The 138,398-nt window shown below is 31.3% G+C and overlaps 9 protein-coding genes, 1 long non-coding RNA gene and 1 pseudogene across 14 annotated transcripts; 5 read left to right on the top strand and 6 right to left on the bottom strand.

Annotated features, from left to right (window-relative positions):
• The first annotated feature begins 5,096 nt into the window (after positions 1 to 5,096).
• On the top strand, positions 5,097 to 10,069 carry LOC105646686 (protein NRT1/ PTR FAMILY 5.6). The gene is made up of 4 exons (XM_012232592.4): positions 5,097 to 5,296; positions 7,955 to 8,172; positions 8,463 to 9,010; positions 9,102 to 10,069. Exons 1-4 carry the CDS (start codon positions 5,152 to 5,154, stop codon positions 9,967 to 9,969), a joined length of 1,779 nt encoding a protein of 592 aa, XP_012087982.1. The 5' UTR covers positions 5,097 to 5,151; the 3' UTR covers positions 9,970 to 10,069.
• Positions 10,070 to 18,584: 8,515 nt separating this feature from the next.
• On the top strand, positions 18,585 to 21,508 carry LOC105646687 (protein NRT1/ PTR FAMILY 5.6). The gene is made up of 4 exons (XM_012232593.3): positions 18,585 to 18,787; positions 19,290 to 19,507; positions 19,793 to 20,331; positions 20,515 to 21,508. The coding sequence occupies exons 1-4, from the start codon at positions 18,652 to 18,654 to the stop codon at positions 21,377 to 21,379; spliced, it is 1,758 nt and encodes a 585-aa protein (XP_012087983.1). The 5' UTR covers positions 18,585 to 18,651; the 3' UTR covers positions 21,380 to 21,508.
• A 6,120-nt stretch (positions 21,509 to 27,628) lies between these two features.
• Positions 27,629 to 29,448, bottom strand: LOC105646688 (glyoxal oxidase-related protein). The gene has a single exon (XM_012232595.4). It carries the CDS (start codon positions 29,365 to 29,367, stop codon positions 27,754 to 27,756), a length of 1,614 nt encoding a protein of 537 aa, XP_012087985.3. The 5' UTR covers positions 29,368 to 29,448; the 3' UTR covers positions 27,629 to 27,753.
• An 8,139-nt stretch (positions 29,449 to 37,587) lies between these two features.
• LOC149498473 (uncharacterized) lies at positions 37,588 to 46,482 on the bottom strand. 3 transcript variants are annotated; one of them, XR_016319787.1, is made up of 5 exons: positions 46,127 to 46,482; positions 45,456 to 45,521; positions 44,682 to 44,740; positions 38,646 to 38,711; positions 37,588 to 37,930 (listed from the first exon to the last, which is right to left on the bottom strand). It is a non-coding gene; the product is annotated as an uncharacterized LOC149498473 (long non-coding RNA). The 3 variants fall into 3 exon arrangements; XR_016319788.1 differs by lacking the exons at positions 44,682 to 44,740; positions 45,456 to 45,521; positions 46,127 to 46,482 and adding an exon at positions 39,317 to 39,746; XR_016319786.1 differs by lacking the exons at positions 37,588 to 37,930; positions 38,646 to 38,711 and having other exon boundaries at positions 44,398 to 44,740; positions 46,127 to 46,411.
• A 6,886-nt stretch (positions 46,483 to 53,368) lies between these two features.
• LOC105646689 (BEL1-like homeodomain protein 9) lies at positions 53,369 to 66,186 on the top strand. 2 transcript variants are annotated; one of them, XM_089717799.1, is made up of 4 exons: positions 53,369 to 54,847; positions 64,638 to 65,005; positions 65,190 to 65,239; positions 65,367 to 65,505. In XM_089717799.1, exons 1-4 carry the CDS (start codon positions 53,906 to 53,908, stop codon positions 65,372 to 65,374), a joined length of 1,368 nt encoding a protein of 455 aa, XP_089573925.1. In that variant the 5' UTR covers positions 53,369 to 53,905; the 3' UTR covers positions 65,375 to 65,505. The 2 variants fall into 2 exon arrangements, with proteins under 2 accessions (XP_089573925.1, XP_012087986.1); XM_012232596.4 differs by having other exon boundaries at positions 53,376 to 54,847; positions 65,179 to 65,239; positions 65,367 to 66,186.
• A 6,409-nt stretch (positions 66,187 to 72,595) lies between these two features.
• Positions 72,596 to 76,551, top strand: LOC105646690 (Mitochondrial substrate carrier family protein). Its single transcript, XM_012232598.4, has 7 exons — positions 72,596 to 73,008; positions 73,383 to 73,559; positions 73,644 to 73,793; positions 73,955 to 74,056; positions 74,141 to 74,211; positions 74,336 to 74,403; positions 75,943 to 76,551. Exons 1-7 carry the CDS (start codon positions 72,745 to 72,747, stop codon positions 76,182 to 76,184), a joined length of 1,074 nt encoding a protein of 357 aa, XP_012087988.1. The 5' UTR covers positions 72,596 to 72,744; the 3' UTR covers positions 76,185 to 76,551.
• A 1,600-nt stretch (positions 76,552 to 78,151) lies between these two features.
• Positions 78,152 to 79,176, bottom strand: LOC110010813 (uncharacterized; annotated as a pseudogene). Its single transcript, XR_016319693.1, has 2 exons — positions 78,994 to 79,176; positions 78,152 to 78,508 (listed from the first exon to the last, which is right to left on the bottom strand). The product of XR_016319693.1 is annotated as an uncharacterized LOC110010813 (transcript).
• A 3,494-nt stretch (positions 79,177 to 82,670) lies between these two features.
• On the bottom strand, positions 82,671 to 85,003 carry LOC105646714 (Major facilitator superfamily protein). The gene is made up of 3 exons (XM_012232635.4): positions 84,760 to 85,003; positions 84,427 to 84,644; positions 82,671 to 84,229 (listed from the first exon to the last, which is right to left on the bottom strand). Exons 1-3 carry the CDS (start codon positions 84,962 to 84,964, stop codon positions 82,796 to 82,798), a joined length of 1,857 nt encoding a protein of 618 aa, XP_012088025.2. The 5' UTR covers positions 84,965 to 85,003; the 3' UTR covers positions 82,671 to 82,795.
• Positions 85,004 to 95,722: 10,719 nt separating this feature from the next.
• Positions 95,723 to 100,272, bottom strand: LCD1 (reticulata-like protein, putative (DUF3411)). The gene is made up of 7 exons (XM_012232599.4): positions 99,325 to 100,272; positions 99,111 to 99,209; positions 98,490 to 98,710; positions 98,275 to 98,344; positions 98,113 to 98,192; positions 97,356 to 97,420; positions 95,723 to 96,115 (listed from the first exon to the last, which is right to left on the bottom strand). The coding sequence occupies exons 1-7, from the start codon at positions 99,889 to 99,891 to the stop codon at positions 95,922 to 95,924; spliced, it is 1,296 nt and encodes a 431-aa protein (XP_012087989.1). The 5' UTR covers positions 99,892 to 100,272; the 3' UTR covers positions 95,723 to 95,921.
• A 10,389-nt stretch (positions 100,273 to 110,661) lies between these two features.
• Positions 110,662 to 119,469, bottom strand: LOC105646692 (serine/threonine-protein kinase ATG1c). Its single transcript, XM_020684334.3, has 13 exons — positions 118,992 to 119,469; positions 118,405 to 118,522; positions 118,248 to 118,306; positions 117,814 to 117,878; positions 116,647 to 116,740; positions 116,487 to 116,567; positions 116,217 to 116,322; positions 115,500 to 115,572; positions 115,048 to 115,430; positions 114,577 to 114,926; positions 113,446 to 113,725; positions 112,604 to 112,674; positions 110,662 to 111,945 (listed from the first exon to the last, which is right to left on the bottom strand). Exons 1-13 carry the CDS (start codon positions 119,235 to 119,237, stop codon positions 111,706 to 111,708), a joined length of 2,166 nt encoding a protein of 721 aa, XP_020539993.1. The 5' UTR covers positions 119,238 to 119,469; the 3' UTR covers positions 110,662 to 111,705.
• Positions 119,470 to 124,358: 4,889 nt separating this feature from the next.
• On the top strand, positions 124,359 to 129,757 carry LOC105646693 (PRA1 family protein A1). The gene is made up of 8 exons (XM_012232601.4): positions 124,359 to 124,745; positions 125,183 to 125,223; positions 125,880 to 125,958; positions 127,507 to 127,593; positions 127,670 to 127,758; positions 127,890 to 127,961; positions 128,055 to 128,175; positions 129,518 to 129,757. The coding sequence occupies exons 1-7, from the start codon at positions 124,588 to 124,590 to the stop codon at positions 128,156 to 128,158; spliced, it is 630 nt and encodes a 209-aa protein (XP_012087991.1). The 5' UTR covers positions 124,359 to 124,587; the 3' UTR covers positions 128,159 to 128,175; positions 129,518 to 129,757.
• The last annotated feature ends 8,641 nt before the right edge of the window (positions 129,758 to 138,398 follow it).

The raw sequence follows: 138,398 nt of genomic DNA, 5'->3' as shown, positions 1-138,398 counted from the left end.
AGGAAAATAAAATTTGAAGTAAAAACAGAAAAGATCAAGCACAAAATTCAGGTGAAAAGAAGTCAGAGAATTAAATTACTTACTAGGGAATTTGATTTCACTTAATTCTATCCAGCTTATCCTATTAGTTCATTAATCAATTTTAATTGTTCAAGTAGGAGAAACAACCCTAGAGTTACTATCAAGCTCTCCCGATGTATTGTTAGCTATTCTAATCCAGTTTAATTACCTAACTATTAATAGTGAAATCAAACATAAATCAGATCATTAGGTTTTATGGTTGTTTTGTGAATTCATAACTTAATAATCAATAACTTATGAAAATCCCCCTTGAGTCAAACCATATAGCTTCCGCGTCAAGTTATTATTCTCAAGTAACTTATTATCTTTTTCATGTCAATAACCCTTCTCCCGATAGTGATTATTGAAATAACTCAATCTAGGGGAAATTTTCTGCCTGGAAGCCTTAAGCACAATAATAAGTTATAGCAAGAACAATGAAAAATAAATCTAATATTATAAACTGGAATCAAATTAAGTTACATCAAATCCCTAGTATAAGAGTTTAGCTGGACATAGTAATTAAATTAAACTCAGTCATACTTGAATCATTCACCATATTTAAAGACAATAATAAAAAGAAAGAAACAAGATGAAGAGTTTAGAATAAAAACTGTATCACAACTATATGGATGGCTTCCTTGATTCTTGGCACAAATCTATGATGCTTGAAGTCTTTGAGAGAGAGAGAATTATGTAGAGAATTGCACAAAAAACGAGATCCCTAGCACTGAGAAGTTCCCTTCTTTATATAGAGCTCCTGAAGGTAAATCTGAATCCTATTAGGAAATAAAATCCTTATTTAGTGCAAAATCTTCTATAGGAGATCATAACTGTTTAGGCTTTTGATTTCCTCTTAATTAGGACTCCTTTCCCTCCCAAAATAAGTCTAGGTCTTGCTTAGTATGTTTAGGAAACTCTATGAGGCGGCCCATGTGAGAAAAAGATGGATTTGCGTATTTGGTTCACGCTAATTCTGTTTTGCGTAGCACAGGCGTGCTTTATGGCACGGGCTGGGTGTGCTTTAGTCTGGAAGTCTGGCTAGTGAAGCACAGGGTGTGCTAGTGAAGCACGGGCTAATGAATCCCTGAGGCACGGGCGTGCTACCAAGCACAGGCAGGGCGTGCTTGCTTCTGTCACTCCCGCCTAGAATTGTCATGGGCGTGCTAGGCTTGACACGCCCTGATCCCATTTTAGCACGGCCGTGCCTTTTGACACCACCCTGGCCGTGCTCTCTTCTGTCTCTCCTTTGATTTCCTTAGCTTCTAGCACGGTTGTGCCTTCTAGCATGGCCTGGGCGTGCTAGAGGCTAAGTGTTTTGCCTTGTAAAGTTCTTTTCTGCGCCAAATTCCTACAATTTTCTCTTAGATCAAGCGGATTAAGAATCAAGGAAGCTTTGAACACAATTATACTAGAAGTGAATTAAAATCAAATTAAAGTAATAAAAACTTACTAAAATTCTAATAAAAACTATATTAAAAACACTATAAAATTAACACCTATCAAATCTTATCATTTAAAAGATATAAAAATTTTTTATAATTACGTGAGAATAACTGAACTGCAATAAAGTTATTATCGCAGTACACAGACCTTCATTTAGTTATTTCACAATTCCATAACTTTTACAAGAAATGATTATTTTTTACAGCACACTAATACATAACCTAGGACAACCAAGAATGAAAAGAGTTGAAGAAGAGTGAACATCATAACCCCTAATTAATTAAATATTTTATTTTTACCAAACACTTTTATTTTGAATCACTATATAAATAATTAACTATTAAAATTTAATATTTAATCGCCGATACTTATTATAACAGTTAACAACTGCTAAAATATCTGAAATCGCGGAACATGGGGTTTAACTCATTTTAGAAAACCCATAAAGGTAGGCGAAAAGTTCTGAATTTGCCATTGAAAAAACGAAACAGGATATCAGCGTAAAAGTGTTTGTGCTAATTTCACCATCCAGTCATCATAAACCTTTCTTCATGTTTTATTATTTCTTTTGTTTCATCATAACAAAAATAATAATAATAATAATAGTCCAATTTGATTTTGTCACGAAGATAACCAAAAACTTTTGAATGAAGTGATTTAAGTGGCATGGAACTGATGTATGTTATCTGGAAGATATTATTATTGAAACAACATTTTAGTTTATTGACTTTGACTAAAATAAGAAGATGGAAATTAATTTGAGATATTTAAAATTTAGTAATATGTACTATTATTTTACGATGGGAAAAAAATATTATGCAATATGGAATTTGCTTTCTAACTGGATAAGCAAACTGTTGTTTCGGTTTGAATTAAACTGAATTAAAACAAAAAATATACAATTGAATTTTTTACTAGTAAAATTGAATCAGATCGAAGTTGATATCTAAATAAAATCGACCCATTTAGTTTGATCATTTTGGTCATTTTCGGCCATATCAATTTAGTTTTAAGCCTATCTGATTAATTTTATTAAAATTCAGTTGAACCAAACAATAATTTTGATTCAAATCAAATAACTGAGAAACTGAATTTGCCTTATGCAAGTTAAGCGAAATGGATTGATTCGATTTTCAGTTCAATTCATTTGGTGCTTTTGCACAGCTCTACTTTCCAATGGATTTTTCCAAGTGTAATCGATCCAACCTAACTAGACTCAATACCAATAGACTTTATCGTGCTTGCTTCTATATGGATAAATTAATATATATTTGTCAGTTTTTTTTCGGTTAAATACATAAATTCACTTTTGTATTTTCGTTAAAAAATTTTGCGCATTTCAAAATTTTTATATCCTTAAAATTACAAATGTTGGTAACATTAAACACTTCTTCATATTAATAACAACAATTTTAATAATTTTTACTTTTTATATCTGAAATTTTGATTTAATATATGGTTATAACTTTTGAAGCAATAATTTTAACATTTTAATAAATGTTTAAACCATATAACTTTTATCAATCAATATACATTTGAGCATGAAACTTTAATATTGAAGTTTATGGGCATGTAAAAATAAGTTTATAAGAGCAAAAACTCATTTTGCACAAAGATTAAAAAATTAGTAAATAAAAAAAAATTCAGGTAGCAAAACCATTCAATTGAATCAACTCTTTAAATTATTAATTAGGAGTAACTTATAATATCTTTCTGAAAAAATAATTAGGACTAACTTTAATGGTGATTCGAATCTAATTGAATCATACTGATGGAGAATAAGCATGCAAAAACGGATGTGCTTGTCAATTATGCTAATCCCCTCCCTTTTATTATTCATTCCATTAGAAATTGCAGCTTTTTTTTAACAGATAAGGACGGATATTGTGATGGGTAAAACTACTGTAAAATTTTTTTCAAAATTTCTGTATTGGTGCAGAATTTTTTCTCCACCGTTAGATTTAAAATAGATAAATATAAATCATTTGATCTAAAATCAAATGGAATGACTCGATACCTATTTACTAGATTATCAAAAGTATATTTTCGTTTTTTCAATATATCAAAAGTAGTTTATATATATCAACAGTAGTGGATTTATTTTTTATTTAATATATCTAATTTTTTGTTAGTAAACATGAAAGAAATTATTTAATTGTGTGAATTTAAATATTATTTCCAAAATAAATAATTATCTAATATATCAAATTCATTTACTCAAAATAAATTATTTAAAATTTTAATAAAAAACTATAAATTTTTATTTATTTTATTATTAAAATTTTTAGCATGTATTTATGCAATTAAAATTGTATTATATACATGATATCTCATTATCGTGTAATATAACACTTTTAATTAAGAAAACTGAAATTATACAACTCAAATGTTTACTTGAAATTTCGCTCATTTATAATATTTAATTATATAAATAAACCCATGTGTCTAAAAAATTATATAAATCGAACCATATTAATAGAATTTTATTATGTTATTTGAGTCATATAATTAGATATTATTTATGAAAAATAACTTTATATCAAAGTTTAAATAAAAAAGAGAGATTTTAAATAATTTAATTTTCTTTTCATATACATATAGATAATCCAACCATATAAGGTTATCTTTGTTATTCTTTGTTATCTTTTATATTATTTATACAAGAGTATAATAATATGAAGTCAAACCATATAAATATTATTTATATAATATCCTATAATATTTTATTATGTTTTAGTATCACTTGCTTACTCTTGCATGATGATGAGAAAAAAATATCATTTTTAATCCTTATTTTGGAAAATATTATATTTTTTTATATAACATGTTATGAAATAGAAGAGAAATAAAGAAAAAAAAAAGATGTAGTTAAGAAATATAAAAATAAACAAATAAAGTCACAGGTTTTGTAACCTACTATAAAAGATTTTTTTAGGTTTCTATATGCATAATTATTGCAATGTGTACATTATTAAAAATCTATTATGATAATTTTTTTTTCTGAAATAATTTTTATTTCTTAAGTGTTTCAGTCAAACAATTTTCTTTCATCATTTTATACATATTATATATGAAATTTACTTTTAAAAAAATAAATTATTGTATTATATGTATTTTTTATTTTTTTGTGATTACGCATATAATAGCTAGTACGACAATTATAAATATAACAATTCTTTATAATTACATTAATGACAAATGTGGAAGATTACTTAATTTATTTTTTAAATATAAAATTTAGATGAACTTATTAATGAGCCGTAAATTTCAGGTACTGAATAATAATTTGCAAAAAGGAAAAAAAAAAGAAAAAATAATGGAATATCTCGGTCATATTGCATTATGTAGAACAGTATTCATCGAATAATATTATAGGTAGATTACTAAAACTTGAACTTAACTCATTTAGGGAAGATAAAAGACACTAAAATACTCATTTGGAAGAATAAATTAGAATGATAATGACAAGTTTGACCATTTTCCATTTTAACAATAATTGCAAAAAAAGATTTTTGATTCTTTTTTGGTCTTCCACCAAATCCGAAACTCAATGAGTCAACTTGGCAAATCTTCCGCTATATAAGAGGGCCAAGCCAAACTTGCTTTACCCATCAGCTAAATTAGCTTAAACCACTTATATTATACATGCAGAAATTTCACATGGAGCCAAAAGCAGAAACCAGAGCAGGTGATGATGAGAAATGGGTTTCTGATGCTTCTATTGATCATAAAGGCAGAGTTCCTCTCCGAGCTCGCACCGGCGTCTGGAAAGCTTCTCTCTTTATCATCGGTAAGAACTGAGTTGCTCTTCTGTTCAACAGTATTTCATCAACACTTGCCATCTACTCTTTTTTTTTCTAAATCTTCTCTTCAATCATTATTTTTATTATTATTATTATTAAGAAGAAAGTGAAATTAACAGATAAATTATACTATAACCCAACGAGAAATATAAAATATTATAATTAAATTGTTGATATTAATCATAAATTATTTTATATAAAGCCCTTTTCTTTTGGATCAACTTTTTATCTTCCTTTAGAAAAGGGGGTGAAGGGGAAGAAAAGAGAGTATGCAATACATCATAACGTGTGGATTTGTGTCCTTCAACTCCAAGGCCTGTTTTTTTTTTTTTTTTTTAACATTGGAAAGACATAAACCATACAATAGAATTGGATTTCCTCTGCAAGATCAGAAGTTAGATTCCTAGAACAGTGTTTACAGAAAAAGACAATTATAAATCCTAAAGTAAGATTAATTTCATGTTTAATAAATATAAGGGAATTATTATTAAAAAATGAAAAGGTAGAGGCAAATTGGGAGAGAGATTAGAACCCGCAAGTTGAAAATATGCAACGTATATTTATTTGGACTTGGGTCTATCAATACTAAAAAAATTAGTACTATTTAATTAGCTAACTTGTTTGACCCTCTTATATGCCCTTTGTGTATTTAGTATTTAGTATTTAGTCGAGGATGGAATTCTTAAATTAATTCTTAAAAAAGTAAGAATTAGAAAGAATGTAGATTAAATTAATTATGCACAAGAATTGGATGGGCGACAGTTCACTACAGCACTAACTAATAAGTTAGTAGTGTTTTTAATACAATGCATATATTATTCTATATTTAATTTTTTTATATATATATTTACCATTTTTATAATATGTTTGTAGTCTTTTGCTCCCCTGTTTCATTAAAAAAAAAAAAAAAAAAATCTTCTTGTCTCCCACTTTTATCAGAAAAACAAAAAATGTTTAAAGGTGGTTAAATTTTGAATCTTGGAACTCGTTCATTTCACAATAGATACTCAACTAATAAATTATTAATTGTGGTTTGATAGAATGTAAAAATTAAGTTTAATTACAGCCTATAAAATTACATTACCATATAATGATATTTCTTTTTGCATAAATAAATAAGGCATTACTAGACTTATCCCGTCAACTTTAATTTATAAAAAAAATTTGCATATAAAACAAACAAATTACTGTTGAAAAATATAAAAATTTAAGTTAATTCTGACATTATGAATATAAGTTCTTATGTAGTAAACCCATGATTATTTGTAGGATGTTTATATAGAGTAACAAGCTAATATAGCAAATAAGTAATTGCAAGAGCCATTTAAAAAAATAATACATTTTTTAAAATTAGAAAGAAACTGCTAGAGAAATAAGAAAATTATAGAATTTATAGGACTCACTTATACACATTTATTATTTATTAATTTGTCGTTAAATGTAGGACATTCTACATATAAGATTTTCCATAAATAGTTGCAGCACAATATATATACATATCTCATTTCAATCCTATAAGAATGGACAAATAAGACATTAATGACAACCCCATAAGTTGATTCCCAATAGCAAAATCAGTGGAGAAGATTTTAATGTTAAAAAGCACTGTTATCCATTGGTTGGATATGTTTCTTTCTGACTTTTAAATTGTCTTGATTCTTATCCATCTTATCACACTTTTTGCTTTAGGTTGAGACAGCACTCACAGAATATATGGTTGCAATCCAATATCAAGTGTTTAGCTTAATTATTTTACTGCTCTTTTTGTCTACTAAAAAGCTGCAAATTGAAAGTGATTCTTCTTTTACCCAATAATGCACTAATTCAGTGATCATAGGCATCTCTTGAATTATTAGAGTATAACTCCTACGTGAAATTAGTGCTACATCTGCCTTTTATCTCTACAATTATCCTTAATCTTAGTTTAATATGTATAAATATTAATATATAGTATTTGTTACCTGAATCCCATTAATTTTCATTAAGTATATTAACGTATTGAGTCCTCACTTACATGAGAAGTGAGAGATTTCGAATTTAAGTCCTTTCAATTATAAGTATTTTCACCAGTTTAATAAATTTAGAAGAGGATTATCCTGTAGTCCGTAATATTAGATCGTCAAAAAGTTTTAGTCAGTGTTAAAAAAAAAGATGGATTCTATAATTACCAATCACAAGTTGAGAACTTTTGCTCAGTATGGCCTACAACCTACTACTTTTATGAGGTCAATAGGAGTCTATAATAGAGAGTAGAATAGGTGGTATCAAGTTTTTTCCATAACATATTGAATTATACTTACCTACATCAATTTACGAAAGTATTCCTAAATCGGACTAATAAAAATAGAGATTTTTTAAATATTGTTTTCAATTTGTCTTTTTTTTAGTGTATAGTTAAAAATACTCTCGTTTTAATAAAAATTTATTTTTTATAATTCACTAATAGATTTGTAAATTTAGTCTAAATAAGTAAATCACGTATATGTTTGAAGGTAGTATAGTGTTTCTCAATTATGAGTCAAAACCCACTATGAGTTTGCATGATCACAAACCGTAAAAACACAACTAATTTAACTTATTACATTTTATTTTTATGTGCGTATTTATATTTATTTCAAATGGTTGGTTGTCCTATAATTTTGCAGCAATTGAATTTAGCGAAAGGCTGATTTATTTCGGAATAGCAACAAGCTTAATAATATACCTAACAAAGGTGATGCATCAAGACCTAAAAACGGCTGCAAAGAGTGTAAACTACTGGTCTGGAGTGACCACTTTGATGCCTCTTCTTGGAGGGTTTGTTGCTGATGCTTACTGGGGCCGATTCTCCACAGTTTTTGCTTCTACCATTATCTATCTTCTGGTATCTCCGTCCCTCTCTTATATAGTTTATACTCAAAGTGAAAGAAAAAGATAAGGAATTAAAATTTGTATCAAATAAAAGAACATAGAATGACCCAGTAAAGTTTGAAAGAGACCATTAAATTCAAGTTTGGGTTTTTATGATCCATTATGATCACTGTGTCCATTAAAGTCTATCCAAAGACGAGCAATCTTTGATCATGCTCAGAATTTTTTTTAAAAAAATTGTTTATGGAAATAATTCTGCTGCTTACTCTTTTTTTTTTTTTTTTTTTGGTTATTGATTAACAGGGTATGATTCTCTTAACAATGTCCGAAGTTATACCAAGTCTCAAGGCATGTGGTGGTGATAAGTGTCAAGAACCAAGGAAGATTCATGAAGTAACCTTCTTCCTAGCCATATACTTAATCTCCATAGGAACAGGAGGTCACAAACCTGCTTTAGAGAGTTTTGGAGCAGACCAATTTGATGATAATCATACAGAAGAAAGAAAGAAAAAGATGTCATATTTCAATTGGTGGAGTTTTGGGCTTTGCTCAGGACTCTTATTTGGTGTAACGCTCATTGTTTACGTACAAGAAGAGATGGGTTGGGGAGTTGCAGATATTATTCTAACTGCAGTTATGGCTTTTTCATTAGTTATTTTTATTATTGGAAGGCCATTTTATCGTTATCGGGTTCCTACAGGTAGCCCCTTAACTCCATTGTTGCAGGTTCTTGTTGCTGCTATTAAGAAAAGAAGCTTGCCAAATCCTTCAAATCCTGATGAGCTCTATGAAGTACCCAAGTCGCAAATGGATCACCGAAGCAGACCTCTTTACCATACCCAAAAACTCAAGTAATTAATCAAGCTCCTCTCATTTATCTTTTTTACTTCTGGCAAAATTTGAACGTCCTGGTTAGTTATAATTCTAATTATATGACTGCAGATTTCTTGACAAAGCGGCTATTCTAGAAAGCAAAGAAAATGAAGCTGAGAAACAAAATCCTTGGAGACTTGCAACAGTGACTAAAGTGGAGGAGATGAAGCTTATTATCAACATGATCCCAATATGGCTAGCAACCTTACCATTTGGAGTATGTGTAGCACAAGCCTCAACATTCTTTATCAAGCAAAGCACAACATTAGACAGAAAAATTGGTAACAATGGTTTCTTAATCCCTCCAGCTTCGGTTTACTCACTAGCTGCAATTGGCATTTTAATCTCGGTAACCTTTTTCGAGAAAATCCTAGCACCAGTACTAAGAAGAGTGACCGGAAACGAGCGAGGCATCAATATCCTTCAAAGAATAGGAATTGGAATGGTTTTCTCAATTTTGACAATGGTAATTGCAGCTTTGGTAGAAAAAAGAAGGCTAGGTATTATGGAGAAAGATCCATTAAAGGGTTCACTTTCAGTAAGTGTGTTTTGGTTGGCTCCACAACTTCTTATTATAGGGTTTGGGGATGGATTTACATTAGTAGGCTTACAAGAGTATTTCTACGACCAAGTTCCTGATTCCATGAGAAGTTTAGGCATTGCATTTTACCTTAGCGTGATCGGAGCCGGGAGTTTTCTTAGCAATCTTCTGATAACAATTACTGATCATGTGACTGAGAAATATGGAAAGAGTTGGTTTGGCAAGGATTTGAATAGTAGTCGTTTAGATAATTTTTATTGGCTTTTAGCAGGAATAAGTGCAGCAAATTTAATAGTTTATATATGGTTGGCTCGAAGATATTCTTATAAAAATGTGAATAGGAATGTGGCTGTAGCTGATTGCTCTGGTGATGATTGGGCAACCTCAATGCCTTGAACTCAACTAGTGTAAAAATAATTATGACTTAAAATTCCTCTATGTAATATGTAATAGTATGTTATGTTATTTAGTCATGAAGATTTCTTGTGCAATATAATGTGTGCTCGATTACAAAACAATAATAGTTTTAGTATTGAACATTTGTACCAAAAGATTTAAGAGTTATACAATTGGTCCTATTACGTAGGGTAGGAGCCAATTTTTAAAAAAAGAAAAAAGCAAAATTAGCAGCCAATAATAGCCAATCAACCCTTTTTTTTTTTTTTTTTTGGATGATAATATTCAATCTAAAAGTTTATGTTATAATCATAGCCATCGAGCTTTGATATTTAATTTGTTGTTAAAATTATTGATTAGACTTGGATCTATCATTTTCCTTTGTTCTATAACTCTACCTATTTCTACCATTTTCATAATTCTATTGTTAGAGTTGGCATAGCCGAAAGGTAAAGCCATAAAGCAAAAGATTTGAGGTAAGTTGTCGTTTGTGTGTTGTCGGATAGATTGTGTTAGTGAAGCGGAGTTTTGCCATTCGTTGCTTTATTGTCTATTGCATAAAGAGATAAAGTTGAGAAAGAGCACAGACGCACGCATATAGGGTCCAAAGGAGACTTGGCCCATCCAAAAAAAATTCAATTTTTTAGTATTAAAAAATTGAAAAACAAATATTTTAATTTAGCTTCTCATTAATTAAAATTGTAGTTTAGTTCCCTAATTTTTTTGGGTTGGATCCATCCATGATAAAAAGAAAGTGTTTATGTGATTTTTCGCATGAAAATTTAATGGTGGTTTTAAGGTAATCATTCTGTCAATTCGATAAATTTAACTGAACTTTTAACAAATCAAATTATTTTTTGAATTAACTGAATTTAATCTAATTAAATTGGTTGAATTAACTTTTATATTAACCGCTTTGAACTAAAATAATTAATTTACACACCCCTATTTGACAAAATTAAACAAAATTGAACGATTTAATTGAATTAATCAAATTGGTTAAACCATTTACACACCCCTATTTGACTAGAGTTAGGAAATAATGTTTTTGTTTAATCTACTTGTGACATACATAGGGATATCGTATATGGTCAGATTTAGTTTACTTTTGCAGTTATTCGATTAATCAGTTTCAGTTCTAATGTCTGTTTGTAATTTTATAGAACCTTGGTTTCAATGTTTTTAATACAAGTAAAATAAATAATTTTTTACCTAAGAATCAACTATTTGATCAGATTGAATTAGAACAAATCGAATCAATTGGTTTATTTTGATTATTAAATTTACTTTAACATAGTTCAGTTTCAATAAAAAGCGATTTTTTATTTTTACAATTTTATTCAATTCGATTTAATTCAGAATTAATGTATTTGTACCCCTTATTAGCCATACATGTCATGTCGGTAAAGGGATAAGACTTGCCATTTCACCCTGCCACATTCATTGAGGCACATGCGCTCAGTGAAATTAGGATATAGATGAATTAAAATTAAAATACATGGAAAAAATTGAAATGAATTCTTAGACGGTGTATATAACTAATAAGGTTGGCTTAATGTATATTTTACCATGAACTTTTTTTGAATTATTGCAATGTTACCATAAAATCGCCTGTGTTGTATTTGCATCCTAATTATGTCGTTAAATAGCTTACCAAACCAACCTCAATTCTCGTAAGAGTTAGAATACAAGTTTGATCATCGGAAAACGTACTTTATTGGAAGATAAAAAATCTTTACGCTTCTCTTTTCAAGAGAATTATACCTCCTAATTATCCAAAAAAAGAGAACTCATCAAATAATTGTAACTTAGTTATCAGACGCAACCATCTATCAACTACATTAATTAATCAGCTGAATCAAACGGTCATTTTCTCATTCTATGATTTTATGATGCTAAATTATCAATTCAAGACGTCAATTATATACTAAAAATATCATAGTGAAATTTGACATCATAGTCCTTGGTTCCTGCCAGCTTATCAAAGTTAAGGTTTGTTATGAACATGAATTTGATGATCCATTGTCATACATCACCTCCTCATACCTTTTTGTTATCTAATTTTAGTTATAAATGGAGACTTGCCCATTAAAACAAATTTTTTTTAAAAAAAATGTAAAGTCGATATGTTGATGGAGTAACAATATCGATCTGGAATCAACCTTCAACAAGTGCAAGATCCTCAATTGTCTCTTTCGACTACCAAATATGAACGCGTATTGGTTACATGGAATGATTTATGAGCCTGAAATTCATGACAAAATTTGAAGCAGACGCACCAACTTAGGATTTATTCTTATAAATTTCACACATGAACAGCCAAGAGACACCAATTCGGGCATGTGACAAATGTGCCAAGTTCCTAATTTTATTGTTATTATTATTATTATTATTTCTTGAAGATCTTTGAATATATTCTACAGATAATGACTAAAAAATAAGTTTATGAAGGAGATATATTGAAAAGAAAAAGAAAAAGAAAAGAAAAAAAAATACAATGATCGAATATATGACAGCCAGAGAAAAACTCGAATCTTGTAGTTTCATAAAGGAAATTAGTGATTGATGTTGGATGTTGGCGAAGAATTTAGTGACAAGCTTGGAACCCTAAGTTACAGGGAGGGTCCAATCGAGAATCCACAGAGGTGGTAAACACCAACTCATTCTTTGATAGCCCCATTAACTAGAGAGTGCAGAAAAGTAATGTGAGCCAAGATTTTCTTTTGTGGCATATCAAAAAGATTGTAAGAATTGAAAAGAACGATTTCAATTTTAGTATGAGAATATTTTAGTATGCAAATTTATACTCTCTTTTGGGTTCAATTGCTAGCTTGAAAATGACCTTATATTCATAATTTTCATATTTGATATATAATTGGATTGCGACTTGCCAGTTTCAAATATAACTCAATATGGTATGCTAGTAATTTCTAAAACTAAAAGGATTTTGAAAATACCTAATGAAAAAAAAAATCTGAATGTTGACACTTTTATCAATTTTAGCCATTTTTTTAATTTCATCTATCAATATTGTGAATTTAATTGGATTGTGAATTTATTTTTTCATATCAAATATGATATGTGGTTCCATGAGATGTCAGGTCAGTGCTAAAACATCAATCCACTTGGAATAAAAAATTATTTCAAAGAATTTAGTATAAAAAATTATTCAATTTTTTTGTACTTCAAAAATATTAAAAATTAAAAATTTTAAATTATTGTTTTTTTATTTTAAAAATAAAAATTATTATTTTATTTATTTATTATATATGAATTCAATCAATAATAAACATAAAACCTTTTAATTTTTTTTAATATTAGTTCAAAATCAATATGGAGTAATTATTTATGATATATTAATTTTACAATCTCAAATTTTTAATTAAATTAAGATATACAAAAATTATTATTTATAATTAAAATTTTAAATTTTATAAACAAAAGTTTTATAAAATATAAAACTGAAAAGTTGATTTAAAAATTTCGGTCAAATTTGCAAAATTAAATTGAATCGAGCTATAAATATAAATGCCAAAACTTTCATGGTAGAAAAAAAAAATTAGAGATTTAATAATTTTTTTATTTTAAAAATTTTTAGGTATCCGTTTGTTGCAGTTGTTTGTTTTTAATTTTTTATTTGTTAGAAACATAAAACAGTTTTTGGTTACTTATTTCTCAAAACTATTTTTTTTCCTAAAATTATTTTTTCCTTTCTTTTAGTTTATGACGAAGAAATTCTTCCAACTATCAAATCTTTCTCTTATTAAGCCATTAAAGATTTTAGTTAATAATAAAAAAATCTAAAAATCTAAAATCTAAGATAAAATAATTAAAAATATTTCACACTTTTATTTTTAAATTCAAAATTAAATTAACTATCGATTATTATGTATACAATCAATTGAATAAAATATAATATCCAAGTATTATATAAATAAATAATAATAAATGACATTAAATTTATATGGATAGAGAAAATAATAATAAATATAAAAATAATACTAAATAGAGAAGAGATGGAAAAAAAATCATAGAATTTTAATAGAGATAATAAAAATAAGGATTGTATATTTTATATAAATAAATGATATTAGATAATAATAATAATAATAATAATAATAATAATAATAATAATAATAATAATAATAATAATAATAATAATACAACTTTTAAGAAGACAAGTCTTATATAAATGAAAAAAAAAGGGAATGTAGAATACAAACAGAAGGCAGAATTACAGAAACTATTATTTGTAGTTTCATAAAATTTATTATTTTTTTAAAAAACAGTTTTCTGAAAAGTGAAGAAAAAAAAATTAAACAAGTTTAAACAAATAAGTTTTATTTTTTTTAAAAAAAAATGAAAATAAAAAATTTAATCTAAAATAAACAGCACCTAAATTTTTTATTAGAAGAAAAATTTTACATTTATAAGATTTTTAAAAATAACAGTGTTTAGTTTTTCATTTTAAATTATTAAGTAAATAAATTAATAATTTTTTATTCTACATGAACCGATGATTTAATATTGATTAGGCATCCAATGGACCCAACAAATCAAATTTAGCCACTACGTTAGCACCAATTTGACAGAATGCAAATGGAGACTAGATTTAATACGAAGAGTAAGTTCACAGCATTTATTGACAAATTACAAAAATTGACTAGAATTGGTAAAAGGTTAGGGTTTAAGATACTCTTTTACCATTTAGCCTTTTAAGAACTGGCTAGGTAGTAATCAGGTCACCAACTTGGTAGCTTGAGTAACAAAATATAGGCCCTGTTAAGCAACAATATTTTAATTGGATTAAAACACTATCTTAATTAATTACGGATTTAATAATATAATATTTATCTTAATGCTTAGAATTTGAGACAGTACTTCACATTATGATCCCAAATGTTTAGCAATTGACAAATTTTTTATGACGTCTATATCTATCGTTTGTCTTTGCCATATCCTCTATTGCAGCATATTTGTTTATACACTCTTTTGTCGTTTTATATTAAACAGCTAATCAAACTGTTATTTTTACTAAATACTTTTATTCTTAGCTGCTACATAAATAGCTAACAACTAACAATTAATATATAACAGCTAACAGCTAGTAAAATAATTGACAATTATTACAATAATTAACATATAGTAAAACAGTTAAGATTACCGAATAGGCAGTAAAAAGTGCATGCAAAAATTGTAGAGTAAACGGTGGAAAATGCAAAGGAGCTTGAAAGGTAAATGAGCTTAAAACGTAAAGGTACATTGTATTGAAAAGGTACTATAAATAGATTTAGAAGAAAGATAAATGACAATTGAATTGAAATTAGCTTGTCGTGTTGTTTGACCGTTAAAAGTTATTAGAGTTTATTCTATGTGTGCTCTTTCCTTCTTATAATTTCCTTGAAAGATTTGAAATCTTCCATTTTTCCATATTTAAGACAGCCAAATTAAATTAACTAATCTATATAATCTTCTTAAAAGATTTCGGATCTTCTTTTCCATATTTGAGACAGCCAAATTAAATTAAGTAATCCATGGACCTTAACCAAATTAATTAATTTAATTACAATGATTAAAAAATATTAATTATTATTTTGAAGCTTTTTACAGGACATGACCAAAAGGGCAAAATAATAATTAATATTTTTTTATCTTTGTAATTAAATTAAATAATTTGGTTAGGGTCCATGAATGTTTACACTAAATTAAGTTAATTGTTGAAGAAGATTAATTCGAATTCTTGTCCATTTATTAATATTAGGTGGGTCGATGATGACGTGCATCATCCATTTAATTAATGAAAATAAAAATAAAAATTTCTAATTTTTATTAATTTTTTATAAATAAAAACGCTAGCTCCAATAAAAAGAAGATTGTTAGATGGTCTCTTGAAAATGAGACTGGAGCTAGTTTTTCTCTTTTATCAATTAAGGTTTAATGTCAGTATGTCTCTTTGAAACATTAAAAGAATAATATTTTTTAATCAGTAGACTAATATAGAGATATGTACATTTAAAATGATCCCAAAATAAAATTTAAATTCAGTTATTTTGCAAACACCTTTTTTTTTTTTTTAAATAATTTGCGAACACCTTTAAATCATGAGTGGAAAAAAAAAATGTGTTCACGTACACTGTTTAAAGATTGACTTGTCCAAACCAGATTCATGATCCCCTTATGAACTAAATTAATAAAAATATAAATTTTTATTAAAATGAAAATATTTTTTATCATACACAGAGAAAAAAAAAGATAAAATAGGAGGAACAATTTTTAAAAAATTTTCATTTTTATTGATTTAGTTCAACATTGACATCATGATCCTGTCTAGAGAAGTATGATCCTAATGTATATATATTGATAAGTGGGCGATTTAGAAATGTTTTTGGCATGGATTATTTTATTTCCAAATGCTTATCTGCATGCAGCTGTGCAAGATGTGTTGGAAAGAAGTTCATCATGAAACCATCGCATTTTCAACATTTTTCTCCCACATGAAATTGACGGCCAGTTTAGGATATTTAGGCTTTAATTTATTTGCAGTGGCAGGTTTATACTTTAAATATTAAGGATAAAAAATAAAAATAAAATTTTTGGAAGACTAATAGATATATTTTAACTAAAAAATATAAATAAAAACTTATGAAAAAAAAGTTTTTTTATATATATGAGGACCGAAATAATATTGTAGAGTACACAACATGAGGTAGTCTTTCCATTTGAATAACATTCACTAAATTGGTGATAATCTTTTTGTGACGGAGAGTATTCAAATTCGAGATGTCTTACTTTTTACATCTTCCACAAAAAATAAAAAGATCAACCAGACCACATCTAATTGTCTATAAACAAAATTAAAATTTAAAAAGTTTGAAGAATCATGACCCAAGCATAAAGTAGGTAGATCATACCATTTTATAAGTGACATTAGGCATTAAAATCAAACTTGTTTTATCTCCATTACAAAGTCATTTAATAACTATTGACAAATATTAAAAATTATAACTAGATATATTGATGTAGTTCACAATTTTATTTCATTTAATAACTATTGACAAATATTAAAAATTATAACTAGATATATTGATGTAGTTCACAATTTTATTTCAGTCAACGCTTTCCAATCAAGAGAAATAGTAACTAGCATTCTTATCGATATATGGAACAATGATAATGAAATTAAAGTATTTTGATATCTTACCTTGAAAAAAAAATGTTATATCACATTTTCTGTAATCACATTATGATAAATACTATGGGTGGTACCGGTGAAGTGGTCACCCTTGTATTTTTTTTTTTTTTTTCCGAATAATGCTTAGGTTTAAGTAGTTTGATATATATATGTGAGTTATTATTGTCTATATTTTAGGATTTTATTCTTAGATCTAGTAATTTTCACGGTTTTTGAAATTTGTTCTTACCATTATAGTGATTTTGTTTATGATATTTTTTTGACTTGGACAGTTATGCGGAAAAAAAGTGTAGATACTCTCTGATACAAAGAAGAAATTTGAAGATAATGATATCAGACTTGTAAAAATACCGTAGAGTTGAACAATGACCATGAATATCCACCAAATGGAATGAGCAATCGCCTATAGCACATGCATTACATTTTGTCAACTTGATAGTATGGTTGAAACCAAAAGTGTGTTTTTTATTCTTTAAATGAATTGTTTATTATTATATTTACTGTGCAAGAATATAGAAATATATTTCTGCATTTTATATCTGTACATAGTTTATTCTTAATGAAATTTTTAGTTTGATTCCTTCTAAAAAAATATTATGGGTTCAGATGGGAAATAAATCATATTTTTTTAGTTGAATTTTAGTTGTGAGATAAGAAATTTAAGATCGAGAGTCGCACTATAATTGGAAACAGTGTGTATTATAAGTGTCACCACCTCACTAATATATATCTTTTTCTCCCTAAATGGTTTTAAAAACTTTGTGTTGTTATTAATCTTGATCATCTATTAACATTTATCTTTTTCTTTCCTTTATATTTCTTTCTTTTCAAGATTGAGACCTATTAATTTCTTTCTTTCTTTTTTCCTTTAAAAATAGTGAATGGCATTAGACTATTATAGATTATAGTATATTATATTAATTCACAATTTTAATATAAAAAAAAATATATATTTTTTTAAATTACAATTAAGATAATTATAAAAGATGAGATTGTCTAAAAATGAGTGTCAAAGATTGGAATCTCATCAATGTAAAAATATCCATCCTAAAGTTGAAAACATTTATAACAACTAAGGTGCAAGGCATAATTGATGAATACAAAAGCCAAATCATTAGAGATTCTTTGCTTGTGGATAGATATATATATAGCTATCAAATGGTGAGAAATGAACAAATGAAACACTATTAGGGAAAGTCATTTACAGTGGTGGAATTCATACGTTTGTGGGGCTTTCTAAGTTTGGTCCATTGTATAACCACGAAAAGAATTCTGTTCTCATGGATGCTATTCCATTCTAAACAATGACATCTTTCTTTTTCTTATTAATTATTATTGCATATTAAAAATGAAATGCACATATTTACAAGTCAACCAAGAGTTAGTATTCCTTCCTCTATATAAAGCCAAACTGCTTTTATAACAATCCACACTTGAAGGCAATAATAATAATACTAATTATTTAATTATATAGTCAAAGATCCAAATTTATGGAGCCACAAAAGACAGCAAAAACAAGAGAAGTTGATACAGAGAAATGGGTTTTTGATTCTTCTGTAGATCATAAAGGATGGGTTCCTGTTCGAGCTCGAACTGGTGTTTGGAAAGCTTCTCTTTTTATCATTTGTAAGTACTTCTTATCTGTTCTTTTGGATTAGTACTACATTAATTCTCTTTTAATTCTTTACAAGTCACATGACTAATACCATATTAGTAGAGAGTTTTAGTGACAATATAATATAAAGAGTGCATTTACATGCAAAAATGGTAATACTTTCAATTAATTATGTATTAGTTTAAAACTATATGGTTGTGTATAATTATATTTTAGGTGTCATTGAAATTTTTTTTTTTTTTTTTAAATTCATTGGGAGGCCTGATAGCCGAAATAATATTACGGGCTACATAATAGGGATAGCCCTCTATTAGAGGCATCAAATTGATGACAACACTTGTGGTCAATAGGATTTAAACTCGATAACTCTCACTCATCACACAAGTAAGAAGGCCAATTGGACCACACCAGATTAGTTGTGTGATTGAAATTGAAATTATTAAACTTGTAAATCCATAATTGATTATTTTGTATGCAAATATTTAATATATGTCTTATGTTCTCTTTTGGCAGCAATTGAATTCAGTGAGAGGTTGAGTTACTTTGGAATAGCTACAAGCTTAATAATTTACTTGACCAAAGTGATTCATCAGGACCTAAAGACTGCAGCCAAAGCTGTAAACTACTGGTCAGGAGTGACTACTTTGATGCCTCTTTTCGGAGGATTTGTTGCTGATGCTTACTTGGGCCGATTTTCTACTGTTCTTGTTTCTTCTATAATCTATCTTCTGGTGATCATCTCATCTATTATTAACATTAATTGCCATTTCTTGTTATCTAATTATATTTACTCTTGCATGACTAATTATATTATAAGAGATCATCAAGATTTTAATTTCTCATACACCATCTTCCTTCCTAAAATTTAAAATTAAGGAAAAAAGAAATAGCTCAAGGAATAATTTCCACTCATTTGGTTTTCTTGCCAAATTATTATCAACAAAGAAAATTCAAATGTAATATCCCAAATCTAATTCCAATTTTATTTTTCTTGTTTGGTTGATGTAACTAAGCAGGGCCTGATTCTTCTGACAATGTCTCAGTTCGTTCCAAGTCTAAAAGCTTGTGATTCAGTTTCATGCACTCAAGCCAGAAAGGTTCATGAAATGGTATTCTTTCTTGCAATTTATTTAATCTCCATAGGAACAGGAGGGCACAAACCTTCCTTAGAGAGCTTTGGAGCCGATCAATTCGACGATGATCACTATAAAGAAAGAAAAGCAAAAATGTCATTTTTCAACTGGTGGAATTTCGGCCTTTGCTCCGGCCTCCTGCTTGGCGTAACAGTGATTGTTTACACACAAGATCATGTGAACTGGGGTGTTGCAGATGTTGTTCTTACAGTAGTTATGGCTTTATCACTTGCCATCTTCGTTATTGGAAGGCCGTATTATCGATATCGAGCACCATCAGGAAGCCCTTTCAAGCCAATGTTGCAGGTTCTTGTAGCTGCTATAAGAAAAAGAAACCTGCCATATCCCTCCAATCATTCTGAGTTACACCAAAACTCTCAGTTAGACCAAGGGAGGGTTCTCTGTCATACCAATAAGCTCAAGTAAGCAACACTAGCACGCTTTCCATTTCCATTTAACTAAGCTTGTTGATGGTCCTGATATAATCGGAATATAATTAAATCATGTCGTTAAATAGGTTATTTGGAGTACTATTTGTAGTTTGATTATTTGAAACTTTTACTGTGTTTTTAATTAAATGTGTCCTCCCCAATAATGTATTGCAGGTTTCTTGATAAAGCAGCTATTGTGGAAGGAACAGAAAATTCTGCAAATGAGGCAAGTGCTTGGAGACTAGCAACCGTGACAAAGGTTGAGGAAATGAAGCTCATTCTAAATATGATTCCAATATGGCTAGCAACTTTGCCGTTTGGGATTTGTGTAGCTCAAGCCCCCACATTTTTCATCAAACAAGGAACTACATTGAATCGAAAGTTTGGTAGTTTCGAGATTCCTCCAGCTTCCATTTACTCACTTGCTGCCATTGGAATGATAATCTCGGTAACCTTTTACGAGAAAATCCTAATACCAATAGTAAGAAGGGTGACAGGAAATGAGAGAGGCATCAATATCCTACAAAGGATAGGAATTGGAATGTGTTTCTCAATTTTGACAATGGTAGTTTCCGCTCTGGTAGAAAAGAAGAGGCTAAGTGTTGTAGAGAAAGATCCATTGCAGGGTTCGGTTTCAATGAGTGTGTTTTGGTTGGCTCCGCAGTTTCTGATTATTGGTTTTGGAGATGGATTTACATTAGTAGGGCTACAAGAGTATTTCTATGACCAAGTCCCTGATTCCATGAGAAGTTTAGGCATTGCGTTTTACCTGAGTGTTCTTGGAGCTGCAGATTTCCTTGCTAGTCTAATAATAATAGTTCTTGATCATGTGACTGAGAAATATGGAAAGAGTTGGTTTGGGAAGGATTTGAATAGTAGTCGTTTAGATAACTTTTACTGGCTTTTAGCAGGAATGGCTGCTACAAATTTGATAATCTATATTTTGTTGGCTCGGCGGTATTCGTACAAAAATGCGCATAAAAATGTGATAGTGGCTGATTGCCCTGGTGGTCTTGATTGTACAACTGCAATAGCTTGACAGTTGTGACAGGTGCAGGAATATAGAAATAGTAACCCACTTATCAATTGAAGGTTCTTGTGCGATGAATATGTTGCTTTGATTTGAAGATTTCAACTTCAAAGATTATCATACTCTTTAGTTTCTTGCTGTTTGGACAATTAAGAAAAACAATTGAATTGAGAGAATGCATCAAAAATATCATACGGTATAAATGATGTACAAAAATATCATTTGAAATCAACAACTTCTTTTGTTTTTTTTTTTTAATTCGCAATGATTTTATTTTAGTTTTTAGGTTCGAGATCTTGATATTTTGTTAAATAAATTAAAACTTTATTTTTTAAATTTAAAACATAATATTTTGTCCATTTTAGTTGTTGACAACATAAAAAGTGAGCCTCTATAAATTGACCCCCATTCTAACTCGTGCATCGATCACTGCCCATGGCCACAAATTTTTGTCTACTGAGATTTACTGAATATTACTTTTACACTCTTAAAAGAACGACTAACTAAAATTGATAGCCATGTAGCATCGGATGTAATTTGAAGGAAACTATAAAATTATTTGAAATCAGTGCGACCAAAATAGCAACTAATACGCACCAAATGAGGCAATAAATAGCAACAAATATGATAATTGGTTACTAAATTTCATGGAAAAAAATTCACATGAGAATTATGACCGTCCCGTGACTATTTAACGATGGCTAGAAAGTACTGTAAATTGAACGACATAATATCATTATAAATGAGTAAGTCATGAAATTTACTTCCACGAGACCTAATTGACTCGTGCTAGATCTATCATCCATTTCACTATAAAAAAGTTTTTTCTATTTATTTTAATTTGAATGGAATTTATTTCCCAACACACTTAATTGTCGTAGTTTTTATGTATAGTTGATTGATATTATTTGACTTCTAATTATAATTAAATAATTATATTTATAATATTTTTAGAATACTAACTCTAATTATACAATAATTGAGAATTAAAATAGTTATAATTATAATCTTTATGTATAGATAATTCATACGTATGAGATCAATGTATTTTAATACTAGGTATTACATATTTATTTAGTTATTATAATAGTAGATATGATTATAATATTAAGTGAAATAATTATAATTATAGTATCAATCATAACTATAATGAAAAACACAATAATTATAATACTATTAAAATATTAGTTGTGATTATAATATTTTGATTATAGTACTAGTTATAATTAGAATGTTTATGATGATGATATTAGTTATATTTCTTGTTTAATTTTAATATTATGACTAGTTGGTACGTGTGTTTTATCACAATACTAAATATTATAATTATAGAATAGTTAATTATAAGTATTATAATAGTTATCTCAACTATTTACATATAATTATTTTTTATAACATATTTCACATATAAATCCATGATATGATGTCATCTATTTAATTTAAATAAAAATTATTATTCTTTATAATTATACGATAAATATTAAATTATTTACATAAAAAATATTATGTAATTAACTATGTCAAAATAATAATTATTAAAATATTCAATGCAATATACTTATTTACCATAATGTTTATATGAATATAATTTTATTTATCTATTTAATAATATTTTATTTTACTTATAATAATTTAAGCAATAAGCTTTCTCTCTTTTTTTTTCTTTTTTCTTTGTTTGAAAAATTAAATATGTCCTTTTTTATAAAATATCAAATATGTCTTTCCTATTTTAGTCTTTTGCTCTTTTTAGTGAATTATCAACTTATCCATTTCTCATATAATTATAACCAAACAAAAGAATAGGAATAGAATTCTTCTTCCATGTTGCATACCAAACATAAGATATTCCTATTCCTATTCCTATTCCATTATATTTTTCTATTTCATTCCATTCGTTATACCAAACTTAGTCTAAAAGTTTGGAGTAAATAATAGTTAAACCAATGTAGAAAACAAATTGATAGAAAAAATAATAAATAAATTGGAAGTAGAAACATTATTTCGTAATTTATAGCTTGTGCTGACGTTAGATATTACAAAACAGTTCGTTTGTTTTGTCTTATTTACAAAGTTTCTTTATTTAAATTTAACCAATAAGGTAGTTACATGAATGCACAAACCAAATTCTGATGAAATAAGGTTTTTTTTTTTTAATTGAATCAATAAACTATTTAACTTATTAGATAATAAAAAATAAAACTGCCCTATAATTATAATATTACCCCATATGATACTTTTTATTTTTTTTTAGCAATCGGCTTTTAATATAACTTCTTAATCATTCAGTTTAATAAATTGTTAATTCAAATTCAACATTCAAAATTCAGTATAAATAAACTACTTATAATCTAATTTATCTAATAAATTTGTTATAAATAAATATAGAATCATTCGTATATTTGCATAAACTAAATTTACAACTCTCATAACTTCTAAATCAAGATATAATATCAAGTACCATAATGGTAGAGTGCATCTCTAATCCACACCTAAAAAAAAAAAAAAATGAAATCATGAAATCAATTTTTGTCCTTCAATTGTTAATTATTTATTTACCCCTTCTTAACTTTCTTTTTGTTTTTGTTTTTCTTAATCTAATAGGATATAATTGTTATTTCAAATTTATTTTCTTTCTACTTCTTTTACCTACTCCTCCAATTTGTTCTGAAATCAAATTGAAAAGAAATTGAAAAAGTGTGTATCAAATTTGGGCCCCTCATTTTTTTGTCTTGAACAGGACCAAAATTGAAAGGGACCGCTTCTTGTTTCGGGCCCAATCTAAGAGGTTTTGGATTTGAAATCAGCCCAAGATTGTGGGTTTAAATTTAAAAAAATAATAATAAGAATAGAAAAAGAAATGATTAAATTGGAATCAAGACCAAAATTATCAGGCTTTTTGTAAACGAAATATCAATCTGAAATCGATTAATTGGAACCAAACACAAAATTTTAAAAATCAATTTTATCCCTAATTGCACGCCAAGACATAGTCTAAAGATAAGTGTATATACGAACTGATAAGAGATCTAGATTCAAATTCTCTTCCCAGCACTAAAAGAAAATTCTATTCCTGATTAAGATGTTAAACCATTAATTTATTGAACCAAAACTGTTAATTTAATGAACCAGCCAATCCCATTAAACAATAAGGAAAAGTTAAGGATAGAAAAAGAGAGCAAAATTGTGACGAAGAAAAAAAAAGGGAGCGCGTGTGCATAAACATTAAATAGAAAGAGAAGGGAAAATAAAATTAGTTTTAATTTAAACAATTCATATTTTGATTTATAAAATTTTACTTTTATAGCTTTCATTCCTTTACTACAATTGCTGCCCTACCAACACCCACAGAATTATTATTTGCTCTAGTATTTAGTATTGCTATGACAAGAAAAAAAAAAAAAAAAAAAGAAAAAAACAAGGTTGGGGCAGCATATATAATGCAAATAATAAAAACAGTTTTCAGAAAAAAGTGGTAATAGGCAACAATTAGATCTCTCCTCCGTTTGATTTTATAAAACAATTTAGAGAAAAATATTTTATACAATTTTTCTATTGTTTGGAGGCGTCCAGGATAATAAGCCAATAGAAATATTTTCCTTGTAAAAAAAAAACTAAGTAAAATGACTTATTCTTTTCAAGAGGAGAAAATATTTTTCGGACATTAACAAATTTATTACAATCTTATAAATGCATATTTTCTAATTTATTAATCACTGATAGCCACTATTACCACTCATCGTTCACTATCAGTCACAGTTGGCCACCACCACCGGTCACCGACGATATTTATAATTTATTATTTTTAAAATTTTTTTATATTTAACAATAAAATTTTTAAAATGCGAAATTTCTATCATTATAATATTTTTATAGTTTTATGAGTTAAAGATTTTAATATTTTTTAATTAATTTTCAATAATACAACCAAACAATAAAAAATAAATAATTTGTAAAATATTTTTCTAGAGTAAATTATTTTTCAGAGACAAATGGATAAATTTTAAAACTAAAGTGTTTCTCCTCTTTATTTACACTTGAAACGCATAAAAATAATTTTAGAGATTAATAATAAATTTACTTATCATTAGGTGTTTTTTTTTTTTTTTTGAAAGGCATCATTAGGTTAATATTTCAAGAGTCAAAAGCCTATTTTACAACACAAGAAATCAGATTCAAATTCTTATATCTCTCTTAAATAAATTCAAAATAAATCTACCATTAATCCTATAAAGGCCATACATCTTGTAAAAGTAAAGAATACAAATTCGACGTCCGTAACGCATATTTACTAAAAGACTAAAAATTTTTACTCTCTATATCTAAAAGAAATATTACCCCTTCTAGTTCTATAAAAAATAATAAAATAAAATTTCATTCGTATCTCCCAAAGAACTTTATTCATAAGATTAGATTTTATCTGAATATTATTATCAGTTTAAACATAAAACTCTACGTACAAACAAAAAAAAAATTCACAATATGCAAAAGAAAGTAAAATTATTCTTTTATAGAAAAAAAATAGAAAACATAAAAGTAAAAGCTCTTGTAATAATAAGTTACCCAAAATCAAATTTCAAATAATTATAATTTTTTTTTATCCAACCAAAAGTATTTAACTTTTTGCCCTCAAACATAGATTTGTTTTCAATAAATTACTGAATTTAAGATTATTCGAATAATGGCCCTTTAGACAAACCCATTAACAAAGCATTTCAAAGACTATACTGGCGATTCAACTTTATTGATAGAATGATGGTCTTAATTCTTCTTCTTGCGAAACACCATCATTTCATCCCCTCCTCTCTCACTGTCATTTCTTGCCTTGCACATTAATCAATCACTCAAAAAAAAAAAAAAAAAAAAAAAAAAAAAAAAATTGGACAGTAAACAAATTAATATTACTATTAAATAAGGATAATTATTTAAATAAAAGGAACAAAGGATAGAAAAAGAAGAATTGCGGAGTCAAAAAAGGTATGGGTATTCTTGTAATTTTTGAGAAACTTTCCTTCATTTGGAGAGAATTTATTTATCATTTTGCATCCTTCCATATTTTCCGCGAGGTTTCAAAATAAGAAAAATCAAATTCCTACTTTTTTCCATCTCAATTTTCCTCTCAAAGAATCCTTCAATCCAAACAAGCTGTGAAGGTTTATTTGGAAACAGATAAAAGAAAATAATGGAAGAATAAAAATAATAGGAAAAAATAATCAATAATTGTCAATTTTCTATCATTTTGTTTGGAAATAATGAATAGAAATAAATAAATTTATTTTTCTTTATTTGAAAGTAGTAAAATTTTAAAGGAAATAAAATGTTACTATTGGAAATTATCAATTATATCTTGCTTAAATAGTGGTTATTGAAGGAAGGGCTAAAGTTTGTTAATTAATTTGGCTAATTAGGTAATTTAATAAAAATAAGTGAAATTTATACTTTCTTCTATTATTTTCTTTCCAAATTAGAGATATTCAAAATAATGATTAGTCCTTACGGATTTGCACCCTGCTCATCCTTTAGCAACTATTCTCTTGAATATTCAGAGTTTTTTGGTTCGAGATTGAGAGTGCTTTTTTCGTCATGTTTACTGGAAAACCAATCTTGCGGCTAATCATCTGGTTAGATTGGATCATTCTATCCCTTTCTTATTATATATTTGGGATTCTAGTCGTATTTTATTATCCCTGATTCTTAGGGCTGATGCTTGCCGTATCAGCTTTTTGAGTAGGTATTTTCTTTTTTGCTCTTTTATATAACCAAAAAGAAAAATATATATAAAGACCTGAAGAGAAAATACATGAATATTGTTTCCTTCAATTTTTTCCTCCTCATCTTTCCCAAATAAGGGAAAGTTTCCCTAGATATTTTCCATAATTATGCTTCCTTCAAATACATTAATATTGCTTCAATATTTTCCTCATCATCTAAAATGATATGTGGTTCTAAACATAATATTTATTTTTTAAGAATAATTTGTATTTTGAAAGCATTTTTCAAAATTACAAAGAAAATTCCATACCCCAAATACAAATGTCTAAAACAAGATAATGCATTCAAATGTTGTTACCAATAATTAACTTTGTATGGTATATTTGTGAAGCGACAAAATATAAGAAATAGAAAGAAAAGAGTTCATAAAAGCCCCAAAATAATCTTCTTTATGGTTTAATTCAAATCTTGATTAATGTAAGTCCAAATTCTGCACTGCCATTTATTTTTGTTTTATTGCTATTAAGAACAAATCTTTTGCTAAAAAAATAATATAGAACAAATTCTTTATTTTTATCACCAACAATTAAATCATTCCATTTTCACAATTGAAATCGAATGATCAATAATTATAAAATATCTATGCAATTATCAAAATCTAATTTAAAACTAATCTATTTTGACACTAAATGCACCCAGCGCGCCACACTCGGCACGCCTTGATTAACCGCAAACACCATATAATAACCGGGTGGAGCAACGGCCCCATTAGGCGGCGCAGTGCACCCGATCCTATACCGGCCGTTACCGTCTGGCACAGAGGGCAAAACTGTCAATTTAACCAATCTTTGTCCTTGTGAGAACGAATGCGTTGCAAATGGTGCACTCCCGAAGTTTACTTCTACAATCCCAACAACAGGCAACGAAACCGATACGAATACATTGAAAACCTCTCCGTATCGTACCGTATCAGGAATTTCTTCAATTACCGGTCGAACATTGGCCCTGTCAGGTGACAAATATTCCGGCGAAAAAGCTTCGATTCGTAATTCAGTTGGAAATTCAGCTTTGAATTTGTAGAAAAAATGTGGATTACTTCCAGCCAGTAATACCCGCCCATCCGGTAACAAGTTAGCTGTTGCATGATACAATCTGGGCACCGTTCCCGGATTCAACGTCATGAACCTTAAGCCAACGGGTTGATCCGGTCTGTACAAAAGTGGATACAGACACGGGTTTGATGCCATTTCGAATCCTTGGGTCCCAGCTTGAGCTCCATTTATAATTAGCACTTCTCCAGTTGGTAGCATAACCATATCGCCCATGATCCGCCCAAATGGCATATTCTCCATTTCCCAAACGGGGTCGGGTGACGTGGCAACCATCCGTCCACAGCTACCGTGTGCAGGAGTGTCTGTGCTTTTCTCGATAAAAGCTCCATATTGGGCCCCGCCACAAATAACAATCACAGCCGTTGAATAATCACCTTCTAGTGCTAGCATAGTTGATGAACCCGCTGATGGATAATTGCGGGGCCCTCCATCCAGCGGTGGATATTCTCTGATAACTTTGTTAACCTGGTGATCATACAAAACTGCTTTGTTGTTAGCAAAGATAAAAAGATGGCCGCTGGGGAGGAGATGGACGTAAGGATACAAGTTATCCATCTGACGGTCTTCCACGTCAGAAAGAAACGGGAAAGAAACGGCGCCGTTTCTCGGTGGATAATACTCTACAGTATTTGCTCCTCTACCTCCAACAATAATCACCGAACCGTCCGGTAATACTTGATTCGTAGCATACCATCTTCCGTCACTCAATTTCACATCATCAAGCTCCACCCAATCACACAACCCGTTTGGGTCACAAGGTTCGAACTTCCGGATCTTTGTAAATCCGTCCAAGTCACCCCCGGTGTGTAAGAGAGTACCGTCAGGGAGAAACTGACCGGATGAGCACCAAGTGTCGGTGAGGATCATTAAAGGTCGAATTTGTTTGGTTTGAAGATCCAAGAGAACGGAATGTGCATAGCAATCGCGCTTCAAGATGGCATCGTTTTTGTCAAAGCGACAATGGCCTTTGGGCAGCATTTTCCGAGATGGGCCAATGTTAGTCCGGTCGAGAAGAACAACGGTGTTAAAGCGGGTAACTGCTGTGTGCATAGAGGCTATGCCGGCATTAGGGACCAACAGCTCCCAAGTGCCAGGCAACTGAGCGAGTGTCGAAATTATGGAACTGAAATATATGAAAATAAGAAGCAGCCATTGTAAAGAAGAAACACTATCCATGTGCGAGAGAGAGAAAGGAGGCGGAGGAGGAGAGTAAAGAAGCTTATGGTAAGCTTAAAAGGCTTTTAGCAAAGGAAAGTGAATTTTTATACACAAAAAAAGTGGATCAGAGTGAATTATGAGCCGTTGAAGATGACGAATAAATTGTACGTATTGAAATACAAAGGCTGCCGTGGGGCCAAAAGAAGAAACGAAGTGTCGGCCGTAGGAGACTTTGAGAAGACACGTAAGTGTAATTTTCTGCTATGTGGAAGATGGGTGGCGTAAGCAGAAAGCGAACAACAAACTGTAGAAGCATGGAAAGTGGGGCCGACACGTGCTTGGAAGTGAGACATTTTAGTCTGTTTTCTTTGTCTTTTTAATTATGTTAAACGGGGAAGATGAAACGGATGAGGTGAAAGTGTGTTAGCATTTGACACATTATATTAGTAATTAGTTTCGTCTATAAAATTTTAAGCCTGTGGAAGAGAAATTGTTTCAAAAAACTTATTATTTCTTGTTATTATTAGCACGGATTTAATTGTAAACTGTAAAATAAAAATGATAAACTCTAATTAATTTAAAATTTAAAATTAAAATCTAATTGTTGTTGCTGCAGCTATGATATCAAGCATGAATTGTCCAAGCACTCCAAATGTGTGGAGTTTCTTCACTAAATAGCAAATACTTTGTTTTGTTTGGGCACGTGTATAAATTTGTCAAACTTGTGAATAATGGATCAGCTTTTCAAGATTATACTTGATTGATTACCCAGACGATTTGATTTTTATAACGAATTAAAGCTGTCAAAATCAGTATTTTCCTAACCAAACAATCGAGATAATAACAGGGTCTAGAAGTGCCGATTGCTGCTGCTGGCTTGTGACTGGCGAGTACTGAGTAGTGAGTAGCATCCATGGGGCCTAGCCTAGGTATCCCACGTGATTCAAAAGCCTTTTGGCAGGTAATAAAAAGTAGCTTTCAACTATTATCTCAATTATTATTATTCTCACCCTGTGGACCGCGGAGTAATGAAAATAAAGTCACTCTCCAATAGTCCAATATTATTAGGTGCAGTAATCCTGCTCGCCCAACATTATACTGAATAAGGTTAAAACGCTTTTACTAGGAATTTACTCCATTTATTTATAATATAATATTGAACGTTCAATTTTTTATTTTAAAATTTAAAATTTTTTTAGATCAACACATTAATTTAGTAGTTATGAGGAAAAGGTGAAATAATTAATATTAAATTTGAATAGTATGGACAACATTATATATGTTTGAATTGAAAAAACAAAAAAAGGAATCGTGGAGTGAAAGCGAAATTGAGCGAATATAAAGAAAGATGGTCCAATAACATTATCCCTTTATAAAAGCTATGCTAAGTTCTGTAGCTGGAATCATATATATGTTCTCTATAGAGTGATTAGGCATGAGTGGACATTGCTTCTTTGGTAAATATTTAAATAATCTATAAAAAAAAAGCTTTTTTTTTTTTGTCCTTTTGGGGCAATATAATTAAAAAAAAAAAGGAATTCTTGATCTTTGCCAAAAAGCAAAGAAAGAAAAGAAGGGCAGGATATTTATATGCACAAGATTATATTTGATTGGATGTAATACAATACAATATAATATAATTAAAAATGTAATGCTATGAAAAATATAATAGAATGTAATATAATTAAGATTTTATTACTATATTTGATAATATAATTGAGAAAATTTATAAAATGTATCACCGTTCGGTTTTTATATTTGTTTATAAATATATAATGCAACGTAATTAAAATTACCACCACTAAACATACCACCACCACTCCTTCACCACTCCACCGCCTCAAACACCATTGTTCCACCACCATCACCTTAAATAATTTTTTCATATTTGATAAATGAAAATAATAAATAACAACTGTATCAAAGATATATATATATATATATTCTATAAATTTGAAACCATTCAATTCGTACTTTATTTTATTTATATGAAAGCAATAAATTATAGAATTTGATTTGACATAATAACTTATCATTTATTCGTGGAATCATATATTCAATATAAGTAAATTTTTTATATGAAACTAACATCAACAAGATGTGAATTATTACAAGTTTGATAAATAATTTATTTCATTTTATTTGGTCAAAGTATTACACAATAATTTTTTTTCAAACAACAAGTTTGATGAATAACTAAGTTCCAAATTGCTCACTTCTAAGTATAGCCTGTCTATTTTTTAACAATAGAAATTTATTCCAATTTTCATGCGGATATAGAAACAATAATCAATATTTATTTGAATAATATATTTTATACCCTTGTATGTAATTAGCTCAATGCCAGTATTCAATTAAAAAATTTATTATTTTAATTTTCAACTTCTTATTGGTTCGTTAAAAAAGAGAGTAAATCAAACTTGATTATTTTAATTAAATTCAAATGAGTTTTATTAAACCATTTTGAACTTACTTATGACATTTTTGCAAATATAATACTATCAGTAAATTTTCGTAAATCATAAAACCAAAACCAAAATTATTGTAATTAGAAATTCCGTAAATGAGAAAAATGTCTCATTATTAATAGGTTGAATATTGTCAATTGAGTCGACTATTAAAATTGAATTTACTAATAGTGATTTTACCACTTACTATTTTTACATATTCAAATACATACATGAAATATAAGATCTAAATACGTAAGTGGTAGAGTGGTTAAGGTGGGTGGTGATGGTCATAATGACGGTGGTGGTGGTTGAGGTGGTGGTGGCGGCGGTAAGTGGCGGTGGTAGTTGAGGTGATGGTGGTGGAGCAGTGGTGGTGTGAGGGTGATGATAGAGTGGTGGTGGTGGTGGTGAGGGTGAGGGTCATGGAGTGGTGGTGGTGGTGGATTAATGGTAGTGGTGGTGGTGAGGTTCGTGGAGCAGTGGTGATGGTGGATTAGTGGTGGTGGTGAGGTTGGTGGAGCGGTGGTAGTGGCGGTGTGATCAAGCGATGGTGGTAGTGATGGCTAAGGTGGTAGTGTTGGTGATACAGTGGCTAGGGTGGTGGTGGGTGGTAGTGGAACGGTGATGGTGGTTGTGGTGATGAGGTGGTAGTGTTAAATAGCCTTGAATGGTAAAATTTTTTGTTGAGGTAGCTTGATGTAATTGGTATTTTATTTACTTGATGTAATGACAATACATTTGGCTTTTGATGTAATGAATATTACATCAATTTAAGTGATGAAAACTACATATGTAATTTCAATTAAATTACATTGTCAAAAAAATGTTTAACCAAATAATATAATCAATCACATAACGTAATCTCCATTCCTTACATGATTGATTACATCAAATCAAACATAGCCCAAAAATCTCACTCAATTTATCCAAAAGTTAAATTTGCCTCAAATTTCATTTCCCTTCAATTTTAATTTGATGGGTTGGTATCTATGTACTTACTATTCAAATATAATAATGCCAATTTAGCGACGGAGCAGCTGGAGGTGGTGGTAATCGAGTAGCATGGTAGTATGGTAGGGTGGTGGCTGTTCTGGCAATAATGAAGGCTGTTATGGTTGAAACTACGAACACATAGAATTCATGTGTTTAGAAAGCCTAATTAAAATAAACTTTTCATAACTCATAAATATTTCTCTTGTTTAGGTGTTTAAATTAATAGGAGTATTTACAGTTCGATTTGATTAGGTCTAAAATTTTATCTGAACTAAATTTATACTAGCAGTTTAATCATTAATTTTTAAATTACACTGAACTTCAATTAATTTTTAATTCGATTATAAAATTATAATTAAAATAAGTGAAAATAATTATGTTAAGAAAAAAAATGATTTTTTTGTGAAAAACATGACTTTATGTAAGGAAAAAAAAAATGTGGAAAACAATTTAAACCTTTTGTCCAAATCTCAATTAAATTTTAGATAACTCACCCATTTGAATTACAAAACTTTATTTTTCAATTTTCTCCAATAACTTCTCCATAAATTTTTTCAAGTTTTCTACAAACTTAATTTCCTTTAAACTAGAATTATTCCGAGACTTATACTCATGCAGATTCGGTCTGTCCAATTAAAGGCTGCTTTAAATTTTAAGGGATATTATAATAAATATTATATTTTGAAACTTTATTTTTTAAAAATTGTCAGTTTGTCCTTAAATATTAAAATAATATTATTTTTATTATTTATTTACTATTTTGCCATTTTATTATTACTTTTATTACTGTCATTGTTGCTGTTGTTGTCGCCGTAGCTTTTATTGTCATCGCTGAAAATTGATCGAGGATGAAAATTTGTCACCTTAAGTCAGTTGCTGTCGCAGGTCGTGGTGGTTGAATTACAGAAGCATTTCTTTTTGAACGTTACTTTTGGTATTATTTATTTATTTATTTACCAAAATAGATATTATGTTAATTTCTAAATCTTTTTCACATTTTTGTTTAATTTAAAACTTTATTTCTGACTTTTGTTAAGTTGCCTTAAAATTCAATATGCTTGTTATGATGCCCAATTTTTTTTTTCTATGGTTTAGTATGGGCTTAGGCTTTCAACCCGAAAGGTTGGGTGAGGCTCATACACGGATTTAACGCTACAATCCAACTAAGGCCCAATCTACCATGCCTTTTGAATACTTCCTTCTCTTGCAAATAAAGCTTAAATGGGGAAAGAAAATAACAATACTGCAAATGCGCATGAACATTTTTTTTCCGGCAAGTATTTCAAGACCATTTCCGGCTTTCAAACATAAATTTAATTTTATTTCAAAATTACTAACTGCTCTTCTTTATAAGTATCTAAGCTTACAAATGTACTTTACTATTTGAACAAATCCTTCGGCATTAAAGCGAACAATTTTTTTTTTGAAAAAAAAAAAGACTGCTAAGTATGTTACTCATTGTTCTCGTCAGCTCGAGCCACCGGTCAAGTGTTGACATATCGATTTAAAACACCTCCATAGGGCGCACCGACTGCCGGAGCACTGATGTCCCTTACTGTAAGATCATGGCGTTGCGGTTCTCAATCTATGATAACAAGAGCCCGACTTGAAGAAGTCCACTTTCAGTGGCCAAACTCCTCGGCAGCAAAATTAATATTTAGACATCATACATAATAGGATGAGCTTACGACAGATTGAACGTTGATCTAACAAGCGGATCACAAGGCCTTTACTGTCAAGTCACCACCTCCGGTGGTAAAGTAAATATTTTTGCAACCAACCACAATATTAATTGTTGACCGTTTAGGCATAAATCCAAGAAAAAGAGAACACCTATGACTTGAGAAACAATGAAGTAAATATACTAAAAATAGTGTTTGTAGTTGAAGAAATAGAAATAGGTGAAGCATTCAATGAGGGTACATCTTGGTTGTTTTCTGTGAAGAGATTGTATCCTTCCATTTCTTTTTTTGGTTGAAGATTGACAGGTTTCTTTCGGCTTGACTATCAGAAAAACTTACATAATTGTACTCTTTCTTGCTGTTTTAAATTATCATGATTTGATTTGATGTTTTAATAACATTGGAAATTTCTTCACCTTTACGGGATTAGAGTCCTAATTGACTCTTAAACATATCTATTGCTGACAGATGATTAGCGTTAATCATTAATTGAGCTAAATAATTTTCTTGCAAGTTTGATTATCAAGTTGAAGACGCTACCCATGATTTTATATAGAAATGTAACTTTTTTGGTTGATTCTGAGTATAAACAAATACAGAAAAAACATTCTGAGAGGAATTTGCCTCCACTGGCCTGCATAATTGCGATGGAACAGATCAATACTCGTATTATAATACTTCAAAACTGCAGTATAAACGGGACTTAAAGAAAAACTAAGGCTTGCTTTAAGAATTTTTACATAAACAATGATGTCAATATCTCATTATCCTTAGCAATAAAGTCATCACCACCACGGGCATTTTTTTTTTTTTTATGAGCAAAATTTTTGTTTTATTATTAATAGAATAGAGATAAGTCTGAGCCATTAGGTCTCTCTATACACTTTATCTAACTGGGCAATACTAAGTGAAAAAACCGGATAAATTATATATTGGATTGAAGTCTCTTCTCGAGACAAGATAAGAAAAGAAAAATAAGAAAAATAAAGAAAATATAGCCTCAATGGTAAAAATCAAATCCAAGCAAGAAAAACCGTTGTTGCATCTAAATCTCTTTTAACTAAGCTACTAGCAAAATGATTATTATCTCGATTCACATGATGGAAACAAATAATTACTCATTAATTGTAGCGTCACATTAAATTTGTTAAAACGTTTCTATCATTGTCAAGAACGTTTACACATTTGAGCTACCCCATATACAATATTTTTTAATGTGATGTAATAATTAAAAGATAGTATTTAAAGTCAGAGAAAGAAAATGACTCTACTATTTTAAAGATGATAGAAAGCTTTGTATAATTAAAATTAAGGATACCCACACACTCGAAAAAATAAATAGATTACTGTACGCTCTAAATTCCTATAAACTTCAAAAGTACCTGTTAGACCTGATTTTCCTCTAGAGAATCCATCAATATTAAATTTTAAAGAACCTATAGAAGGTTGTTCTCAATTTAGTACAGATTTATGTATATACTGTCAATCATCCAAGCCATCTACTTTTAGAAATCATGATCAAGTGAAAATAAATCATTAAAAGAAGGGAAACTTAATCTTAAGAAATGTAAACTGCACAATCTAATAATATCAATAATAGAAATAATGTCTTGTCTAATACTGAAGTTCCTTCGAAGTCAAATTGACCATTAAGTAATAAAAAATAAGAAACTCTATGCAATATGCAAACCTTTAGACTGTAACAGAGTCTTTCCATTACCAACATAAGTCATTCGAAGAGGTAGCGAAATCTCTGTAGAAGTTTCACAAAGCAACAGTATATGATCCCCAGCTTCAAAATGAAAGTTACAAAAAGAAATTTTAATTTTAATTCGCTAAAATATGAAAAAGCGGTCCCGTAAAGGTAAATGAAATACAAAGTAATGGAGGATATGGATGAATATTTTGGTTAAAAGAATGATGAGGTAAGCGGGGCACATAGAGGGTATATGATGACACCTCACCTCTAATAGATTATATGCTTAGCTGGTTCCGTGCATTCATAATTACCTATGCATGCATTACCAACGTAGCTGGCTCTGCACATTTTGCCCAACTCTGATCTCTGTTTCACACTACTCCATTTCTACTGTATTTCCCCCCTTCTTTAATCTTTTCAATGCTTTTTAAGCCTACGTTTCAAAAGTGGAATCAATCTAATATTTTTATTATTACAAATGGATGTTGGAACGGAAAAAAAACAAAGCTCCGCTTCGATTTCAATTTTCACGAAATATATCTGTATAAAAAAAATAAAAAACTTTAATTATAATTAAATTTTGAATTGAATTATACCGATTCAATACCAGTGGTTTAAAAAAAAATTATTGAAATGACAAACCAAATTAACAAAACAAAACGCTTGTGTATTATACATACTACATAGTAAGAAAATAAAATAGAAAGCACTGGCTCTCCTCAACATCAAGCATTTTAAAATTTTCTAATTCGCCTTAGAATGGATTTTATAGATAAAAGTTGTAAAAATAAACAAGTGTTCATCTATTGGATTAGTGGAATGCTCTATCATTTTTTGAAAATAAAAAAAAAGGCAAAGGCAACACTAAAGTTTCAGCAACAAATTAATCAAGCTAAAAATATATACGTTAATGTTCATTTATTTTTGTAAAATGAAAAATATTTTTCAGCAAATTATTTTACAGAAACAAACGAATCATTAACGTGTATGTTTTTAGCTTGATTAGTTTGTTGCCGAAAACTTTAGTGTTGCCTTTGCCTTTTTTTATTTTCAAAAAAAGATAGAGCATTCCACTAATCCAATAGGTGAACACTTGTTTATAATGTATCTCGACTCTATTTTTCTTAAAAAATATTTTGCAAATGATTTATTCTCTGTTGTTTGGTTGTAATATTTTGCAAATTAGTTAAAAATATTAAGTCTTTATCTTATATGAACGTAAAAAATATTAACAATAATAAAAACATTATAATTTAAAAATTTTATTGTTAAATATAAGAAGAATACTGTCACGACCCGTTTCCGTGGGCCGGACCGGCACTAGGGCCTAGGTAAGCTTAAGGCCCCCGAGGCCCGTAGTAAGCCTAAATTATTCAATCTGTCTACATGATTCTCCTAATTTCAACAAAACAGTAAGCCCATATGACTTGAGATATAAGTTTTATAAAATTTTCAAACATCTGGCCCAATATCAAATAATACATAAAATTTAACCAGGGCCTATTCACAATAACTCATAATCACAATAAGGGCTTACTAGTTTACCTACAGTTAATTACACAATAATTAATTTATAGCGTAGTGCTAACAATAAGGCCCAATTTAAATACACAATCCTATAACTGCGGAGTTCAATAATAATCTGATAAAAGAGTAACTTATACAACCAAAATTAAATAACAAAAATATAAAGTTTACATTTATAACTCTGCGGAGAAGATTGCAGAGCTTCAATCGAATCAGCTGCTTCCTAGTACCTGGGAGGTTTGGAGAGAAGGGGGTGAGTTTTGCAACTCAGTGAATAATAATAAATAATACACACCACATACAGGCAAGCAAAATGCACCCTAGTATACTGAATGAACACACAACAGTCACTCATATGTCATCATATCAGCACCCACAACAATATCACCTTCAAATAATCACATCACGTGGAAATTAGTCAGTGGCGTCACCTAAATCCCCGACGAGCCGTCCTCTCAAACAGCCCATCCTCTCAAACATGTGCACCCGGGGAGCCAATCCCCCATATCTGGCCGACCGGTCTAATCCTCACTTGACCAGTCCTCTCAATATTTTATTTTTACATTCTCTCTTTTCTTTTCCATATCATCAACATCATTTCATCAGTTCATCAGGTGCACACGGGGGCGCCGATCTCCCATTTACCCGGCCGACGGTCCACTTTCATCAGTTCATCAGGATCCTTATTTATCGACCGTCCTCACAAACCCATGGTGACCCACTTCATCCCAACTCCACACAAACAGAGCACAGTATATACACAGCACAAATAATCAAACAATTCATTTATCATAATACACCAATTTCATCCAAATGCACAATTATGCACAAGTATAATTATAGTGATCATAACATAATATATATGAGAAAATACAATATGTAAATATATAAAAATGTAATGTTATGCAAATGCAGTGTTGATATGCATTATTTATTATTACTCACTGTGGTGGAGAACGAAGCTCTAGTTTTGATTCTATCCGGGAGGAGCACTAGATGGACCCGAGCGATCTAAGCAAAGTAAAAATGACATCGGAAAAAGAATAACATCAGATAAAATATTTATTCATCACACTACTATTCTTAACCTATTTAATTTCTATCAATAATTTACTCTTTATAATTAATTAAATTTCTATAATAAATTTTATTTGCTACCGAAATTCATTTTATTTTCTACCGAAATTTCGACAGCATCTCCCCTAAAAATTGGACTTTCCACCTGTTTAAAGTATCAACAATTTTATCTAATAACTCCAAATCACACAGCCCATCCATCGGGCAATCAATCAATTAAATTTTCCATCCTCCATCAATTTAATTTTTCCCGTCCTCCACATTTATCCACATCAACTATATTAATTTTTCTTTAATTCCATAAATCATAATTTCCCAACAATTTTATTTATTACCAGAATTTAATTTTAATTAATCAAATATATTTTTATTAATCGACTCATCAACACTAAATTAAATTAATTCAACTAATCAGATTTGCTAAATTAAATTAACTAATCAAGATTACTAAAATTAATTTAATTAACTAAAATTACTAAGTTAAATTATACCCAAATTACTAAAATAAATTCTGAGAATTAGCAAGAATTGCTCTATACCCCAAGTATAATTTTTGTTGAATTTTGCTAGATCGGAAAGGCTTACGCGTGCTAGATCGGAGCTACGCGCATCGGGACTGCGAGCAAGTGGCGCGATCTACTGGACAGCAAGGATGGTGGCGCAATGAACTCGAGGAGCTGTGGCGCTGCGATCTGGCTGAGGATGAAGCGCTGCTGCAGGTGGAGCCGCTGGCTGTGGCGCGCGGAGGAGCGGCGAGGCGGTGCTGTGCGCGATGGAGGCGGTGCGACTGGCTGTGGATCGCGCCTCTGCTGTTGCTGGCTGAGGTCGACGCAGGCGCAGTCACAGCAAGAAAGAAGAAGAGAGGAAGAAGAAAAGGGAAAGAAAGAAAGAAAGAAAGAAAGAAAGAAAGAAGAAGAAGAAGAAGAGGAAGGAGGAGGCGCTGCTGTGATGGTGAGGAGTAGAGAGGTGCAGCGCTGGAAAAAAAAAGGAAAGGGAATTTTCTAGATGGTTTGGGTCGAACCGGTTCGATTCGGTTCGATTCGACCCAAATCTTTGATTTTCGATTGGTTTTCGACTTTTTCAATCGGTTTTCGGTTCGGTTTCTCACAGTGTTCGCATTAAAATATTAAAATAAATTTCCAAGCTGTCGGTTTATTAAATTTAATTGGAAAATCTTTGAAAATAAAAATTTGAGTTGTTTCAGTCTTCCCCCCTTAAAAAAATTCGTCCTCGAATTTTGAAAATAACAAGAAACTAGGATACAATAATTGTTTACGACAATGGTGGTTATGCTTCTCACATAAAGTTGCAAGTTCGTTAGTCAGAGTGGTGAATCTGATTTTTCTTAAATTTAATAATTAAGACAAACCAATGAACAGACCTGGGAAGAAAATCTAATTTATAGAGAGGGTAAGATGATTATAAGATAAATCCATCCCTAAAGTTAATTTAAACGTGAATCATACTATGTCTACAAGTTGTCACCTCAAGTCAAATATTCATAACTTAAAGCACAGATTCGACACTAATATTCACCTTTACACGTAAGAATTTTATTCACTTATAACATCTGCTCAAGTAAGGGTTATTGATCTCATTAGCTCTATATCATGTGTCCTTACATTGATGTATCGTCATTTATTCTCTCACTAGCTATCATAGGCAATGATCATCACTCCATAAGAAACTCATACACCAACCCATTATGTAATCTTACTGATATAAGAATCCACATATTCAATCAAATTTATTACTATTCCAATTTAGAATCCTTATTATTATTATCAATTCTACCATTAAATACCATTCAATCCTTTCCAATTAAAGAGAACAAATTCATGGTATTACTACAAGCTTATTTCAAACAAAATCATGACATTTCTCTAGCTAAGTGCTATCAACTGATAGGATATACTGACTTCTATCCCAATCTCATCACATATTTATCAACTTAACTATTTTCCAACAAAAGATATATAATTTATTCTCAATTCCTACTAATGAGAATTCTCATAAAAACAAATAATACATCGACTATATAGAGAAAATTTCAATTCACAATCAAGTCTCTATTTTAGTTATTAACCTCTCTATCCTTCTTCCCGAATTATCATATCATACCATTTCTTAACTAATTATGACAACAACTTATGCAACTAGCCAAATTAGTTGTTGCCATGCCGAATAATTCTTAATTTATTTTCTAAAATTCGCAAACACAGTTCTATTATACTCCATTCCATCATGAAATCCAGTCTACATTTTTTTTACAAGCTTAATCAAGATGTAAAATTCTCCAAACCGTAATTTATATCCAATTTACCTAGGTCTACGTATCCAGAAATCCTAAACAAGTATTGCCTTTGCTCTAGCTAAGTATGAGATTAAGGATATTAAACCTATAATCTAATTCCTGATTACACTATGTCCATTGTTTTATATTTATTCTTAATCCCATGAATTCTTAAAGAATATTCAGATAATAATATCATAGGGTTATTCCTTTTTCTCCAAGTCTATCATAATGTCTATCACCTCCAAAAATTGTAAAATTTATACCTAATACGATCTAGGAAGATTTTCAACCTTAATTATGTTCTCTCTATATTCTTTACTCCAAACAGGGTTAATAGCTCATTGAATTCCTCAACATCTGAGTTTCAATGTACCATTCCTCAAATGCACCTAACTAATTAAATATTTCCTTAAACCATTAGATATGTCGCAACTACCATTTATAACACAATTCTATTCATTCAATCATAATTGCTACCAATTGCTAAGGAATTCAGAGTAGGTTTACATTGACTCTACATTATGTATCAATAATTTTCGCTCTAATTGGTACCTCAATAGTCCCATGAGCAATTTGAATTGATTAGTGATCTGATCGACACACATGAGTTGGCACTCCAATATAATCAAGATGTAGTCTTAGACCATCCTGTTATCACATCCAATAATCCTCTAGTTTATATCCTTAGTCTTCAAACACTAACATGTATTCTCTTCATTAATTTGTTAAAACTATCCCAAATTCACCTTTTCCTTCTTATACCAAGTTTCACTGTTCCATGCAAATGGTAAATTAAAACTCAGCTTGCTTACTAATGAATGAAAATACTCTAATTACCTTCATGTTCTACCAAGGACATAAATATAACTTCCCTTCTTTATCTAATAAAACAAGCAACTTGCAAAAGTTGCACTAATTAATAGAAATTCCTTATTTTAATTGCTTTACGTCAAGAAATTAAATTTATTTACATTCGTTGTCATCTCAAGCTAAGTCCCGTGATCCTTTATCAACTATTATTCCAACTAGATGCTATCAAATTACAGTAGTCAAAATTCTCTTCTCTCTTTCTCTCCAATAGAAAGTCTATCTTTCTTTCTGAATATAAGTACTAAATTCTTTTGTCATCGGGATTACAATCCTCGAATCATTTATCTATTTGTTTAACATAAGACATTCAATAACTTCCTACCTTTGATCTCTTTTTAGATTTAAATTTACTATTCATGAACCACTAAATTCTCGAAACTCACCTCGCAAAGACCTGATTAACTCAACTCAAAAGTTTGGTTATAACATTATCAATTATTTATTTAATATCCTATTAGAATTATCATCAACAGTGATAATTATTTTAAACCTCAAAGCCATTTTTCCTACCTTCAATAGTATACATGTTCCATCATTCTATCTTTAATAATATTTCGCTCATTTTTTGTTTAACTACATAGCCTTAACTACTTATTCTAAAACATCTGTTAACTTTCTAAATTTTTATAAATTTTAAATTTATTTACAGCATAAAATTACTATTTATGATCATTTAAATTCTTAATATCCACCTTATCTCTATTTTTTTTTTTTATCAATATAACAAGAAACTTTACAATTACACAAATATTATTCTCCTTCAAATTATATTCTAATTATCATTTTCTAATATAATTATCACCCAACATAATAGCGTTCCAATCCCAAGTCCACTAGTTTCCTCTATTATCTTTTACTTTCATTTTATTATACTAGATCCATAAACTTAGTCTGGCTTATTAAACATCCTACATATACTAGGGTCTTACTTATGTCCCGTCTAATACACTCATGAATTCCCAAAGTATAGAAGTCTTTATCTTAAAGCTGCTGAGGTATCATTATTTCTAGTTTTATCAAATCTTGTTACCCATAATCCTTAATTTATTAAACCTCTAATTACTGACTATCCTCATTTAAATCATATTAATTTATACCCTTCACGTTTCTGTAATTGATTCTTTTCTTAATATCCAAACAATAACAGGACTAGATCCATCCTTACTTATCTATTTCATTAGTATTATATCAATTCAATAATTGGACAATTATCTCTCCATGTCCGATGTCATTCATCAATACACTTAATCATCATAGCCCACTATTTACATAACATAAGTACCTTAATTCCCTTATGGAGTCATTAACTCCTTCTCAGATCATAGAATCTCTCATTAAACAAAAATCATTGTTTGTAATTCACATACCATCGAGTGTGCAACAATTATTTTAAATATCAAAAGGCTAAATACCATTAGATTTAATTCTTACTTGTACCATATTAAACCATAAGATGCCACAATCCACACAATATCCACCACTAAGTACATCATGATTAAAGTAGTTTATCTTTTACTAAGAATCACAATTTACTTTTCTTATAACCACAATAATTTATATTATTCCCTACATTCATACACTTGAAACTAAATAGCTGATGAATGCTACAATACACTTTGTCCCACCAAGCAGTAATTACTCATAAATAAAACTCACTTCATATAATAATTCCACCAATATTATTCTTTATGAAAAATACTCATCACCAATTATTATACCAAATCGCACCAAATCCTTCAACATTCAGACCTTATAAAAATCATGTATATCCATTCCATCCAGAAAATATTTATCTCAATAAATATAAGAAATTCCACTAACCAACATCATGTAAATTTCATCAAATTCATATACTCATTCAATACTCTAATTAAATAGATTCTGATGTCCTCGAATCCGAATCATTTAGTTCTCTTGTTAAATTATTAGCAACTCATTCTCAATTCCGCAAGCACACCTATACACACATTCATGCATTCTTAAATATGTATTCCACATTCAACACGTATTAAATAAAAAATAGCACACTTTCATCAACTAACCTCAACTTATTAATCCTATATAACTTATCTTCTTACATACTTAAATTATATATGAATATTATTTATTCCATAAAAGGGTTTTTGTTTAAACCATCCCCTTAGCATCAGTAACTAAATCACATCTCTAAAGAACAAGGATACAAAATTTTACTTATTAAACAACTTAACTCTAATCTGGTTGCGAACAACGCTGAAGAGGAAAGCAAGGAAGACTATGTCAAGACATGACAGGAACTACTCCGCAGTTACATCTAGACTTATGAACTTTTGCTCTGATACCACCTTTGTCACGACCCGTTTCCGTGGGCCGGACCGGCACTAGGGCCTAGGTAAGCTTAAGGCCCCCGAGGCCCGTAGTAAGCCTAAATTATTCAATCTGTCTACATGATTCTCCTAATTTCAACAAAACAGTAAGCCCATATGACTTGAGATATAAGTTTTATAAAATTTTCAAACATCTGGCCCAATATCAAATAATACATAAAATTTAACCAGGGCCTATTCACAATAACTCATAATCACAATAAGGGCTTACTAGTTTACCTACAGTTAATTACACAATAATTAATTTATAGCGTAGTGCTAACAATAAGGCCCAATTTAAATACACAATCCTATAACTGCGGAGTTCAATAATAATCTGATAAAAGAGTAACTTATACAACCAAAATTAAATAACAAAAATATAAAGTTTACATTTATAACTCTGCGGAGAAGATTGCAGAGCTTCAATCGAATCAGCTGCTTCCTAGTACCTGGGAGGTTTGGAGAGAAGGGGGTGAGTTTTGCAACTCAGTGAATAATAATAAATAATACACACCACATACAGGCAAGCAAAATGCACCCTAGTATACTGAATGAACACACAACAGTCACTCATATGTCATCATATCAGCACCCACAACAATATCACCTTCAAATAATCACATCACGTGGAAATTAGTCAGTGGCGTCACCTAAATCCCCGACGAGCCGTCCTCTCAAACAGCCCATCCTCTCAAACATGTGCACCCGGGGAGCCAATCCCCCATATCTGGCCGACCGGTCTAATCCTCACTTGACCAGTCCTCTCAATATTTTATTTTTACATTCTCTCTTTTCTTTTCCATATCATCAACATCATTTCATCAGTTCATCAGGTGCACACGGGGGCGCCGATCTCCCATTTACCCGGCCGACGGTCCACTTTCATCAGTTCATCAGGATCCTTATTTATCGACCGTCCTCACAAACCCATGGTGACCCACTTCATCCCAACTCCACACAAACAGAGCACAGTATATACACAGCACAAATAATCAAACAATTCATTTATCATAATACACCAATTTCATCCAAATGCACAATTATGCACAAGTATAATTATAGTGATCATAACATAATATATATGAGAAAATACAATATGTAAATATATAAAAATGTAATGTTATGCAAATGCAGTGTTGATATGCATTATTTATTATTACTCACTGTGGTGGAGAACGAAGCTCTAGTTTTGATTCTATCCGGGAGGAGCACTAGATGGACCCGAGCGATCTAAGCAAAGTAAAAATGACATCGGAAAAAGAATAATATCAGATAAAATATTTATTCATCACACTACTATTCTTAACCTATTTAATTTCTATCAATAATTTACTCTTTATAATTAATTAAATTTCTATAATAAATTTTATTTGCTACCGAAATTCATTTTATTTTCTACCGAAATTTCGACAGCATCTCCCCTAAAAATTGGACTTTCCACCTGTTTAAAGTATCAACAATTTTATCTAATAACTCCAAATCACACAGCCCATCCATCGGGCAATCAATCAATTAAATTTTCCATCCTCCATCAATTTAATTTTTCCCGTCCTCCACATTTATCCACATCAACTATATTAATTTTTCTTTAATTCCATAAATCATAATTTCCCAACAATTTTATTTATTACCAGAATTTAATTTTAATTAATCAAATATATTTTTATTAATCGACTCATCAACACTAAATTAAATTAATTCAACTAATCAGATTTGCTAAATTAAATTAACTAATCAAGATTACTAAAATTAATTTAATTAACTAAAATTACTAAGTTAAATTATACCCAAATTACTAAAATAAATTCTGAGAATTAGCAAGAATTGCTCTATACCCCAAGTATAATTTTTGTTGAATTTTGCTAGATCGGAAAGGCTTACGCGTGCTAGATCGGAGCTACGCGCATCGGGACTGCGAGCAAGTGGCGCGATCTACTGGACAGCAAGGATGGTGGCGCAATGAACTCGAGGAGCTGTGGCGCTGCGATCTGGCTGAGGATGAAGCGCTGCTGCAGGTGGAGCCGCTGGCTGTGGCGCGCGGAGGAGCGGCGAGGCGGTGCTGTGCGCGATGGAGGCGGTGCGACTGGCTGTGGATCGCGCCTCTACTGTTGCTGGCTGAGGTCGACGCAGGCGCAGTCACAGCAAGAAAGAAGAAGAGAGGAAGAAGAAAAGGGAAAGAAAGAAAGAAAGAAAGAAAGAAAGAAAGAAAGAAGAAGAAGAAGAAGAGGAAGGAGGAGGCGCTGCTGTGATGGTGAGGAGTAGAGAGGTGCAGCGCTGGAAAAAAAAAGGAAAGGGAATTTTCTAGATGGTTTGGGTCGAACCGGTTCGATTCGGTTCGATTCGACCCAAATCTTTGATTTTCGATTGGTTTTCGACTTTTTCAATCGGTTTTCGGTTCGGTTTCTCACAGTGTTCGCATTAAAATATTAAAATAAATTTCCAAGCTGTCGGTTATTAAATTTAATTGGAAAATCTTTGAAAATAAAAATTTGAGTTGTTTCAAATACAAAAAAAAAAATGTAAATTATGAAAGCCATAGGTGGCTGGTGGTGGTAGTTGGTGGTAAATGGTGACCGATGGTAGTGACTACGATGATTAATAACTTAAAAAAATATGGTTTGTAAGGTTTGTTAATGTTCGAAAAATGTTTTACTCTTACGAAAATGGAAAGTTATTTTCCTTTAATCAGAAAAATATTTTCTGTTGACTTATTTTCCTGTTATTTTATGAAAACAAACGGAGCTTAATTTGTCTTATAATCACCATTAAAAAAAAAAAAGATATCGATTTGTTAAAGCCAATGTAAAATACGCCTCTCCTGCACACCAAGGTATAATATAATGGTAAGTGCATTTACGACATGACTTTAAATAAAGATTCGAATTTTCCTTCCCAATACTAAAAAAAAAAAAAAAAAAATAAGCCTCTACCTAAAAGAGTATCCTATTTGGAATTCGAATCTTATTTATTGTGATTCCTCATATTATCTATTTTTTACTAATCTTTCTAGCATGTGCTTTTCGATAAATTTAAACATTAATTATATTTATTATATATAAATTAAAATTATTAAAAAAATATTTTTAATATGGCATAATAAAAATATATTTATTATGTAAATTTTAATTACTATTAATTGAAAATATTTCAAAGAAATATGAAAATTCTAATTTAAGTTAAGAAGTAAAAATTTAAAAAGTTTTGGTGGCATAATTTAAATGAAATTCTTAAAAAAAAAAAAAACTATAGTGCTAATATAAGTTAATTCAAGATCTAATACATTAATTTAAAACACCAATCTTAATAATTTGGGGAGAATAAATCAGGCACCTAAATAGCTAATTTTATTTAAAATTTTTACATCAATGTTCTCATTTCTTTTTTCATGTTTGTATCTTTTTAGAATTAGCGAAAATTAAAATTTAGAATAGAGAGGATTAACCTATTTATAATTCTATAAACCTTTTCATAACAGATTATATTATTGGAGATAAGAGTTAACAGATATTGATAAAGTTTGTTTAGGTTGTTATGGATAGATAATTTCTGTTGTAACTTATTTTGTAACCATATACTATTTAGTATAGGACTCTTCTTGTATTTAAACAGCATACTAATGACAATACGATCATCTCTTCTTTTCTATAGTCTTCTGTATATGGTATCAGAGCACAAAGCTTAAAACGCTTTTTCCGATCCAATCTCTGATTTTCTTTCAATCTCTTTCTTCTTTACTTTGACATGGCTTCAGGTAGCGGCACTGTTGTTCATTCTTCTGGGCATTCTCTTGTAACAATTAATGATGCACAGCTGCCTCTAAAACTCACTGCTACGAATTATCCAACTTGGAGGGCTCAAATTGTACCGCTGTTGAAAGGACATAGCTTGATGAAATATGTCCTAGGTACGGTACCTGTACCTTCTGCTACTGTTGCTGATAAGGGAGGTGTACAGATTTCAAATCCAGATTATGAATTTTGGGAGTGTCAAGATCAATTGATTCTTGCTGCTATTCGAGCCTCCCTTTCTTTTTCGATCATGAATGATATTGCAGATGCTGATACGTCTGCTGATGCATGGAGAAAGCTACAAATGTCCTATGCCAATAAGTCTGCCACCAGAGTTTTATCTCTGCGAGAGAAACTTGCTAGAACGAAGAGAGAATCTCGTTCTGTTTCTGAATATTTAACAACGATTAAGAGTATTGCAGAAGAGCTGTCGTTGTGCGGGAGTCCACTGAATGATGTAGATCTTGTTGTTCAGGTTCTTGGTGGTGTCGGATCTGAATTCCGTGCAATCGCAGCGGCAATTCATGCCAGAGACACAATCGTTAGTTTTGAAGAACTACAAGATAAGTTATTAGCTTATGAGATGTATTTGAAGCAGGTTAATTCAAATTATGATGTTCTTCCTGTTACTGCTAATAATATTCGCAAGACTGCTGCTGGAAGGGGATCTAATTCACAGGGCAATTTTTATCGTCAGTCTAATGGAAATTCCTCTGGTGAACGTGTTTCAGATGTTAAGACGCAGTCTCAGTTCTCTGGATCCCGTTCTACTGTTCAATGTCAGTTTTGTGATCGGTTTGGGCATGTTGTTAAAGACTGTTTTAAAGCCAAACGATACTTTGCAAATATTGCTAGAAAAGCTCAAGCTAATGCTACAAGTGTGCAGTCCCAGAATTCCCAGCCATGGTTGCTTGATTCTGCAGCATCGCATCATGTCACTAATGACTTGAATAGCTTATCTCTTCATTCGGCGTATGATGGACCAGATGAGCTACAGTTAACTGATGGGTCAGGTTTGTCCATAACTCGAACTGGTTCTGGTATTGTGTCCTTACCATCGAAAAAGTGTCTTCTTCAAAATGTCTTATATGTGCCCAAAGCAAAATCTAATCTTATTTCTGTTCCTCAGTTCTGTGATTCTAACCAAGTTTCCATTGAATTTTTCTCTCATTTTTATTTTATTAAGGATCAGTTCACGGGGGAGATCCTGTACAAAGGCAACCTTGATCAGTCTTTTTATAAACTTCGCAGCTTGGGCTCTTTTGAAAGTCATCATATTCGGTTATCTTCTGTGTCATGGCATCAACGGCTTGGACATCCAAGTTCGAAAATTCTTCATTCTGTTTTGTCTAAACTTAATATTCCTGTGACTGTTATTAAGGATAGTGTCTGTGATCCTTGTCGCTGTAATAAAAGTCATAGGTTACCTTTTGGAGTATCTTCTTTGGTTAGTAGCAAACCATTAGAACTTGTTTATACTGATTTATGGGGCCCTGCACCAGAACTTTCTTTGGATGAATTTCGATATTATATTATTTTTGTTGATCACTTCACAAAATATATCTGGCTGTATCCATTAAAAATAAAATCTCAGGTTATCGAAATTTTTCCAATCTTTCAAAAGCTTGTAGAAAACACCTTTAACTCCAAAATTCAAACTATATATTCTGATGGGGGGGGAGAGTATGTTGCTCTTAAAAAATATTTTCAACAACAGGGAATCAATCACTTGCAAACTCCTCCTCACACACCTCAACATAATGGTGCGGCTGAACGTCGTCATCGCCATTTAGTTGAAACAGGGCTTACTTTGTTACAAACAGCCTCTTTACCCATGAGTTTTTGGAGTTTTGCTTTTCGTACTGCAGCTTACTTAATAAATCGGTTACCTACATATCTTCTTAAACTAGTCTCTCCCTTTGAAAAATTGGTTGGTCAAACTCCTAATTATACCTCTTTACGAGTATTTGGATGTCTTTGTTATCCATGTCTTAGACCATATATGAAAAATAAGTTTGATAATCGATCACTTCCTTGTGTATTTTTAGGATATTCACCAAACAAAAGTGCTTATCTTTGTTATCATATTGAATCTGGGAAAATTTTTGAGTCTCGACATGTTGAGTTTGTTGAAAATAAGTTTCCCTTTTCTGACAAAAATTCGGCTACAGATTTGTCTGAGACTAGTTGGTATGATTTTGCTACTGAACCGGTTTCTTCTATTGTTCCTTTTCTTTCGCCGAATATGTCTGTGGATGAGTCTATTTCAAGTTCTACTGCTCCTGTGTCTTTAAGTCCAACACCGATTGAGTCTGTGCCTCCTAGTGTCGACATACAGTCATTTCCAACACCTGTTAATCTTCATCGTATGGTCACACGTTCCAAAAATAATATTTTCAAGCCGAAAGTTTTAAATTCGGTTACCAAGCATCCTTTACCTTCATTACCAGAACCTAGTTCAGTTAAACAAGCCTTAGCTATTCCTGATTGGCGACAGGCAATGACATCAGAGTTTAATGCATTACTTGATAATAATACTTGGGTGCTTGTTCCATATGATTCTACTTATAATCTGGTCAGTTGTAAATGGATTTTCAGGGTGAAGAAAAATGCCGATGGATCTTTGCAGAGATACAAAGCAAGACTAGTTGCTCGGGGTTATAGTCAGCGACCTGGTGTTGATTACAGTGATACATTTAGTCCAGTTGTCAAACCAGTGACAATTCGGTTGGTGCTTACTCTAGCAATTACTAAAGCTTGGCCAATTGTTCAACTGGACGTGAACAATGCATTTTTACATGGTCCTTTGACAGAAGATGTTTATATGCAGCAGCCACCAGGTTTTAAAGATCCAACAAAACCCACACCTGTTTGTAAGTTGATTAAAGCACTTTACGGGTTAAAGCAAGCACCACGTGCTTGGTATCAAGCTTTAAGAGCTTTTACTGTTGCCTATGGTTTTCGGTTATCGGCATGTGATCATTCCCTCTTTTATTATATTAAAGATGGTGTATATTGTTATTTTCTGGTCTATGTAGATGACATAGTAATTACTGGAAATAATAATGGGTTTGTTCAGAGTTTTGTGGAAGCACTTGGGAAGCGTTTTTCTCTGAAAGATCCGCAACCACTGTCATTATTTCTTGGTATGGATGTGCGACAAATAAATGGAGGGATTTTCTTAACTCAGCATCATTATATTCGGAAATTGCTTGAGCAAGCAAAGATGGATGGTGCGAAGGAGATTTCTACTCCAATGGCTTCGGATATACAGCTCCAAAAATCAAACAATGAGACTTTACCTGTTGATGCTACTGCCTATCGAAAATTAATTGGAGGATTGCAATATTTAAATCTCACTCGGCCGGACATAGCTTTCACTGTGAACAAATTATCACAGTATATGCAACATCCAAATGCAGACCATTGGCTGGCGTTAAAGCGACTACTCCGGTATCTGAAATCCACAATTTATTATGGAATTTCAATCATGAAGCAAGCTGATTTTGGGTTTCATGCATACTCGGATGCTGATTGGGCAAGCGATCCTTCGGATCGCACATCAACAACCGGATTTATCTTATATCTTGGTAAGGTTCCAATTAGTTGGAGCTCTAAAAAGCAAAGGACAGTTGCTCGGTCCAGCACAGAAGCTGAATATCGTGCTGTTGCAAGTACAGCATCTGAGGTAAAATGGGTTACATCCTTGCTAAGAGAACTCGGACAAGAAGTAGACACCCCTGTTATTTACTGTGATAATATCTCTACTATGTATACATGTCAGAATCCAGTGTTTCATACCAAAATGAAACATTTGGAGATTGATATTCATTTTGTCCGAGAAATGGTCCAAAGAGGTGAGATTAGGGTCACACACATTTCTTCCAAAGATCAGTTAGCTGATATGCTAACTAAATCTCTGTCTAAGGTAAAGTTTCAACAAAATCGGGCCAAGATCGGAATCCACAATGGATTCTCTATCTTGCGGGGGAGTATTGGAGATAAGAGTTAACAGATATTGATAAAGTTTGTTTAGGTTGTTATGGATAGATAATTTCTGTTGTAACTTATTTTGTAACCATATACTATTTAGTATAGGACTCTTCTTGTATTTAAACAGCATACTAATGACAATACGATCATCTCTTCTTTTCTATAGTCTTCTGTATATATATAAGATTATATCTACGTTTTTTTAAGCACTCTAAAATTCTGGTCCATTAGAAATTGTATAAATAAATTAGATAAATATAAATTGCACTCAACAAAAACACATATTGTTTAAATATCATTCAACCCATTTTTGCAAAGTAAAATAGACGAGAAATAAGATATATTTTCTCCGTCCGAAAAAATTAAGAAATATAATTAAATGACAATTTTATTTATATAATTTTATTATTATACTCATCTTAAATAACGCACAAGTAATTATTATATTAGAATAAGAACTAAAAATTAATGAGAGCTATTCAAAATAAGTTAAAATTTAATAAGAATATAATAGATAATTTAAAGATTAATTATAATACAATAAAGAAAAATGAATTATATTTTAGGACAAATAAAAAAGGAAAGATAAAGTATTTTTTTGAAACAGAGGGAGTAACACTTTAAAGATAGATCCACTATATTTACATAGCTTAATGAACCGGGAGAATATATACGCTACGCAATAAAAATAATATTTCTTTTAAATAATATTTTTTGAATTAATAATAAAAAGATTTAGATTGGAGAGATTCTGTTCACTGCGTTTCTAAAAACAACCAGACTATATGGAGAGTAATAAGTAAAGATGATTTAACAGCAATCCTGAAAATTAAATTGTAAACTCGGACCCATGAAAAACTTTATTGAATTGCCTTTTGGGTTTCTTAAAACGTGGATATCAATTAATTATAATTAATAGAAAAATAAATAAATTGATGGAGAAAAGAAAACCTCGAAAAGACAGTAAGCAAAAGAAAGAAAAACTTTACCACTTTGGCGGATGAGTGTAGAGAGGGCCAAACTCTCACTCATCACTCATCACCCATCACTCATCTGTTCCCGCGTTCTCACGTGCGTCATCACCTCCTCTTCCCTTCCCATCTTAATAATTAAAATTAATAAAATAATAAAAGCAATTAAATTACTAGTATTATTATTATTTTAGAAGAAAAAACAAACCATCAGAGAAAGAAAGAAACACCAAAATTGCAAAAAACGACAAAACCCTAGAAATCCTGTCAGAAATATCTGCAACACAGTAGTTTAGTTCAATAATTACCGGAACTAGCCGGTCGTCCTCCTGTTTCTCGAAACCCTATGCTTTCAAGAACCAGAGAAAGAGAGAGATGACTGTAACAAAGATTTTGTTGTTGTGTGTGTTAAATGTTTTAGTAATTTCGATTATAAAGGCCTCTGTTTGTGTGTATATGTTTATATGAGTGAGTGATAGAAGTCTTTGAGTCTCTCTCCCACCCTCTCTCTCTATATAACCTGCTTCTATTGTATTAGGATGCGTGAAGTGAGCAACCCAACCTCCATTACATAACCCCCCCCCCCCCCCCCCCTCTTTTTTTTTGGTCTTTTTCACCTTCTCTCTCTCTCAATCTCTTCACGTATGTCTGCTAAAACTGCCATTTTTGCAGATTCAGAAGATCATTATAACCTTTCCTTCGTCATCACCACATCTTTTTTTTTACTGTTCTCTTTGTTTTTTTTTTTTCCTTCTCTTCTTTAATTAATTGTAATTATTATTATTATTAGTACCCATCTTCTTCGCCTTCGTCGTTCTCTTCTTATTTTGCTTTATTTGTTTTTGTGTTCGTCTGTTTAGCTATGGTGGAGGGTTTTGAGCCCTACCATGTCCCACAGCAAAGTAGAAGAGATAAGTTAAGAGTTGTGGCTCAAAGCCATCCTGACCTTCATGGTAGTACTGGGTTATTACACAATTTATGCTATTCTTCTCTTATCTGTTCAGATTTGTTAGCTTGTGCTAATAACTCACTTTCTGCTGTTAGTGAGGCTTGCAAAGCCAACCCAGTTTGTGTAGCTAAAGAAGAAGGTGCAAATTTAATCAGTTTTGTTGGTGGGATTGTGAATAATGCTGATGCTTCCTCTTCTTCGACTACTCATCATTTTTATCTGGATCCGCAATCTTATTTACCTTTGAACCCTAGTTCCATTCAAGATATTAACGGCATCACTTTCCTTTATACTCCACATAATGTTCAAAACCTTAGAGATATTGACCAGCCATTTAAAGGTGGTGGCGATGAAGCTGTTGCGTTTAAACCAGAACCGTTGTCTTTGACTCGTGAGTCAAGTCAAGGCTTGTCTCTATCTTTGTCTTCTCACCACACCCAACAAAGTAATCTCCCTTTAGAGCTTAATTTGCAAAGATATGGGTCTGCCGTCTATATCGATAAGGTTACTACTGTTGGTGGTGGTGGTGGTAGATATACAGTTCCTGACATTGTTGGAGCTAGTGGCTCTACCTCGAATGAGTTGTCTAGAAGTTCGGTTCCTCTTGGGCCGTTTACAGGCTATGCTTCGATTTTACAGGGATCAAGGTTTTTGAAGCCTGCACAACAACTACTTGCAGAGTTTTGTGATGTGGGTAGGGGAATTTACAGCGAGAAGATTACTGTGGATGGCTCTTTAATGGATCCTCCTTTTGAATGTTTGAACTCGTGTGGAATTGTTGATGAGCCACATAATTGTGGAGATGGAGGTGAAAGTCGGAGAAAGAAGTCAAAGCTGATTAGGATGTTAGATGAGGTATGCATCTCTACTATGATATTGTTCTTCTATTTAATGTTTCCCTTTTTTTCCCCTTTTTTTTTGTCCATTTGAGCTAAAAGGGTTTGTCTAGTGAAGAAATTCTTCATCAACATGACTTCAAGATATGTGGATAGGTAGTTCATATTTAGTTTTCTTGTAGTCTCTTTCAATCACTCTTATAGTTCTTTTCTGCAATTTAGTCCGTCAACATTTTTTTCCTCTGAATTCTTTTGGATCCATGTATTTTCATTTTTAATCTTCTCTTGGAATATGTCTTGATAACTAAGCATTTTGCGATTGTGGGGGCTATCCATTTCAATTATTTAATTAATTGATTCTATAATGTGCTGGGGGCCGTCATTGCTTGAACAAAAAAAAAAAAAAAAAAAAAGGAATGGTTGATGTTGCATGAATAAGCGATTCTTTATTGTCTGTAATTTATAGCTTTCTTCAACTGTATAATTAGATTCTTGTTATTTGAGAAGCATATGATCTCGATGATCACAAAATCATCTTTTCTGAAAAGTTGATAGGAGGAATATATGCACAAAGATTATTGTTATAAAATATCTGACAGCCATGGAAAGCGTTCTAATAGATGACAATGTCACCATGTTCTGGGCGTATTGTGCATAAAGTGATTGAAGGAATCCTTTTGAAAAGATTTATACTCCAAAAAAGTGTGTATAAGGCAATAATTGTATTCTAAACCTAAAGAAAACAAATGGGTAGATGACAAGGTGTCTGGGCTTTTTGAAGGATTGGTTTCAATTGAAGTGGGTTAGACTAAGTTAGCAAATTATCAAATTGAGATGTGATTCTGACCTTTTGAAGAAGAAAGATGAGTTTGAGATGGAATAATTCGTCCATGTGACTTTATGTCCTTGATGCAGGAGCATCCAAGACTAGTTCAAAAGCTTTCTTTTAGTTTCCTTCTTTATTTAGGATTCTTAACTAAATTAAAGAATATTAATTAATAAGGAATAATTTTCAGTTTTCCTTATTTATTTATTTATTTAGGATTTAGGTAAATGGAATACTATTCAGCCTAGGAGTATTAGCTAATTAGAAACACTTTTCAGTATAGAATTAGGATTTCTCCTAGCTAATATAAATAGGACAGCAGCAAATTATTTAGTGATTATTTTTTATCTATGAATTCAGAATTTTAATTCCAAGGGTTTCTTTGAAACCGATATGTTATTTTGTTCCAACCAAAATAATTGTATTCTTGCCCTAATTGTTAAGAGTTAATTGTCTTCTATTCTTCCCCTGCATTAGTCGTCCTCTTCATCATGGAGAATGATTTTACATTTGGATCCTTTTAACAAGCTATGATAGTACATTTGGTGGTTGGCCATGATGAGAGAAGTCGCATTAAATTTTGGCACAGAACGGATATGTGAATGGGAATAAAAGATTATTTTCCGTTAGAAGTTTTGATTAATGAAGCTTGATCCGATGAATAAAATAGAGAACTAAACTCTCTAAGAAGTTAGTGATAGGAATAATGATCAAAGATTAATGAATGTGCCAATGATACAAAATAACCTATATATAGGTTAGGCTAAAGGATAAACGCTAAAGAAATAATACAAAAGTTGTAACTAGACAAAACCCTAGTAGGGGTGGCGGCACGGGCTTTCTATACATGACACGGGCGTGTCCTGGGCTTCCAGAGGCTGGCACGGGGCGTGCTGGAAGTGACATTGGTGTGTCTATGTGCGAATAGTAGCTAGACTTGTCGGCACGGGCGTGCTGTACATGGAATGAGCGTGCTCTGAATTCCTAGAGGCTAGCACGGGCGGTTTGGAAAGTGACACGGGCGTGTCTGTGCTTCTTAAGCTTCGGCGTGCCTCGAGTCCGGAACTTCCAGAGGCTAGCACGGGCGTGCTGGATATGGCATGATCGTGCCCCTTCTTCTTGGTTTTGTTGCGATCCAAATCTTCCATATGTTGAAGTGCAAGTTGCTTCGCATCAAGCCCTCCACTTCAAAAGAACTCGACCTCGAGTGATCATCATTGGGATAGAAAGGGAATAAATCAGCAACATTGAAGGTCCTGGAGATCTTCATGTCTTCGGGCAGGTCAAGCACATAGGCATTATCATTGATCTTCTTAAGTACCTGAAGGGAGCCAATCTTTTTGGAATCAAGCTTCTTCTGTCCTCCGCCATGTTCCTTGCAAAGATAAACCATGAACTAATCACCCACGTTAAAAGATTTATAATGTCGGTGTTGATCAGCTGCAACTTTATATTTTTCATTGGCAGCAGTGATGAATTGTTGCACTTGCTTGAATACCTCCAAATGCTAGGTAGCCAAGTTATTAGCTGCAATACTCTTCTCTACACTTGCTGGAAGGGAAAGGAGATCAAGAGCATGGGCTGGTGCTTTCCGGCAGACAATTGCAGAAGGGGACATCTTGGTGGCGCTATGGATCGAACTGTTGTAAGCAAATTTTGTTTGGGCAAGAACAAGGTCCCACATCTTCTTCTCACTGCAAATGCACCTAAGGAGATTACTAAGGGTCCGGTTCACCACTTCAGTTTGTCCATCAGTTTGAGGGTGCACGGTACTGCTGTAGTGGAGTTGAGTGTTAAACCTCTTCCACAAAGTTGTCCAAAAGTGGGCTAGAAACTTTGTATCTCGCTCAGATGTGATGGTTTTGGGAATGTCATGTAATTGAACAATCTCCTGGAAAAATAACTTTTCTATATGCGAGGCATCATTAGTTTGTTTGCAAGGGATAAAGTGTGCCATCTTGGAGAACTTATCTACAACAACAAAAATAGAGGCAGCTTCGCGTTGAGTTCGTGGTAAACCCAACACAAAATCCATGGATAAGTCCTCTCAAGGTTGTTCCGGTATAGCCAATGGAGTGTATAGACCGGTATTTTGGGAATGGCCTTTCTGTTTCTGGCAAACTGAGCATTTCTGTACTAGCTTCCCTGCTTACTTCCTTCTTACCCTGCAATAGTCTTGTCTCGCCCCAGGTGTCCGCTCAATCCTCCACTATGGATTTCACGGATTAACATTTCCCGGAGGTAAGACCAAAGGATGCACAGTCGGTTTCCTTGAATAAATACCCGTCATGAACCAAGAAATCGTCAGTAGGCTGTTTAGCATCAATTTTTGCCCGTATGTCAGCAAAATCTTCATCCGAGGCATACCGATTTTTAAGAAATTTGAACCCCACAATCTCTTGCCTAATTGTAATCAACAAGGCTGCTCTCCTGCTCAAAGCATCCGCTATTGTGTTACAAGTACCTGATTTGTGCTTAATGACATAATGGAAAGCACCAAAATAAGTTGCCCAACGCGCATGCATCTTGCTCACTTTCTTCTGAGTTTGAAAATGAGTTAAAGCCTGATGATCAGTGTAAATAATAAGCTCATGCCAACAGCACATAATGAACTCTTTCGCATAGACAGACCACCTCTGTCTAACTTCATTCAATTTCTCACTAAAGAATGCAATAGGCTTTTCAAATTGAGACAAAACACCACTAATTCCAATCCTGCAAGCATCACAATCTACTTCAAACAATTTATCAAAGTCAGGTAAAGTAAGAATAGGGGCGGAAATAAGCTTATCTTTGATCTCTTCAAAGCTTTTGTTTGCAGCTTTTGTCCACACAAATTGACGAACTCTCTTTTTTCAAGTGATCAGTGATGGGAGCGACGTTGCTGCTAAAGTACCTAATGAACCGCCTATAGAAAGTAGCGAGACCATGAAAGTTGCGAACTTTAGTGATGTTCTTGGGAATAGGCCAATTTCGAATGGCCTATCTTTCTGTTATCAACATGAATTCCTTCCGAGCTAAGTATATAGCCAAGAAACAGAATCCGCTCGGTCATAAAACTGCACTTTTTAAGGTTGATGTACAAACCATTTTTCTGTAAAGCATCCAACACTTATTGAAGGTGTTGAAGGTGTTCTTCCTCGTTGCGACTGAAAATTAAGATGTCATCAAAATAAACAACCACAAATTTGCGCAAGAAAGGACGCAAAACCCGAGTCATAAGTTGCATGAACGTGCTCGGTTTAGTAGTCAACCCAAATGGCAAAACTAACCACTCATTTAATCCTTTCTTGGTTTTGAAGGCAGTCTTCCATTCATCTCCCTCTTTGATTCGAATTTGATGATACCCGCTGAAAAGATCTATTTTAGTAAACACTATTGATCCTGACACTTGATCCAACATGTCCTCCGGACGAGGAATATGGAATCGATACTGCACCGTGATCTTGTTGACGGCTCGGTTATCCACATACATTCTCCAGGTCCCATCCTTCTCTGGTACCCATAAAGCAGGAACTCCACAAGGACTAATGCTCTCTGGAATATGTCCCTTTTTCAGTAATTATTCTACTTGTTCTTGAAGAATCTGGATCTTTTTTGGATTTATCTTATAATGGGGCAGGTTTGGTATCTTCGATCTAGGGATAAAATCAATCTGATGTTGAATGTCCCGCCAAGGTGGAAGTATAGATAGTTCTTCAACTACGGCATGAAACTCATCTAGCAGCTCCTTGACTGGTGGGGGTACTAGTGTCCCTTCATTAGAGCCTATCTCTCGTTTGATCAGCAATGCCAATGCACCTCCGGACTTCTCAATTGCACCAGATAATTCCTGCACATTGAAAGAAACAGCTACTATGGATTTCCACTCCACTTTGGAAGCTTTGGCAGAAGATCCAGAAGGTAAGACAATGATTTTCTTGTTTTTCTAAGTGAATAGGTATGAATTCTCTTTTCCCTTATGCAATGCATCTATACATCAAACTGTCATGGACGTCCTAACAGTACTCCGCAAGCATTCATATCTACAACATCACAACTAACGGAGTTTGAGAACTATTTTCCCATCGATATAGGAACCTTGCAAATCCGGTTTACTGCAATCGTTGGACCCTCTTTAATCCACCCTACCTTGTATGGCGTAGGATGTGGTTCCGTGGGTAAATTTAGTCTTTCAATCAGCTGCTTGGCTATCAAATTTTCACAACTGCAATTGTCGATAATGAGTTGGCCCACCGCTTCACCAACCCGACATTTAGCTTGCAAAATTTTTCTTCGTTGAGTGTCGCTTTCCTGTTCTGAAGAACACGCAACTTTTTGAGCAACATATGTAACTTCTACATCTTTAGAACCAGCCATGGATCCATCATCTTCGTCTTCTACCTCTTCAACCTCAGTCACCTTATCAACTACATTCACCTGTCGACGCCCATCATTAGCCCCCCTATGTTCTGGACATATATTAGATGTATGCCCCTGTTTTCTACAACGATAACAATGATTTCCAGTTGGCTTCTGATACAGATTCGATTTATTGTTTCTGTCTGTAATGGGAGCTTCCCCCAGGAGTCTTTCTTTTCTTTTGTTGTGAGCTGCTGTGAACTCTGGTTATTGGCAGGAGTGGTTGCTCTTGAGTTCTGTCCACCGGAATTTCTACTGAACTGCTTATTTTCGAATGCATAGGGTTGCCTGAAATTCTGGTTACGATTAGATGGTTGCCAAGGCTGCCAATTGACTTCTGTCTTTCGCATGTTTGGCCATCTCAATTGCATATGCCAAAGTGAAAATCGCAACTACACCCATTATACACATTATATCATAATTCAATTCCCTCTGATAATGAGCCACTTGCTGGGATTCAGTCTCACAATTGTCAAATCAAGCCTACAATCTCAAGAATTCTTCCGTTTACTCATCTACTTTTCGATTTCCCTGGAAACAATCATGGTACCCATCATATAGGATTTGGGAGTGATCACTAGGGAGAAAACGCTACACAATCACCTGTTTCATTAAGATCCAATCTCGCAGAGGTTCAATCCTTCGACGATGGCGTTTGTTTTGAATAGAATGTCACCATGCTGCTACGCCGCCTTTTAGTTTATAGGTCACAATGGAAACTTTACGTTCATCCTTGACATTCATGATCTCGAAGAATCGTTCAACCTTTGCTAGCCAATCAAGAGTGATTTCTACATCTAACAATCTTGAGAAAGGTTGAAGATCTACCTTTATCTTGTATCCATCAAGAAATTTGTCACCATGCCCTCTGTAATTTTGGCCTACAACATTATAACGATTATGGTGTTTGGCATACTCTGCTTTCTATGGATTGGGAGTTGGTGTTGCAACTGCAGGTTGTGGGTTGCCTTGTTGAATTGTGAGAGTCAACTGTCTAATCTGTTCGGTTAACTCTTCGAACTTCGCCTCTATGGCTGTGAGTCGTGTCTCATGACTGTCGGCTGTGGAGATATTTCGCCTTTCAGCTCTGGTACCAACTGACGCAAAACGGTTACGTGAATGAGAATAAATGATTATACTTCGTCAAAAGTTTTGATCAGTGACGTTTGATCCGATGAATAATAGAGAACTAAACTCTCAAAGAAGTTAGTGATAGGAATAATGATCAAAGATTAATGAATGTGCCAATGATACAAAATAACCTATTTATAGGTTAGGCTAAAGCATAAACCTTAAAAAAATAATACAAAAGTCGTAACTAGACAAAATCCTAGTAAGAGTGGCGGCATGGGCATGCTAGACATGACACGGGCATGTCCTGGGCTTCCAGAGGCTGGCATGGGGCGTGTTGGAAGTGACACGGGCGTGTCTATATGTGAATCGTAGCTAGACCTGTCAGCACGGGCGTGCTCTGGATTCCCAGAGGCTAGCACGGGCGGGTTGGAAAGTGACACGGGCGTGTCTGTGCTTCATAAGCGTGGGAGTGTCTCGCGTCCTGGACTTCCAGAGGCTGGCATGGGCGTGCCCCTTCTTCTTGGTTTTGCAGCGATCCAAATCTTCCATACATATAAGTGCAAGTTGCTCTGCATCAAATTTGTATGACATATGGTGGTTGCATGTACATTGCCATTAATGTTATGCTGGATGTATTTGAGATATTTCAATAGCCTTCATGCAAGTTACAAGAGTTCAACTAATTGTTTGGATTAATTACGTGGGACATTGTGATCAACTTGCAGAATAGTGTCATGATTGTGAAGCGCAGAAAGCATATTGGTGGAATCTGAATTTTCTGCTTTCATGTGGGGTTGTGCCTCCGTGAAAATGTGAGCTGCTGCATCAAAAATATTTTGATTATCCTACATATATATATATATACCGACAATGGTTATATATATATATATATATATATATTCCCTCAACTTTTGAGTATTAATAATGCTATCCTCATTTCCCTATAATATTTTAGTAGGCAAGTCTTATCCATTTTACTATTCTCTGGCCCAAAATTACATGTTTTGGATGAAGATCATGCTGGTTTGACTAGTTTGGGCCAATTTTGGGGTTTTAGAAATAGGAAGAACAAAGACTGAAACATACCAAGGCTCAAGGGAATTTTTCGCAATTTTATTTTAGTTTTCCTTTTTTATTTTTTCTAAATGATCACATGCCATGCAATCAGATCTTAACCAAGAATTTGAATTTGTAGCATCTCGCCTGTCCCTTATATCTTATCATGCCAATCTCTTTTCCTGCCATGCCGAAAGTTGTGTATAGTACTTAAGTAGAAGTTAGTTGTTTGAGAACATCTAGTTTTGCTTGAATGCTATTAGCAGTCCAAAATAAGTTGTGCTGGTTATTTTTAGTCTAGACTTTTTTAAGCTGAGTGAATTGTTATTAATTTTCTTGGAACAGCAATTTTTAGTCATCTTGCATTACTTCAGTTCACTTGTGTGTTTGAATGTTGAGTAAATTTTTAGTATTAGTGCTAGAAGAGAGCTGGAGGAGACTCTAGCTTGACTTTTGCAGCAAGCTAGTGTCACTAAGTAGCAAGGTTAGTGGTACTTCATCCTATTAATTAGTCTTGCTTAATGTTGTGCTTCAGGTAGCATGAATATAACACGATATGAAACTTTTTGTGACCATTTTGTGCTTGTGGATGCTATATATATTTCTAGTGAAATCTAAATATATGCATGGTAATGCTGTCAGGGATTGTTATCTAGTTCGAAACTAGCTTCTGCTGTCGCTAGAAAAAGTAGCAAATTCCATTCTTTGTCATGAAATTAAAATCTATTGTTCTGGTGTTGGATGCAAATAATTTGTGCTCCCTATTAAGTTTACTCATCCATCACCGATCTAATCTTAAGGCTGTATTTCTATTTGGTTAGTAAATATTTTGTTTTTCATTATTGTGGAGTATTTAGCTTATATGCACTCAAGCTTGTTGATCTTCAAAATGATAAAAAAAAAAAAATAAGGTCTCACATTTTCTTTTTTGTGGCTCTAAATACTGCAAATTTTCATTTCTGAAATTCTCTCTTTGCTAATGAATTTTGAAAGTCTGCTTAATCCAGTTTCAAGTAATTCATGGTGTTCCCTAGAGATATGAGATTAGTTCTTGCCTCCATAAGGATGGAGGTGAGGGAGGATTAGGGTGATGGAGTCGCCATGGAGAGGGAGTATTGGGGGAAATTTCCCCAAATGCCTAATGCGCCCCTCCCATGATCTTTTAGTGTAATTTCTAAAGTCTTTTGAGGTTTGCCACCAGTAAACAGTTGGCCTTGCTTTTTAATTGCTATCTTTGATTTGGTCCAAAAATTAATTAACTTGATTTAAATTGTAACTGACTTTTCCATTTTATGATAGAAAATAAGAAAATTGTTCCATTTATTATTTTGATTTTGTGATGTTTTCCTTTTAAGGCCTACTCAGCTGTGTATTTGGTGCAAGAAAAAGAAACTTATTTTCATATGAAACAGATGTTTTTGGTATTGTATTTATCTTTATATGTATATTGGAAAACATTTACCTACGCAGAGTATATGAATCTATCTATAACAAATTTTTGAAATAATAGTTATGGTGAGTAGGTACTTGTGTCTTCGTTATGTCTGTATTTTGTATCTTCCTGCCAACGATAATTTTTGGATTTGCCACCTCACTATCTGGTCCAGACGATGGTCACAACCAAGAAAACTATAGAAAAAACATACAACACAAAATCTAATTTGTTGGGCAGATTGCTTACTTAATTGAGGACACAAGGATCAACCCATTAGAAGTTGATCATAACTTTCAGTTTTCCTATGCCCCCAAATTTACTGGTTCATTAATGAATGGGGATGTTCTCTGCTAATTTGCTTCATAATTTTCAATTTTTATCTGGAGATCTATTAGATCCACACATCGAGAAAGATTGCCAACCGTTGCTACCTTTTGATGTTGCCAATGCTAAACCAGCAAAAATAAAAGAGCCAACAAACTAATTGCTTGTATATTTTTTCTGTTTTCTTGGGGTTCCAAACTTATGATTCAAATCTTTGTTTTTCTCCTCTTCTCTGCTGGTTAATAAATGGAAAGGTCAAAATAAGAACATTGATCATGACAAATAATATGCTGTTAGCCCTTGTGGAAATCATCGTATTTGTTGTTAGATGTATCATCGTGATTTGGAAAACTCCACAAGCGTCCATTTATGGTGGTTTGGTGAACATCATCTAACCAAAACTTTTGACAGTTATGAAAAGCAAAGTTATTTGAATCTGTTTTGAGTTCTTTCCTCTTTTATATCTTGAGAAATGAGAGTGATATGGTTTGAGTGGTGATTGTTGGTTTGCTTTCCGAATTTGCCGCAGATTTTTGCATTAATGCCCTTAAGCTTTTGACAGATATGCTAGAAGTGAGGAAATAGATGTCAAATCATCCAAGTTTAGCTTACTTTTGATAGAATACGTTATTTTATACTCATTAGATATTTGTGCATATTCCTAAAACTTATCCTTTTTTGTATGTTTATTAGGTTCACAGGAGGTACAAGCATTATTATCAGCAGATGCAGGCAGTAGTGGCATCTTTTGAGTGTGTTGCTGGGCTTAGTAATGCAGCTCCCTATGCAAACTTGGCATTGAAAGCCGTGTCTAAACATTTCAAGTCTTTGAAGAATGCAATAACTGACCAACTTCAGTTCAACATTATGGGCCATGGTCAAGTCAGCCATGTAAAGGAAGAGACTTCGAGGTTTGGGAACATTGATAAAAACCTATATGTTAGGCCTGTTCAAAATTCAGGATTCATCGAGCACCAGCCTGTTTGGCGACCTCAAAGGGGGCTTCCTGAACGTGCTGTAATTGTCCTCAGGGCATGGTTATTTGAACACTTCTTGCATCCGTAAGTGAGCAACTGTCCCTTGTTTTATTTAGTAGTTTATCGATCATTAACTTGTATTTTTACCTTATTTCTGCAACTCCCTCTCCATTTTTCCTCCTTTGTCTTGCTTTTAAAGGAGTGTTTTTGCACCGATCGTTTCATGAGAATGATAGAATTTCATTTCACTGTTGAAGTTATCCTACAGATACAGACAAATTAATGCTGGCCAAGCAAACTGGTCTATCACGGAGCCAGGTATGCATTTGAGATCAGAGAAACTTTTTTGTCCTTACATCTCATTTCCAATCATATAATGTTCAAAGTTCAAAAATATGAATTTGAGGGGAGGGTCATTGTTTGAGATTTTATGCATCTGAACCAGGTTTCTAATTGGTTCATCAATGCAAGAGTAAGGCTCTGGAAACCAATGGTGGAAGAAATACACATGCTGGAAACGCGGCAAGCACAAAAGTCTTCACAAATGGAGGAGCAAAATGCCAAGAATTCAAGCGATCAGGTACCTCCTTCAGACTCTGTCGTATCTGACAACCCCTCAACCTCCACCCGAAAGGCTCAAGATGTTCCACCCAAACGCACTAGAAATGGTCTTCCAAATTTACCTTCAGGGAATGAGGAACCATTGAATCTGTCTTACAACAGTTTGTCGAGCCATTCACCTGTGGGAGTTGGCATAAGCACAACAGGCAGAAGCAGTGGTGTTTCCTTGACGTTGGGTCTTCACCAGAATAATGGGATTGGCTTGTCAGAGCCCTTTCCTATGCATGCAGCACAATGTTTTGGCCTTGGTCCTGAAACAAGCAGCGAGGGGTTTGTTATGGGTGGTTTCGAAACACAAAATCGGCACTTCTGAAGGGATGCTCTTGGAGGCCAACTTTTGCATCATTTTGTCGGTTGAAGATTTTGATACAAAATGCTTTTTTGGGTCTATCAGAACCCAAACTCTGATAGAAAAATGTCAAATGCATGCCCTCAAATGGTGTAACAAGTTATGTTTGTTGAATTGCAGTGTATAAGATCTCTTGATGTTGTGCTTAAGAGAAAGGGTTGATGTAAAATTCTTCTGGTACATTTATAATTAAGTTATAAAAAAATGATTCCTCCGGAGGCAAATTAAAGCTTGTGTAGACTGACATTTGATGGTGGTTCTGAGTGTGAATGATAGCTCGCAGTTCACTAGTTAACTTCTCATCCTCCTCTCAAGTTATCTGGTGAAGATGGTTAAAATGGAAAATCTTGGGAGCTGAAATAATGAATCTAAAATTCTTGTGTGATGTGATTCTGGCTTTTTATTTTTTTTTTTGTGTAGTGCCGGGCTGCATAGCAGAAGTGAATAATATTGGACCTCTTTCAGGCATAGAATTTGCTTTGTTTAAATTAAACAATAAACAGAAATAATTCAAACAAAATGATTAAAACCTTTTAAAAAATTCGACTACATATATTCTGTTTTAAGTATACAATATCTTTAAATGATTAAAAGAAGAAAAAAAAAATTTTTATGTTACTACATAGTTCACCTTTTACCAATCTAAAAAATATTTTGTTTCCAACTTAATTTATCATTACCTTTCTTAAAAATTAATTAATAGATTATCTTATGAAGGCGAAATGTGAATTGTAAGCATGTTACATTTTTGTCCCTTACTAATACTAATAGAATTGGCAACTGGTCGGTTTTAATCCAAGTAAGGGATTGTGGTGGATTTGAATACTATTTTTACTATCCATGTTAAGGTTAGGACAGTTTCAGATTTAAGAATTTAAGATACTCATTATTTATTATCCATTTAATTAGCACTCTAATAATATACTAACTATATTTATTTCTATTATCTCAAAGCATTTAAAAAATACTAAATTTTTTATGTTAATAAATAATTTATGATTTTTTATTTACTTATATATATTTTTTTAAAAAATAACATTTTAGTGTTAAATGGATATTTTAAATAGATTTTAGTTTTTCAAAGGAATTTGAGACGATGTGAAATACCTTATTATAAACGAATTTAAATTTATATGGTGCATTTAAGTGGGTCAGACTTCTAGCTCCCTCAAAGACGAAGGGGAAACCCAAACAACCAAACATGAAAAAAAACATGTTTCAGGGGCTGATCCACGTCATGGGTGGACATATCACGTGCCAACACCCAAAGGAAAAAAAGAACGTGCTACTGATATATCATAATTGCACGTTTTACTTGAACAAAACAAAATAGAAGCACATCCCTTGTCTAGCAATGACTCGGACCAAATTTATGGAAAAATATGTCTTCAGTTCGCTAAAAAAGTTGAGGATTTTTACATTTAGCCTAATTTCTACTTTATACAAAAAGAATAATATCTGGTCCATTGTTTATTTAGGATAAGTTTGGTTCGATGGAATGTAATGTAATATAATTAAAAATATAATGTAATAAAAAATATATTGCAATAAAATGTAATTAACATTCCATTACTGTATTTGTATTTAGTCACCTAATTCAAAAAAAAAATTATAAAATGTAATCACTATTCGATTTTTATGTTTGTTTGTTAATATATAAGGCGAAAAGATAGAATAAATTTCAACAAAATGCTAATGATTTTAGGAGGATTATAATCAGGAGGATATCAAACTCACTCACAATCTACTCAAAGAGAAGTAGTCCGATAAGGAAAGATATTGGTTCGAATCCAATTCGTGATTTTGAGCTGGTTAGGGAATAATATATCTATATAGGTATACTTAGAGATCGAAGTTAGGCGCCACCACTTGAAAACTAGATACATAAATATTCTGTCATAACTAAAATATAGTATAACAAAATTTATTGATTTAATAAGAAATCTTAATTAAATAATTGAAAGGTGGCTTGAAAAATTGAGACCCTCAAATTGGTTGGCTTGACAAATTCTTTCAATCTTCTGTAGATAAACTAATTATCATGAACTAACTGCATATGATGAACACAAAGAATTTGAATTACTAAAACTGTGTTCGGCAACAACTTTTTAAATAGCTAGTTAAAATGCTAAATTTCATTTTTTTTATAGTGTTTGAGTTTTAGTGTGAGTTTGAAGCCACAATTTTTTTTTTTTTAAAATGCACAATCTAACACAATATGTGACAATTTGACATTTTAAAGTGTACAACCAATAATAACAAATCCATAAAGTGGATTACAAAAGAGTACAACCAAGTGCACAACTAATAATAACAAGGCCACAAAGTGGATTTCAAAAGAGTACAACCAAATGCACAACTAATAATAACAAGTCTACAAAATAGCTTATAGAAGTGTACGACTAATAATAATAAGGTCACAAAATCGATTATAGATGTTGACAACCGTTACTTAATGCAAAAAACAACAACTACTGGAAAAATGTATAACTAATAATAATAAGATCACAAAATGGCTTACAACAGTTTATAACTACTTTTAATACAAGGCTACAAAGTGGCTTACAAAAAAGTATAACCATAACAAAAATTTAGAAAAAAAAAATATTGTATTTCTAAAAGTCACAATTAATAATAATAAAAGGCTACAAAGTGGCTTACTGAAATTTACAACCGTTATCTAACACATAAAACAATAATTATCAAAAAAGTGTACAACTAATTATAACAAGGCTACAAAATGGCTTATAAAAGTGCAAGCCTAATATACAATTTCACCACCAACTTTGTGACTTGTTATATTTTCACTCCAAAATCACATTTAGCCCATTGACACCCTAATTATGACGTTTAAGGATAATAACACCTCAAAATGAAATTAGAGTTAGAATTATTAATAAAAGTAGATCTCAATTCTACATCTTGTGTTTACTAAACCCAACAACTAACTCAACCCCCAAAAGTCACCATTTAATAAAATTTGTGATAGGATCAGCCATCGCTCAACCATGGAGCGTGGACAACAACTTGAGAAATCCATTGGTGCTTCTTAGTAGCCAATTACAAGAAGTTAATGTTAGGCTTTTGTAAAGGCTCTATTAAATTACATGGCCTCATTTAAATTGCTTTGGGCTAATTTTTATTATGCATGTAATTGGGTCTAGCTAACTTGTTTATTTTGGGCTGAAAAATGACTTTATTTTGTGTGCTTTAGTAAAGCCCATGTGTTTGAGCTGTAGGGAAGCCTAGTTAGATACTTTACCTTAGGATTGGATTTGTTTGAGGCATATAAATAGCCTTCTTAAGATGTAAAACGGGGTAGGTTGGATTTTATAAAAATTGGTGGCTATTTTGCCTTCCTTTGATTGAGGAGTTTGTCTCCTTCAATTGTTGCAACAGGAAGGGATTACTTATCAAGATTTCATCTTGTGGCATTTTCTTTTTTGTTTAAGTCTACCCTATGATCCACGTTCTCAATCCTTATTTGTTTGGGGGTTTGGAAGGATTGCATCAAGAATCAAGGTAAACTTATCAACTCGTTGTGACGTTTATCTTATTCTTCTACTTGATTATTGGTGTTTCCGTTTTTATAAACGTGGGTGCCATAGAGTCTTTCATCTTCTCTTCTCCCTTATGGTTCCAACTCCAAAAGTCCTATTGTATGAACCCTAGCTAATGATCAATCTCAACACTCAGTTGTTTCTCCATTGCTTTGGGATGGACATTCATGACATGAAACTTTGAATTATACCATGAAATAGGCAATAATAGGCCGACAATGGGTTAAAAACTGAAACTGCTGCCTCACCACTTACCTTGTCTCGGCAATATAAAAGTAATCTCCGGTTATAAAACGTATACTTAAATGCTTCTAAGCATTCACTAATGCCTTCAAACTCGAATAAAATTCCCTTATCAAACCTCTTAAAAATAAAGGAAAAAAAAAGTAAAGCAGCATATATAGAAGGCTAAACCTTCAAACAGATCAGAAATGTATACTGTAATACCAAAAGTATCGACCATGGTGAAGCATTATCAGTTCCAATATTTTATAGGATGGTTTACAGTTGAAATCAATTCCAAAACACAACAAGGTCTTTTTCTTTTTCTTTTTTTTTTTTTCACGGTAATAAAAGCATAAATTACATACTACCAATATTTGACAGAAAAGATTCATTAAAGGTCATGATCTCAAATATGTTACTCGCATGAAACATCGAATTGTTGCTAGCATATGCAACTCTTTTAATGAGTCGGTTTAGAAGTTTTGAGGATGTCATGAATATCCATCTCAAAATAATGGAGAAATACTTTAGTGAGATTGATCATTAACTAGGGTTCGTACAATGGGGTTGTTGGAGTTAGAACGATGAGAGGGAAGAGAAGAGGAGAGGCGTTAGCCTTTTGTGTGAGACAAATTTAGTTAAACGGTGAGTTTTGAGGTTTAGTAAGTTGTTGGGTTTAGTAAATCCAAGATGTAAGATTGAGACCCACTTTTATTATTTTTTATTAATAATTTTAACTCTAATTTCATTTGGCGTGCTATTATCCTTAAACCTCATAATTAGGGTGTTAGTGGCTAAAGGTGATTGTGGAGTAAAAATATAACAAGTCACAAAGTTGGTGGTGAAATTGTATATTAGGCCCAGAAGTGCATGACTAATAATAAAAAGGCCACAAAGTGGCTTATAAAAGTTCATAATCATTAATTAACACAGAGAAACAACAACCATTGAAAAATTACACGACTACTAATAATAACCACAAAATGGAAGTGGCTTACAGAAGTTCACAAATGTTAATTAACAGAGAAAAATAAAAACCATTGAAAAAGTGTACACGTACTAAAAACAAACTCTAATTTTCCCTTTTTTTCAATAATTAAAATACACTTGCACTTTTAAAAACAAAACGTGAGCATTTTCAAAATTTAATTGAGCATAATATATATTAATTCCTGACATCAATTATTGTGGACAAATTTACAATAATAAAAGTGGACATATATTCACTAAACATATAAATAAGGGCTAACTTTGTATTTATATGCCCATTATTTTGACTTTTAATATTAGAACTTTAATTTTGTGGCCAAATTTATAAAAATGACAACTGTTACTATAAAATGAAATGAAAAAGTGAGTTGATAACTTGTCCCTTGAAATATGCGTATATTAAATACTGATAATATTTGTATCTGCTATTTTCCTTGATTGTTGAGCTTCAATCCTAAAACAAACACATACACTCTAAGAGCATTCTAGACTTTTAACTTGACTTGCATCCTAAAGTTACTATTTAGGGTAAAATTCTCTATATAAAAAACACCCCCAAAAGAAAATTCTCTAACTAAAGAGAACAGAGGGAGTATTACTTTTGTAAAAAATTCAATACTCTTAAATTAACATGTTGATTTTTTATATTCGTTTTGTAATATTTTTCTATTAATTTTATAAAAAATTTAGTATTTTTCAAAGAGGTTACAAATTAAAGAAGCATGAAAGTGGATTCAAAATTAGATGTAAAAGATCTTTACTTTGACTATTAAAGTGAGGTCCATTTGCTTGTTAGGTCATACTCCGTTTGTTCCAAATATAAGTCGTTTTTAGTTTGTTATTTTATCCCAAAATAGAAGTCAGTTTTATATATTTCAAAAGGTAATAAATGATATTTTTCCAATATTACCTTTATTTATACTAAATATAATAAATACTTTACAATTAACTATTGGTTTTGCAATAAAGGATAATTTGGTTAAATTTACCCTTGAGTTTGTTATAATCTAGGAGAATTAATTACTTCTTTAATTCTTTTACAAAAACCTTAAACGACTTATATTTTAAAATAAAGAGAATATTATAATTGCAGTTTAGGACAAAAAAAATATTCTTCGGCCTTTTTAGACACCTAAAATCTCATGTTTAGTAGTAAAAATTGGTACAATTTGAAAATTACACATTTGAAAATTGCACATTGTAACGATGAATTTAAGAAATTCAATAATTATATAATAAAAATTTTATATGGATTTTAATTTTTTTAAAAAATTTTATGTTAAGTATTTTCAAGATATAAATGTAAGATTTAGAACTAATTTTTTTTATTCAAAGATTCTTTTAAGTTTGGAAATAATCATCTTATAACTAAAATTATTATTATAAAATTAATATGTCGAATTACCAACTCAATTAAAAATTTTTTAAAATTAAATATTTTGTAATTAGCATTTAGATAACTAATATTTGAATTTAATTATAGGTCTAATATTGCAATTAAATTATAACATTAAATGGCTAATATTTGAACTCAATTATTACAATGGCCATTAATATTTATATCAAATCTTAAAAAAATAAAAAATCATATTTGAATATAAAATTTGATAAAAAACACTGCTAATTTAATAAAAAATAAATATAACTAAAAATTAATGTTAAATTTAATTAAAAGTATTTGTATTATATTTAAATTTATTATTAAAAATATTAGATCACGAATATAATATCAGCAGCAAAACAAGTTTTTAAAACTAGCTGAAATATAATTGAACAAAAATATTCTGCGTTTCCTTTTTTTTATTTTTTTTATTTTTTTATTTTTTTATTTTTTTATTTTTATCTTTAAGCCTAGACCTCAAAAAAAAAAAAAAAAAAAAAAAAAAAAAAAATCTCAAAAAAGTACTAAAAAAAAAAACTTCACAAGAGTCGAGACTAGACTAACTTCGTACCCTCGGTTAACCAGTTCTAGGGTTTCTCTCTTCGCCACTATGACTTTGATGTTTCGCCAATCTTACTGTTAAGCTTTTAGAGAGAGAAAGACGAAAAGGAGCAAATCTTGAGAGGGAAAATTGAATATGGAAGCAAGGGTTGGTGTGGTTGTTGATGGAGGACAGAGAGCTCTCAATTCCGCTGCTGTTCATGGTAGCGTCGTTGATGCCGGTGCTAGGAAATTTCTGCAGCAGCACAATCATAATCACAATCACAACCATAATAAACAGCAGTCTTTGAGTCGGCAAGCGCAGATAGGAACCATTCAGCAGCTGCTTGCCGGTGGTATTGCTGGTGCTTTTAGTAAGACCTGCACGGCTCCTCTGGCTCGCCTTACTATCCTCTTTCAGGTATATTCTCCCCTTTTATCTACTTAATTTTGCAATTATGTGGCAAGAGATGTTAGTTTTCTTTTCATGTTTTTCTTTGAATTTATGATTTACCTATTAACTTGGAAAAAGAAAGGAACGAGCTTTTTAAAATTGACGTGGTTTTGAATTAAAATCAGCTTAGCTCAGAATAGATTGGTTCATCTCCTTCTTATTAAAAGGGTTCAGTCCTCTTGATAATTAGCTACAAAAAACCTTGAATTTCTTGACGTGTTTTGATGAAGTTCCTAAATTTATTGTAGGATGCATTGCTGCGTTAGTATTGCCTTTTCTAGTGCCTTTTTGCTGCTAATTGTTTGTTTTGCTGACTGCTTCTTATTGTTGTAATCTACTAGGTTCAAGGCATGCATGCTGATGTTTCAGCTTTGCACCAGGCTAGCTTATGGCGTGAAGCTTCCCGAGTTATTCATGAAGAAGGGTTTAGAGCATTTTGGAAAGGCAATTTGGTTACTATTGTTCATCGTCTTCCTTATTCTTCAGTGAACTTCTATGCTTACGAACGCTACAAGAGTGTAAAGACGATTTCTTTGAGACCTTCTGAAATTAAATGTGATCTTTCTGCTCCTAAAATTTCATGTTGTCTTTATCTTTTCCAGTTACTACAATCATTTCTTGGCTTAGAAAGACAGAGGGGTAATGCAACAATGGACCTGGCTGTGCACTTTATAGGTGGTGGGTTGGCAGGAATAACAGCTGCCTCTGCCACGTATCCACTGGATCTTGTGAGGACACGCCTTGCAGCGCAGGTAACTCCAGCATACTTGGGTGAGTAATGAGCTGCTTTGTATTGGGGATATGCGGGTAGGGGAGTCTTTATTTACTGTTATCATGGAGGTTGGGTTTATTCTGCTGTTAACATGAACTTCTCTGTTGCAATCTCAACTTGATTAAGTTTTAAACTCTGCAGAGGAACACAATATACTACAGGGGTATGTGGCATGCATTTAGTACCATAATCAGAGAAGAAGGTTTTTTGGGCCTGTATAAAGGACTTGCAGCAACTCTATTGGTATGTTCTGTTTTATGTCCCTTATTTTTTTGCTTCCCCTCGTTGTTGATTTTGAATGCCAATTAGGCTACTCATGTGTTGCAGGGTGTTGGCCCAAGCATTGCATTAAGCTTTTCTGTATATGAGTCTCTCAGATCCTTCTGGCAGACTCAAAGGTAAGGATTCCATGAATTGGTCAAATTGAGCAATATTATGCCAATGTGCACTGTTATATTTAATCTGTCTTGATTGGCAGTATTGCAATGATTTCTTATATTTTTTTGTCACATTTGACTGCAGGCCTAACGATTCTACTGTTGCAGTTAGTCTTGCTTGTGGTAGTCTTTCAGGCATTGCATCGTCAACAGGTGAGTGACGTGTGATCCAAGGCTGAATTGAGCCCTTTCCCAATCTTGGAACACAATATGTACCTGAAAATATTGTTTTATCAGTCTTTGTTTTTGGATCCTATTTAATGGTAGCTGGAAAACAAAACTTTAGGATAAATTACAAGAGGTAAAACACATATTTACACCTTTGAACTTATCGAGTTGTGCCCATTTTTCCTCTGAATGTTTATGTGTTGATATTGAGCTCTTTTAAATTTGTTTTTGTTAAAATTAAGTCCTTATTTAATTGAAGATTAGAGAGTGATGATCACACGTGAAACGCGAGTTGATGAGATGACTTGATCAAAGTATTATGCTCATGAAACTTTTATTTTTGTTAAAATTAAGCGCCCTTATTTCTGCTGTGAGTGATCAGCATCTGTCGTTCACTCAGTCAATTTAGGGCGTAATGTTTGCTTAAATGAAAATTGAAGGACTTAATGTTGGTAAATAAAAGTTTGAGGGCTTAAATATGTGTTTTGCTGTTACAAAATACCCCACTGACAATTTGGCAACATATACACTTTGATCATCATTCTTTTTCTATAACAAATTATGTTCCTTCAATTTTTCATGTTCCTTGCAATTTAGTCTTTCTATGAGATATAATGTACTTTAGTTCTTCGGTTTCAACTCATAAATTTTCTTATATCAATCAATTTTGGTCTTTAGCAAAGTGAATACCCAATTTTTATCTTTTTCCAAATATCAGAGTATCTTTATAATAGCCTTTTTTTTTTTAGTTTCTAAGCTTTGCATGTGCCTTTCATTGTTAAGTACGTGCAAATATGTCTGTACCATATGATATTTATGCGGCAGTTTCTAATATAGGATAAATCTAAATGTTCCTTGCCTTCTATGGTTTTTTTTTTTTTCAAATAAATGTGAATATGATTTATTGATGCATGGCTTTTGCATAGGGACTTGCCTTTTCTGGCATGAAGGTTGATTCTTGGAATTGTAGGGGAAACTTTTCTTGGGATTGTACTAAAAGTTTTTGGACTGTGTCAAAGAAAACCTGTAGTATTTATAGCCTGATATGTGTCTGATATCATTTAGGTTATTTTCGTCAACAGTTAAATACTTTTGAAACTTTTGCATCTAAGAGTAAATTGATATTAGCGCAAATTCTCATGAGATATTTTCATTATTTGGCTGCACTGGTGGTATTATTTTTCCTCTTAAGTGGGAGACTTGTTGAGAGGACTACCCATCAGATGGAGAATTCTTTAGGCCTTGACAGGGCCAGTTATTCTTTTGTGATTCTTTTTCCTTCTATTCTCACTACTGGTATGACCTCAGCAGTAATCCCATGGATACTCAATAATTTATAGTAACTTCCATGTTTTTTATTGTAAGCCAATGTCGTGTACTTATTCTCTTAGTGTTTTTCTAGTGCCTTGATGATTAGTACAATTTTCTTAAATGAATCTTTAGTTACTCCCTTGATAGGCTTTATTGTCTTTGGTCACGATCATAGCCTCTGAGTGACTTTTTTACTGTTGTGTCAATGTACAGCAACATTTCCTTTGGATCTTGTGAGGAGGAGAATGCAGTTGGAAGGAGCTGGTGGTCGAGCCCGTGTATATACAACTGGCTTGTTTGGGACACTTGGGCACATAATTCGTAATGAAGGTTTGCGAGGCTTGTATAGAGGGATACTGCCTGAATACTGCAAAGTAGTTCCTAGTGTTGGCATTATCTTCATGACATACGAGACACTGAAGATGCTTCTATCGCACGACCCTACTAATCAGTAATTGCCTATCTCAGTTAGGCATTCTCCCTCAAATAGTATCCATGAGGTTATCTGTTTGGGCAAATAAAATGGAAAAGATGAAGAATCAGTTTTGTCACACTAGAGGGTTTGTAGAAGAAATTTTCTGCAATACATGAGAAATTCCATGGTGGTAAATTTTGCTGTTTCTGCCATGACACCATAATTTTTATGTATAGGTATATCATGAAAGTCGCATAAGTATATCCTAATTTTAACATATTTAGGTTTCAACATCTAGAGAATTAACATTCATTGATCATCATGTCATTATAACAATTTTGTTGTCTCAACATGTTTAATACTTGCTATGTAGTGTAGCTGCCCTTATCAGTGGCAATGTTTTCTTCTGTTGGCACTCTTTTGAGTTTGGAAAAAAGCCGAGTTGAAAATTTTATGTTATATTTTAAACTGCAATATTGAAAAATTGAAGCAATTGATACAAAGGCAACTGTAGAACCTTCTTTATTTGAACTCTTGCAATATAAATCTGTCCGTTCGGATTGGGTTTGGACAGGATTCTCAATTCAGCTAAACAATGTCGAACAAACAGGCAATGTTTTGTACACCGCCATGACTTTACAAACTGGTTACTAGCAATTATTATGATTATTTAACAAAATACTAAGTGGAAATTATAATGATAAAATTTAGTACTTGTTTTCTTGATATTACCTATGAACTATATCAAGTCACATATTCGAAGAAAAAAATCATTCAAGTTGGGATTCAAGAATTCAAATCTTAAAGCTATAATAAATGATTTATCATTGATACATACATAAATAAATAATATTTGACAAAAAAAAAAAAAAAAAAGTATCCCTGTACCCGAACTGGCCTGCATTGAGGTGGAGACAAGGAGGGGTCTTTCAATAGGCGAAGAGAATAGAATATATTACATGCGCAAACATCAAATCTGATACACAACATGTAAATATGGCAACTCTTTCCTCTTCACTTTCACAAATCATCAATAACATAGTAGCACCACAGCACATAAAGCTTGAGATTCTTGGAATTCAATCACAGTCATATGGTATAAAGTAATCTTGAAGAACACTAATTAAAGATTTATATTTATCCCTCTTTCGACAAGTTTGCGATGCAGATTATTTTGTAGAGTATTTTCCAATTAGCGTAATAATGATTGATTTGGAAGAAGCATTTATGACCAAGCAGAGATCTTCTCTTAGTCCTCTTGGAAAAAGCAGTCAAGATCAATCAAAAATATCATTTTCTTTGTAAAGCAAGCTTCCTAAACTATGATTGGTTTTCGTTAGAACAAGAATCAATTATTGATTATTCCAGTATAAGAGCACCTTATCATCCATGCAAACTTTATTCTATGAGGGAATAAATCATTTTAATCTTTAAGAAGCCATTATAAATTCTGATACTCATGCATATCACCTTCAACAGCTCTCTCTCTCCCTCTCTCTCTCTCTCTCTCTCTCTCTTCAATTCCCAATTTCTACTTCTTTTAATTTCTTTGATTATAATTTGATATTGGGTTAGGATTGGGTAATCTGCATCCTGAGGTTTAGATTTTCATTTTTGATTTGGACGATCTAGTCCTTGGGATGCAGATTACCTCCTCCTTACTGGCAGTGCAAGAAAACTACTACTTATGGTGGCTAAAACACACTCTGCTGCTTTTCCAAATCCATTCAGGTTATTTTTTTATTGATTAAGAGGCTCAGTACGTCCGAATAACATTGTGAACTGTAAAATAAAGAATAGTTTTTCCCTCGGCTTACTAATTTAGTGAAAAATATTGTAGCAAAAAAAATACGAACATAAGATCTCCTACTCCTCACGTTAATCAGAAGACCAACCAGACCACCCATCACAAGTAATTGAGGTCATTTCTTACTCTATCCTATAATATTATTATTATATAGTTTTTTCAGTACTTCTGTATCTCATAGGATAAGGTTATTAGCAGCATGCTAAAAAGATATTAACTCTTACCTTACTAGAAATTACATAAAACAAATTTTTGTTTATACAACTAATGTTGTATTTTTAGAATCATTATTTTGCTAATACTAAACATGTTAAGTTTGATTTCTACAACATAGGAAGAATTCTTAAATATGACTAGATTATTGATTAGTCTCATTTGTTGGGTTTCTGCACCACCGCCAATGGCTTCTTCCTTGCTTTGGAACAAGTCCTTTCCATCTTTGAATATTAGAAACTCCAACATATCTCGACTCGAAACAGCACATAACTTCCACATAAAGGAGTGATGCAAGACCCAAAGACATTCCCAGCCACACAATCCCAAGCTTCATCAAATTTCTGTTTAACAATTTTAATTTTAACAACAAGGTATTTATATTTTTAAAACATATTTTAATCATAAAAATATTAAAATAACTACACAACCAATATTCTCGAACTATTTAATTTTTCCAAAAATATTTAAAATGATGCTTTTTTCATAAAAGCATTTTTGGTTTCTCTAACTAATAGACTCATCTATATAAATAGGACATGCTACTTTAAGAAAGAAAATCTTAAGCAATGACATCTGCTAAAACCTACAACCACGAATTGTACGGAATCTGTGTGTATTTAAAATTAATGCAGTTCTATTATACCTTTTCTTTTTCCTTATTAAATTACCATATTATGCTCCTTAGAACTTCATCATATTACTTATTTTCTCACTATGCTTTTCAATATAAAATTAGAGTTGTAAGCAAGCCGAGACCTGTTAAAGGTTTACTCGAACTTAGTTTAACTTATGTAGTTAGAAAAGATTTCAAGGGATAACAAGAGACCTGTTTGATGTAATGAGCGATAGATTGGCGATCAGAGGCTTCATGTGAATCAAGAGCTTGGTAAGCTAATTCCATGGCATGGCTCTGCATTAGCTCTGGCATGTCCGTCTCCCTCACTACAGCTCTTCTCTCTAACATTTTCAGCAACCGACACACAAATTTACTTTTGGCACTGTTTTCTGCTCAGTAAAGGCTCGTGCAATAATTCCTTGAAGCAGAACTGAAATTTATTAAAATTAATTATGAGAAGCAAAAGAATCTGGTGGTCAGTATACAAGCCTGCATTGATACTTTCTTTCTGTAGGTCCCATAAATTTTGGCTTTCTGTTCGCAGTAGGAGCTATTAAAATCAAAACAGTTGTTACAGGAATTAATATCTTCAAGAAAAGCACTATTATTAAAATGTCATTAAGATCATTAAAATTGGTCAAGGAGAGACATAGAGACAGCCTACTATTTTAATTCGTTTTCTAGTTATAAACAAAATTAGCCAAAGTATTCTCAGGCTGCAAGATTAAAGACTTAAAATTTGAAATCCCCACTGTTGAGGGAGCTTCACATAAATGCCATCTGACCACCCAGCATGAAAGCACGTGTAAAAAAAGAACTAGCGAAACAGTTGTAGCCACAAGTGCTTTTAGCAAATATTATTAGTCGATTCTTTGCTGATGATTTAAGTGGTCGTGCATGATGACTTGGACAATTTGGTAGGACCAACTGATCATATGGACAAAATTCTTTTTGAAACAAAAAAAACATTGGAGGCCATGAAACTTTGAATCTGATGTCTTTTGGGTGTTGCTAAGCTCTCGCCATTCTTTTAGCCACAAAAAGCTCTCTCCATATGCATTATTGTGAAGCCTATTTGTTGCTGTTGCTATGTGTATCCATTACCAACTCTCAACTTGACCAATCCATGAGAAGCGCATATTGCCACTTTAAGGTTGCAAAATTTTCCTACAAGTGTACAACACAAAAATAAGGATCAGTATCATTAAGTGGCAAGTGCAGGAGTAATGATTTGAACCGCAAAAAAGAAAGCTCACGTCCTCGAATCAGATGCATACGGGCGTATGATTAAAATATAGTAGAAGGAGAATCTTGGAACAGTCAAAAACTTGATAAATAGCAAGTATTTCAAATTTATAGAAAGCCTAGCTCAGCTAGTAGCACAATTAGAACTCAAATGTGTAATTCACAAATTAAATTTGTGACCAGAATAAGCATCTTCATTCAAGATTAAGCATTCACTTGATAATAGTTAGATTAATAATTTATTCAATAAAATCCCATAGTACTTTAAAGGTCTATCGCTACTTTTTAATATAAATGAATTCAAAATATGAATTTGTTTGTATATGAATTTTTAATATTTGGAACAAATTCAAAAATTGAAGTATATTTGCTTTTATTTTTAAAATACCCTTAGCATAATAATATTAGAAGACCGAGGAGATGTAGAGTTTTATCATAAAGCCTTGGATTGCTTAAGTTTATAGAATTTAATTAAAAATTCCATATTTTTTTTTAGTAGAATTTAGTTTTATATTCAAATCCATAAAATTGAACTCGTGTTCTTTTTTTTTTTTTTTTTCATTCCAAAGACAAAAATTTGGATTTATAAATAAATTTTATAAAATTTTATAGACTTCATTTATTTCAAACAAGGAGTAAAATTGAAATCTTATTTATAATAACAGAGTAATTTTAGTTTTTTTTTATGAGAAATTTTTTCAAATGTATGTGAAAGTATCAGGCATAATATTTTCTTTTAATTATATAGGATAATAATCTTGATCTATTATATATATATATATATATAAAAGAAATAATTGAATTGTTTCCCAGAAAAAAATCTAATAATATCTAGAATTTCTAATATCACAAACTTGAATAGTATTCTGGCAACAAAATACCTCTTTTCGCATCTTTATCATGATAAAAAATTCTTGACAAAGAATTTCCCAAGAATGACTACGTGTAGTTTTCTCATGTCCTCCAAGGAAAAGAACCATCCAAAACCCTAATTTTCTGACATCACTAAAAAGATTCAAGGAAACAATTAATCTTCTGGACAAATATTTTGTTATATGTAATATCTTAACAATTTCAGTGTAGCTGAGTGGTACTGTTGGTTTTGTTGTTGCCTTCAACAACCAAGATTCGAATCATCGTGGGTCCATTTTACATTTTATTTATAATATATTCATTTTTACATTTTTCAAAATATTTGGAGTTTTCTATATAGATATATTAATTCCATATTTTATATTATGATTTGTAATAATATATATTTCTTTTTTTATTTATTGAAGGTCCGATGTGCTGGAATAATATTATTCTTTTATTAGAATTTTGTATTATAAATTGATAGAATTTAATATGTAATTAATTTTTATATCATTCTTGCAAAATTCATAATAAACAAAACACTATAAATAAATAATCTGAACTTTTATTATAAAAATATACTTTAATTTTATATATCCAAATAAAAAAATTAGTATTTTAAAATTAATTTAAAATTAATTAATTAAATTATACTAAAAATAAATTAAAATCATATTTTTATTTTAAAAGTACTACTTAATAAATAATTAAAGTCAATAAAATAACAATATACATCTATTGATTGAATTTTCCAATTTCTATTAATAATATTTAGAATTTGAGGGAAAAAAAAAAAAGTTTCATTGAACTCAATTTGACCTTTAACTATGGGTAAAACACTTGTGAGAGGAATAATAATGAATTTTGAAATGATTAATTTCATATTAAAAAAGGATTTAGAGATATTCGTGCATAATTAAACAAATGAATAAGAGGTAAATGTAGATATAAAAATGAAAATAATGACAAATATGAAGTAAATTGTATTTATTTGCAGATGCTATCTTTCTCACCTTAAAATTATAAATTAATAGATGACAAATCTCAAATTTTTGAGTCTTGAATTGTAATGCGTTTATGAAAATATTTATTTTTTTTATGACTATAATAATAATTTTTATTTATCACTTACATCAAAATAATATATCACTTTATACCTTATTAAAGACAATAGTTGTCTAGTTAGTATAACTTGTTTTCTAACTTCAACGCTTGTAAAAAAAAAAAAACGTTTGTCAGCAGACGATAAATTAAGTATTTTTGGCTCCGTAGTTGGTTGTTAAGTTAGGAGGATCATGGTGAAGAGAAGAGAGGAGCTGAGGCGTTTCTTGGTGGCGGTGGTGGAAGGAGAGAAACAGGGGAGGAGGAACAATCGACGGAGGGCGTGGCTGTTGGGCATTATTTTCAAAAAAAAAAAAAAAAAAAAAAAAAAAGAAAGAAGAGATGACTCTTTTTGATTGAAGGAATATGAACGAAAGGGCGGGAAGGGGACATAGCCGTTGGAATTTTGCTTGATTTGTCAATAAATGACACGCTGAATAATACTGTACTAGGTCTAGGCAATGTAGATATAAATTTTACTCTCAGGCCCCCCCCTCCCTCCATCTTCGTTCCTTCTTCCTCTGAGCATAAACGTACTAATAATAAAATTGTGACTTGTATGGAAACTGTCATCACAATCGCTGATATTTCAATTGCATTATTCTTTTTCCCCATGGTTTTTAAAATAAAAAAAAATCCCATGTAATGTAATTTTGATTCACTAAAGCCAAAAAAAAAAAAAAAAAAAAAAAAAAAAGACAATGAGCTTTCATTTACCATATTTGAAATTGCTAACAAAGTATCAGAAAACCAAGGATAGAGAAATGAATCAAAGTAACCTCTAGAACTGTTGTTCTCTGTCAATTCCTAATTAAGCAGTTGCTTTCATCTCCTTGTCTTTTCCTTGGTCCTGTATTGATTCAGGCATTGGTATATCAACATTGTTCTTCAGATACCGAGAGGAAAATAAATTGAAATATAGGAGATTCAGAGTTGCCAGACCAGCAATGAGGTAGAAATAGTTATCAATTTTAATTCGATTGAGGTCATGGCCACCCAACCATGGCGATTTTCCATTCTTCCCTGTCACATGATGCACAACATTGACAAGAACTGTGTTCAGGTAACTGGCTACAGACGAGCTGAGAAAGAAAATCGCACCAGCAACAGTTCTCATAGTCTCAGGCAAATGCGTGGTGAAGAATTCCATAATAGCAACCGCAGTGAATGCCTCATTTAAACCTGATAAGGCAAATTGGGGCAGGAGCACAAAAATGCTCATCGGTGACATGAAAGACCCATGTCTTAAAGCTAAGTTCCTTCGCTCCTTCTCGACTGCTGCAGCTACTAACATGCATATTATTGCCATTGTAATACCGATATTGATTCTCTGTTTCAATGTCAATCTTTTGATTTTCTTTGACCTATTTGTTGCATGACCCAGATAAATTTTCTCATATATGAAGATCCAGGTGGAAAGTGCAATCATCGACGTGAGTCCCATCCAGCCTGGTGGAAATTTGAAGTTTCCAATAATGTTGTTTGATTGGATAGCTTGCATTAATCCAAAAGTATTCATTTGGTCCATCGTAATAAAACAACCAATCCCTGTAAACCAAACTGGAACAACTCCTAGTAGTAGTTTTAAATGCTCCACTTGGTGCACACTACACAATCTCCAAGAATTTAAGGGCATTCCTTGTTCGTCCAATTCGCTTGGATCAGAAATCATAGCAGCCTTATCCAAGAACTTAAACTTATCAGTGTGAGCAAGTTTAGGTTCCTGCTCATCCCATTCAACATGAGGAGGATCATAAAGAGTATATCCTGAAGCCAAATCAAGATTACGCTTTCTAATGGCAGCTACAATCACTTTAATAATGTCAACAAATACACTTCCTTGGGCTTTCTTGATTAGGTAAGTGTGTTTCCCCATCAAGAAAATGGAAATGGAGAGGAAAAGGCAACAGGTTGGTATGGCATAACCGGCAACCCAACTAACATTAGTCTGAACATACACCACAATTGTTAGAGCTATCACAAGAGCCACAGTGAAAGAGAAGTACCACCAGTTGAAGAAGCTAGTCAATTGAGCTCTTCCCTTTTCTGTTCTGGTGTCAAATTGATCAGCCCCAAATGCAATGTTGCAAGGCCTAATGCCTCCGGCTCCAATTGCAAGCAATGCAAGACCAACATAGAGAACTGCAAGCTGCCAATATTGAGGATGTTGGCAATCGTCCTCTTTGTGGCAACTGATGGGTCTTAAACTAGATATCCCTGCAGTTAGAGTGATGGTTCCCATGCCCTATTAAAATAAAAACTAAATCATCAATATAAATATATTTTGGTTCAATAGGTTATGCGGCTCAAATTTGCAACTTTGTAGTTATTGGAAATGCTGTAGCATCATTGAGCCAAAACTTTTTGGTATTTCACATACAATTCTCAATCTAGAAATTAAAAAATGCAAGTGATAACATATATATCTATATACATCTATACCAGGAAAGAAGCAAAGGAGCCGTAAAGAAGAGTGCGAAACCTGCCCAAATATGCATCAGATATGAAAGCACCAGCTAATGGTGTAAGATTAGAAGAACCAGACCAAATATTGAATACATTAACCATAAGAATGCCATCCATATTGTATTGGGTTTGTAGATAAACTGTTAGATTTGCTATCAAACTCATTGAAGCTAACTTCTCGAAGGATTCATTCCCTAACAAACATTAAAAAAAAAAAAACGCATATAAGGCAATATAATTATATGAATTACACGAAAAAAAAAACAAGAAGAATTAAAATGATCATTTAAAAACATAACCCATCTTTACCAAGAATGTATTTAATGGATCTCCAGCCTCCTCCTGACTTCTTAGAAGAAGTAGAAAAAGGAGGGGCGGCAATGATTCCTTCCCTTGAAGAATTAGAAGAAGAAATAATCACATTTTCCATATCTCTCTTTCTTTCTCTTCTTTTTTCCTGCTTCCCTTTCTTTAACTCATTCTCTGTTGATTTGATGTTGTTACACATTTCCATACTTGTAGGCTAAACCTTTGGAAACAGCTCAGCTCACGCAAGCGTCATTTTGACTGTTAAATTCTGTTTCTTCAGCTCCATATTATGGACCAGAAGAAGGTTACTCCGCTGGCTCTTACATTAAGATTGTATATATTAAGGGATTTTTGAAAATATTGTAAGTTTTAATTATTTAATTTAAATACGAATTAGTCAAGGCAACTATTAATTAAATACTTTAGTCTTAGCATAATTTCTTGCTTTCATTTTCTTCCTTTTTCTTTTTGTTTTTTCCTTAATATAGGTTGAATTAATTTTTCCATCATGTCTTTTAATATTGATGATGATTATATCTTTTTGCTGCTATTGTTATGAAATAATTGGATGTCCTACATGAGCTAAAAGTCTGTATTTTTAATTACTGCGAACTTTATCTTCCTGATATGTGTAGGACGTTACACTTAAATATACTCTCGTATTCTCTCCCTATTTTTTCTATTATCTCTTTACTTCTCTCTATTTTTCTATTATTTTATAACACATTGTTCTAGTAATTGATTAATCAAATTGCTTAAAAGAGAAAAACTTATGGTTTTTAACAGGTGTGTTTTTAAATTTATCTACTCTTCAAAGGTATTTTCTTTTGCGTGCTTTTTATATAGGATTTCATTAATTATTTATTAATAATTGATGATTAAATAATAATAATAATAATTTGAAGTATTGAAAAATTAGATCATCTTCGTTTTGGACGTTTGACAGTTTATTGGTACTTGTCCAATATGTTTATGATGGTAATCAAACTTGATACGTTTTGGATGTTTGGCAATTTATTGGTATTTTCTATTATTATTTGCTCTTAGTGCTGTCCATTTTTAATTTATTTGCTTTTATTAGATGAGTTTTGGTTTTAGATTATTTGTTTAGATCTCTTGTTGAACCAGTTACGAATAAATTTCTGTATAAGAGTTTGTTAGCCATACGTTTAAGTCAGTTTTGACTAAGCTAAAATTACTAAAAATGCAATTGTTTTGAATGGAGGAGATCTGAGCCTTGAGTTAATGGCTTAGCTAGCTAGTTGCTACTGTTTCATAATTTGCATCATAAGATATATGTTTATACTTTCAAATTATGACGTTACTTATCAGCACTGTGCTTTGAAATCTGTTTTTTGTGAGATAGCCAGCCATATACTTTCTTGGCTATATGTGAAATTGGTAGCTACATAAATAAATAATATTGCTGTTCCAAAGTAAAGAACCACGTTTTGAGATTTTTTGCAAGCATTATTTGCTTTTGTTTTATGAGTTAATTTGGTTAAGTAGTCTAGATTGGGTTAATATGGTGAACGAAAAAAATATTCGTATAAACAGTATAATTGTTTTAATGGTTTAACATCTAACTAGAGTTAATAATTTATTAATATAACCTAATGATTATAATGAACCTACTATTTTTATGATGCTTATGAATAGTTTTTGTTACATAATTAAATACTTTTGTTATATCTTATTGCATAATAAAATTATTTTATTATTGTTATATATTATTTGAACGTAATGGATCTTGGAGATATAATTAAAGAAGGAAATTAAAAATCAAATCAAAATAGCACAATTTTTTTGTTTTTTTTCTTTTTTGAATAGTTTGAAAGAAAGGTATAACCACCAAAAGCTCATCATAGATGGATGTTATTACCATGAAAAAGCTTGCAAAACTGCAAGTAATTATAATTCTGTAATATTAAAGTTATAATATTATCGTTATCTTATTTGGAGCTATATTAGCCCTTGATATAGATTGTTAATAATATTTATACCTCGAGTATGCTTCTGAAGTAGCAATATCGAGAGAAAAGTTTTAAGAAAAAATTTAGATTTATTTCATGTCCTTTTATCATTGGCCAAAATAAAAAGCTCTTAATAAATATTATAAAGCTTGCCCAATTGCATTTGCTCCATTCCATGAAGTGGATGGAATGATATATAATACTGAAAATGGGAGAATTGAAATCCACCCAACTAAATTTGATGCATTCCCTGAAATGAATGCAATAATATATGATATTGGACGTGGATATAAATAATGACAAAGATATATAGATTATTGAAAATATCAACACTCATAGTTGAAGTAATGATCTTAACAATTATGGTGACCACATAATTAAGTATAAATTTCACCACCATAAGTGGTACAATTAAATGTGGCATATATGGATATTGGTTATGTACTTGTATACCAAAATATTGAAAAACAAACTTGGCATTGTTAGCAAAAGAATATTTAAAGGCTCCAAAAGAGCAAGTATTACAACTTAAAAGAATGAATTTTATGCATAATGCATTTTTTTAAATATATTCATTAAAATCTGTATAGATAATGATTTAAATAAATATGGTTATAAAGTAGAAGTTTACAAATCCAAGTACTTTATTATTTGGCATGATTGGTTGGACCATCCTAATCAATAATGATGCAAAAAAAGAAAATTTGATCCTTATATGGATATTTATTGAAGAACCAGAAGTTTATGCAAATTTATTAAATTATTCATGCTTAGTTTGTTCTCAAAATAAATTAATTATTGAGCAGTCACTAAGAGTTCAAATTGAACTATTTGTATTTTCTGGAATATATGAAGAGAATTATTGATCGATTTATTTGGATATATTATGGATGCATTCAAAAGATAGTTATATGATTATTAATTTGCAACATGGAGTTTGCAAATATTATTAACTTGCAACCTGAAGTTTGCAAGATTATTTGCGCAAATAATTTAATTAAGAATATAATTTTCAGATTATGCTATTAAGATAATTTATCTTGAGAATAATGATGAATTTATTTGGATATATTATGGATGCATTCAAAAGATAGTTACATGATTACTAATTTGCAACATGGAGTTTGCAAATACTATTAACTTGCAACCTGAAGTTTGCAAGATTATTTGTGCAAATAATTTGATTAAGAATATAATTTTCAGATTATGCTATTAAGATAATTTATCTTAAGAATAATGGTGAATTTACACATCAACCTTTAATGATTATAACATGTGTTAATTGAAATAATTTAGGGCAACCCGTTATTGCTTTTATTTATGCTCAAAAATGATTTAGTAGAATCATTTATAAATGATTGCAATTAATTGCAAAACAATTATTATGAGAACGAATCTCCCTATTTTTAGAAGGACATTGTATTAAATTTAATATCACTTACTCATATCAAGTCAATAAGTTATTATAAGTTCTCCCCTTCATAATTGATTTTTGGATCAGGAACTAAACATTATCCATTGAGAAGTTTTTCAATGTGCAGGATATGTTCTAATTGCTCCACCACAATGCACTAAGATTGGTCCTCAAAAGGAGATTGAAAATATATATCGGATATGATCTATAATTAAATATGTAGAACTTTCAAACAATAAATTTATATATGTCAAATTTGCTAATTATTATAGATCTCAACATTAAGGGAAGAAAATAAGCAGCTAGAAGAATAATTGATTGGAAAAGAATTATCGTTATTATATCTTGATCCTCATAAAAGCAGTGTGAATTAAAAAGTTTAAAAGATAATTCATTTGCAAAATAGTTAGCAGATATATTTTTTATCGAAAAGGAAATAATTAAATCTCACATACTAGCTGTAAAATGCTCCTATTAGAATTGAAGTCCCTGAAGAACAACCTGCTTGTGCTAAGGAGTCTAATGCACGCCTAAAGTGTGGTAGACCAACCAATTCTAAGGATAAAAATCTTAGAAAAAGAAAAGGAGCAAATATTCAAGATGGTTAAGTTTTATAAAAGTAAATTCTAGAAGAGATCCTAGACATGACTAATAAGTTTTCTGAAGAAACTTAGATAGCTGAAATCAATGCAGATTATGAGATCTCTATAAATTATGTTATGTCAGGACAAATATGAAACTGATATAAAATAAACATCGACAGTAAATATAGCGCTTGAAATTGTGAAAAATGATGAGGATCTTGAGCATATAGTCTATTGGAGAATATAAAGAGATGTCAATTTTATGTTTAATTTGACGTAGATATCTATATGAAAATCCTTAAAGGATTCTAGTTGTTTGAAGCATAAAGTTAAATTCTCAAGAAATATATTCAACTAATATTTTAGAGTTCTATATTGATTACTGGATAATAATATCTATGAAATATTGAAAAAATACTTGAAGCAACCAAATTAAGACCCTAAGAAATATATTCAAGATTTCTACATGGAATTAAGAAATCTTAATACATACATTATAATCGCATTTATGGCTGAGAAAATATTATATTATTTTATGATTATATTGTATTTATAATATTTTTTGTTGAGAGTCACATACTTTCATACTTTTAATATTTGCTTTATATGCTATCATGAGTAAGGTGATCTTTTGATTAGTGAATATTTGTTGGAAGAATATTTTAATAATATCGTTATATGTTAATGAATTTTTATAGAGATATTTGAATATGAATTTGTAATTTGTCATTATTTGATCATAAATATTATTGGAACTCCTAAGAGCTTCCAAAGATTGTAAATTCTTTAAAGGAGGATTTTGAGATGAAAGATATTGGAAATATAAAGTTTTGTTTCAGCCTCAAGATTGAACAATTCATAAATAAAATTTTATCTATGAATCCATATATATAGCTAAGTTATTAAAATAATCTTATGTGGATGCTAATGATTATGAGGTCACTTGATAAGAAAATGACCATTTTTCAAATTTGAGAAAATTATGAAGGACTTATTGATCCTGAAGTACCATATATTAGTGTAATAAAGACGCTAATATATCTTGCTAGTCATATGATTAGATATAAGCATTTTCATAAATTTTGTTTGCAAGATATAGTTCTTCTCGAATATGAAGAAATTAAATAGAGTTAAATATGTATTTTGATATCTCCACGGCAATGATATATGTAAGTTATATTATAACTAACAAGAGGGGAAGTACACACGCATGTATTATTTTTCCCTTTAACCAAGATTTTTTCCCAATTGGATTTTCCTGATGGAGGTTTTTAGTTAGACGATATTTTAATGCGTATTTAAAAAAAGAATAATGTTCCTTTTTTCCTTCACTAAGATTTTTTCCCACAGGTTTTTTATTAGTAATGTTTTAATGAGGCATATTATTTGAAGAATGAACATTCAAGGAGAGTGTTATGAAATAATCAGAAGTCCTACATAAGCTAGAAGTCTATATTCTTAATTATTACGAACTCTATCTTCCTGATTCCTGTAGAACTCTATTAGCATTCCACTTTTATATATATATATACATATATATATATATATATATATATATATATGGCTTCTCGTCAATAACAAATATACCCTTATATTGTGTCTCTATTTTTCTATTATTTTATAACAGTTTTTTTAGTCAATCAAAGCCTCATTAGAATTTATCCAAAAATCAAAGTGATGTAGAAAGTAAGAACTTGTTCGGTTAGTTTTAAATCAAATCGAATTAATTTAAATTAAATAAACTAAATTTTTATACAAATTGAACCTAAACAAATTAAAATAGTGCAGATTGATTTGCTTTAATTTAAGTTTTAGATCAAATCAGTCCGATTTTCATTTGTTAATTTTCAATTTTATATAAGAACAGAACAGAAATGCAACATAATTTAGGTTATGCAAAACTAACGTAGCGCAGAATTCACAACTTCAAGACATAATAGATTCCTAGAAATTTCCCCATTAAATACAAAAGTGAATTTATGCATCTGGCCATAAAAAATTGACCACGCCATTAAATACGACCTAAATCTTGCTAAAATATTAGTCATTTTGTTAGGGTACGTTTGGAAGGGTGGAAAACGCAAGGACCGCGCCCATTACAACTCCACTAGCAATATGTTTTTCTGATTGAGCATGCTCCCTAATCCATTAACATAAAGAAAATGAATTTTCCCAATTGCACAATTTGAATTTCACTGAAGTGATACAAAGTCAGAACAGACCCTCCTGGCACTTGCAGTCAACTATCCGGCTAACGGAAATTCAGTCAATTAAAATATTTCTAAAGCATCAAGCGCATATCCTTGTACCACGACAATTTCTAAAACACGAGTACAGAGTTGCACCATTGTCATTATTGCACCCCACTCCATCTAGCCCAGTCTACAAACTGCATACCACCATAAACGTTGTTGGCGAATCTCACACCAACTGTGAAAGCCATTGCAACTGGTGGAACCTGCTTTGCCAAGGGCGATGCTTCGACAACACGTTCCAGTCCATTAATAATTTGGTAACGCGTGTTTGATGAAACTGCAAGAAAAACACCTGCAAGTTTAAAGAAAGAAAACCATTTATTAGAAAAACATAATTTTTTATGGTTCTCCCCAAGAAAGTAATTAGTTATATGCTAATTTGACGTAGAGATATTTGAATATGAGCTAATGGATGCCTATTTATATGCTAATTTGACGTAGATATCTATATGAAAATCCTTAAAGGATTCTAGTTGTTTGAAGCATAAAGTTAAATTCTCAAGAAATATATTCAACTAATATTTTAGAGTTCTATATTGATTACTGGATAATAATATCTATGAAATATTGAAAAAATACTTGAAGCAACCAAATTAAGACCCTAAGAAATATATTCAAGATTTCTACATGGAATTAAGAAATCTTAATACATACATTATAATCGCATTTATGGCTGAGAAAATATTATATTATTTTATGATTATATTGTATTTATAATATTTTTTGTTGAGAGTCACATACTTTCATACTTTTAATATTTGCTTTATATGCTATCATGAGTAAGGTGATCTTTTGATTAGTGAATATTTGTTGGAAGAATATTTTAATAATATCGTTATATGTTAATGAATTTTTATAGAGATATTTGAATATGAATTTGTAATTTGTCATTATTTGATCATAAATATTATTGGAACTCCTAAGAGCTTCCAAAGATTGTAAATTCTTTAAAGGAGGATTTTGAGATGAAAGATATTGGAAATATAAAGTTTTGTTTCAGCCTCAAGATTGAACAATTCATAAATAAAATTTTATCTATGAATCCATATATATAGCTAAGTTATTAAAATAATCTTATGTGGATGCTAATGATTATGAGGTCACTTGATAAGAAAATGACCATTTTTCAAATTTGAGAAAATTATGAAGGACTTATTGATCCTGAAGTACCATATATTAGTGTAATAAAGACGCTAATATATCTTGCTAGTCATATGATTAGATATAAGCATTTTCATAAATTTTGTTTGCAAGATATAGTTCTTCTCGAATATGAAGAAATTAAATAGAGTTAAATATGTATTTTGATATCTCCACGGCAATGATATATGTAAGTTATATTATAACTAACAAGAGGGGAAGTACACACGCATGTATTATTTTTCCCTTTAACCAAGATTTTTTCCCAATTGGATTTTCCTGATGGAGGTTTTTAGTTAGACGATATTTTAATGCGTATTTAAAAAAAGAATAATGTTCCTTTTTTCCTTCACTAAGATTTTTTCCCACAGGTTTTTTATTAGTAATGTTTTAATGAGGCATATTATTTGAAGAATGAACATTCAAGGAGAGTGTTATGAAATAATCAGAAGTCCTACATAAGCTAGAAGTCTATATTCTTAATTATTACGAACTCTATCTTCCTGATTCCTGTAGAACTCTATTAGCATTCCACTTTTATATATATATATACATATATATATATATATATATATATATATATATATGGCTTCTCGTCAATAACAAATATACCCTTATATTGTGTCTCTATTTTTCTATTATTTTATAACAGTTTTTTTAGTCAATCAAAGCCTCATTAGAATTTATCCAAAAATCAAAGTGATGTAGAAAGTAAGAACTTGTTCGGTTAGTTTTAAATCAAATCGAATTAATTTAAATTAAATAAACTAAATTTTTATACAAATTGAACCTAAACAAATTAAAATAGTGCAGATTGATTTGCTTTAATTTAAGTTTTAGATCAAATCAGTCCGATTTTCATTTGTTAATTTTCAATTTTATATAAGAACAGAACAGAAATGCAACATAATTTAGGTTATGCAAAACTAACGTAGCGCAGAATTCACAACTTCAAGACATAATAGATTCCTAGAAATTTCCCCATTAAATACAAAAGTGAATTTATGCATCTGGCCATAAAAAATTGACCACGCCATTAAATACGACCTAAATCTTGCTAAAATATTAGTCATTTTGTTAGGGTACGTTTGGAAGGGTGGAAAACGCAAGGACCGCGCCCATTACAACTCCACTAGCAATATGTTTTTCTGATTGAGCATGCTCCCTAATCCATTAACATAAAGAAAATGAATTTTCCCAATTGCACAATTTGAATTTCACTGAAGTGATACAAAGTCAGAACAGACCCTCCTGGCACTTGCAGTCAACTATCCGGCTAACGGAAATTCAGTCAATTAAAATATTTCTAAAGCATCAAGCGCATATCCTTGTACCACGACAATTTCTAAAACACGAGTACAGAGTTGCACCATTGTCATTATTGCACCCCACTCCATCTAGCCCAGTCTACAAACTGCATACCACCATAAACGTTGTTGGCGAATCTCACACCAACTGTGAAAGCCATTGCAACTGGTGGAACCTGCTTTGCCAAGGGCGATGCTTCGACAACACGTTCCAGTCCATTAATAATTTGGTAACGCGTGTTTGATGAAACTGCAAGAAAAACACCTGCAAGTTTAAAGAAAGAAAACCATTTATTAGAAAAACATAATTTTTTATGGTTCTCCCCAAGAAAGTAATTAGTTATATGCTAATTTGACGTAGAGATATTTGAATATGAGCTAATGGATGCCTATTTATATGCTAATTTGACGTAGATATCTATATGAAAATCCTTAAAGGATTCTAGTTGTTTGAAGCATAAAGTTAAATTCTCAAGAAATATATTCAACTAATATTTTAGAGTTCTATATTGATTACTGGATAATAATATCTATGAAATATTGAAAAAATACTTGAAGCAACCAAATTAAGACCCTAAGAAATATATTCAAGATTTCTACATGGAATTAAGAAATCTTAATACATACATTATAATCGCATTTATGGCTGAGAAAATATTATATTATTTTATGATTATATTGTATTTATAATATTTTTTGTTGAGAGTCACATACTTTCATACTTTTAATATTTGCTTTATATGCTATCATGAGTAAGGTGATCTTTTGATTAGTGAATATTTGTTGGAAGAATATTTTAATAATATCGTTATATGTTAATGAATTTTTATAGAGATATTTGAATATGAATTTGTAATTTGTCATTATTTGATCATAAATATTATTGGAACTCCTAAGAGCTTCCAAAGATTGTAAATTCTTTAAAGGAGGATTTTGAGATGAAAGATATTGGAAATATAAAGTTTTGTTTCAGCCTCAAGATTGAACAATTCATAAATAAAATTTTATCTATGAATCCATATATATAGCTAAGTTATTAAAATAATCTTATGTGGATGCTAATGATTATGAGGTCACTTGATAAGAAAATGACCATTTTTCAAATTTGAGAAAATTATGAAGGACTTATTGATCCTGAAGTACCATATATTAGTGTAATAAAGACGCTAATATATCTTGCTAGTCATATGATTAGATATAAGCATTTTCATAAATTTTGTTTGCAAGATATAGTTCTTCTCGAATATGAAGAAATTAAATAGAGTTAAATATGTATTTTGATATCTCCACGGCAATGATATATGTAAGTTATATTATAACTAACAAGAGGGGAAGTACACACGCATGTATTATTTTTCCCTTTAACCAAGATTTTTTCCCAATTGGATTTTCCTGATGGAGGTTTTTAGTTAGACGATATTTTAATGCGTATTTAAAAAAAGAATAATGTTCCTTTTTTCCTTCACTAAGATTTTTTCCCACAGGTTTTTTATTAGTAATGTTTTAATGAGGCATATTATTTGAAGAATGAACATTCAAGGAGAGTGTTATGAAATAATCAGAAGTCCTACATAAGCTAGAAGTCTATATTCTTAATTATTACGAACTCTATCTTCCTGATTCCTGTAGAACTCTATTAGCATTCCACTTTTATATATATATATACATATATATATATATATATATATATATATATATGGCTTCTCGTCAATAACAAATATACCCTTATATTGTGTCTCTATTTTTCTATTATTTTATAACAGTTTTTTTAGTCAATCAAAGCCTCATTAGAATTTATCCAAAAATCAAAGTGATGTAGAAAGTAAGAACTTGTTCGGTTAGTTTTAAATCAAATCGAATTAATTTAAATTAAATAAACTAAATTTTTATACAAATTGAACCTAAACAAATTAAAATAGTGCAGATTGATTTGCTTTAATTTAAGTTTTAGATCAAATCAGTCCGATTTTCATTTGTTAATTTTCAATTTTATATAAGAACAGAACAGAAATGCAACATAATTTAGGTTATGCAAAACTAACGTAGCGCAGAATTCACAACTTCAAGACATAATAGATTCCTAGAAATTTCCCCATTAAATACAAAAGTGAATTTATGCATCTGGCCATAAAAAATTGACCACGCCATTAAATACGACCTAAATCTTGCTAAAATATTAGTCATTTTGTTAGGGTACGTTTGGAAGGGTGGAAAACGCAAGGACCGCGCCCATTACAACTCCACTAGCAATATGTTTTTCTGATTGAGCATGCTCCCTAATCCATTAACATAAAGAAAATGAATTTTCCCAATTGCACAATTTGAATTTCACTGAAGTGATACAAAGTCAGAACAGACCCTCCTGGCACTTGCAGTCAACTATCCGGCTAACGGAAATTCAGTCAATTAAAATATTTCTAAAGCATCAAGCGCATATCCTTGTACCACGACAATTTCTAAAACACGAGTACAGAGTTGCACCATTGTCATTATTGCACCCCACTCCATCTAGCCCAGTCTACAAACTGCATACCACCATAAACGTTGTTGGCGAATCTCACACCAACTGTGAAAGCCATTGCAACTGGTGGAACCTGCTTTGCCAAGGGCGATGCTTCGACAACACGTTCCAGTCCATTAATAATTTGGTAACGCGTGTTTGATGAAACTGCAAGAAAAACACCTGCAAGTTTAAAGAAAGAAAACCATTTATTAGAAAAACATAATTTTTTATGGTTCTCCCCAAGAAAGTAATTAGTTAACACTTAGCAAGAAAATGAATCTAAACGTTGAAGATAAGCAACAGAGAAAGTGAAGAAAAATGTTAATCAGGTAAAGCAGAACCTACGGACGCAGTAATGCACGCTCCAAGCAGAAACAAAACACTATTACACTAAAATGCACACATGCACCAGATACAAGAAATTACTAAACAATACTGCAAGGTTTCATAATGTAAGTTATCATTTCTTAGAAGTGTGATTTTTATTTGGAAATTACAGCTGAAAGAAGCATGTCATGCTTCAGTTGTTCAGTTGTCATAGCATAAGGGAAAATGAACTGTCAGGCATCAAGCAAGGAAATAGATACCCATAAGATAAGAATAGCCATATTACAAGTCAAGTGTGTTTCATATATTTTTCCAGTATATATATATATATATATATATATAGATTAGATAGAAAGAGAGAGTGAGAAAGTCTGGCAAATTTAACAGGCTGTAAACACAAACAGCAAGCAGTAAATATACTTGGAGGATTAGGGGATAGATAATAATCATGAGACAATCTGGATGGAAGGTCATATAAAGCATACTGGAAATTTTATTGCCTATGGTTCATCATTGTTAAGTGGCTGATTGCGTCAAATATTAATTATGGTTCACCAGGGTCAATAAATAATCTAGAATATTTTTAGCTCTTGTTTTTCAATGGCAGAAATTTGACACTAGTATTGGATCAATGGCAAGATTATGGCATCAAAAGAATGTCATAGTTTATCTAGAGGGTAAATGCCCATTCCTACACAGTATACAAATATGTTATTTAGCATGTAATTGTTGAACTTCCAACATCAATTATGATGCCAAACATGATAAACATCATTTTGCAAAAGTTCAGTTATAGCTGTATGAGATATCAAATTCACAAAAATCCATGTGCATACTCATTCAATAATATCTACCCTAGGAATTAGACACGATAACTCAAAACACTGCTAAAAGAATCGAGACAACAAACAGGATCAAATAATATGAGGAGAAAAGGCCATTGATTAGCTGAGGAAAACATCCAATAAACATATAAACAAAAACCTTTACGTTAATTCATGCAAGTTCATGGGCATCAAAACATGTTTCAAAATTATGCCGGAAAATCAACTTGATAACTTATTGCCAATCTAAGCACACAAGCAAAGCATACCCCAAAGAACTGCACTTTTCACAAGAGGTGGCACAGGTATGTCATCTTCTGATTTCTTTATGCTCCTGACAAATGCAATTACATTATAAGCAATTCAAAGCTTAATGAAAATCCAATAGCAGCTTGATTCTTGTATGATATAATGTCCTTAAACATTAATGTTAGCAATAGATAATACAAAAACGTGAAGGACACCGAATTTATCTATCAGGACTATGATAACAACCAAGTAGAATTCAAATAAACCATATCCTTGGCATATTAAAAATTTATGTAGCACACAGACTCCATCAATAAGTAAAAACATTTCAATCATAGATATCTCAAGTACTAATTTGAATGTGAAACATCTATGTTGAAAAGAACCATAGCAACCTATTGCACAGTTTTACAATCATCTAAATAAAGATTAAATGATTACATTCACCAGGGAGAAAGAGCAGCTGCTTGCCTACTAAAATAACGCCTATTAGAAATATAACAGTTTCACTAACAGTGAAATCCTTCTTTTCCATTCCCAGTATCACTAGCAATATGTCTTATGCAAATTTTTCATGTTTCAGCTACTAGGATTAAAATCAATATAATGAGACCTATACAGGATTTTCTCTAAAAGATAACAATCTGAAGTTCATTAAATCTACAAACAAACTCCCCTAATTCCACCCCTCAATCCCAAAAATGAATTAAAAAATAAATAAAGTACTATCCAAAATAAAAAGTTGGTGCATGATCAGCCTATAGATATAAGTGATACCGCTTAGCAGTCATTATGAGATTTGCTATGCCTTGGCCGATAATACCGCATGCAAAGCCAACTGATCCATACAGGACTCCCTGGAAACAAAAGGTATAGATCATCAATAATCAATCCAAAAGAATTTGAATACAAATCAATTAATGTACATGAAAAGCTTACCTTGTAGAAGTACGTTGCAATTCTCTGCTTTACAGAGAATCTACATCCAGGTCTTTCAGCTTCAAACACACTGTGTCAGATATGCACTTTAATACATTATTCACAATATTCCAAAGCTGTGAAGAAAATTGTGCTAAAGTATGAATATACAAATTACTATGCAAGATAAGCTCATTAGTATGCAAAACAAAATGTAGTGGGCATGAACTACTAACCTACTAGGAAGAGCATCATAAGCATGTCGCAACTGTCCAAAGAACCCCTTAGACACAGATGTTTGTCCAATACGTGCATAGGGTGCTAACATGCCAACCAAAGCAACATTTACCACCACACCAACCAAAAGATCTGCAACATACAATTCAAACTCCGCCCAAAAGTCTTTGCCCCTCTTTTGAATTTCCGCAAACGTAGCACAACAAGAATCAATAACTATCTGCATTGCATTAAAATACTCATGAAAGTTACGGGAAATGCAAAACAAACTCAATGCTGTTCTATTGCTCTTGAACTAAAATTTTTATCCTATCTTTTCCTAGAAATGTCAATAGTGAGCTTTACTGGAACAAAATTTACAAGTTGAACGCTTTTGATGTTACAAACTGAAGGTTAAGTGACCGCATCGTGAATCTGTAAGAAATTTAGTGACCAATGGCGAACTAAAGCCACCTCGCTTACAAGAGAATTATCTAATCATGATGTAAGTTAATTTGCGCAGATAGCAGTGCCAGTTAACCAATTTAGCAGAATTTAGCATAATCTTATCCCATCCACATAGTAAAGATGCAGATTTTGCTTTGGAAAAAGAAAGAAGAAGAAAAAGGAGCTTAACAAACCTCTGTTCCAATTTTAAAAAGGAAGGATGGATCAGCCAACATTCTATTTCGTAGCATAGAGCATGACTTCATTGCAAAACCCAAAAGTCCACCTGATCCCTGCAGTAACAAAACAAAAGGAACAACAAATATCAACAACCTTAACCAAAATAATAATAATCATCACCACTTCAAATTAAATGTATCCATACAATTGAATTAGTTCACAAATCACCTGCAAATCCAAATATCGAAGCAGAAGAACTTTGCGAATCCCCACACTCTTAGCAGCCTCTAGCATATCAGAAGGAAGACGTGCCCCTCTAGCCTCTGCTTCTTTGATCACCTCATCAAATTTCATAATCGGTCCAAACTCTTCTTCTTCTTCTTCTTTGCGCTCTCCTTCACCATTGCCGCCACCTCCACCACCAGGAAATTTCCCATTTCCTCCATTTCCATCAAATATATCTCCACCACCATTGCCACCAACATCAGTTTCTAATTCATTTCCCTTCTCCAAAATCTTAACATCCTTAGCTACAACAGTCTCACTGCCTTCCTGTTTAACTACAGTGGATGAGAGCACACCAGATTCCGGTTCTGCTTGTGAGTGCGAGCTCCGAACTACAAGCCTCTGTTTCTTAGCAGAGAAATGTGGAGCCCGCACGTGGAAAGTCACCTCCTTTACTAGTGTTTTGAACCGAATATTGTCAGGGATAGCAAAATTCCGACTGATCAAAACGGCTTCGTTTTGCGAATTCGCAGCTTTTGATAATCCGAAACTTAATGCAGAACCCGCCATTTCTCTAACCAGCTAGGAAAAGTCGACAAATGAATGTAAATAAGCTTCGCACCGACAAATCAAGAACCAACAACCTAACTAAGACTAAGAGCTACTCAAGAATTAGAAAAGCACTCGAATTTAAACTCTTTTTCAACTTAACAAAAAGAATCTAGCTTGCCAGGAGAGAGAGGAAAAGAGAAGTGGAGGTGAGGTGGGAATAAGGGTGATACTGGGTAGGTGGCGAATAAAGGGAAGGAAGCGAAGAAGCAACGGCGTAGGCAAAGAAGCATAAACGAACAAAGAAGCGTAAATGATTCGAGTGTTATGGCGCTCTGTCTGGGTTTTGGAACTCTTGGCATTCATGCTGTTTGTGGCACGTGTGGGAAGATATTCTGAAAGTGTTGGCATTTCTAGGGTTTTGCTATCTGACGCATCGGCTGCTATTTTTTTTAATAAATTATTGATTATTGATGTGGGTTTGTTGGAATAGGGAAGGCTTACTATAATTTTAATCCAGCTCATTTAGATTTATTTTTTAATTTGATAATTTAAATTAATCGATCCTGTTTAATTTAGAATTGGAAAAAGCTCGGTTTTGGCCCCTTAACTTGGTGCCCAAAATTAATTTACCCATATTTTAACTTTTAACCCAAAATTCTCATTAATCATCATATTACAGCTAAATAGTTCACACATTCAGCTGGTATGAAAACGTGATTCCCGAGCAGTTTAAAAATATTTAAAAAAAAAAGAAATATTAAAGATGAAAACATTCTATTAACGTAATTACCGTTAAAATGCTACCTTTGTTTTTCAAAATTTTTAAATTATCAGAAATCAAAACCCCTAACACTAAAATAAATCCTTAATCAACGAAGAATGAGGATAAGAGATCAAGGAAGCTCGGTTTCTAGAGGTTGACATTCAAGCTCACCCAACATTCGGAGAAATGGAGGTTCTCATCTAGAGTATGATTATGAGGGAGCGGCTCGATATTTTATATGTGGTTTGAAGCTTTGTTATACCCTTAGCCAAAAGCGGGTATATGTATTACAACCTTAAAAGACTTTACAAAAAAACCAACAAGGAGTACAGGGAACAACCTTTCATTTATCACTAGAAAGATCCAAAGCATAGAATGTAAAAGAAATAGCAAAGAGTACTGTTCTGAGCCTACAAGGTTAAATAATAACCTCTACCAACACAAGGATTAAAGAATCAGAGGTATAACACTATCAAAAGCCTTGTTACACTATACTCCGCAATTGAGTACGTGTATCACAAATTTAAAAGACTTTAAAAAAAAAAAAAAAAAAAAAACCGGCAAGGAATACAAGGAACAATCCTTCAGTTATCATTAAGACGATCAATATTAAAGCATAAAATATGGGTTACAATACATGAGACATAAAACACTCCAATAAAACAATGTTGATCACACCACAAACAAACAAATAAAAAATTTTGTTGAGTTCTTCCAGTTAATAAAAAAAATGTTTTTCCTGAGTTACTTTTAGTTAACAAAGAAACAAAAACAAATAAACCACTTACCTTTGATATCGAGAAGAATGAAAAAGTCACTGTCAATTTCGGTTTCACTTTTGAATATCAAAGAAAAATTTATTTTTTCCCCAATTTGATTTTTACCTCAATTGAAAGGCACCGCTCCTTCGTTGCTCTACATGTGCAAACTTCATATTACAAAAGGAGATAGCTTGGCTTATTTTTCCCTCGATAATATTTGGTAACTGAATTGGTGGTATGAAGATTTAGCTTTGAATTTCTTTTCTCACTCTCTTTGAATTTTGATTATATTACACGCGCACTAATGTTTGAGCTATTTGGTTGTAATACGCTAATTAATGAAGAAATTTGGCTTTAAAGTTAAAATATGGGTCAATTGATTTTGGGGACCAAGTTGAAGGGCCAAAATGAGCATTTTTCCTTTAGAATTTTACTACCAACTTTTAAGTTTCAGTTCGGTTTCATTTTTTAAACAAAAAACTAATTAATCAAACCACCTGAAATTGGGATTTTTTAAATATAATATATTAAAATTTCATTAAAAACTTAAAATCAAATTTAGAGATAGAACAAAACTATTATAACTAAAGTTGTTCAATGATCTCTAAATCTAATGAAAGAACAAACCGCACTATCAGAATCCAAAAGATAAAAATTAGTGCATTTAAAAATTTCTCCACAAATTGCACATCTAAATTAAACAAAACAAATGCAAAAAAACAAAACAAATACTAATGGAGAGGTCATAAACTTCACACAAGATGGAAATAAACTACAAAAAATAACAAAAATATAAATAACATAGATTTATATTAAATAGATATAGATCTGTAATTTATTTAACAAAAGAAATGAAAATTTTCAATAAAACCAGAAACAATAAGGAGGAGCTATCACAAGAAACAATAATCAACCCTATCCATATCCACGTACTTAATTTTTGTGTTTAAATAGTAAATGAAAGAAAATTTTAATAAAAAAGAAAGAAAATGAAAGAAAATTTAAATTAAAAAATAAATTTAAGAAAAGATAAATTTTAAAATTTTAAAATATTTAATCACACACACACACACACACACACATATATATATATATATATATATATATATATATATATATTTTTTTTTTTTTTTTTTTTTTTTTTTTTTTTTTTTGCTGGCCATCGCAATTGATTTCTTAGTTTAGTAATAAGGGTTGATACTCTAGCATCAAAAGATCTTAGCTTGTATCTTTTTCCCTAATTTTCAACAATAAAAAAAATATTTTCTACCTATTACAAGCTGTAGGCATGGCCGGTTCAGTGAACTGCCGGTTCCGGTTCACTGAGCCGCTGGTTTGAGATGTTTAAAATTTTGAACCGGAACCGACCCTTGAACCTCCTGTTCCAATACGGTTCGGCACGGTTCCGGCGAACCGACGGTTCGAATTACGGTTCCGATTCGGTTCCGGCATTACGCAAATTTTTAAAAAAATAATAAAATTTTGATTCCGAATTCATAAATAAATAATAATTTTAAAATGTTTAAATTTTATTAACTAAATAAATTATTATAAAATTTTAAAAGAAAAACTTCTATTAACTAACTTAGAATTATTATTACATTAAATTTACAAATTTTGCTAATTCACTAATATAGAAAACTATAAATGGAATATAAAATTAATGGAATGAGTTGGAAATTATTATTTTCAAATACTAAGAAAATTATTAAAAAATTAAATAAAGTAAATTTATGAATGTAAAAATTAGATTAGAGAAAGAATTTGGAATTGGATGTAAGAAAATAAAAAATAAACAATAGATAATTCCAATATTAAGGAAAATAAAGCAATAGAAAAAATAATGAATTATGGAAATTTGAGAGAATTTTGATTGAGAATAAGAGAAGAGTTAGAATATAATTGGTTGTGAAATAAAAAATCATCAACTCATCATATTTATACATGTTTCTCATTTATTAGTTTCCCAAATTGTCCCTTATAACAGAAAAATAACAGCTATATTTTTGGATAATTTAGTAAATTACAGTAAATAAATAAATAAATTATTAAAAAATAAATAAATTTATTTACCAAAAAATAAATTAAAAAACACCTATCATATCAAAAACTATCCGTTACACTCTTTTTTTGTACACTTGAAAGTTTTTTTTTTTTTTTTTTTTTTTTTTTTTTTTTGTAAATCAACTATTCATGTACCATTTTTTGTGTAAATTAAGTCAAAAATGTGTATTTTTTTTCACCACTTTTTATAACTTATGTACCATTATACTTCTTTTCACCATAAATCAAATCAACTACAATCAAATCAGGTGACAAATTTTTTTATAAAAATTTTAAGCTACAATTTTTTTGTGCATCCGGTTCGAACCGGACCGGAACCGCCGGTTTCGAGCCTGTTCCGATTCATATTTTAACATTCACATGAACCTTAACTGGCCCTTGAACCACTGGTTCTGGTTTAAAATTATGAACTGCCGGTTTCGATCCGGTTCCGGTCCGTCTACAGTACAATTTGATCCCGGTTCGATTCTAATCAGTTCTGATTAGAACCGAACCGGTGGCCATGCCTAACAAGCTGGCCTCAAGTCTGCTAATAATCACTGCATTGAAATATATAAAGCTCTATCTCTTTTGGAAAAAAAGAATAAAAGGGAAGTTATGGTTGAACCACCAAGACAAAGATGACCATTGCATTTGACAGATTTTGTCTAAAGAATACAGGCAAAGCAAGCCTATTTCCGTGACACAAAAAACATCCTGTTATTGCCTGCCAACAATTTCCAATTTAGTGGCCAATATTATTGATGTCTTCTCAATTTGAGGCCCTTAAATGGATATAAAAGGATGGAAGTAAGATGGGTATTTTATGATACTCATTCTGCTCTGATTTATTTAAGGAGGGCACAAATAGTTATAGATGAGTTTGAGACGAATACAGATAGTGAAATTACTATCTGCAATAGATACAAGCGGCTCTGTTACTCACTATAATAAATAGTTTTAGTTATAGGTATCTGCGAGTATTTTATCCATTTATAAGTAAAAATTCAATTTAAATAAGTTCAATTTGGATAATTTAAAATTTGTGGATACACTACCCGTTTAAGGGGTACTTTAAACTGGTTTAAAATAGATACAGGTAGCAAAATTTAGATGGTTCATATACGAATATTTAAATAAATTTGAAACGAATATAAATAGTAAAATTTTAAACTGGTATGAACACAGATAATTCAAAATTCACAATGCCTGCCTCTCTTTTATCCCATGCACAATGGAGGAAAAATCTAATAATAAATAATCAACATCTGATTAAGATAAGCTTTATCGTATACCACAAATCAGAAATCATACTCTACATCGTTGAGAAGACAACGAAATGACCTACTTCTAATCAAACTATAATTATGGAAGGGTCTCTTTAGTTAGATGGATCAAATTGAGATAAAGTTTTGCAAATGGCAAATGGCCCGTTCCTTATGCACACACTCATTATACCATAAGTAAGTTTTTTTTTTTTTTTTTTTTTTTTTTAATTTAAGCTACTCAATACGGCAGGCTGATTTTTTAAATTGAAGGTTTTGGTTCACAAAATTTTAAAATGTTTAATTATTACATGTATTTATTTTAAAAATAATTTTAATAAATTATATCCAATTAATTAATAAAATATAATTTTTTAATTGGCTATGTCTAAAGTTATTTTAAAATATTTTAAATTTTATTAAAGATGTTGTCAGAAATCTCATTATTCTCTTCTATTTTCACATATATATATATATATATATATATATATATATATATATATATATATAGATTATTCACATAATTATTTTTGGTATTACAATGGAAATTTTAATTTTGGATTCAGAAGAAGTGAATGAAAATTACTAACCACAAATAAAAATATCAATTATTATTTTAATAGACAATTAGAATAAAAAATTATTAAGCTAACATATACCTTGTTCAAAAAGCATAATTATATAAAATATTTTGCAATTATATATTGTGAGCTCATAACAATATCTATAACTGGATTTTTATATATCCTATAATACTTAATTAGAATATAAGCATAACCTAATTTTAATACTAAAATTATTCCTATAATTTTTTTTTTTTGTCAAAATTGATGTGGCATCCCATAACCTATCAAGATATCGTCAGCTTTTGGTCGAACCAACTCAGGCTTGCATGGCTTTGTTCTTAGGCTAGAACCAACTCAATAGCCCAAAAGACCTCTTATTAGTATGACACTTGCCTATTCTTATGTAATTCACTTACACCTTGTGTTAAGCTGATGTGGGATTCGCCTAAGCTATCATAGTCAACTAAATGTAACATATGTTGCCCGATCCTAGAGGATTTAGATGGTGGATGTCACATTCGGTGTCGGAGGCACCATTCTAGCTAACAAATCAAATCTAAAACTACTATATGAATTAAGAGTGATTAAGTATTCACAAGTACAGTAAGTCCTAAATTTTAACTTAGAAATAGTTTTGAAAAAATGCTTTTAACTTAGAAATAGTTTTGAAAAAATGCTAAGTAAATGCATGTTTTGAGTGTGTTTAAGTTTAATGTGATAAATTATGTGTTTCGAAAGAATCTATGAAATTTATAGTTTATGTGCCTTGTGTTTAATGAGACTAAATGATATGATGGTAGCTATATGTAGGTTCTTATACTAATAAATGGAGCTATGTACTAGGCTTATGTAAAATCCAAACCTAAATGTTTAGTGTATATATATATATATAGATAAAACATAAATGCATAAGAAATTGATTATATGACATGATAATGGAGGTGTCAAGCATACTATTGATTTATGAATTTATATGATGATTTATGCCATGAATACCTATGCATACTTGCTATTTTATACTTAAGTAATTATGAGCTTGGATATGAAATTATGTGTTTAAATTTGTGTTTCCATCGCAACATTTGAAATGTATGTGATTTATGAGTAACATTGAGTTTTATACTCCACACGTTGGTTTTTATCACGCGCAAGTTGTAGACCGTGGTTGCAGCTCGAAGACCAAAGGATACATTTAGTAAAACCATAACTGTGACACACCCTAGGCGAATCTCACATCAGCTAAACACAAGGTGTAAGTGAAGTATATAAGAATGGGCAATCCTTAGACTAACAAGAGGCCTTTTGGGCTATTGAGTTGGTTCTACTCCAAGAACATATTTGTGCAGACCTGAGTTGGTTCATCCCAAAACGGTCAATATCTTGATAGGCTATGGGATGCCACAGACTTGGTATCAGAGCCAAGCCTTGTCCCTTTGGCTAGTGGTGGGGCACACCTCAGCGAGGACCTTGAGTCCCTAAGGGGGGGTGGACTGTGACATCTTAGGTGAATCTCACATCAGCTAAGCATAAGGTACAAATAAAGTACATAAGAATAGCCAAGCCTTGTCCCTTTGGACAGTGGGATGCTGAGTCCCTAAGGGGGTGGACTGTGACAGCCTAGAATCACACATCAGCTAAGCACAATGTGTAGATGGAGTACATAACAATGGGTAAACCTTAGACTAGCAAGAGACATTTTGGGCTATTGAGTTGGTTTCAGCCCAAGAACAAAGCCGTGAAGGCCTAGGCTATGGGATGCCACAATTGAAAATTCATTTTTTTCTCTCTTTATCTCCTAAAATCTGAAACCTAAAAACTCTCTTTTCTCCTTTCATCGGCGACCACTGGTGAGCTCTCACCGGTGGTCATGCCTTTTCCTTTTTTTGTTTGCAAATAATCCTCATATCTGTATACAAATCTAAGTTATTGTCATTCAAATATTGAAATTTATTGTTGCCCATATATTGCGATGTTAATCTCATATCTAGTTCTTAGTTATAGTTGTCAACATTAATGGTAATTTTGTTTAGAGTCTTTTGTTATTTGAATAGATATGAATAAAGAAGTGCATATCTCCTTTCTAATAAAAGGAAAAAAATTTGAAAGTGATCGGATTGGATTTGTAGAAACACCATGTAGTCAAACTGTGGCCATGAATAGTCACCAAATGGAGCTGTCAACTGAATTATATACTTCAAATCAAGATTGTGTTTTTATGTTAATCTGCATCTTATATCTGTATACAATTTTCTCTTAGTGAAATGCAAACTTCATGATACTAAAAAGATGACTTAAAATTTTAATTCTTCTTTTTGTATATTATTATCCGTTTCATAAACTATATGATATGCAAACGTTAATAATAATATATTAACTAACTTGAATCAATAAATGTTTCAATTTGTATAATTTTATAAATAAAAAACATGTATTCATATCAAAATTACACTATGAAGTTTTTATTATTTTATTTATTTATAAAGTTGTGATCTATATTTTCTCAAAATATAACCTATCATTTAATCTTTATACCAATATTTTAATTAGTAATTTATGGTTTAAAGAAGTAATCCAACTCTCTCCCTCTTTCTCCATTAAAATTTTCTTCCTTTCTCTCCATTGAAACACAAAAATCAAGCATTTAGATACGGAGGAGAAGTTGATCTTGTCTCTTATGACAATCCACCTCATATTTTTAGTTTTGTTGTAAATTTTCATGTTTTTGTAAATAAATTATAGATCTATGTCTATGGCATAGATTAATGTTATTTATATTTCTGTTATTGTTTGTATTTTATCTCCATTTTGTGTGAAGTTTATGATCTCTCTATTTCATGTGGAGTATTTATTGTGTTTTTTTTGTATTTGTTTGGTTTTATTTGGAAAAGTGTGCAATTTGTGGAGAATTTTTTAATTACACGATGATTTTTTTGAGCCTGGTAATACTGCTTGTTCCTCCATTTGATTTAGTGGTTTAAATCCTCTGTGCTCATCATAAACAACTAGTTCATAGATAATTAGATTATGTACAGAAGATTCGAGGAGTTTATTTAACCAGCCATGTTTGAAGATCTATCAGTTTTTTTAAGTTCACCTTCCAATTTTTATTAGGATTCTTATTAGATCAACGAATAATAATTATATAATAGTTTTTGTTTTACGTCTGATCTTCAAGAAAGGGATCATGTCCTCCCCGTATTATTTGTAGCGATTTGAAGTTTTTACTGAAATTCTACTATATTATATTCAGAGGAAAAAAAAAAAAAGCAATCCAAAATTTTTATTTTTGTGTTTTTGTAGAATTTTTGTTATTTAATCCATAAGAGTTTTGCATGGTTCTGAGAACTGGGGGTCCGATCCATTTAGTCGGAATATGGTCTGGTTCAAATTAGATACTTAAATCAGAAGACTAAAAACCAGATGAGAATGGGTCAAAGTCGGTAAAATCAGTAAAAAATCGTTGAACCGATTGGTTATAACTACGGTTCGATTCATCATCTGCTCTATTTTGATACGTCAACGAGGCATGATAAATGATACATTGACGTCAACATCCTTAGCACAGTCCTTATCTTTGAACCGCATTCGAACTAGTGCGTGTTTTCAAGCTCCATAAGCGATCTCGCTTTTTTAACCACATGGCCCACTTTTTGACATGACCCCACAAGTTAGATTGTTTTATTGTGTTGCTAGCTCTGATATGATAATACTGTTGCCTTCCAATTTTATTATAAAAATTATTAGTGGTGTGCTTCTCTAATCTCTATTGCTCATCCAAAAATATTAAAAAAGGACAATATAATTTTGTCTTATCAACTGATCCACATTTATATTTGCCAGTAAGTAAAGAAGTAGGATGATATTGATCTTTGCTTATGTTGTCTTCGATTCAATGATAAGTTTAAGAAAATTCACAGCCAAAGTTAAAAATAATATTATATAATTTTTTATCTTTTTTTATTTTATTTAATATTCATAAATACCTAAAATTATATTTAAAATTATTATATATAAAAATTTGATTGAACCGTATTGAATTGGGTCGAATTTTTCAGTTTTATACATCTTTATCTTTATTGGTTCAACGATCAATCCGACTTTCAAAACATTGGGATTTTGTAATCAATTGTCTTTAAAATTATTATTTAAAAAAAAAACGTAATTACAGGCTATTTTACATGCTATAGCAAGTCAGCGTGCACATATGGCATGCAACGAGAATTTTATACCCGTACTAACTTACCAAGATTTGAGTTTGCTATAATAACAAAAGCCTCGTATAAACAAATTGGCGCAGACTGAATAAATAAATTAAATAGAATCAAAATATATCGGTTAAATTTGATTAATTTCCTCAGACTTAAAATATAAAAGTACACTTAATTTAAATTTTACGACCCGTTATAATATCATTCTAAAATTACTTTAGTCTCTGTATACCCCCTTAACAAACTTAGATTTAACCGATATATCTAAATAGCAACAGATCTCCAAATTTTCCAGCCACTATCCTTGATCCAGTTAAGCACTTCCCTAAATAGCAATGAGTTCCGCAGTCTTGGCATCCAACAAACCAGGTAATCTCCATGTCCTTACCGCCACAAAACTAGCATAGGCATCTCGAACCACAGCACCCACACCCACATACCCAGTAAATCCACCAAGTGAAACGTCGACATTGACCTTAAGCCAAACAATAGGGGGGCGTTGCCATGCATGAATAGACATAGCAGCAGACTGCAACACAGGAGGACCCATCCTCACCTCACGCCACTCCATGAGAGAACGCCTAGCTATATGAAAAACTGCCAGTGGGCTCTTGTGCTTATGGTCCCAAACCACAGAATTCCGGTTAGTCCAAATAGCCCAACAAGTCATCAAGATAGTAATTGCATGCTCCAACGGCACTCGTAAAAATACGTGAGTAAACCAATCCACAAGAGATATTGCCCCTGGAAGCTGCCAACCAATCGGAGTAAGAATCCAAACACTCCGAGCAAAAGAACACTGCACTAGAACATGGAACACACTTTCCTCCGCTAATATTCTTTAGATACCAATCTAGCACTAGAAAGTAAATCAAAGGGAATTCTCTCTTCCCTTGTTGTATGTTCCTCGTATTGGCTTATATTCTTCTTTTTGCGGGCCGATTTCCTTTTTTTTTTTTTTTTTTTTTTTTTTTTTTTGAGAAGTATTAATATCTATATTTTAATTAGGCTGATTACATTCAATTCCGAAATCAAGCAAATTCTTACTGGAGATAAAATAGAGTGTTGCGTGCAATAATTCTCAACAAAAAAATAAGAACTCTAACCCCTAATTAAGAATCATAACTGTACAAGGATATGACATCATACACATCTATAATCATAAACAGTACACAAATGGGCTAACAACACAAGTTAATTATGTAATCATATTTATAATCATAATTTTAACTATATAACTAAATACATCCAAATTGTCCACATAATTTCCTACAACACTCAAAACTAATTTCCCTAATGCCATTTTTTTTTTTTTTTTTTTTTGGTACAAAAGAAATCTTTTGAAAGGGAAAAAGGAATTTGCTACAACACTCAAAACTAATTTCCCTAATGCCATTTTTTTTTTTTTTTTTTTGGTACAAAAGAAATCTTTTGAAAGGGAAAAAGGAATTTGCTTGAATTTGACCCGACCTATTTTGCTTCGCAGGGCAGGCATTAGAACCTCAATTACCATGCCTGAACTATCACTGTCTAATTCTAATTAATGGCTCCATAAAATGCTGGTTTCCTAGGTTTCAACTAATCTGATAAGATGGGGGCCTCTCTCTCTCTCTCTCTCTCTCTCTATCTCTGAATTCGAACCACCTGGATTGGAACTTGCATCCTCGCAGCCTTGAAGTTTCTATAACCATTGCTCTCTCTCTGAATTCGAACCACCTGGATTAGAACCTCAATTACCATGCCTGAACTATCACTGTCTAATTCTAATTAATGGCTCCATAAAATGCTGGTTTCCTAGGTTTCAACTAATCTGATAAGATGGGGGCCTCTCTCTCTCTGAATTCGAACCACCTGGATTGGAACTTGCATCCTCGCAGCCTTGAAGTTTCTATAACCGTTAAAAAGCAGTAGAGCAGAAACTGATGTACAGCAAAATTTATGCACATAGCTTTCATTCTTCAGATCCTTCCTTTCTCCACCACTTTCTACTTATCTTTTCTTCTTGTTTCTCCCTTTTTTTTTTTTTTTTTTTTTTTTTTTGGGTCAGCTCATCATTGCTTAGATCACATAAATAAGAATATTACAACATCCTCCCCTAAATACACAGGTTGACCTGTGGACAATATCCCAGTCCCAGTCACTCAAAAGAATAACTGTACAGACAAATAATTTTAATGGTAAAAACATAAACAGTCATCAAGGACAGTTTTAAAAATTTTGGCCATACTAGGGCGGGCATTGTTGTTCCTCGCATTTCAGAAGTGCCATCCTTTGAGACCGTGAATGACCTTGCCTATTATTCAGTATATCAATATAAGTGCGGAGTCTATAACGGTCCGAGTTTGTGAGAGAAAATGGAGGGTTGAGAATAAGGGATGGCGCTTCCACTAGAAGGAAGACTAACAAACGCACAGCTTTTGAATATAAGCTTGATGCACTTTCCATTTCACCCATAAGCTCATCAACCTGCCAAGCCACGGTTAGAACAATTTTTCAGAGAACAATGCACCATCAATTCACTTGTCATCACTTAATCACCAAATAAGTTATGAGTATACAAAAGTCGCTGTCTGATCTCATACTGAATCTATACAAACCTTGACAACATAATTTATTTTAATATCTATCAAATCAAACAATATTAACAATTCTTCCATATAAAATGCTTTGTAAAAAGTAGATAATTAGTTTTAAAAATGAAATATGATCAGATGACCTCTGTATAAATTTTGATTCATGTCAAAGAGCATCTATTGGCACTTTAGGCAAAAGAGAAAATCTCTATTGCCTTTTAACTTGTATCCCCCTTTGTTTTTTGAAAATTTTTTAAATTTACACAGTGCAAGCTTATCAAACCCTGAACTTGCCTAAACTATAGCCTCTACTTTGTCAATTTTCACATAACAGTTTTTTCGAGCCCATCTGAATTAGTGATCTTTTCCTGAATTTTAATTCAAAGTGTCACAGATTCTTCACATTCTAGTAGTGGATTAATGTCTCATCAATTAGTTAGTGTGCAGCTAAAATTCACCCTATAAAAAAATTATTTATACAGGTAATCAATGTAAAAATACAAAGCAAATCAATTGTTCAAACCCAACCAAATTAAAATTTAAATACTCACTCCTCCACGTTTTCCCAGAACAAGGGCTGATTGAAATATTGTCTCCATGGCATCAGGCATCTCAACATTTCCTGGATTGTTATGCAAAAATTTTGTATTTAGAATATCAAAAATTTCATCTTCAAAACAGACTACTTGTAACATCTTCAAAAATCCCAGTAAATAGGTGCCTAAGTTATTGATATGCAAATAGTTCCTTATGTCCTACAGACACTGATGTTTAAATATTTGGGCTCCATGTCAGATTGAGTTTGGAACCATTTTTCAAAACTGCAGTTGGAGTATTTTCACCATTTTTTTTTTCTTTTTTTTTTAAACAGATTTTGGAAACCATGGTCTGAGACAACCTAGAGTCTAGTTTTCCACAAACTGTAGCTTAGTAAACTATTAATATTGTGATAATAGTATGGACAGCTACTAGGTACAACAAAAAGCCGAGAAGCTTCTTTATAAGGCATCCTCACTTCCACCGCTATTTCAAACATTCCCGATCCAGCAGTTAATATAATCACAGAAAAATGGCACCCCTAAATGAAATGTCAATATGCCTGTTACTGTATAATAACAAAGACACATTACCATAGCCATTCAATTGATTCATTTAATCATATCAATTGGTTAAAACAAGCATGAACTTGAAAATTTATCAAGATATTAATTGAGCTACAAATTCAGGCTTAGAAAGAAGGAATCATATTTGCAGACCACAACAGCATGCATTTCCACAAATGTGCAAGAAAAGGAAACATATTGATGTTGCAGACAACAAAAGCTGATGCATGCAAGCCAAAAAGAAAAATTATCTCAATTCACATTGTAAACTCAAGACATTAAATCCATACCAGGTTCAATAGCCTTGGCAAGTTCCTCAGCATGCTCAACTTCCCGTAAAAATTCCCTTTCAATCTGAATGGATATATTCTCTGGTCCTATATCTGGAGAATCTTCTGTATCAGGAGCATGCTTCTTGATGCTGCTTCTCCTCAACCTTGTGCTCTCTTGGATTGGACTTCCTTCAATGGCTGAAGCAGCCTGAGTGTGGCAAATATGCAGTGCTTGCTTCCAAATTGCAAGAATAACAAGTTGTATTGAGAAGGCTTCCAGTTGCATACCTGATTCAACCTGATCCAAGAGCAATGATGATTAATTGAGTTGAGAACAGATGTAACTTATCAGTAAAACTTAAGGCAGCAAAGAAGATTCATGGTAACTTATCACAAATTACAAAAGTAGAGAATATCTGTGCAACATTATTTAAAATATACACAAGTAGAGACCATTAGATATTTTAAATATGCACTCAATCAATAAATAAGTAACTGCATAATATTTTTTTTACAATTGCCAGAGTAAATAACTTCACCTTAATCATGCCCATCTAAAAATCATAATAAACATCATTCTAAAGAAAAAATATTGCAGCAAGCTATAATGCTATTACTAAAACATAAAAATAGGGACTATATTTATAAATAATAAATTCATTGACATGTAATTTAGTTACATTTAAAATTCAGCATCCTATAATCTAGTCCATGAAATTACATAACTACTAACTTCTTGAAGTCGAAAAATAATCTATTAACCAAGTAATATTGTCCAACAATATTGAAATTACATATACATGTGTATCCTCAAACACAAGCAAAAGAGATGGTACAAAGTTCAAATTCAGTTGAAATGAAATTAAGCCAACCTATCTATGCCCTCAAACAAAAGTAAATGTTATCAGCTTATTTTAGAATCTAGACCTTAAACAAAGCATTATCATTGAATCCAGATTGTTTAACATGATGTTCTCATCTCCTAGACACCATATCCTATCTATTCAAATTACTCAATATATAATCTATACACCCCCTCAGCGTAAATCAAGGTAGACTTGCGCACCTCTTTCCTTCTCCACTCTCTGCAAAAATTTATGCATCTAAGGCCATTGTTTCTACAGCACAAGTATGTAACCAATGACTTACCTTTTCCTGTACTAATTCAGAGATTGAAGATGCACACTGCCGCAAAGACTTGATCCTAGTCATACAACGAGTTGATGGCTGATCCAAATTATCTCCGATATCTGTGGATCCTTGAGAAGTCCCAGGAGCAGAGCTTGGACCTTCCAAGCTTCCAACATGGAATGTGTTACTGTTAGCAATGCCAGTAATTGGCATCGGGGCAGTATTCACATTGACAGATGCATGAGGAGGACTTGGCGATTTGAATGGTGTATGGCTTGGTTTGGAAGTACTGGCTGAAGAAGACACATCCAACGGTGGACCAGAAACAAGAACATAATCTTGATCTATCAACTCCAATGAGTCAATAACTGTACAACGCATGTGAATGTAAAATAAGAAAAATTGATAGAGATTGGTAAACGTATCATGAATCTCTACAATATCAAACTACAAAGATTAGAGAATAAATCATGATGAAATTCTTCCTACCTCTTGATCGTACATTTGTTGACCTTTGGTTCATAGACTTTGGAGCTTCATGTAGATTTTCATCAGAAAATTTGTTGCTGTCAGGCTTAAAACTAGTATTTTCCAAGTTGCGGTTGGCACTAGAATGTCTGAGAGTAAAATTCATATTATTCAAAGCATTAGATTTTGCTTCCCTTTCATCAACTCGAGTATCAAGTGAAAATCCATAGGTAGACTTCATTGAGGGCCCTCTTTTAGAAAAGGAAGGACTACCCTCAGGACCACTAGAATCATCATCCAGGAAGAAAGGCAGACAATCCTCTTGAGAAATGTCTTCCGCATTTCTCATAGAATTGCTTTCAGGCAATGGAAAGCTCTCAACTGATCTTGGAACCCTTCTACTCCTGCATACCATATATTAAATTAGAAACTCAGTGAAAACAAAATATTTACTCATGAAGACTCTCATTTACCTCAATGATTCATCCATTTTCCTTTGAGAAAGGAATGGGTGGTTAAAGAACTCCTCGAATGTTAACCGTTCCACTACATGTACAAAAACAAAGATTTCCAAAACAAGGGATAAGATTCTAAATAAGTATTTGTAAAAAAGCATGAGTCACAGATAAAAATTATCATGGATCCCTAATATTTTCCCTTCCACATTGATCTTCAACAGATGGAAAACTTTTTACCTTAGCATAACAATTCCAGATGTTTGGAAATAATAATGATTATAAATTCTATGCAAGAAATTAAAACTAGCATTATCATTCCAAACGATCCACAGCCACTCATCCACCTCGAGCAAAAAGGTAGAAGATGATAACTAAAAAGTAAAGTTTTTATTTTTTCCAAATATTGGTTCTTTATTAAGATTTGGGAGATTATTTTAACATGAAAATAGAGATATTTAACCTCATATAGAACATGGTTTATAAACCAGGAAGTTTCAAAAATACTTTACAAATGGGTTGTTTTGTTCCTTCTTTTTAACATTTATAAGCCTTTCAACTTTTTACATACATACATCAAAGAGTTGTCACTCACTTATAAGCAGTTTGCTAATCACATGCTTGGATATCACATTTTGTGGACACAAATATCTATAAATTTTTAATCTCAGTTTCTTGTAGCCATTTGATTTGTGACAGTATAAATTTAAAGCTCAAGTCATGTTTGTGCAATACCTGGATTACGACGCAGCAATTTTTGGCACAAATCTTTACATTCAGCACTCAAGGCATTATCTGAAGGAAATTGCAATTCAGTTGACTTCACAATATTTTGGAGCAACTGTACAACATGAGATAGAAAACATATTTGTTTAAATAAATAAGAGGAATGAGAAATCACTAGCCTAAGGGTTGAGAATTCTTTCGGTGTGTCAAAATCTAGAAGTTCCTAGTACAAAACAGGCCATAATACCATATTATATAGCTTTACGGAGCTTATCATACCTGTATTTGGTTGTTTCCAGTAAATGGGGTTTTCCCAGTCACAAGCTGAAATAAAATGGCACCAACACTCCAAAGATCTGCCTGCGTATGCAGTTCAAGTTTAACAGGAATTACTTCAAGAAGTTATCATGAGTATTTCACATATTGGAGAGAATGTCACCTTAGCGTCGTACTTTTGGAGTTGCATTATCTCTGGAGCCATATAAAGGGGTGAACCACACAAGGTTTCTGCAAGGCCTCTAGGTTGTAGAGATCTGGCAACAGAGATGGTATTCAAAACTTGAAATCCAGGTCTAAAAAGAAAATGTAAAGGAAAAAAAAATTGGCAAGCAACTATCGTTTTATGGATAGGGATAAATGACCACAGTAATTTCAACCCCTACTGTTTCAAAATTTGAAAGTTTTCATTATAATTTAGTCCCTTGTTTTTGAAATTTGAGGGCTTTTATTGTTAAAAAAAATTGTTTTTATGATTACAACCATAATTGTCTCAAGAATCAAAATCATACTTTTATAATTGAGAATTGAATTGAATCGTAAGATATAGAGCAACTGTTCAAAATTACTTAAAAATACTACTCATACATTTATTGATATATATCCCATTAATTTTATCGATAAGATACTAAAAATCTAATTGCAAAAAATGCATTTTTATATAAATTTCAATTCCAAATCATGTACTAAAAACAAAATTAAAAAGAACGTAATGATTTGTGTAGTTTCCAAGTGCAAAATATCAAACTATTATGTTAAAATTTTAAAACACAAACAAAGAAAATTTATCAAGCTATTGGATTTCCTATCCAAATCCATATTCATTCATTTCCATTTCCAAATTCCAGCCCTTCGTCATCTTCATCTTCTAATATATTATATCCTCGTGCCCTTCTTTCTCTAGATCGACTTTTCTACTCGTTTTGTTTGATATGAGAATTGTTGGGCATGGGACTCGACTTAAATCATAAGACTTGAATTGCATGAATCGTAAGATTCATGTTCAATTCTGATTCACCCATAAGATCGTTAAGCATCAAAATTGAATCAAATCATAAGATTCCAATCGTGAATTGTAAGATTTTGATAACACTGATTACAACTTCGATGTAGTTCTTAAAAATTTAAAATTACCAAAGTAGACACTCATCATAACACCAGGAGTGAGAGGAACGTAGCATGAGTAGTTCAGTTATGTAGGCCAGTGTGCAAACAAGAGATACAGGAGAGGCAGTGAAGCATTATCCAATTCCCTTAAATAGTTTATCAGGGGCTAGAAATAGAAATTTTAAGGAGAAGATTTTGACGATAGCTTATTATAATAATTTACCTAGCAAATCCAAAATCAGCAATTTTCAGAACTGCGTTGCTATCATTGGTGGAAAGTAGGAGATTCTGCGACAAAAATGAGTACACATCATAAATTCAAAACATCACACACTGAGCCTGTCTGCAATAGACGAGATTAATTGACGCTGAACAAGATCTTCTAACAATGCTAAGCTATTTTATACAATCATGTGATTACATGCCAAAATACATTCCTTTCACATATTTATTCATTAGCATCCATAATCTTGAGAACAATATTTAATAATGATATACTATCCCCTACATTGACGATGTAGTTTGTGCATTATAATTAGCCAGCGAAATCAAATAAAAACTGTTACTTCTTCATGGAGAAGATTTTCCCTACAAGATAATAAATAGCCCTGACTTTAAAATTCAAATTAAACATAACCAAATAAGAAACAGCCAGACCTGTGGTTTTAGATCTCGATGTATAAGATTATTGTCACGAAGGATTTGCAAACCAGCCGCTACAAAGTAAAACATTTTCAAATCATATTCCACAACTTAGCCACTGAATATCCAGAGGATTGGAAAGCATAAATACCCAGAAATCCTAACAACATACCTAGTTGCTGCATGAAGTGCTTAGCAGTTGCTTCTGGGACTCTTCCATGTCGTTGAATATACATAGAAAGATCACCCCCTTTGCAATACTCCAATACAATATGTATCCTTCCTGGTTCCTATTTGGCATTAACATAAAACAAACCTTAAAGTTGCCAACAAAGATAAGGCTAGATCATATTCTCGAAATTCAGATATCAAACAGAGACAACAGTTGAATTCAAATCATAAAGCGTTTCTCAAACTACCTAATAACCAAGTAAATTACAAGTATAATACCATGGCCAGTAACAGTAGACAAATTTTCACACGCAGCGAGCAAAGTTCATTAGCAACTTCAAAGCTCCAAAACAGTATCTAGAACTAAAACTTCAGCTTTTTTCTACAACGGACAAAGGTTCCATTCCTAGAGAACTTTTAAAGTTCCCACTTTGAGGTTGCATTACTCACCAGAACCAATCAAATAAAATTTATCCATCATTATTTCTAGCAAAATAACTTCTCATGTCTATTTTCCTAATTTATTTTCCTAGCAACCAAACAAACCTACTTTCAACTAAAAAACGGAAAAAAAACGACCAATCCTACCTCAATAATATCATGCAAGCAAATAATATTAGGATGATTAATCCTCTTCAATATAAAGATCTCCGACATGAGACTATCTTGCAACTTCTTATTTAGTCGACTGGTAGCGATCTCCTTTATCGCCACCTCGGTACCATGAATTCGGTGCCTGGCACGCCACACAACCGAGAAAGAACCCGACCCGATTTGCCGACCTACAAGGTAGTCTCCAACAATCCTCCCTCTTCCTGTTGCTTGAGCCATCATTAAGAACCAGCAAAAACCCTAAGATAAGAACCCGGAACCAGCTCCAGATACAGGAATCCAAGCTTGAAGAAGAGCTTTACAGGAAATCCTCAATGGATTCTCTTCGAAGATTCGACCCAAATTAGAAGGATCGGACTGGCCAATTCAGACAAGTTATAAGACGGAGAAAGAGGGAGAAAGGAGATTACCGAAGAAGGCTAATTATTACATTTGCATACAGGTACAAATACAATGTTTGGCTTGCCTATGATTTTTAGTTTATTACTATTATCGTCATAATAGAATAAATTAATTCTGTTACTATTAATTAATTAATTATATTTCCATTAGAATCGTGATTAATGAGTATAATTAAGTGTATACAGACAGGGTAAAAACGTTAACGTGTGGTTGGTACCTATAGCAATAGCGTGCACCGGTGCATATCTATTGCCAATCGCGGGTTGGTTCGCTTTCATTGGATATCTTACTCTATGAACAAGTTATAATTGGTTATTTTTACTGTTTTAAAATGTATAATTTAATATTTTTTAAGTCAAATTAAAATTTTAACAGATAAATGCAATGAAAAATCTAAAATATTCTTACTGATCTTTTTTGACTGGAAATATTCTTAGTGATTGAATAATATATTGTTTAAATAATTTAAATAATAAAAAGTGATTAGTTCAAGTTTCAGAGGAAATTTTACACTGAGACATAATATAGTGATAAATATATATACGATATGACAATAAATTCAGATTCGAATATTTTCCTCCAATGTTAGAAAAAAAAAAAAACTTTAGAGGAAATTATTTAATACCACGGGTAATAAAGGAATTTAACCATATGCTTTGCAATAAAGCTTCAAGCCTAATCAGTAATTACACATAAAGTGGCCTTAATAATTTTTTTTTTTTTTTTAATTTGGGAACGTACTTTTTTTACAATGACTTTGCTGTTCTTTTAATTTATGAAAGGCGACTTTATAAATTTGAAATCAATAGTAAAATTTTATACGCCTAACATTTACTCCATAGTTTATAAACTTTATAGTGGAGTAATTCAATTAAGTTAGAGTTAAATGATTCAATAAGTACATGAGATGAAAATAGTAAAAATAATACTCATAAAGTTTACCCTGTAGACTGTAGTTTATAATTTTTATTAAGAAAATGTTTAAATCACTTAAATTATAATAAAATATTCCTTAATTTAATTAAATTACCCTTTTATCTCATTTAATTACTCCAATGTTAAAATTTATTTTTTAAAAAACTTGGCTTTTAAAAGTTAAAACTAAAGAGAGATGGCTGTTGAAATGAATTATTGGAAATTGTTGAAATAATTATTCTATTTAATAGAGATATCTATAAAATTTTAAATTTTAAAAATATTTTTTAATCCTCTCGAAATGGTAGTTAACTAGTTTTGGTCCTTGGACAAAATAACTTATAAAAAAAATAATAGTGGACGGACAAATAAAAAATAGAGGACTTTTATAATATATCATTTTTATTATATTTGGTCAATTATGAATTTTATTTTTGTTCATTAAGTGATTCTAAACTTCATGAGAAGTAAACCAAACATTCAAACTATATATATATATATTTTTTTTATGCAACGTAAGGAAATGTTTTTTTTTTAAAAAAAAAAATAGTCAAATACATTTTTAATTTATTAGAATTGCACTTAATCAAGTGTAACCATGATGAAAGTTTATAAAAAAAGATAATAGAAACAAATAAATAACAAAAGTGACTCTCACCAAAATTAATGTTTGACAAAAATATACTTCTTCCGTCTCATTTTGTTCATTTATTATTCTTTTTTTGGACGTCCCAAAATATTTACAAGGTTTCTAAATTTAAATATGTGAACAATTATTTTTCTTATAATAACATTTATAATCCTTCATTAAATGAAAGACTTTTATTAATACCTTAATGAATTAAGTGTAAAAAACGACAAAATAATTTTTATTGACTAAATTTTTTATATGTGTATTTTATCAAACTACGCAAACAAAATAAAAGGGAGTGAGTAATTAAAATGGTACTCACTTCTCATCGTAAATTCATAATACTCTTTATTCATTTACTTAAAAGTATAACATACTTATAGTTTGTTTGGCAGGGAGAGAAGGAGAGTGGAAGGAAATGAATGCATCGCATAATGTAAGTGAAATACACTTAGGAAGAAAAAAAATGTATTTCTGTTGTTAAAGAAAAATCTACATTCATTCTCTTCCTGCCAAAAACGATTTAAGGCGCGGTTTAGTATAAATGAATTTAAAGTATAAAATTTTATTTATAAATGAATTATAGTAGAGTTTATTTATGAATGATTTTTCATATTTGTTATGATTAATTTAAAATATGTAATTCAATTATGTAAAGAATAAATTCATTTTTTTTGTTTTCTAAAATATACTTGAAATAGTAATTTCACAAAAATGAATAATAAATATTAATTGTATTTATGTTTTGCTATATACTTTTATATTTTTATGAAAATAAATATATGAAATAAAAATAATATTAACAAAATTATCGCATTTAATTTAGTGATACATATATATTTAACTTGAATTTCCTTCCTTAATAGTAAAAAATATTAAAATAAAAAACAATATTAAGAAATTTTTTCTAAAAAATAAATCTTTTAAATGATTTTGGTCAAGTTTAATAAAATAAATAAATAAATAATTGAAAATTTGATGTTGTGGAAGGAGAACAACAGTTTTATTATAAAAAATTTGATTGCTTAGTTTTGTGGAACTCATTTGGAAATTTCACCTATTTTTATGAAATTTGGTGTAGTTATATTTAATTCCATAGAATTGAATTTCTAAAATTGAAATCTACATTTTTTTTTTCATTTCAAACACAAAAATATAAATTTTTAAATGAAATTTATAAAATTCTGTGAAATTCAGGATAAATGTCTAAAATTGTACATTGAATATATAACAACATTCTATATAAATATATAAAAACGTAACCATATTTACTTAAGTGTTATAATAAAAGGACACTGAAGTGTTTGAGACAGCAAAATAAATAATTTTTAAGGTAATGAGTTAGCAAGAAAGGTAGTTTATATGTTATTTTTTTAATTTTATTGTTTTAATTTAGACGTTAATTGAGTCAACGTCAATATTAACATCATTAATAATATTAAATGTTTTTTATTTTCTTTTTAATAATTAGCTAAATACTAAATAATATCACTAATATTATTTCAACCAATAAAATTTGTCAGTTTTTTAACTTAACAATATTAAATGTTCTTTAGTTTTTTTTATGCGTCGTAGTATCAAAATATTAAAGTAGTGAGGTGACAAAGGAAATAAGTTTTAGAGCGCTGAGTTTGTAAGAAATATGGTTTTTATGTTGTTTTTTAATTTCTTTTTTTTTTTTTTTGTTGATTTAGACACTAATTGTGTTAACAATAATAGTAATATCATTTTTTTAAACTTAATAATTCATTAATAATGAATATAAGTTGAGTACATCGCAATATTCTGATAGGAATAAGAAATACAAATATAAAAAATTGAAATTTTCTGTTTGGAAATGGAATTGATCTTGGCAGAAGAGATTAATCTTCTATGTAAAAAATGGTTCATCTTCAAATAGGACGACAAAATAAACCTTTCATAATATTGTCTTGAATATTATTTTTTCGAAAACTTGTTACAATTGACACTCGTAGAAGTGTTTAATATACCAAACTTTAATGGAGGAACAAACTGCACTATCAGGCTCCATTAGTAAAAGAAATTTATCCGAATATAAAAATCTAAAGTCTCCGACCACAAGCAACCGACAAATCCATATTGTCTTTTGAACTACCTAAGAAATAAAAGATCCAAAAAACTCCTCAACAATGAGGAATAACCCCATGAAAGAAAAGAAATTAATAACCCTATTAATAAGGTGGCAAAAACACTCAAGATCTATAGATTTGAGAGACTAAATTCAAATTTTATTACAAACGATTATAGGTTCGGAAATTATTAGAAAGAAAACTAAACAAAATAAAGAAAAACGATAGAGAATGATGAAAAGAAACCACCACCGATCAAAGAAGACGGTCGCCGATCAAAGAAAACGGTCAGCAGTGGTTTAAAAATAAAATTTAAAAGAACACAAGAAAAAGAGAGTCGAAGACAGACGGCTAGTGTTTAATTAAAAACCCCTCATAGTTTTGTTTGATTGATGCAATGAAGGATAATTAGAGTTATTATATTATAGTAACATCATTAATCATATTACTCGTTCTTGAATTATTTTAATAATTAATAATATTTAAAATAATAATATTCATTTGTTTTCTTTTCGGTAAATGTTTTGAATTTTTTTAATAATTAAGTTTCATGACTCTGCCATTTTTGGCTAAACCGGTGCTAAGACTCGAATGAGCTTAAGCCCTCCAATGTCGTGACAAACCTCTAATAAATCTGATCCAATAAAATATATAATATAGATGAGCCTCAGGACCAACATCATACCGATTGCAATCATCATGTATCTAGGGCCCATTTGGCCCGCATCACTGCAACATTAAATCAACCATGTAATAATAAATTATTTTCGTCATCACATTATATTATTATATAAATATATTGCATATATTCATCTATTTTCGGCTCCATTCTAATTTACTACGGGACGTTTAATTCATTTAAAAGATTAATAAGAGTGTCTAACTCTTCTAAATGCAAGCCACAGTGGAGGTTGAAAATGCTGAATTGCAAGTTGAAATCTTCTACATGTAAACTTAAAAAAAATATATATGTAGCAAGGTGAGCGCCAACTCAATAAATGATGCTTCACAACACAATAAATTGCCATCCCTAATTATTTACACTTCCCTAGGATTATTTTGATAATTGAAAACATTTCTCGAGGCCTACCGTGCTTTTTATTTTGATCCATTAAAAAGACACAAAAAATAATGAACGGTAGGATTTCAGTGTTGGACGGATTCAAAAGATAAGCATACAGTAATGCGTTTTAAATAATGCGAGGACTTATGAATCATAATCCAGGGACTAAACAGTAATTTTTCCTCAAATTTTCGAACTGTCGTTTAGAAATTTTCCGGACCCCCAACGTTTTTAACGTCAGTTTTCATTTCAGTTAACGCTGCCAGCACATTTTCTTCCTCCAAAAGGAGCAAAAAGCACAAAAACTGTTGCCTAAGCGAATTTTATTGGTTTACATCTTACAAGCACGCAGACATAATTTCCGATTCTCTCACTGGTTTCGGAACTTTCTTTCCCTTCCTTTTGCTCTCTTTTTCTTCCTCGTTTTTGCTGCGAATCGTGTCTAGGGTTTCGCATAGCTCAGAAACAGTAATGGATTGGGGTAATGTGACAGCAGAGGATCTGATCGATGCCCTTCGTGAAGTAGACTGGTCATCACCACCTCGCCCTCTCTCTGAGTTCTTTTCAAGATTCACTGTCCCAAAATCTTCTGCCAAATGGAACAGCCGTCTCAAGTGCAATCTGTACTAGTGAGTTTCTCTAATTTCCGTTTCTATCGCAACATCATTTTCTAAGTTTTATATCTTAATTAGCAACAAAGCTCTTATGATCGTGTTGATTGGATTTGATTTTTCAATTATAATGAATGTTTGAATATCCTTTTCTTTCCATGAAATTGGAAGAAAATGAAAGAAATCGGTGCATGAACTGTATATGGAGATTGCCAAACAGAAGTTGACTTGATTAGCTAGTTGATTTTAGGCTTTTAACGATTGTAAGTTAACGGAAGGCTTCCATAATTCTTTTTGTTGGCTGCCGCTGATGCTTGATTTCTTCTCAGTTTCTTTTCGAACAATGATTGCTGATCATGAATCCATGTGTGCAGTTGTGCATTATTATTTTTTCGTAGGTTTTTAGGAGATTTTGCATAGTTGAATTTAACGCTGCTATATTTCTTATTGCACAGCTATCGGACCAACTACTTCATTATGATCGTTTTCATTCTGGGTACGTATACATGTTTGTTTTAGTTTTTAGTTTTTACCCACTGTACGGTATATATGAATCCAAAATGCAGAATTCATAATAAATTCTAGATTAAATTCATTTTGAAATAAATTTTCGTGTTTGCTATGACAACTTAAAATTTGAGATTCAATTGAATTGGTCATAATTTATGTTTGAAATAAGTCTAAAATTCAGTTAAAAAATGCGATGATTGTCTAAAATACCCTTAAAACAGTAAATAGAGAAGGATTAGTTAGAGAGAGAGAGAGAGAGAGAGAGAGAGAGGAGGAGAGAAAAAGAGGAGGAAGTGTGTGTGTGTGTGTGTGTGTGTGTTTGAGAGAGAGAGAGAGAGAGAGAGAGAGAGAGAGAGAGAGAGAGAGGGTAAGGATGTAGGGGAAGTGAGAGATAAAATGGGCGTTTTGGTCCAAAATTTTAATTCTATTAGTTGTGGATTCATTTAAAATTGTTGGATTACTTATGTTCAATTTCATAGAATTGAATTCATACAATTGAAAAGAAAGTTGTTAAACACTCTAAACACTAAAATCTGGGATTTCAATTGAATTCGACAAAATATTGTGAAATTTATTTTTACCTAAATGTTCCACGTGTTTATATGTTAATCTGTGTTTATTAATGTTGTGTTGTGATACCAGGACTGGGCTTCCTTAGGCGGCCAGTTGCTATGGTGGCAGCTCTTTTGACAGCGCTTAGCATTGCATTTCTGAATGATAGGCAAGCTGCTAACCGCTCTCTTTCTCTCTTTCCACTCTCCCCCATTCCCAATGTGTGTGCATAAATCCTGTGGTTGCATTATTGCATTTAGTTGTTAAGATATTGTAGGATATGAAAATCTTGATCAGCAAGACTATGCCCAATGGTCATTTATGCATAAAGTAAAATTTTGCGGTTACATTGTCTGTTTGTATAGTTCTTGATAGAATTGGTCAAAGTTATATATAAAAAAAAAAGAGTATTGCAGAACCCAAGGTAGCACAATCAATATGATCTTGATAAATTTGCTATATCTAACGATTCATGAAGAGTTTGAGGTGTCCAATTTGAAATACTGAATCATTCAATTAGTCAACACAAGTGATGTGGTAGCAACTGAACTCTCATTCTCCTAGGGTGTTTTGGGTGTAATGGTCCCAATTCCAAATTATAAATTTTGGAAGAGAGATTAGGGATACGGGAATTCGTAATTGTGAACAAGGAGAAGAACAATGGGGATGAATTTGCTGCTATAGTTATTTCCTTGAAGTGCCTATGCACTCACACCTGCGTGTGTCTATGTGAGTGGAGAAGGAAGGGAGATGCTTTTGGTCTGTGCTGCTACAAAAGAATATCAGATGAATTTTCACACTTGACATATAATTAACATTTGATATTTCAACGGCTGGTATCTGAAAATGTTAATGTATACTAAATATGCTTGTCCTTGCTGCATTGGAAAATGTATTTCTTCATCCCCTTGTAATGTGGTAGCATGGAGGGCTGCTGCCTAGAGAAGAGCACAGGCCATTTTCTGTCCCTAGGTCTCAAGTATTAAATGTGTTTGGGAGTTATGTTCATCTTATGTTGGATATTATCTTCAATATTTGGTATCAACAATAATGCATCGTTGACCCCATTTTCTTTTCCCTAGTTGATTGTTTCCAAATCTTGTGTTTGGCACATACGAAGGCCTAATTGTTATAACCAGATTTGGGATATATATGTGTGTATATCTCTTTTGTTTTTAGCATTAATGATGATTTCAATGATGACAACCCATTGATGGGGAATTAGTTGCTTTATTACATAGTGAGTTATCCTCAATTAGATGATGTGCTATCTACTGTGGAAGTAATTATCCTTAATTAGATGATGTGCTGTCTACTGTGGAAGTAACTAGAACGCCTTGAAGGGTTGTACTGTGACATACTTTAGTCCTTGTAATCTATTGATAATGTGCAGAGACAGAGACATCACTAATGATGCAGATAACAATACGCTGGCCTTTAAGAATCTTTAGAAAATGATTGGGTTAATCATGATTTGAATCTTTATTAGTGTGAATTTTGTGTGGAGTGTTATTCCTCAGCTTTTTTGTTTGGGGGGTTGGGGGGGGGGGGGGGACATTTGAAGATATGAATTATGTTTTTCTACAGTGAATATTATTGTTTGTAGAAAATGAACAGTGAGTGAAGCCTCTTGGCTGTGATCTCTTTGCAACAGTATATCATTGTAACCACAAAGTTATTTTCCCCCTCATGTGGTTGCTGAAAATTTTCTCTACAGCTTTGCAGGCACTTTTAGTGAGAAGGTAACAAGAACTGTAAGGCAATTCTCTCCTCATTTAGCTGCTAAGATGAGACCTCCTCTAACGTAAGCATATTTCTGCTACTGCTTTTTAAGGAGCATTTTTCATTGCTGCTTCATTCATTACATTTTCTATTGGCAGACCTGTTATTCGTGGACGTCCCTCATCAAAAAGGTCAATTCATATTTGTGGTCGGCCCCGTTGGGTGTTTGTCCTGGTATTTTCATCTGGTAATCACATCCCTTCAGAATGTTTTCTTACAAAGTAACTAGATCATATTTTGCGGGTGATCCCAAGTAGTAATTACTTTTTAACTGAGTGTGTAATATTTTTCTTTGTCTCTTCTTACCTGATTTTGTAGCGAGTTTCATCCTTTGGTATGTCTCCTGTGGTCTCTTAACTGTCCTATGGGCACTTGCCATCGGCCTTCTTGGTTTGCTTCTTACTTATGCTTCTACTTTTTCTCCATAGAATTCCAATGTTCTTTGAGCAACTGTCACTTATTGCCAATTTCTCTCAATTGCAGCCACCATCCTACATGCAAGTTTTAGAACACCTAATTTGAAGGCACGACTGAACACATTCCGTGAGGAATTCCGTGCTGTTTGGCGTAATTACAGTGAGCTGTAGCTTTGATGAGCTTACATGTAAGTAAATTTTTAATGAAGCCAGTAAATATATGAAACTAGTCTTTTTATTTTCCTTGGCACACCAGTAGCTATGATTTCTTGCATTTGTTGGGATTTCACTGTCCTGTTACAGTAATACTCCTACTTGGAATTTGTTCTCTGAAGATATTTGGATACTTGTCTCTTTTTTTTTTTTGGTATTTGAAATGTTATTTCCGTATCTTAATATCGTTATGGTGCACTATTTTCCTAGGGCTTATCATTGTGAATAGCTGGTCAAATGGTTAACAATGAATAATTATTTGTTTGTTTATTAGTTTTTCCATTGCAGCAATTCTGTTTCTATTGGCAGCATTAGCTATAGAATATGAGTTGTGTATTGTAAATTTGTAATTAGTTTGAAAACTGCCTTTTCCCTTTGGTCTTTCAATTTGCACTTTTTTCTGAGTTTCTCATATTCTAACACCAAAACTAGTTGCTTAATTAGGTCCCCCATGATCTCGAATGCTATTAACAGATTGATTGTTTAATTTGATCATAAAAAATACATGCATTTGATAAAACATGTTCATTAGGCAGAATGTGAAGAGCCACAGGGCCAAAGTGCTTTTGAACAATGGGCTTGCTGCATTCTGGGGGCTTTGGGTGAAAATATGTACGGCTTGATGGAAAAAAAACAAAAAATGAAACAGAAAAGGGGAAGAAAGTGGAGAAAAACTCACTTAATGCTCAACTGTACCTACCACTTTTAAGTTAACAATTACCATGTTTGTATATTGACAGTGATTAGTGTTCATATCACAGGGCATTCTGTTATGCCATTTACCTTTTTCTCTTTTCAGAAAGTAAATGTGATGTCATTGCTTTGAACTAAATTTAAAGCAGTAGACAAAGTTAGGAAGTGTTTTTTCTTTTTGTTTTAATGACTGCAATAGGGTTAAAGACAGGATTATTTTTTGCCTGGTTATACAGTTTATGCTCGAGTCTTGTTGTTGTCATCTTGAAATGCATACTTTTTACTAACTAATGAATTGGATAGCTCATACGCTTTTACTACCTTGACATGCATAAACATCGGTTGCATGTATCCTGCCTCATGTTGACACGAGTGGATACACATTGAATTCGTCTTAGACTGTTTTGTCCTCTGCTTAACATGGTTGTATTTTTTCTCAACATACTATTATTCTTTTGAGCAAGTAAAAAAAGGTTTCAGCCTTTTTCATTTTCCCGCATCTCGTCTTTTGAATCATGAAATAGACCAACTCAATCAATAATTCATAACCATAAAAAAATCTGCTTGTTGATCTGTTATTGTTTTATTGTTTATTGTTATTGAAATATCCTGTTAATTATGCAGGTGTTTGGTTGTTATCTCGCTTGTATAGTTGCAGTTGCAGGCTTATTTGCTAGTTGGGCTTCAGCTGCTGCTTTTATTGCTACAAAATAACTTCTAATGACTGGACAATCTGCAGAGAACTCCATCATCATGTAAATGCCAGAACCTCTTTTCTTTCTTTTTCTTTTTCTTTTTTCTTTTTTTCTGTCTGTAAAGCCAGATTTTCCTATTCTAAATTCATATTTGAAGAAACATAAGAAATTAGTGTGGGGGAACATTCTTGGGCGAGCTATTAATAGCCCCTTTGTGCCAACAATTCTGTATTTGCTTTAGAAGAAGCACAAAACAGTTCTTTTGCACGTGTCCTATGATAAAGACTTCTAAGATATATTCAGTGTTCATCTATATGAACGCTACTATAGCAAATTATCTACTTTAGCTTTTATTTTGGCTGCTTAAGCTATGTTTGAGAAGGCGTGCTGTAATTGAAAAAGTGGCTTCAGCGCAATAATTTGATTTCCCATTTCCCAATAAATGGAGACTCTAATTGTAAATTTACACATTTGTACTAAACTCATTTCAATATATGTTGTCGCCTCGCTAATTGACAATTTGAAAACAGTCAAAATAAAGATTGAGATTAAGTTGAATTACGAGAATTAAAGGTTAAACTGATTAGAGGTTAAATGATCTGGCATTACTAGATCTCTCACCTACTTAAAACCCAGCACATCTGTCAACCATGTTAACGATTACTCTCCCTCGATTTCCTCTGGAGCTTTCAAATTCCAGCCGTTTTTAGTAAGGTAAAAACCACTTTTTACTTCCCCTTTTGATTATTACAACAATTGTGTAAACCAATTCATGATATATTGATATTCATTTAAATTTTCAAGTGGATTTTGTTCATATAAATTGTTGTCTACTCTTTTTTTTTTCCCCTGAGCTTCTATTGATATTATGTTAACATTATTAAATGCATTATCTAGAGTGATTTAATTGGAAAAAAAAAAACCAAAGTTAAATGTTTAATTTGTTAAAAAAATACTAGCAAGTACGAATTTCGAATTAAAATTAATATCATATATGAAAAGTGTTAGGGTATTGGTAGGAATACATGGGGGGAAAAATGCCATTTTCATTCTTTAACAAATTCCGTCAATCTACTAAAGCTAGGTTATAAGAAATGGCATCTTGTTCTGATTAGCCCAGCCGTGTTAAAGGCGTGTGAAAAGACAGCCGTGGCAGAAATGGTGGGGTGGGGGCACCAAAACGTGCTGCCACAATAAAATAAAAAAAGAGGTTTTGCCTTCTCATTTATTTAATTTCAAATTATTTGCTTTTATGCACAATTCTTTCATCATTTGCGTTTAAAAGATGCTCTAATCAAGGTGCTTTATTGAAAAAAAAAAGGGAAAAAATGTTTTTTTTAATACTTTTTGGACATTTGGATGGCTGAAAAAGGGGCGGATCAGAGTTTACAAGTTGACGGGCTGAAAATAAAACTAAAGTTTTGGAGGGTAAATACATATATTTTTATAAAATTTAAATAAAACTTAAAAGGAAAAATATTTAAATACACAAAGTTCAAGGTAACTTTTATGCAGAATTTTTTTTCTAGTATTAGGATAAACATTCAAACTTAAATTTATTACCAAATCATACGTGCATTTATTAACAAGTTAGGGTTTGGTGTGCAAATTTTATGTGGATTAATTTAGATATAATTGAGTCAAACCGGTTCAAAAAAGTGTGGCTCCGAGCTCAAATCTAAAATTTTTAAACTTATTAAATTTCCAATCAAGTTTAAATCGAGTTAAATTCCATCGAGTCCAATTTTGATCGGTTTATTTATAGCCTTAATTATGTGTATCAAACTGTGCTATAGCCCTAGTTATGGGTTTGAAATTGGGTACACTTTTCGAATAATCATTTGATGGGAATGACTTACTGGTCATCTAACATGTTTGCTTAGTGTAATTTTTTTTGTGCTCGGCACCCCATTTGGCCATTTGTGCCAAAGAAAAAAAAAAAAAGTGGGTAGCAATCTTCTTAAATAATTGCTTTCATTGGTTGCTAGCCTAAAACCAAAAGCAAAAAGCCATCACAGTACTACTAATATCTTCAAAAGGATAAGGATACCACCTATTTTTAACATTGAATTGTTTCCTTTTTCTTTTTTTTTTTCTTTTTTTTTGAAAATTATATTTATTATTTTTTTAAAATATGTCATTGCTCTTTGTAACCATAATAAAAGAAAGATCTGCTTTTATTGTTCCAATTATAATTTATCATGTCCTAAGTACTATAAAAAACATTTAATCTTTTAAAACTATAAATTTTACGAACAATGTGATGACAACGGCATTGCTCTCACATCTATATAAAATTTTAATTTTTACGAATGATATTCTATACAATGTGATGACAACAACATTGCTGTCACACCTGTATAAAATTTTATTCTTTTATAAGGAAACATGTGGTTGCTATTACAAAATCTAAATCCACTTTTTTTTTAAATATATATATATATATATATATATATATATATATATATATATATATATATATATATATATATATATATATATATATATATATATATATATATTTTTTTTTTTTACATTATATATATTTACAATTATAATTTCACTTTTTTATATATTTACATATCAATCCATAATTATATTTAGAAACATCAAAATATAATCTCAGAATAAAGATTGGGTGCAATACGACTCGTAGATATGTTTCATATATGTTTTGAATCCCTGACCTAACCTTACAGGCAAAGTTGTTGATTTGCTCTTCTCTGATACCTAGAAAAAGAAACCGAAAAATACGCACATACATTCAGGTTCCATGTTCGGCCCCAGCACTATAGCAGTGAAAAAGACTTCCTCATTTCTGAAACTGTAGCTATTAAATTCACAGGCTGGCCCATGTTATTTTAGCCTCTTCCAAGCTAAGCCCATGTGCACCACTTCCTCTCTCTCCAGCTGCCACCATAATTTCCTTCTCTGTAAAGGCCATAGCTAATACACTGGCACCATTTTTTGGGGGTCTTAATATTCTTTTTGTGACCACGTCCAGCAATGAACACAATCCCAGTTCTTCTTCAGTTTCAGCACTGACATGACGAGAGAAAAGAAACGTAAAGTTACAGTTGTAAATTCAGTGGAGACAAACAAGGAATTGGAATATCTATGGAGCATTACAAGAATTGGATACAAGCTATAGCCTCAGCTTGGGGTTTGATGTTGTTGATAGGTCTTATGTGTTGCTGTCTCAGTACCAAACCTCGCCAACATGGAGACGTTAACGGTGGTGGCGGAATCGGTGGCTGCACCTGCGACGGTGGTTATGCCCGTGTGTGAATCTTATGTATCATGATTTCCGTCTACTATAAGTAGTTTGGTTTCTTTCTTTTCTTTTGATTCTTTTTCTCTTTTAGTTACTCTTTCTATTTTCTTTTTCTTTTTCTCTTTTTATACTTGCACATAAGTTTTGTGGGATTTTTATTTAATTTTTATTTATTTTTATAGAATTAATTCTCAGCACTTTCAATATGTTTATAAAATCTGCTTTGAGAGTTAATAGTGTGAATAAAAAAAGAAGGAAAAAATTGCAATAAAAAACTATTTCCTTGTAATAATTCATAAATTTTTAAACATGCTAAAGTCACCAATTAAACTAAAGGGCGAAAATCAAAATTATAGAAATTTGAAAACCGAAAATAATTTGGTTTGGTTTGTTTTTTTTGGTTGGATACAAACTCTGCTCATCCCCATATAGGACAAGCGCGACAGTTAAGCCAATGCAAACGACCTTACAACGCATTTTAGTTGTCTAGTTGTAATGTCGTTTCCAACGTTAACTCGTTGGAGAAAAGGAGCAGAAAGTGAAAACCATAGAGCTTTCCTTACATCTCTTTACATAAATATGCTAAACTAATCTTAAAACAAAATAAAAATAAAGTTGCTAATAAGAAACGAAATCGACACCTTAATCTATTTTAACACTTCAACTTATAAAATCACAATTTTAACACAATTTTCATTTAATGAATAGATATTTAATAAATATAATATTTTATGCATCTTTTGACACATAATATGGAACAATGTTTTTAATCATTTAATTAAAGTACACTTTTATAAATTGAATTAAGTGTTAAATATGTATAATTTTATAAATTGAAAGATTTAATTTATCAATGTAAAAGTTGAAAATGTCAATAAATTTGCTTAAAAAATTTAAAAATAAATGCATTCCGCAATTATTTTGTACATCATTATAGATTTATGTGATTTTAAATTAGTTATCTTCGCCTAATATTCATATACTTTTATTTTCTAAAAAAATTAGCTTCAATAATAATTTTTTTAGAGAAATATAATCTATTAATAATATGTTAAGTAACAAAAACTCATATAAATCAAACAACTTTACTAATTTAGTTAATAGAATTTGATCAACTTTTAACAAAGCAAAAAAATTGTTTATATTTTTTTAATAATAAAATTAAAATTAAAAGAAATGGTATTAATTTTTTCCGCTTGAATATGATCTTAGTTTTGAAAAATTGTATAAATTATAGAAACAATTAGTTATTTAATTAATTTGGATGAAAAAAATAATTTATCTATATCTTTTATACCTAGATTATTTTTCCAAAAACTCATAGTCCATGATGTAAATAAAAGAGTTGCTACCACTTTTTGTGTTCATAATGTCAATGGAGAAATAATCTGCATTATGAGATTCCATTGATTGAAAATCCATATTTGCAAATCAAGATTGTATCTTTAGTCACAAAAAATAAATTTTTTGTTTTCTAAGAAACAGTTTTCTTAAAAGTTGAGAAATAAAAAATAAAAAATTCATTCATTTGTTAATAATAAAAATTCATATTTCAATTTAAAAACTTAAAAAATATTATTTATAACTTTCATAAGTAAAAGAAATAAATATTATAAACAACTTTAGAAAATTTTTACTTGAAAATAATTTTATTTACTATTGATTTATTTATAATAATCATATCAATTTTTTATGATTTTGTAATATTTTTAAAAAAATGATATAATTATAAATATTTTTTTATGTAATAATAAAATTAATTACAAAGTAAAGTATAATTAAAATTAAAAAGAATAAAATACTAAATTAAGTTATTGAAAATTATCATTATTATTTTATTTATTAAAAAAAAAACTTATACATACTAACACTTTAATTATAAAAAATTCATATTGTTAAATGAAAGACAGTTGTAAAATATGATTTTATCACCATGGTTAAGACAGCGACACTAATATTCTAATAGGAAGATTCTTTTTTTTTTTTTTTTAATAATTACTATTTTTCCTGTATTTTTCTTCAACTTATCCTGGACAACTTTTCCCTTTTTTTTTAAAATTTAATGGAAGGGAATAAGTAAAAGTCATGCAAAACACAAATGGATATCTTAAAAAAAGAAAACAAATGTATAACTTATCCTACAAGTAATCCACGACCACAAATTCTTTCTATCAAGAATATTCCAAAAGTCAATTTTCCTCTAAGATACAATCCAAGCCAATTACATAGAAATTACCCTTTCTTTATTTATAAATTTAACAAAAATAAATAATAAATAAATCGTTGACCCTTCCAAAGTTTCTCATCCAATGTAGTACCTTACAAAAGAATCCACAAATGCTGTACGGAGAATCTTCCAAAATGCCAGCTTCAACAACAATGTGCAAGTCCATTGCTTGGAAATTTATAAATGATTTTTTAAATAATAATAATAAAAAAAAAACACTAAAGTTTGACCATTTCAATTATGAACATATAATCAACATCAAACATCTGTCCCAATTAGATACTTAGCGGCCAAGTTTGCATATAGCTAAGTTTTCTTCTTACAATAGAAATCATGGAATTTTTTTTATTATTTTTCAGTGAATATCCCCACGTCTCTTTTAAATAAAAGATTAATCTTTTTTGGAAATTCACATATCGTATGATTAGTATCTTCTAATTATAATGTACTTATATAATTTATTTTAGTTATAGTATTTGTATAATATTTATACTTTTTTATTTTTTTCAATAAATTATTAGTGATTTACACCGTTTAGACTGTTCAGTTCCATCGATTTATTAATATATATAAATTCAATTAAACTAAATTGATGAATTTGATTTGCGACAAATTTAACGGTTAAGAACTAATAACAAAATCATGAACTAGTGGTGCTAAAAAAATTCACACAATGTAGATCAAATCTTGAAAATAAATACAAAATTTATCCAAAACTTTAAGATAACAAGATTCAATCCAGAACCTCTTTCGAAAAAAAAAAAAAAAAAAAAAAATCAGTCCAGAACCTAATAATAATATAAAGCAAATAAATTTTATTAAAGAAAAAAAAATCATACATCAATGATAGAGACTTGATTACAATACTAAGTATGGGAGGGTATATATTATTGTTCTGAAAATCGAATTAAACGGTGAATCGAAATTAAATTATAATCTGGTTCGTATTGAATAATGAAAAGGGGAGGCTAAAAACTGATGGGAACATTTAAAAACTGGGTAATAAATGGGAGGCTAGAAATTTCCATTAACTTGTTATCCGAATGTTGGACAGATTCAATTAATTTGACTAGAAAAGTCAAACAAGCGATTTAGATTAATACACAGAAAGCCATTTTATGTATTTTCCTGTATCCTCAACTCTCTTTCTCTCTCTATATATGAAAGGAAGAACAGTAGAGTTGCAAAACATTGTTTCACCAACCAAAACAACGGTAGAGATGGGTTGTTTTGGCAAGCGAAAACACAAAAAGAAGGAAAACAAATATCAGACGGCTGCACCTCGTGCTGGAGGTAGCAAAACCAAGATGGCCGACAAAGATGGAGGAATGTTCTTTATGACTACCATGGAAGCTGCCATGGAAGCAGCTACTGTCACTACAGACACTGGAGGTGGTGGCCATCATGGTGGTGGTGGCCATGATGGTGGTGGAGGTCATGGTGGTGGAGGTTGCGGAGGCGGAGGAGGAGGTTGCGGGGGCGGTGGAGGCTGTTGACTTCCCCATGCCAAGCCAAAGTCAAATTGCCCGTATATATACGATATAATATATTATTAGTTAACATATATTATATATTTATTTATCCTTTTGTTATTTTACATCATTATTTTCTTTTTTTTTTTTTTTTAATTAGGTTGGTTTGAGTTTCAGATAAAGTTTCATTTAGAGCTTTTAATAAATCATTAAGACAAAATAAAAAAAAAAAATTGCAGTAATGAAATTTAGATGAGACGATAGTGATAATGATTTTTTCTTCTTTGATCAGAATTTTGAGTTCAAACTTTTGATACGAAAACTCTTTAAACACTCGAAATGAATCATTTTAATGCTATATGATTACAAAAAGAAATTTTACTATGATAAAGATTATTGCTAACATGGATAAGTTGGGTGAACATTCAAAGACTTGGAATCTTTAGTTCCCAAATCACTCTCTTACAAACAACTTTATCAAATACAAAGAACTGAGCATGTTGGAACCAACCAACTATAAAATCCAACCAAAAATGGAAAGATTTTAGTAGATATTAATTAACTTGCTTTAATCCTCAAGATCATCTGTCTCATATGTAAAATAATATATATATATACTCTCTAGACAAAAGTGGTTTTGCACAAGAATGAAATTGTGCACATTTGACAATGAAAATGGATAAATTTGATTTTGGAATTAAAATTTTTTGACAACCTGAACTGTCTCCTCAACTCCTTAACAAATCACCTCGTATACATCTAAATTTTTTTTACATCAACTTGCAAGGGAAAAAAGAAAATAAAAGTTTCAGTTACATGACTTCATTATATAACTCTTGATCACAACATGCTACCTTCTAATTCATCCTCTAGTTCTGAAATTGTTCGCAATTCTTCAAAAAGTCTTATAGCCTCAGTGCATGATGCAGATCATAGAATAATTTACATTGACTGATATTTAAATTCCAATTAACTTAACAAATATTCTATATTGTATAGAATGCCTTTAATATATGTAATTCAAATTATATGTATTTTATTTTTATTTTTTTGCATTACAGCGTTGGTTATATTAAATTCAAAATAATAAGATATTAGAACGGTGTATCAATAATTAAATATGTACTGTATCGCAAAAGCATGATTCGAACAGATATGATGCAACAAATCAAAATATCAAACAAATATCATATGCGAATGAAATTTTCGAGAAATAGTTCTATAAATTTCATCTACTTTGCGGTTAATATGCAATTAGAAATTAAGCCTAAATATTAACTATATCTTAAAATTTTAACCTCTTTTGTAATTCTAACATTTATTTTATTTATTTATAAAATTAGCCCTACTTTGCGAATGAATTCAAAATGTAACATTTATTTATAAATGAAATCTAGATATAATTTATTTGTAGATAAATTTTTTATATTTGGAATAAATTTAAAATTGAAAATTCACATTGCTTTTATTTTCTAAAATATTATTGGTATAATAATTCTAGAGGCTAGGTGGATAACTTAGTTTTTTCTACAAAGTTTTTGGATTGTTTAAGTTTATAAAATGCATTTGAAAATTCCACCTCTTTGATAGAATTTAATTAATTATATTCAAATCCATAATTTTAGAATTTAAATCTTCATTCTTTTCATACAAAAAAAAAAAAAAAAAAAAAAAAACAACTTTAAATTTATAAATGAATCTGCAAAATTGTGCGGAATTTATTTATTCCAAACAAGAAATTAGAATACAAGATTTGGACACACAGAATCTGGAGAGATTAATCTCTCTTTATGTCAGTAAGTCAATTTTCTAGCGTTGTATTGATCGCTCCGTGGCT

Source organism: Jatropha curcas, chromosome 2 (genome assembly GCF_041381405.1).
Source record: "Jatropha curcas cultivar XTBG-Jc1 chromosome 2, XTBG_Jcur_1.0, whole genome shotgun sequence".
Taxonomy (NCBI): Eukaryota; Viridiplantae; Streptophyta; class Magnoliopsida; order Malpighiales; family Euphorbiaceae; genus Jatropha; species Jatropha curcas.
The sequence above is the reverse complement of the archived record's forward strand: the minus strand, read 5'-3'. Positions and strand labels throughout refer to the sequence as shown.

What these genes read in the sequence shown, in the direction of transcription:
- LOC105646686 (XM_012232592.4), top strand. Translation starts at nt 5,152, where the DNA reads ATGCAGAAATTTCACATGGAGCCAAAAGCAGAAACCAGAGCAGGTGAT. An exon ending in CTACCATTATCTATCTTCTG is followed by an intron (nt 8,173 to 8,462) that starts GTATCTCCGTCC and finishes ATTGATTAACAG; the next exon opens with GGTATGATTCTCTTAACAAT. An exon ending in TACCATACCCAAAAACTCAA is followed by an intron (nt 9,011 to 9,101) that starts GTAATTAATCAA and finishes ATATGACTGCAG; the next exon opens with ATTTCTTGACAAAGCGGCTA.
- LOC105646687 (XM_012232593.3), top strand. Translation starts at nt 18,652, where the DNA reads ATGGAGCCACAAAAGACAGCAAAAACAAGAGAAGTTGATACAGAGAAA. An exon ending in AGCTTCTCTTTTTATCATTT is followed by an intron (nt 18,788 to 19,289) that starts GTAAGTACTTCT and finishes CTCTTTTGGCAG; the next exon opens with CAATTGAATTCAGTGAGAGG. An exon ending in TGTCATACCAATAAGCTCAA is followed by an intron (nt 20,332 to 20,514) that starts GTAAGCAACACT and finishes AATGTATTGCAG; the next exon opens with GTTTCTTGATAAAGCAGCTA.
- LOC105646688 (XM_012232595.4), bottom strand. Translation starts at nt 29,367, where the DNA reads ATGGATAGTGTTTCTTCTTTACAATGGCTGCTTCTTATTTTCATATAT.
- LOC105646689 (XM_012232596.4), top strand. Translation starts at nt 53,906, where the DNA reads ATGGTGGAGGGTTTTGAGCCCTACCATGTCCCACAGCAAAGTAGAAGA. An exon ending in TGATTAGGATGTTAGATGAG is followed by an intron (nt 54,848 to 64,637) that starts GTATGCATCTCT and finishes TATGTTTATTAG; the next exon opens with GTTCACAGGAGGTACAAGCA. An exon ending in TTTGAACACTTCTTGCATCC is followed by an intron (nt 65,006 to 65,178) that starts GTAAGTGAGCAA and finishes TCACTGTTGAAG; the next exon opens with TTATCCTACAGATACAGACA.
- LOC105646690 (XM_012232598.4), top strand. Translation starts at nt 72,745, where the DNA reads ATGGAAGCAAGGGTTGGTGTGGTTGTTGATGGAGGACAGAGAGCTCTC. An exon ending in GGACACGCCTTGCAGCGCAG is followed by an intron (nt 73,794 to 73,954) that starts GTAACTCCAGCA and finishes TAAACTCTGCAG; the next exon opens with AGGAACACAATATACTACAG. An exon ending in GACTTGCAGCAACTCTATTG is followed by an intron (nt 74,057 to 74,140) that starts GTATGTTCTGTT and finishes CATGTGTTGCAG; the next exon opens with GGTGTTGGCCCAAGCATTGC.
- LOC105646714 (XM_012232635.4), bottom strand. Translation starts at nt 84,964, where the DNA reads ATGGAAATGTGTAACAACATCAAATCAACAGAGAATGAGTTAAAGAAA. An exon ending in ATCCATTAAATACATTCTTG is followed by an intron (nt 84,645 to 84,759) that starts GTAAAGATGGGT and finishes AATGTTTGTTAG; the next exon opens with GGAATGAATCCTTCGAGAAG. An exon ending in GCTCCTTTGCTTCTTTCCTG is followed by an intron (nt 84,230 to 84,426) that starts GTATAGATGTAT and finishes TTATTTTAATAG; the next exon opens with GGCATGGGAACCATCACTCT.
- LCD1 (XM_012232599.4), bottom strand. Translation starts at nt 99,891, where the DNA reads ATGGCGGGTTCTGCATTAAGTTTCGGATTATCAAAAGCTGCGAATTCG. An exon ending in TTTTTAAAATTGGAACAGAG is followed by an intron (nt 98,711 to 99,110) that starts GTTTGTTAAGCT and finishes AATGCAATGCAG; the next exon opens with ATAGTTATTGATTCTTGTTG. An exon ending in GAAAAGTGCAGTTCTTTGGG is followed by an intron (nt 96,116 to 97,355) that starts GTATGCTTTGCT and finishes TTAAACTTGCAG; the next exon opens with GTGTTTTTCTTGCAGTTTCA.
- LOC105646692 (XM_020684334.3), bottom strand. Translation starts at nt 119,237, where the DNA reads ATGATGGCTCAAGCAACAGGAAGAGGGAGGATTGTTGGAGACTACCTT. An exon ending in GCTGATTTTGGATTTGCTAG is followed by an intron (nt 116,741 to 117,813) that starts GTAAATTATTAT and finishes CTCTGTTGCCAG; the next exon opens with ATCTCTACAACCTAGAGGCC. An exon ending in TTCTGGGAAAACGTGGAGGA is followed by an intron (nt 111,946 to 112,603) that starts GTGAGTATTTAA and finishes GTGGCTTGGCAG; the next exon opens with GTTGATGAGCTTATGGGTGA.
- LOC105646693 (XM_012232601.4), top strand. Translation starts at nt 124,588, where the DNA reads ATGGATTGGGGTAATGTGACAGCAGAGGATCTGATCGATGCCCTTCGT. An exon ending in CTCAAGTGCAATCTGTACTA is followed by an intron (nt 124,746 to 125,182) that starts GTGAGTTTCTCT and finishes CTTATTGCACAG; the next exon opens with CTATCGGACCAACTACTTCA. An exon ending in ATTGCATTTCTGAATGATAG is followed by an intron (nt 125,959 to 127,506) that starts GCAAGCTGCTAA and finishes TTTTCTCTACAG; the next exon opens with CTTTGCAGGCACTTTTAGTG.